The sequence below is a fragment of the Bubalus bubalis genome, chromosome 22 (genome assembly GCF_019923935.1).
Source record: "Bubalus bubalis isolate 160015118507 breed Murrah chromosome 22, NDDB_SH_1, whole genome shotgun sequence".
Lineage (NCBI taxonomy): Eukaryota > Metazoa > Chordata > Mammalia > Artiodactyla > Bovidae > Bubalus > Bubalus bubalis.
The window spans coordinates 1229628-1373806 of record NC_059178.1 but is presented as its reverse complement, the minus strand read 5'-3'; the positions used below and the strand labels follow the sequence as shown (position 1 = coordinate 1373806).

At 46.2% G+C, this 144179-nt stretch overlaps 1 protein-coding gene and 1 pseudogene across 1 annotated transcript; one reads left to right on the top strand and one right to left on the bottom strand.

The window, feature by feature from the left end:
• Nucleotides 1–59538: 59538 nt before the first annotated feature.
• Nucleotides 59539–112827, top strand: ZCCHC2 (zinc finger CCHC-type containing 2). The gene is made up of 14 exons (XM_025273645.3): nucleotides 59539–60535; nucleotides 84300–84411; nucleotides 86917–86993; nucleotides 89208–89279; nucleotides 90839–90951; nucleotides 92751–92845; nucleotides 95394–95477; nucleotides 97014–97071; nucleotides 99283–99418; nucleotides 100496–100560; nucleotides 100947–101041; nucleotides 105210–105338; nucleotides 108371–109675; nucleotides 110740–112827. The coding sequence occupies exons 1-14, from the start codon at nucleotides 59585–59587 to the stop codon at nucleotides 110805–110807; spliced, it is 3360 nt and encodes a 1119-aa protein (XP_025129430.2). The 5' UTR covers nucleotides 59539–59584; the 3' UTR covers nucleotides 110808–112827.
• Nucleotides 112828–119662: 6835 nt separating this feature from the next.
• Nucleotides 119663–120675, bottom strand: LOC112581445 (annotated as a pseudogene).
• Between the last annotated feature and the right edge of the window lie 23504 nt (nucleotides 120676–144179).

Genomic DNA, 144179 nt, shown 5'->3' with positions numbered 1-144179 from the left:
TTATGAAGCAGCGTTTTCTGCAGTAACAGCAACCAAAACAAGATTACAGAGCAGACTGGACATAGTCAACACACTTGAGGTGTCACTGTCTCCCATCACCCCCAGATGGGACCGCCCAGCGGCAGGAACACAGGCTCAGGGCTCCCACTGGCTCCGCATGCGGTGAGGTGTGTGTGTAGCTCGCTGTGTGTCACCAGTGGTCATAACAGAAACGCAGGGCACGTAGACACGACGTGCCTGGCTCTGTCCCAAGTCACATCTCCTTCCTCGGCCTGTGGAAAACCTGTCTTCCAGTCCTTGGTGCCAAAAAGTGGTTGGAACTGCTGCTCTAAAAAATTCTTTTCTCGTTCTTAGAAAGTTAGTCAGAATAAGTATCACAGTTTGGAGTTTAAGCTTAGAACAAGCAGATGCTAACTATGACAACATTCTCCTTCCTGGAGAAATAGATGGTGGTTTGTGCGAGGTTCTGCAGAGCCTGATGGAGCCCTCTGACAGAGCCCAGCAGTCCTTTTCAAAGATGACACATGGTGCCTGACTTTTGTTCATTGGGGAACCATTTTAAGGCATATTTTAATTGGATATTTTTTATCATAGCCTTTGAAATTTGATTAACATTATCTGTTTCTCTACTGTTCTCAAGCCTTAAACATTCTGCCCCTTCTCTTAATTATTGGCAATTGATCCTACTTCTTCACCTAGAAAATAGGAGTTCTTTTCTGATTCCTTCTGTGTCCACCTGTGTCTATATACATGTGGAGGGCATGGCAACCCACTCCAGTATTCTTGCCAACAGAGGAGCCTGGCGGGCTATAGTCCATAGCGCTGCCAAGAGTCAGACACAACTGAGCGACTAAGCACATATATATGTGTGTGTGTATGTATATAGGTATTAATACAAAAAGCCATGTCCAAGCCTGGTTCTCTAACCTTCTGAATGATGTTGGCACCCTGTTAATACACTCCATTTTGGATTAAATTAGCTAGAACTGGTTTCTGGTGCTTGTAGTAAAGAGCCCTGAACTGATTCACTGGGGGAGCTCAACTGGCTTGGCTCTGTGGAGTCTCTCCTGGAATACATGACTTGGGAGATTTCCCTGGGCTCCAAACCACCCCAGGGGTGGAGTCGTGTGGTGGTTCCATCTGCTGAGGGCTGAGGAATGGTCTTTTCCACCATCCAGGCAAGCCAGCCTCCTGCCCAATGCTGCCCCGTTCCTCCACTGCAGGGTCGAGCACGCTCATGCTGCCCAGTTTGGACATTCACAATGGGGCAAGCAGCCTGAAAATTAAAGTGAGAACAGAAAGCAGCTCACAGAGGCAGCACCAGTGGCCCACAACCACGTGCAAAGATAGTAACACTAGTCACCAGGGCAGGCACAGAAAACCTATCACAATAACCACTGAGTGGTGAGGCCGTGGGGCAGGCGGACTGGAAGGCACAGCTCTTTTGAAGAGCAAATGGGAAATATTTAGAAAAGTTAATGCCATGCTGAGAGTCGGACTATAAAGAAAGCTGAGTGCCGAAGAATTGATGCTTGTGAACTGTGGTGTTGGAGAAGACTCTTTTTTTTTTAATATAAATTTATTATTTTAATTGGAAGCTAATTACTTTACAATATTGTATTGGTTTTGCCATACATCAACATGAATCTGCCACAGGTGTACATGTGTTCCCCATCCTGAACCCCCCTCCCACCTCCCTCCCCATACCATCCCTCTGGGTCATCCCAGTGCACCAGCCCCAAGCATCCTGTCTCATGCATCGAACCTGGACTGGCGATTCCTTTCACATATGATATTATACATGTTTCAATGCCATTCTCCCAAATCATCCCACCCTCACTCTCTCCCACAGAGTCCAAAAGACTGTTCTATATATCTGTGTCTCTTTTGCTGTCTCGTACACAGGGTTATTGTTACCATCTTTCTAAATTCCATATATATGCATTAGTATACTGTATCGGTGTTTTTCTTTCTAGCTTGCTTCACTCTGTATAATAGGCTCCAGTTTCATCCACCTCATTAGAACTGATTCAAATGTATTCTTTTTAATGGCTGAGTAATACTCCATTGTGTATATGTACCACAGCTTTCTTATCCATTTGTCTGCTGATGGACACCTAGGTTGCTTCCATGCCCTGGCTATTATAAACAGTGCTGCGATGAACATTGGGGTACATGTGTCTCTTTCCCTTCTGGTTTCCTCAGTGTGTATGCCCAGCAGTGGGATTTCTGGGTCATAACGCAGTTCTATTTCCAGTTTTTTAAGGAATCTCCACACTGTTCTCCATAGTGGCTGTACTAGTTTGCATTCCTACCAACAGTATAAGAGGGTTCCCTTTTCTCCACACCCTGGAGAAGACTCTTGAGAGTCCCATGGACTGCAAGGAGATCCAACCAGTCCATCCTAAAGGAGATCAGTCCTGGGTGTTCATTGGAAGGACTGATGCTGAAGCTGAAGTTCCAATACTTTGGCCACCTGATGTGAAGAACTGATGCGTTGGAAAAGACCTTGTTGCTGGGAAAGATTGAGGGCAGGAGGAGAAGGGGACGGCAGAGGATGAGATGGTTGGATGGCATCACCAGCTCGATGGGCATGAGTTTGAGTAAACTCCGGGAGTTAGTGATGGACGGGGAAGCCTGGCGTGCTGCAGTCCATGGGGTCGCAAGGAGTCGGACACGACTGAGTGACTGATCTGGACTGAATGCTGTGAAGTACTTTTGACCACAGCTAAATAGACACCTGAAGAAACGTACACAAGATTATGTATAAGAATGTGCATAGCATCATTGTTTTTAATAACAAAAAACTGGAAACCTCCTAAATACTCACCTTTAGAAAGTGGATAAATGCTGTATACATACAATAGGGTATTAGCAGCAAAAGTGAGTGATCTTGAGCTACGTGTTCAACATGAATGCTTCATGGGCAGCATGTGGAGAAAAACAAGTTGCAGAAGGAAGCATTCAGTATTCTTATAAAAGTTTTAAACAAGAAAACATGGGAAGAAATGCTATATTTTGTTTAGGGATACAAATATACATAGTAAAATATAAATGGAGTCATGGACACTAAATTAAGAATAACTGTTATTTCTAGGTTCGGGGATATGAACACATGAAGAGGAGGGTGTAATATTGAGCACAAGGCTCTATTCTGTTTAACAAGCTGGACTGTGGGTGCGCCTTGTCACAGTTCTACAATGTCTCATTACGTAAACACTTGGTGAGCGGGCTTCTCCGGTGGCCCAGTGGTTAAGACTCATGCTGCTGATGCAGGAAGCACAGTTCAGTCCCTGGTCAGGGGCCTAAGTCCCATGTGCCTGGTAGCACAGCCAAGAGATGTAAAAAGGAAAAACACCTTAATGAAACAAGGGATTAGGAAGGAGGGGTGAGCCACAGGCAGTTTCCCAGGTCATTCAGGGGCAGCTATGGGTTCTGCAAACAGTGATTTTTCCAGACACTGCCTCGGGATTAATCTGGGTGTTGATTTGGCCAACATTCTACCAACATCACTCAGTTTCCTGGTTCACGAACTGATGGTTCTGTTGATACTACACCTGCCTCCCGCAGCTTATATTTCATGATTTGTTGAGAGAGAGGACACGTGAGCAGCTAACAAGCACTTCGGTTCTTTTCATCTCCTCCTTCCCATCTCCTTCCTGTTATGGATTGGATTTGTTTTGGAGGAAAAAATAATTAGGTAACTGATTTCTGGCAATGCTCTCTTCTCTGTCTTCTTGCACATGTGCTCACCAGCCTTCTCCAGCATCAGTGGGAAAAACAGAGCATTTGAATAAAAGAGCAGGTAGGCTGATGGACACCACTACACTGCAGCAAAAGTGCTGGGGAAGTCCCCAGCTCCTCCCCAGCAGCACAGTGGCCTCTTCCCCCACGAACGTCAGACGTTGGGCAGTTGTAATAAAGGGTAAGACCACACCGGGATGTGGAAAGGACACAAGCACAAGCTCTCTGGAAATGAATTAGTCGTCATCAGATCTTTTCAAGTGCCCATGCCCTTCAACCCAGCAATTCCACTTTTAGAACACTAAGCAAAGGAAATAATCAAACATTATCAAATATTTATGCCCCAAATTACAAATCAAACCTAAAGTTTCCAAACAAGGGCCAGGTAATAAAATTGTGGAGAATCCAAATAATGTTCAATGAAGCAGCCATTGCATATGAGGCGCATAAGAGTGACCAGGGAGGGACGTCCCTGGTGGTCCAGTGGCTAAGATTCCATGCTCCCAATACAGAGGGCCCAGGTTCAATCCCTGGTCAAGGAACTAGACCTCACGTGCTAAGTAAGAGTTCTTGAGCCCAAATAAATAATTTTTTTTTTTAAAAAAAGAGTGAGATGGGGAGATAAACAGCATTTGGAAAAAGCAGGATATGAAACTGTAATCTGCAATATCAACTCTTTACATTTATCTACCATCTGTCTATCTACACAGATACACAGGAGAAAATCAGAATAAAATATATAGAAATGTTAGCAGTAGAGATCTCTTGGTAAAGAAAGGGATCATAGCAATTTAAAATATACTTTTCTGGTCTGTCCAAAGTTTTGTGCAATGACTATGTATTACTTTAAAAATTAGGGGACAAGTTATTAAAAGGAAAGCACATTGGGTTGAGAAGCAGGTAAATGAGGTGGGTGAGAGAGTGTTCTTCCACAATTCTCCTCTGGGCATCCTCGTCCCAGGATGTAAGCACAGACCTGCATACCCCATCCTTGCTCTGGTAGGGAAGCCTGACTGTAATTGATAAATTGCTGGAGGCTCAGTGTGGACAACTTTGAAAGTAAAAATTCCAGACAGACCCAGTCATGTAGGGTAGAGGAAGCGTCCCCACAATACTGAGTCTTACCTTCAGGAGGTTGAACGGGCTCCTCCTACTTCCAGCTGGGGGAAGGGAAAAAGGAACAATTCTGTAATACACCAGAACTGTCTGTTCTTAACAGAACTGCCTTCAGGGAAACTAGTTAACCAGAGCCTGACCAGCTGACCTAGGGCAGGGAAATACCCTGGCCCACTCTGGTCACCCTGACCCACTTAAGGGGGGAGGGAAAGAGTGAGAGACATGTGAGGTTTGGTCCAGAGAAACAGGCTCACTGAAGATGGAGACCTAATTGTAGGACCGGAGACCATAGCTTCCCCTCCGCCCGCACCTCACCACCACATTCCTGAAGCCTGTTCAGGGAATCCTCAGGTGGTCCAGTGGTTGGGACTCAGCGCTCTCACTGCAGGAGCCCCAGGTTCGATCCCTGATTGGGGGAAACTAAGATCTCCCAAGCTGTGTGGTGTGGCCCCCCCAAAAAATCTGTTAACATCAGTTCCTTTGATCTAGTACATCATATCTGGCTATCAAGAAAAAATAAAGTATGCCCCCCAAAACCCCACAAATGTGAAGGTAGAGACCAAGTATCCGAATCAGATATGATAGGTATGTTGGGATAATCAGACTGGAAGTTTTAAACTATGATGAACGTGCTGAGGGTTCTAATGGGTAAAGTGAACGGCACACAGGAGCAGGTGGGCAGTGTCCATGAGAGATGGACATCCTAGGAAAGAACCAAAAAGAAATGCTAGAGAAATTTCCTAATAGAAAATAGTGCCTTTGGTAATCTTATTAGTAGACTGGACATGGCTGTGGAAAGAATCTCTGAGCTAGAGGATATATCAACAGAAGCCTGTAAAACCGAAAAGAGAACAAAGACCTAAAAAAAAAAAGATTCAAGGACAACTACAAAAGATATAGCATAATGGGAATATCAGAAGGGGAAGGAAAAATGAAGAGAAGAAAGTATAACTGATATGCTAAGAAAGGAGAGAAAATGAAAGCGTATGAAATGATCGGTTAAAACCTGAGAAGGAAGAAAGAGTGGATGATAAAGATAGGAACAAAGCAGAAGGGTTACAAGCAGAAAACAGTGACAAGTACGGCAGACAGTAACCCAGCTAAGTCAGTAATCTCTGTGAACACCCGTCCCTGACCGAGGAGGAGGAGGGGCTAAGTGTCCCCAGCGTGCTGAGCTCCCTGCGCAGGATTTCGGCGCACGGCTCCTTCCGGCACAGTTGAGGGGTCCTACACGGTCACTCCCCTCAAGGGCAGAGAGTATCAGAATCAGTGTGTTGGGCTGTGGGGGTGGGGACCATTCCATGCAGCCTTCCCGATGGTTCTGAGATTCTCGCCTACCTAGCCACCTTCCTCCAAAAGCTCCGCCTCCAAGGATGATGCCGTTTGAATCGCAGACATGAAAACCCAAAGCTAGCCCTAACTAACCAAGGCAGGATGAGTTGACCTCATGGGTGTGACTTCAGAATCCTCATAACCAGCCTCCCCCCGACCCCGCCCCCCCAAAAAAAGTCCTTGTTGATCACCAGGACCGCGAGTTCCACAAGGGACATCCATTCATTGAACTTGAGGCTTTTTTTCTGAAGCATCAAGGTCATTTTTGAAGGGTTTTAAACTAGGTGAACCGTGGAACCCAACACTAAGACCCCATGATCCTGTGCGTTGTTTCTTTTATGTGAATAAATCCCAGATCCGTTCTTGAAAGGAGATTGGGATGGAGAGCAAGTCAAGGCCCTTGTAAGTGAAGGGAGGAGAAAAGAGAAGAAGGAGGACACAAACGCAAACCAGCTCTGGGGTTGCTCCCTTAGGCCCAGGCTTCCCCACAGGGAGATTTTCCTCTTCCAGGGGTGTGAGGACCAGGGAGGAGTCTCAGTCTCATGTTCTGAATGGAAAAACCTGACAGACGTGGCAACTGACTCACAACTTCAGGAAGGGTAGCCTGAGCTGCAGACAGGTATTAGGGAGAGGCCCACCAGGATGAACTCTATGGGCTGAATTTGTCTCCCTAAAATTCCCATGCTGAAGTCCTCACCCCCTCTAGGTTCTAACCTCAAAACGTGACCTATTTTGGAAATAGGGCCATTGAGGATGTAATGAGTTAAGATGGGATCCTGCATTAGGATGGGGCCCTCGTCTAGAATGATTAGTGTCCTTATAAACAGAGGATATTTGGAGATAGATATGCACAAGCCAGAATCAAGATTGTCAGGAAAGTGAAAGTCGTGATCGACTCTTTGCGACCCCGTGGACTATACAGTCCATGGAATCCTCCAAGCCAGAGTGATGGAGTGGGTTGCCATTCCCTTCTCCAGGGGATCTTCCCAGCCCAAGGATGGAACCCAGGTCATCCAAATTGCAGGTGGATTCTTTACCAACTGAGATATCAGGGAAGCCCCGCCTTCTGCTGGGGCATAGTTTATTTAACTGCCTGGTCATTTTTATTCCTCATGACACACCATTATACAAGTGACTCATAACAAGTGGATATACAAGGAGGGTCGTAACATTTTTAATCCCTTTAATGTAATTTAATGGGGAAATTAATCATTTATTACAGCAGATGATTGAAAACCACTCAGAAAGAGTGTTCTTCCTGAAAGCTGGCATCAGAAGCTTCATTTCCCACAGTTTTCTGACATCTTTGTGTCTTTTAAATCTTTGGCAAAAAAACATCAGATAACTTAAATAACAAAGCTTTGAGGTTCTCTTGTCTGATTTTTGTTTTAAAATTTCCTCATCAAAGATCTTGAGAAACACCCTGCTCAATGTTATGTAGCAGCCTGGCTGGGAGGGGAGTTCTGGGGAGAATGGATACTCATGTGTGTACCTGGCTGGGAGGGGAGTTTTGGGGAGAATGGATACTGGTGTGTGTACGTGGCTGGGAGGGGAGTTTTGGGGAGAATGGAGGCTCGCGTGTGTACGTGGCTGGGAGGGGAGTTTCGGGGAGAATGGATGCTCGCGTGTGTACGGCTGAGTTGCTCTGCTAGGCACATGAAAACATCACAACGTTGTTAACTGGCTGTACTCCAATATAAAATAAAAAGTCAGAAGTAAAGAAGGGAGGGCGAAGACCCTAAAAAATAAACTGAAAACCGAGAATGCAGGTCAGGCGGTCACTCTGTCCTCAGCGTTTCAGGACTTCACTGCACTATGAAAAGAGAGTATCTTGCCTCCTAGCTACGCAGAAGAGAAAGCCCAAGTCTAATTCATTACTCAGATCGAACAAATACACTCTCTCATCTCTTCTGAGAACCTCAAAATGTTTTGCAAAGGGAATTGAAACTTCACAGTGACCCAAGGGATAAATGTATTTCAGCAAAATTTGCAACCAAGCACAGCAAAACAAAACAAACATCCATATGAAGAGAGGGCCAGAGCAGCTGGGCCGGCCACGCGGGCTGGGCTCCTGAGCCAGCGCCTCCCACAGCAGGTCGGCCTGGGCAGTTGCACCAGGGCCTCTGGGGGCAAGTCCATCAAGTATCACTGCCTGGAGAATATGCTGATTGTCCCCCCAGGGCTCGTCCTGGCCCCTGACCAGCCCGTGGGCGTCCATGCCGCCTGCAGGCTCAGCACAGAGAAGCGGCCCAGCGGGGGCCTCTGTCAGAAGCCACCGCACTGTCTGAGCACAGCCAAGGGGCCGCAGTGGCTGGCAGCCACTGGCTGCCCTGACTGGTGCCACCAGTATCATCTGGAAGGTTCCTGCTGCGATGATGTGTGACTTGCCTGCTTACCAAGTGAGGAAACTGGATTGGCTCCGGGCAAACCTGAAACACCCAAAACTAACAAACCAACCACAACAGCAGGGATTGCGAAGGCAATAAAGTCCTTGGCCTTCTTGCTGTTCTGTGGATTCAAGCCGGCGAAGCACAGGAACGCTTCCAAGGAGTGTTTGATTCAAGGATAAATAGTGGTTCTGGGAGCCTGTCCCTTCAGCATCCCGGCCTGAGAAAGCTTCCAATAGCGAATGTGATAGGCTGGACTTCTCTGGTGGTCCAGTGATTAAGAATCCGCCTGCCAACGCAGACGACAGGAGTTCGATCCCTGGTTCTGGAAGATCCCGTATACCTGCGCGGGGCAACTAAGTCCATGCGCTCCACCTGCTGAAGCCTGCACGCCTACAGCCCGCCAGTGCTCTGCAAGAGAAGCCAGGCGGGGTACCCCACGCAGAGCTCCGAAACCGAGAGCCCGGCTCGCCGCAACTGGAGAAAGCCCACGTGCGAGAAGGAAGACCCTGCGCGGCCGTAAATAAATAAGGACATAAAAGAATGCTATATGCAGACAGGAGTTACAGGAATCCAGCATCTCTTTGGTGGCTGTCATTGGCCAGCTCCTTCCACCTTTTGTCCACAGGGTGTGAAGATGTGCAGCAAGACCCCAGAGCATCGCATTTCACCTCCCACATCGGGGGTCGGCTCTTTCTGACCAGTGCCTCCTGACGATCTCCATGGAGATGGCATGATGCCCTGTGCCCTCCCCGAGGCTCCTGGGGTCCCCATCGCCCTTCCTGCCTCCCACTTCGGGGCTCTGCACGACCCAGAGTTCGGCTCCGCTCTCCCTCGGGTTTCGCCTGCATGATGGAATTTCCTCTCCTTTGCATTCCGTCAGCAATTTGTTGAACGTCTCCTGTGTGCCGTGTCCCAAGCAAAAGGGAAGACCGGTATATTCACTTCCGGAAAATGTCTTATGTTACACAGGCCTACGTACTTCAGGTAGGAGTGTCCCTCAGTATTCAGCTCTATTCATTTCCTGAGTTCTGCGAAGTGATAGCAAAAAAAATCACATAATAAGGGGTGTTCTTTCTCAAAACAGCTCTATCCCTCCCCCCGCCCCCAATTATCTAAATAATTCACTTTCTAAGTAATGAGGAACAAGGGCATATCAGACAAAGACAGAATTGATAAGATGTTTCCAGAAGAGCTAGCAAACCAACACCCCACCAAGCACAATATTAGTTATCTGCCTAAGGCTTTATCTCTGATTTTCATAAACATTAATTTGATACAGGGTTACTCCCATAAATGGTTTTTATGTATTTGTTAAAAATGCTTTATTGTGTCAAATATTAAAAACAACAGAAATATAAAATCTTTAAAAATAATGCAAAATTCCTGTCCCCTAACAAACCAGCCATTTCATTTGCCATGTTTCCTACTAGTCTTTGTTTTAATGTATTCATATTTTAGACATAATTATTTGATATAGATGGAATTTTATTGCCTTCTCTTTTTCTACCTTAAATCATAAGCGTAAATCACCAATTTCCTATTTTTACCTTAAATCACAAGTGTCTATATAAATTTCATGCTTAAGAGTGTTTACTGATTCATGATATTCAATCTAGTATGTCATAATTTACCTGTTGTTATTTGCTATAATAATCAACATCTACAATAAAGATCTTCATATGTATATCATTTCTTCCTTTGGTGGAATATTTTCTTAGGACAGTTTCTAGGATTCAGATTATTGGTGTAAAGAGCCTTTTGAATTTTACATGATTATTTTTGGTAAATTAAAGTGAGTTTTGTTTGGAAAATTTCACAACAGCTTTTGAGGTCATGGGAGCATGAAGCTGTTGCAAAACCCAAGGCTGGTGATCCTCGTGGCTGGCAGCAAGTCTGCTCAAGCGTGAGGCATAAGGCCATACCAGGTTGACCTTTATACACAAAGGAGAGTTTTTAAGAGGCAGACAGCAAAAGAGACTCATATCTGAAACAATACTGATGTGGCATACAAACGACTGGGCTAGAAAAATGGTCTTTCACCTTCATTGATTTTCGTCTTCTGCTGTAGTGCAGCATGTTATGAAAATAGAGTTCTCAGCTTTCATTTATCTGTGACTCATCAGAAAGCCTTTTCATCTATATTCAGAGCCAGCAGTGGACCTTATGATAACAGGCACTCCACAAGTATTTGTTGAATTGAAGGGGACTACATTTTTATGATTTTTTTAATTCTCACTTTTATAGTGGATTTATAGTGGATTTATAGATTTATAGATTTATAGAGTGAGCAAGAGATAAACCACTGTCGTTGCAAGCACAGAGATCGGGGGGGGGGGGGGGGTTACTGAGACGTCGCTGAGGCTCTCCGGGCTCATCTACACCTATTACGTGCTTTCTGTGAAGCACGGCAAACGCGCAAAGGGCTGGCAGCACCGCTCACAGCTGCGAAAGCAAAGACCGCGGGAAGCACCGAGCAAAGGGCGCAGCTCCACTCAACGTATTATCTAACCGTTAAATGCATGTTTATAAAGAACTTGAAATTGCATGCAAAATTCTTACTGTGCAAGATTAATTTTAAAAGGAAGACTATATATAATTTATTTGTTTGTATATATTATATATGTATTTATACGTATATAAGTCCCTTCTGAAGGAGATCAGCCCTGGGATTTCTTTGGAGGGAATGATGCTGAAGCTGAAACTCCAGTACTTTGGCCACCTCATGCGAAGAGTTGACTCATTGGAAAAGACTCTGATGCTGGGAGGGATTGGGGGCAGGAGGAGAAGGGGACGACAGAGGATGAGATGGCTGGATGGCATCACTGACTCGATGGACGTGAGTCTGAGTGAACTCCGGGAGTTGGTGATGTACAGGGAGGCCTGGCGTGCTGCGATTCATGGGGTCGCAAAGAGTCGGACATGACTGAGTGACTGATCTGATCTGATGAATATACATTCATATGTATAGTCATACTTATATGTATATATAATTATATATTCAACGGATTCTTTACTAGCTGAGCCACAAGGGAAGTCCAAGAATACTGGAGAGGCTAGCCTATCCCTTCTCCAGTGGATCCTCCCAACCCAGGAATCAAACTGGGATCTCCTGCATTGCAGGCGGATTCTTTACCAACTGAGCTATCAGAGAAGCCCACATGTGCATATACATATATAAACTGTCTTCCCTTTCCTACGTATATATACAGGGCTTCCCAGGTGGTGCAGTGGTAAAGAATCCACCGTCAGTGCAGGAGATGCAGAGATGCAAGAGACACGGGTTCCATCTCTGGGTCAGGAAGTCGCCTGGAGTCAGAAATGGCAACCTACTCCAGTATTTTTGCCTGGAAAATTCCAAGAACAGAGGAGCCTTGTGGGCTGCAGTCCATGGGGTCACAAAGAGCTAGTTGCACACACACCTGTACATAAAGCCATTACCTGGTTAACTCTGCATTAAAAATTACGCACAGGGAAAAGAAAGCAACGCAACAAAATGATGATAGTTTCAACTTTGAGAAAACAGTGAGTTTTTGTCCTTTTTCCTACTTTTCTTAATTTTCTAATTGTTTTTCAAGTGTGTGTCTTTCTTATAATCAACAAAACTGTTTTGCAAAAGATCGCTTTCCTGGGGGACCTGTCTTTTCTTATCTACTTCTTTTATAGTCATCCTTTCAAGAAAGATTTATTATCAGCACTTTCTCTGTGCTTCTTGTAGTTCTCAATGCCAGAACACAGTCATGAACGATACAATCATTCCTGTTTTCACAGAGCTTACATCTAATGAAAATTATAAGCAGAAACTTTCCACAATAATCATTTATTCGATTATTTTGAAAGTTCTTGAAAAGAAAGGAAGAGGAAGAAGAGTGGTATCTAACTGATAAACTGGACCTGTTCTTTTCACCGGATATTTGAAGATCTGGGTTATGCATTTTCTGTTTTAATTAAAGTCATTTGCTAACACTTTTTTTTAAAAAAATCTACAATCGCTATTAAGAGTTGTATCTCAACAGTGAAAAAAATAAGTAAAAAGGACAGCCATGAACAACATACCAAAAACAAACAAAAAAGAGCTATGTCTGTGTTATGTAGTTTTACTTAATATTAATAATTGTTACTAAAACATAGGACATGAGTCCCAATCAGAAGACTACTAGATAGCCAGTGGTGGTGACTTAGTTGTTAAGTCATATCTGACTCTTGTGACCCCATGGACTGTAGCCCACTGGGCTCCTCTGTCCATGGCATTCTCCAGGTAAGAATACTGGAGTGGGTTGCCAGTTCCTTCTCCAGGGAATCCTCCCAACCCAGAGATCAAGCCCCAGTCCCTGCATCGCAGGCGGGCTCTTTACCGACTGAGCCACGAGGGAAGCCCCGATGGTAACCAGCGTCCTCATCACGATACTGACCGTGGAGACAGTCAGTACAGGCATACATCTACTGGAATCCAAGCTTCACAGAAGCGTTCAGCTTGATTTTCTGAACTCTGAATCACAAGCCAGACTCATAAAATAACAGAAAGACATTCTCCCACTGGAGTAGGAAATGAGGGAAACTGAGATTTCTTCTGTAGATTTTAGGACTCTCTTCCTACGTTCTCCAAAGCACCAAAGGAAAATTGCTCTGATTAACAAGTTTTTCCCTGAAAAAAGTATAAAACGCTTAGTAAAAAGAATTAGAGGGGCACTCAATCTGGTTTTTAATAACTTTTATTGTTTTACTGATTGTAAAAATAATATGTTCTTTGTAGAAAATATGAGTACTGCAGAATATTAAGATGCATATAAAGCTCCTCTGTAACTCTGGCACATAAAGATAGCCACAGCTCTTATTACAGTGAAGCTGTATGCAAACTTTCCTCTAGAACAGAGGTTGGCAAAGTTTTTTGGCTCAGGGCCAAATAGTAAATAATCGTTGCACAGGCAACTGCGCACTCTGGGTGTAGTGAGAGAGTAGATGTACACACAACCTACATGAATGCGTGTGCCCCGTCCCACAAAACTGCATTTACACAGGCAGGCGGCGGCCTGGCCTGGTCCCACCCACAGCTTGCTCAGCCCTCTTCTAGAGCGTTCAGTCTGGAGAGGGGCAAGCATGGAATTACAGATTCCTACCTCCCCTCCTGCCTTTGACATTTCCATCGTCATCATCCTAATGGAAGAGTCTCATCACTGTTCTCCATGTTCACTGGTCAACATTTACTGGAAGCCTGTGCCTATGCCTAGGAACCCCTGGCCGCTCAGACGGTAAAGAGTCTGCTGCAGAGCGGGAGACTTGGGTTTGATCCCTTGGTCAGGAAGATTCCCTGGATAAGGGGATGGCAACCCACTCCAGTATTCTTGCCTGGAGAATCCCATGGACAGAGGAGCCTGGTGGGCCACAGTCCACGGGGTCACAAGAGTCAGACACGACTGAGAGACTTCACTTTCACTTTCTTTTCTTTACTGCTAAGTCACTTCAGTCATGTCCGACTCTGTGCAACCCCATAGACGGCAGCCTCAGGGGGTTACCCACCAGGCTCCCCTGTCCCTGGGGTTCTCCAGGCAAGAACACTGGAGTGGGTTGCCATTTCCTTCTCCAGTGCATGAAAGTGAAAGGTGAAAGTGAAGTCACTCAGTTGTGTCCGACTCTTAGCGACCCCATGGACTGCAGCCTACCAGGCTCCTCCATCCATGGGATTTTCCAGGCAAGAGTACTGGAGTGGGGTGCCAGCGTGTTGAGGGAGCAGCCCCCCCACCCACTCCGCCACCCCCAACCCTTGCTCTTCGAGTGTTACAAGCTGCAAGGAAAGCATTGTTTGGTGGCTGTCTTGTCCAGCTCTTTTGGGACCCCATGGACTGTAGCCCACCAGGCCCCTGTGTCCATGGGACTACTCCAGCAATAATACTGGATTGTTGCCATTCCTTCTCCAGGGGATCTTCCCGACCCAGGGGTCATACTCAGGTCTCCTGCCTTGGCAGGCGGGTTCTTTACCACTGAACCACCAGGGAAGCAGGAAACGCTTACAAACGGCGAGTAATGACAGGCTTGCCCAGGAGAGCGGTATGGTGCTGTGGGAGCATGCACAGGAGATCTAACCCCATGGCAGGTTCAGAGACAGTTTCTGAGAAAGGATCCAGGAAGCTGCAATCTGAACAGGGAGCAGGGGAGGCCCGGCCACGTGCTGGTAACAGGGGAGCATAGACATGAAGGCCAAGGCACAGAGAGACCAGAGCCAGCAGGAGCGTAGCCTGCTGGCCTTGACACTCCCTCAGGCATCCGGACTTGCTCCCGCAGGCAGGGGGAAGCCACAGAAGGGTTGTAAGGAGGGAAGTCATGAGATCAGCCTTATTCCACTGGATCCTGAACTCGGCTCCCCCACCCTAGGCCCCCAGGAAATTTCCCTCTCAGTCCTTGCAATGCATTACTACAGAATAACCTTTTTTTTATTCATTAATTTTTTATTAATTCATTATTTTTTCATTCATTAATTCATTAATGAGAGTCCCTTGGACAGCAAGGAGATCCAACCAGTCCATCCTAAAGGAGATCAGTCCTGAATATTCATTGGAAGGACTGATGCTGAAGTTGAAACTCCAATACTTTGGCCACCTGATGTGAAGAACTGACTCATTTGAAAAGCCCCTGATGCTGGGAAAGATTAAAGGCAGGAGGAGAAGGGGACAACAGAGGATGAGATGGTTGGATGGCATCACCTACTCAATGGACATGAGTTTGGGTGAACTCCGGGAGTTGGTGATGGACAGGGAGGCCTGGCATGCTACAGTCCATGGGCTTGCAAAGAGTCAGACAGGACTGAGGGACTGAATTGAACTGAACTGAATTCATTAATTTATTTGGTTGCCCCAGGTTTGAGTTGCAGCACGTGGACTCATCAGTCTTCTTTGCAGCAGGACCTTTGGTCGTGGCAAGCAAGCTCTTCATCACAGCCTGCAGGATCTAGTTCCCCGACCAGGGATTGAACCTGCGTTGGGAGCATGGAGTCTTAGCCACGGGACCACCAGGGAAGTCCCCATAGTCATCTTCTAAGTACCCTCATCTGTCATGGCTCTGCCAACACGCCAGAGATGTGAGGTCACGTCCAGACTGGTAGGTCACCTGACACACCGCCTTAGCCTTGCTTTTCTTTAAAGAACGTCCTTTGCTTTTCCCTGGACGTCTCTCCTACTTCCCCATCTTTCTGCTTTGGTGAGAGCTGTGTCTCCATTTAGAGTGTCCTGACCCGAATTCCATAATCTAGGCCAGCTTCCAGTGCAGCCCGCCATGCCCCTTGCCACGTCCAGTCGTGTGAACACCCGTCCCTCCTCAAACCTTCACAATACAGCACCTTTCCTCTCTTGACCCACATCATTTCTGTCTGCTGTTGGAGGTATTTGTGCATTCACCTTATGGTTTTTCCTTGATGGTGTGGTAGGAAGGGGCCTTGTCTCTTTACTAATGATACCAAGAGCTACTATTTGTGAAAGTTAAATCTCTGGCAAGTGACATGCTAAATATTTTACATATTTTATTTCCTGTTCGTGACACATGGAAGGCCTGTGGTAATATTGCTGGTGTTTCACAGATGAACGTTGATCACCTGCTCAATGTCATCAAGCAAATAAAAGATGTCGCCAGGATTTGAACCAGGTTTGCATGAATCTGGGCTTTTCTGGTGCATCAGTTGGTAAATGCAGGAGACCCGGGTTCGATTACTGGGTTCATAGATCCCCTGGAGAAGGAAATGGCAACCCACTCCAGTATCCTTGCCTGGAGAACTTCATGGACAGAGGAGCCTGGCGGGCTACAGTCCATGGGGTCGCAAAGGTCGGACACAACTGATCGACTTTCACTTTTATCTGACTCCAAAGACTGTGCTCCTCTCTGTGGAAGTTCCCATTGCTGCTTAGTACTCGCAGGAAGTTCTGGCTGGCAACAGTGTGATAAGAGGAAGATTTTCTAAGGATTTCTATGCCTCTAGAACAATTCTATCTAAAACTTGAGCTTCACTGACGTTGCCTGACAACCAATTTTCTACTTAGCATGGGTAACAAACTTGTCTTTCTAGTGAAGATGGTGACCCACAGGAGAAGGTCTATCAACATTAAGACTGTTTGGTTTAGCAAATAAAAATACAAGAGGCCCAGTTACATTTGAAGTTCAAATAAAAAAATGAATAAATCTTGTTAGGCTGCAAAAATTATTCTTTCTTTTACCTGAACTTCAAATGTAACTGGGCCTCCTCTATTTTGCCTGGCAACCCTAATGGACAACTTAGGAAAGTAATAAGCATCTCATCACTCTGGTATTATGTTCCACAGTACCAAAGAGGAACGCTAGAGCTGGCTAAAAATTTTATTTTTTCTAAAAAATTTAATTTCTGAAACTTAAAAAATGTAAAGCTTGGGATTCCCTGGCCATCCAGCTGTTAAGACTCTGAGCTTCCACTTTCAATGTCTTGGATTCCATCTCTGGTTGGGGAATTATGATGCCACGTGCTGTGTGACTAGTCCAAAAAAAAGTAAAGCCTAAAAGAATAACACACATGGGCAATTTGTTGCTCACATCATAATGAAAATAATATTTACAAACAATGTAGAAATAGGGGACTTCCTGGTGGTTTGGTGGTTGACAGTCTGCCTTCCAGCACAGGGGAGGCAGGTTCGATCCATGGTCAGGGAACTAAGATCCGCCTGCCACATGCCACGGGGCAACGAAGCCACGTGCCACAGCTCCTGAGCCCGCGGGCCCCCACCCAACACGACTAGAGAGACGCTGGTGTGCCAAGGCTCGATTGCAGCCAAATACATATTTTTTCCAATGTAGAAATAAATATACATATACGAAATATATGTGGAATATGAAAAAAACACCTATAATCTTGCCACCCAGAGGCAATCATTGATAATGCTTACAATTTGTATGTTAGCAGCCTTCAACTTGGAAAGTTAAAATGGGAACAACCGGAATGCCAGAGTGCTTCATAGGGGAAATGAGTACTTTCAACTTACCTGCTTTTGAAAGGAAGAATAGAGAAAGTAAATTTGTCTGCAGTGAAAGCTGAAGACTTCTTCCCCATCTCCGCGTATACTTCATTCATGAACAGAGTGGGGAGAGAAGAGATATGGGGAGAGAAGAGAAAGAAGCAGGGCACGATGGAGAGAGAGGAAAAGGCGGGTGAGCTGCAGGAGAGCAGGAAGCAGGGAGGGCGAAGGGACAGACGTGACGGAGAGTTTCAGCAGAGACAGAGGGAGACACGCAGGACGAGCACCTTCCATCTGTTCTCAAGTGAGGGCTGCATTATTTGTCATCTGCTCAGGGCAAAAGAAAAATAAACTGGAAACAGATGAAGAGAGATTCAAGTTAGATAACAGCTAATTTGTTGGGAGCTCAGATCCTGGGAGCCCATATACAGAGGGTTAAAGTGAAGTTTTCTTTGTCTGAATATTTTTTTTAAGGAAGCATAACATATGGAAAAGTGCACAAATCACAAACATGCAACTTGGTGAGCTTTCACAAAGTAAACACAACACTGGACCCACTCCCCAGAACAGGAAATAGGGCCTTCTTAGCACCCTCGAGTCTCCCACTTCCTGTCCTCCACTCGGTAATGCCCCTTAAAAAATACTACTCTCCTGACTTCTATGTGATGGATTAGGTTTGCCTGTTTGTTTTCGAACCTCATGTTACATGTACAGTGAGATGGTTCCATATATACCTTTTAGGGTCTGGCTTCTTTGGCTCAGTGTTATGCTTGTAAGATACGTCAGTGTTCCTCTAGGAGCAACAGTTCATCGGCATTGGCATCACAACATCCCATTGCATGCATATACAACAATTCCCTCACCCCGGGTACTGCTGATGGGCATTTGGGATTGCTTCCAGTTTATGGCCATTAAGAGTAATGACCATTTTGGAACATATCTTTTAGTGAACACAAATTATCTTAGAATTTTAGTATCTTTTTCAAGTTTGTATGATTTTTAGCAATGTCCCCTTTTTAGCCCTGTTGAGAGTAATTTGAGAGTAATGGGAGAAAATATTTGTGGTGTATTTGATAAGTGTTTACTGTCTAGAATATTTAAGGAACTCTAACAACTAAAAGACAAACAACCCAATCTAAAAATGACCAGAAGACTTGAATAGACATTTCTTCGAAGAAGATATAGAAAAAGCCAACAAGCACCTTTTTAAAAAGCTGCTCAACGTCATTAGTCATTGTAGAAATGCAAATCAAAGTCACAATGAGATAACACTTCATACCAGCTAGGATGGCCATTATAAATAAAACAAAACAAAAACAAGAAAATAACAAGTGTTGGTTGGGATATGGAGACACTGGAACTCTTGTACTGCGCTAGTAGAAATGTGAAATGGTGCAGCCAGTGTGAGGACTGTCCTGGCGGAACAGCGGATAAGAACCCACCTGCCATTGCAGGGGACACGGGTTCAGTCCCTGGTCCGGGAAGATTCCACATGCTGAGGCGCTGCTAAGCCCAGGCACCACAACCACACGCCCAAGAGCCTGCGCTCCGCAACGGGAGAAGCCACCACAACGAGCAGGCCGTGCGCCGGAAGGAGAGTAGCCTGCGCTCACTGCGCTCGAGGAAGCCGGCACACAGCCGCAGAGACCCCGCGAAGCCAAAAATGAACACATAAAATTTCAAAATGTAAGCAGAGCATTAGCGTGGGATCCAGCAATTCTGCTCTTAGGGATATACTCAGAAGAATGCAATCAAGTATCTGTCCGTGATTGTTCATAGCAACAGTGTTCACCATAGGGAGCAACGACCCAGACGTCTGCCGAGTGAATAGATACACCAAACGTGGAAGAGCCACACAGAGGAACGTTATTCAGTCATAAAAAGAGTTCGGTTGCACAAATCTGTGAACGTACTAAAACCACGTGAGTGTTGCATCCGTCGTGTCCGACTCTCTGTGACCCCGTGGACTGCAGCCCGCCAGGCTCCTCTGTCCATGGGATTCTCCAGGCAAGAATGCTGGAGTGGGTTGCTGTGCCCTCCTCCAGGGGATCTTCCTGACCCAGGGATCGAACCCACGTCTCTCATGTCTCCTGCTTTGACAGGTGGGTTCTTTACCACTAGCGCCACCAAACCATGGAAGTACACGAAAACTTACACTCAGGACCAAAACGGAAGCACTGAGTGACTCACTGTCTACGTGATCGATCTACAGCTTATTTTGTACTGTCTCTGGGAGCATGTGAATAAAACATGATGTCTAAGGACGTGTGTTTTAGTGTTTTAGGATCTCGCTGGTGGTCCAGGGGTTTAAGGCTTCGCCTTTCCATGTAGGGGGTGCAGGTTCCATCCCTGGGTGGGGGGCTAAGATCCCACGTGCCTCATGGCCAAAAAAACAGAACATAATACAGAAGCAATATTGTAATAAATTCAATAAAGACTTCCATAAAGAAGGATGTGTTTTAAGAGACAGTAGAGCCTGAAATTAAAATACTGAAGTTCTGGGGAATTCCCTGGTGATTCAGTGGTTAGGCCTCGCGGCTTTCACTGCCAAGGGCCCAGGTTCAATCCCTGGTCAGGGAACTAAGATCATGCAAGCTGCAATGTGCAGTCAAATACAATAAATACATAAAATACCGAAGCTCTGGGTCGATTTCACACACTAAATCGTGAGTCTGAAGTGAGGTGTGGGTCTCCTGGAATAGCGTCTGGCAGCTCCTGAGGGAGGCTCATTAGCTTTGCTTCAATCCATTATAATCTGCTTTCAGACCTGTTTGACTTCAGTTAGGAAAGTCCTGCAGCTAACAAGCCTGGTAGTGAAATATTTACAAACCCTAATATAGCATTTACACTACTGTTAAGATATGTTGATAATGTTGAGACTGGCTCAGGGCAACACTGCGTCATAGGGATCCTGACAGATTTAATACGTATAAGGTTTTCCTCGTCTCACCCTCAGATGTTCCTTCTGCCTTTTAAAGGAAATATCCCTTCCAAGGCATTCTTTCATGCTTGCCCCTTCCTTTCATTCCAAAGCTTCTTCCCTTAACGCAGCTTCTGCTCCACCAGCTCAAGATCATTCCAGTGTATCTGACGAGAGCTCAGGCTTTTAGAAACGCGATGTTGGAATGCCATCTGGCTCACCATTCGATGTGTCCAGGCAGACACACTGCAGATTATCTCCAGGAAGGAAGAAAAATAGAAGACCGTCTCAGAACTATTTATACAACTCTACTGCAGGCTCTGGCCTGGAAAATAAGAAACTAGGACTTGAAGGGTTTTGATTGCATTTCCTCTTTCCTGTATTTCATGAAGTTTAAATTACAACCGTCTGTTTCAGAAGATATAAAAATCCTGAACTCCATCTTCTTCCATATTAACAGAATACCAACCCCTTGGGGAATCTTTTATTAGTGGAGATTTTCAGTAATGACTCTCCTAAAATCACACTGTAAAATGAGCACTAAGCTACATGTCATTACCTATCTACCTCATTTGCCTCTCGAATGTAGTGACGAAAGGGGCTTCTGTCTCTGAAATGCATCTCCTAATGAGGGTGATTGCCTGGGTCCCAACAGTGACATTGTTTTCTGCTTGTTTAATGATGATGTGGAGGAGAAGGAGGATGGTGATGATGGCGAAAGCTTCCTTTCCTCCAGCTCTTATTAAAGATCATGTCATTACCCACTATTTGGGCTTATTCTTTTGCTCATCTTTACTTCTCAAAATATCCCCAAATGATTCCTGGTGGCTTCAAAGGCATTTTACATTTGGCACTTAATTTGATTTAATTTTAATTTCATTCTCATAGCCTGTAGGACATCGTGGATATGAAAAACACCACTCTGAAATTCATCAGCTGCAATGAGTCTGATATCATGTCCATCCATCATCTCTCCCCTCTCCGTTTGGTAGGCTAATCCTCCATGTGTTCCAATAAAGTGAAGTGAAGTGAAAGTCGCTTAGTCGTGTCCAACTCTTTGCAACCCTATGGACTATACAGTCCTTGGAATTCTCTAGGCCAGAATACTGGAGTGAGTAGCCTTTCCCTTCTCCAGTGGATCTTCCCGACCCAGGAATTGAACTGGTGTCTCTGGCATTGCAGGCAAATTCTTTACCAACTGAGCTATCAGGAAAGCCCATAAGCTAGAGGAAAAACATGGCATTGTAGCTACATACAAACCCTGTTCTGTGATGCAGAAAGTCATTGGGTTTCATTTAGTTAATATGCTAGATTCCAGTTTTCTCTCTCAGTAGGCGTTCTGCATTCTTCTCCCAGAAAGACTTTCTGTTCTTCTTCCCGTTAATAAACCTTGATGGAGCATCCACTGTTTTCTAAGCTCCATGCTGGGTACTGGAGACACGGAGATAAACAGAACCTGGTTTTTATCCCCAAGTAACCAAAATCGAATACAGAACAAGCTGTTAGGTGGGTAGAATAGGGAAAATAACGCTCGCCGTCCCAGTTCAGCAGGAAGTAGCCAGAAAGACCTTGACGCCCCTATTCCCAAAGAATTAGGCCTCCCATCTCTTGAGGGGGGAATGTTAGGTGGGTAAAATAGGAAAAAGGAGTCCAAAATGGCGGTGGCTAAAAGGCAAGGAAGGTCAAAGGAAGGTCCGAGGACCAGAGTGAAGACTTCAGGTAGAACAAACAGCACTCCTGGCTAAGCCCAATTTGCATAGGGCAGGCCCAGGGGGAGGAAAAACATATAAAAGGAGGAGCCAAAGCACTTTCTCATGGACTCTCTCTCCCGCGTGCGTGCGCTCTGTCTCTCTCTCTCTCTCTCTCCCTCCCCACACACTCCTCCACTCTCTTCTCTTCGAGTCTTGGATTCTCCTGCTATCTTCTAAATAAAATGGAGCTGTAACACTGATTTGCCTAAGATCTGTAGCACGGTTTGTCCAAGACCCGAGAGCTGTGATGCCCCGAGGGCTTTAATGTCCGTCACTCCAAATCTTTGTTGTGACGAGACAAAGAACCAAGGAACATACACTCTTGTGACAAAGCCATGTAAATAAGTAGCTGTAATACACTGAAACAAGAGCCTCTTGAGAGAAGAGTGGAGTACTGTGGAGGAGGAATGACGCGTAAGCCATAAAATCTTATTTTGTTCTTTGACCACCATGTGGGTTTCTAGTATTTGATGATGAAATCATTTTTATTCTACTATTTCATATACCTTTAGAATCTCTGTGTTTTTCAACATTTATGTTTTTCACCTTTTATTACAACACTCTACCTTTTGTGGGTCTCACAGATGAATATAACCTTTTTTGCATCCATTAGATTTTTATTTGGGATCTAGGTATTAGGTGAAGAGAGAGATTTGGGAGGAGAGAGAATGCAGTAAAAAATCTTGCTGGCATTGCTGAGATCAGGCAGTGGTGTCCCACACCCTCCAGTAAAGACGCTTCAGGCTCTTCGGAGAAAGGCACAACGGAATGAGTCAGAAGGCCGGAGAGGGAACCCTCTTTATGGCTAGAGCATAAAGAGAAAAGAGAAAAAGGCAAGCGGTTTGGAAGGCTAGGGAAAAGTCATTCCTGTACCTTTCAAGCGAACAACAGGACACGCTCACGCCCATGTAAACAGCTCACCGGCTGCAGGAGCGTCACTGTCAAGATGAAGCTTCTTTAAGAGCTCAAAGAAAAAGCCAGTGAAAGACCCCGCATGCTCTTCCTCCCTGTCAGCTCCCTAAACCCCCAGGGAGGCTAAAGCCAGTGTCTTAGGACGAAATGTAAACCCAGGTGTGCAGCTGTGGTCTGGGCCCGAGGACAGAACCAGGGGAGAAAACACAGAAGCAACAGCGCCTGAGAAAGATCAGAGAACAGAAGGACCCCGCTCATCCTGGCAGTAACCTCACTCTTGCACAACAGGAATCATTAGCGGCTCATTGTGAGGGACAGGGAGTGAAATGACAAGAATGCCAGAATTTTTTGGAAAGCATTTAAGGCCTTGACTGATGATATCATATATTCTCAGAGGGAAATGGAGAGTTCTAGTCTCCCCTGTGGCTCAGCTGGTAAAGAATCCACCTGCAATGCAGGAGACCCCGGTTCGATTCCTGGGTTGGGAAGATTCCCTGGAGAAAGGATAGGCTCCCCAATCCAGCATTCTGGCCTGGAGAATTCCATGGACTGTGTAGTCCATGGGGTCTCAGAGTCGGACACGACTGAGTGACTTTCACTCACTGCAGTCTCCCACTGCAGCTGGGTGGGCGGGAGAGGGGAACTTCAGCTTGAGGATTCTTTGCCCTGGCTGGTGTTGAAGGATCTGGTGACAGGTCTCAGGGAAAGAGCCCGCAAGCTTCCGTAACTTTTAAAAGGCAGTTGTCCAAGGCAGTGAGTGAGTCTGAATACCACAAGCTGTCTGTCCACGGGGGCCAAGAGCCCCCACTTGGGGGCACAAGCAGAGGGCTGGGGGTGGGGGGGAGCATGGCTAGAGCCCCAGGAAGGCCGAGGTGCTTTGCCTGTGCTGTGTGGCCTCCGAGGGCTGGTGGCCTCAGCTGTGTGGTCAGCCCAGGGTGCTCTACAAAGCACATACAAAAGTGGAAATGGCAAAAGGATGAAATTTTAAAATTGTGTACGTCTGTTCTTTTCTTCCAGTGCCCTAGTGGGTTTCTGGTGCGTCTCTAGGGTACATGGGCCCACTTCGAAGGCCACAGGACATAAAATAGAAAGCATGCATAAAGCCCTTCTGCTGTGTATTCCACCACCATGGTTATGTCAAGAAAAAAGCACCTGTACCATTGTTTGAGCAGCACCCTGAACCCACTGCTTTCTTCAGGGAAGAACAGCTGGCAACTGGAGTTATTCAGACTTGGCTGCTTGGCAGCCACGTTCTTGAAAATGAATCAAGCGAGCTTGTCACACCAAGGAAAAGCAACCAACAACGTTCATTTCTTTGATGCTACATAGTCAGGTGATCAGTAGTGTCCAACTCTTGATCCCATGGACTGTAGCCCACCAGCCTCCTCTGCCTGTAAATTATCCCAGCATGAATATTGGAGTGGGGTGCCATTTCCTCCTCCAGGGGATCTTCCCGACCCAGGGATGGAACTCGAGTCTCTTGCCTCTCCTGCATTGGCAGGCAGATTCTTTACCACTTGAGCCACCAGGGAAGCCCCTTGTTTCTTTGAACTTGCTAGCAAACATTAGATTTTTAAAAATCTTGTGTCAGGCATCATAAGCTTGATAGTATCACAATAAAAAGACTTTTCAGATGATATTGGTGCTGATATTAAGGAATGCAGCGTTGGATATCGTGTAATGAAATGGGTCAACATTTGGAAGAAGTCCACAACTTAGTAATCCAATATTTTCTGAATAGTCCATGCGTGATGTTGTACAATTATGCAAGGGTATGAACAGAAGATCCATTCAAAGTGCACGTAGTCCCTCCCACCCTACAATTCATACCTTGAAGCCTAATCCCCAGTGGGATGGGACTTGGGGGCTGATTTGATACACGACCTTGTCGTCATAAATGGGATCAGAGCTCTGATAAATGAGATCCCAGAGAATTCCCTCACCTTCCGCCACCTGAAGACACAGTGAACCGTCAGTCTGTGAGCCAGGAAGCCGGCTCTCATCCAACCGTGAACCTGCCGCTGCCTTGAACTTGCACTGAACACAGCTTCTGGAACCGTGAGGAGCACACTTCTGCTGTTGATAAGCCACCTCGTCTATGCTATTTCTGTGAGAGCAGCTTAGTTACAATGAGGTAATTGCACCTCATTTAACAACTTGTTATGATTCATCATAAAGTTACAATAACCCCTTTTTTTCGGTTTAATGCCACAAAGATATATTCACTTCAGCTGTGTTCTTCCTCCATTTTTAGTTTTTCTCTGAAATTGCTTTCTACAATGTGACCAACAGTAACATCTATGTCATTAAGAAAAGCTGTGGGAGAGATAACACCAAGAAGATGAAGAATTAAGATAAATACACAGTTTATTTAAAGGAGAACACTTTGCATGAATGTTTTATGAAGTTTTCCGAGGAAGGTAGTAGGGTTGAGGGGCTCTTCTGACTGGTTGCCTGAGCTCTGTGCTTAGTCCCTCAGTCATGTGCAACTCTTCACAACCCCATGGACTGTAGCCTGCCAGGCTCCTCGTCCATGGGAGGGGATTCTCCATGCAAGAATACTGGAGTGGGTTGTCATGCCCTCGTCCAGGGGATCTTCCCAACCCAGGGATTGAACCCAGGTATCCCACATTGCATGCGGATTCTTTACTGTCTGAGCCACCACAGAAGCCCAAGAATACTGGAGTGGGTAGCCCATCCCTTCTCCAGGGGATCTTCCCGACCCAGGAATGGAACTGGGGTCTCCTGCATGGCAGGCAGATTCTTTACCAGCTGAGCTACCTGGGAAGCCCATAAGAAAAGCCATGAGACAGTTAAACATCAAGAAGATGAAGAATTAAGATAAATACTCAGTTAATTTAAAGGAGAACACTTTGCATGAATGTTTTATGAAGGTTTCTGAAGAAGGTAGTGGTGGGGGAGGGCTCTTCTGATTGGTTGCCTGAGTTCCACATTCACTTAATTCCTCCAAGCTGTTACCTCCTTTGGAGATAACGTGGGGATTTTTAAGTGAAAACAAACAAACAGAAACCTTTATTTATAACTAACATCACTAAAGCAGTATGTACAGTCATCAACTAACAAAAGGAGGCACTCTGAAGTAAAAGTAAGACTTTTCATGCAAATTGCACTTTTCATTTTCGTGCTGACAACATACACTGCCCAGATCTTTGCTTTGGAGTTTATAAATCTTATAAATCTCATTTTGGAAACAAATAAATCTGTGGCATGTCCAGAGGGTAGCAAGACTACAGAAATTAGGAAGGCTGTGTGGTAAAGAAATTTTTTGTTTGTTTCTTTAAAACAATTTTTTTTTTCTTTGGCCACACCTCACAGCATGCAGAACTTCCTGACCAGGAATCTAACCCACATTCCCCTGCAGCAGAAGTACTGAGTCTTAACCACTGGGCCAGCGGGGAAGCGCCAAGAAATTTTTTAAATTTATGAGACATACAGGTGGCACAGTTGTAAAGAACCCGCCTGCCAGTGCAAGAGAGTGGGGCTTGATCCCTGGGTGGGGAAGACCCCCTGGAGAAGGAAATGGCTACTCGCTCCAATATTCCTGGCTGGAAAATCCCACGGACAGAGGAGCCTGGTGGGCTGCAGTCCATGGGGTCACGAAGAGAAGGAAATGACTGAGTGACTGAGCACAGGAGAGATGTTTTGCTGTCATGCGCACTGGTTTCCTGGGGTCATTTCCACCCCCTTCTCACAGGACGAGATTCAATCGTGCTTACACACAGTGTCATGGCACACACGTGGCATTTACCTTGTCACTAGGATGAACACTTCAGTCTTGAGTTGACCGCCTGAGATAGTAGCCACTGATCATATGTGGCTATTTAAACTTAAATGTAAATTAATTAGAATTAAATAAAATGTAAAATTCACCTCCTCTTTCTCAGCCAGCTGCATTTCAAGTACCTAATGCCTCCCTCCTGTGGTTAGCGGCTACCACCATGTTGGAGATGCAGGTGTAGAATATCTCCCTCGTTCAGGGCAAGTTCTGTTGAACTATGTTTACTGAGAACACAGTCTGTAGTTCTCATTTTTTCTTGTATGGCTGTATGAAGATCATACCTGATTTTTTAAAAAATATTAGTAATCTGAAAAATTAATTACATGAAAAAAAAAAGAATTGAGTTTTTATTTTGGAATTCCCTTTAGAAACTCATGTTTTTAAAGTAAGTATAGAGAAAGCAAGTGTTTGCAAAGCGGCTTTCTCCAAGTTGCTTGTTTTACTCTGCCAACATTTGCTTATTCGTTTGAAAGATATTTACTAAGTGCCTTCTGTGTGCCAGGTATTCTTCTGGGCTCTGGAACAAAACAAACCTCTGGCCTCATGGAACTTCCAGCGTACCCTGTGGGATGAGAGGCAAATGTTATTTCTGTTTCCAGGTTCAGATACAAATGTCTGTATGCAGTATTTTGTGCCAAAGCAGGGGATAAAATGAGAAGATTCCAATTCTTACACTGTTGCTCATGAAGAAGTCACAGAAAGAGGGAAATGCTAAGAATGTAATTTCTGATTTGCAAAGACATTCTCATCATGAAACCAAAAAAGCCTCGCAAAAAATTTAAAATATTAGTTCTGAAAAACCACTTTTGCCTGACAAAGTGTGTAAGGGACTGATGCGCATTTTCCCATGTCACCGTCTTCCTTTGAGGAATCAGAGCATCAGCCGCTAGAAGTGGCTGTAGTCTCTTCAGTTTCAGCTTTCTTCCCACAGCATCCAGCCAGGTAACCACCCCAGCCTCAGCTGGGCACTTGGGTAGCAGAAAGCTCACCAATGTAATCAACAGCAGAGACACAACTTCACCCGTCCTAACTTTTATTAGTATGTGTATAGTAATTTTATTATTATGTGTATAATAACCTTTATTATGTGTGTTATTATTACTATTTTTACACTATCACATATCCACAGTTAGAAGTTAGAAATAACAGATAAGAGTAAAAATGTTAAATTAGTTGTATTCCTAATACCCAGAAGATAGTCACCATTAGCATTAAAAAAAATTTTTTTGACATGTACACATTGCTGTATTTATTTGTTTTTCTAAATTGTTTCTGCTGTGCTGGGTCTTCTATGCGCGGGCTTTTTCTGGTTGTGGTGGGTGCGGCTGCTCTCCCGGTGCGCTGTGCGGTCTCACTGTGGGGCCTCTCCCGTTGTGGAGCATGGACTCATCGTGGGGGCTGCTCTCCCGGTGCGCTGCGCGGCCTCGTCGTGGTGGCGTCTCCCTTTGTGGAGCCGCGGGCTCCCAGGCACCTGGGTTTCGATAGGCCTGGCTTTGGGGCTCAGAGCACGGACTCGGCAGTTGTGCTGCACAGGCTTAGTTGCTCTGCAGCGTGTGGGATCTTCCCCCAGCGGGGATCGAACCCATGTCGCCTGCACAGACGGGCGGATTCCTATCCACTAGGGAAGTCCTCACCATTAGCGTTTTGATATGTATTCTTTAAGAATTTTTTTCTCTCTCTCCCTCCATATATAAATGTTTCTAGCAAACCAAAGTGGTAGCATTGGTATCTCACTCTTTTTACTTAACCATATAGTACAAATAAATTGTCATTCAAATAAGTCTAGCTCTCCATCAGCATTTTAACAGCGGTGTAGTATTACATTCAGTGACTATATTCAATGATTTATTTAAGTGCTTGTTGAAAGTAAACATTGTAAATGTTTCATCATTATAACCAATACTGTGCTATACAGTCTTGTACACATATTAACATCTTTGTGAAACTGATTAAATTTTAGCAATTGAAATCTACAAGTGAAATTCTTGTGTCAGAGGTTTGGCCCATATTTATGACTTCTCGTAAAAGTCACCCAATTCTGTCCCAGAAAAATCAAACATCTACCCCTGTTCCAGCAGTTATAAGAACGCCCCTTTCCCCAAGACTTACCCACGATCCTCTTCTTGGGAGACCTTGACCTTTTCTCTCTTTTTCACTCATTAGTGTCCAGTTGGCCCCTGGGACACCCGTTCTACTGTTTGAATTTAAACCATCATGTCTCAACAAAAAGTCTCCTTCTTCTTAGACCTCGCCTCCCTCCAGTGTGGATTAGTACATGACTGTCAACCTGGCACCTGGAGGATCCATGCTTCTGTTCCTGATCTGTTTACTGCTCAACATCCTAATAGATGACTTGGAGGAAGTTATAAAAAGCATGCTTGCAAATTCTACTCAACGTTAGTTTAGCGCCTACCAGATGCCAGGATTTCCCTGGTGGCTCAGAGGATAAAGAATCTGCCTGCAATGCGGGAGACCCAGGTTCAATCCCCGGGTCTGAAAGATCCCCAGGAGAAGGGAATGGTCACCCACGCCAGTGTTCTTGCCTGGAGAATTCCACGGACAGAGGAGCCTGGGGAGCTACAGCCCTTGGAGTCACAAAGAGTTGGACACGATTGAGCAGCTAACACTTTCACTTTCTTACATAGATGCCAGGCATGATGCCTTGTGCTTAGGATGTAAATACAGATGAGCTCTCTTCCCTGCCCTGGAGGAGTTCATGGTGCCTTCAGAGTGCCAGGGCTGGCTCTGGGGCCTTCTGCATGGCTCATGTAGGAAATGGTAACATTTGTGGCCAAGGGCACCAGCTGCCCGTCCCTTCCACAGGCAGCAGCATGCTGGCTGGGAGACGCTGCCCCACTCGACCAACGTTTGCTGAGCGCAGTCTGCTGCCAGGCCCTGTTCTCCGAAACAGTCCCCTGGAAACTATCCCGTGGTCCCCGTTCCCCCGGTGCAGCCTCCGCGGACATCTTTGCAGCACCCTCGGACCCAAGCGTCCTCCACTGGGACTCTGCCTTTCCCTGCTCAGTTATTTATTTACTCTGACAATTTCCCAAGAGAAATTTTGGCTGACTCATATAAAACCAAATGCACTTTTTAGAGCGCTAGGACCCTGACACATTAACCTTAAAGGGAGACAAGCTGTTTCAAATCCTTTTGGGAGGGAACGAGGCAGTGGAGAAATACCTAAGATGGTAAATCCACAGCTCTACTGTGAAGCAGAAATTGGTCTGGAATAGAAAAAGAAATGCTCCAAACTCTAAAGCATTCAGCACTTGGTGACTAAATATTAAACTTCCAGAAGCTTCTCAACTGTACCCCGAGTTCAGCTCTCCCCTCGGTTCTGTCTACTTCTGGGCCGTGACCATCAAGTCGCAGATTTGCTTTATCCTCAGAAAACGGGACTATTGTAGGAACCAAGAAACCCTCGTGTCTGACAGGACTCGACACAAGAAATAGCTGTCCACCGTGGGCCTCCTGGTCATGTCCTGGCGGGGCCAGAAGGACCTAGAAAAGGCGTCTGTACTTTGAACTGTTGGGCATTGGATGCCACAATCCACGGCCGTTCTTTCCGGAGGAGCACGCTCAGCCTGTGGTTCGAAGGGCAGGGTCGTGAAACACCCCTGGCCTCGCTCAGGCCCCGTGCTTTACTCTGCACTGGGGATTGCCATTCTGTTGGGGGTCAGAGTCCTTTGCGGTTGATTGGAGCAGAAGAGTTGATCTTTGTCTCTGGGTTTTATGAACCATGCCCCAGTCCCTAGAAGTCAGAGAGGGTGTGGAAGGCTGGCTCAGCCTTCTTCTCGATTTCCTTTCCAGAATCTTACGGCGAAAACGGGAAGACCACTGTGTGTCCGCCTTCCCTTCCCCACACTGGTCACGGCCATGAGTGCTTACCAACATGCTAGCCCTTCCTTTTCCAAACCAAGCTCTGTTCATATTCCCCATAAACAGCTCCCCGGGGCTACCCATGCGCTTAGAAGTGCACACACAGACGGAGCAAAACGCTTGGGAGGATGGAAAAAGGGCAAGGCCACGGAGTCCTCGGATTGGACTGGAGGCTGTTTGAGCCCTGGTTTGGAAGGGGAAGCACAGGGCAATCCTAGGCGAGACCTGGGGGCTCCTTGTGCTGTGAGGAGGGGCCAGGCTGAAGGTGACCAGAGCGGGCCCCTGAGAGCAGACAGCCCAGCACAGGGGCCCCACTCATTTGAGTGTACGGGTCATACAGCACACAGGTACACACACACACACTCACACACACACACACACACACTCTCTCTCTTTGTTTTTTAATTAAACATTTTATGAGGGACTTAGCTGGTGGTCCAGTGGCTAGGAATCTGCCTTGCAATGCAGGAGACTAAGATCCTGCATGCCGTGGACCCCAACAACGCTGGAGAGCTGCTTTCTTTTTCAGTCTGTGGCCCGAGCAAATGATGTCCTGAGTTGTCATTGCTGGGGGCCCATCCTCCATGGTCTCTTTTGTTTCTGCACATCTTAGGAGTAGATGCTGTGGCAGCCCTTTGTCTGGACTGTCGTTTCTAGGACGTTTGTGAGGAGAACACCTTCAAAAGGTAGAGACATTGTCTCCCTCCAAAGCAAAGTGCAGGTGTGCTTACCGTCCAATGTAAGAAAGACAATTCAGTTAAGCCCTCGTGCCCCAACTAGAGTCTGTGGGCCACGGTGGAGGATCCACCTGACGAAACTAAGATCCAAGGCAGCAATGTTTCACTTTCAGTTCAGTCACTCACTCATCTTTGCGACCCCATGGACTGCAGCACGCCAGGCCTCCCTGTCCATCACCAAACCCCAGAGTTCACTCAAACTCACATCCATTGAGTCCGTGATACCATCCAACTATCTCATCCTCTGTCGTCCCCTTCTCCTCCTGCCTTCAATCTTTCCCAGCATCAAGGTCTTTTCAAATGAGTCAGTTCTTTGCATCAGGTGGCCAAAGTATTGGAGTTTCAGCTTCAGCATCAGTCCTTCCAATGAATATTCAGGACTGATCTCCTTTAGGAAGGACTGGTTGGATCTCCTTGCAGTCCAAGGGACTCTCAAGAGTCTTCTCCAACACACAGTTCAAAAGCATCAATTCTTCGGCGCTCAGCCTTCTTCACAGTCCAATTCTCACATCCATACATGACCACAGGAAAAACCATAGCCTTGACTAGACGAACCTTTGTTGGCAAAGTAATGTCTCTGCTTTTGAATATGCTATCTAGGTTGGTCATAACTTTCCTTCCAAGGAGTAAGTGTCTTTTAATTTCATGGCTGCAGTCACCATCTGTAGTGATTTTGGAGCCCAGAAAAATAAAGTCTGACACTGTTTCCACTGTTTCCCATCTATTTGCCATGAAGTGGTGGGACCGGATGCCATGATCTTCGTTTTCTGAATGTTGAGCTTTAAGCCAACTTTTTCACTCTCCACTTTCACTTTCATCAAGAGGCTCTTTAGTTCCTCTTCACTTTCTGCCATAAGGGTGGTGTCATCTGCATATCTGAGGTTATTGATATTTCTCCCGGCAATCTTGATTCCAGCTTGTGTTTCTTCCAGTCCAGCGTTTCTCATGATGTACTCTGCATAGAAGTTAAATAAACAGGGTGACAATATACAGCCTTGATGAACTTCTTTTCCTATTTGGAACCAGTCTGTTGTTCCATGTCCAGTTCTAACTGTTACTTCCTGACCTGCATACAAATTTCTCAAGAGGCAGATCAGGTGGTCTGGTATTCCCATCTCTTTCAGAATTTTCCACAGTTTATTGTGATCCACACAGTCAAAGGCTTTGGCATAGTCAATAAAGCAGAAATAGATGTTTTTCTGGAACTCTCTTGCTTTTTCCATGATCCAGCAGATGTTGGCAATTTGATCTCTGGTTCCTCTGCCTTTTCTAAAACCAGCTTGAACATCAGGAAGTTCACGGTTCACATATTGCTGAAGCCTGGCTTGGAGAATTTTGAGCATTACTTTACTAGCGTGTGAGATGAGTGCAATTGTGCGGTAGTTTGAGCATTCTTTGGCATTGCCTTTCTTTGGGATTGGAATGAAAACTGACCTTTTCCAGTCCTGTGGCCACTGCTGAGTTTTCCACATTTGCTGGCATATTGCGTGCAGCACTTTCACAGCATCATCTTTCAGGATTTGGAATAGCTCAACTGGAATTCCATCACCTCCACTAGCTTTGTTCGTAGTGATGCTTTCTAAGGCCCACTTGACTTCACATTCCAGGATGTCTGGCTCTAGGTCAGTGATCACACCATCATGATTATCTGGGTCATGAAGCTCTTTTTTGTACAGTTCTTCTGTGTATTCTTGCCATCTCTTCTTAATATCTTCTGCTTCTGTTAGGTCCATACCATTTCTGTCCTTTATCGAGCTCATCTTTGCATGAAATGTTCCTTTGGTATCTCTGATTTTCTTGAAGAGATCCCTAGTCTTCCCCATTTTGTTGTTTTCCTCTATTTCTTTGCATTGATCGCTGAAGAAGGCTTTCTTATCTCTTCTTGCTATTCTTTGGAACTCTGCATTCAGATGTTTATATCTTTCCTTTTCTCCTTTGCTTTTCACTTTCCTTCTTTTCACAGCTATTTGTAAGGCCTCCCCAGACAGCCATTTTGCTTTTTTGCATTTCTTTTCTATGAGAATGGTCTTGATCCCTGTCTCCTGTACAATGTCACGAACCTCATTCCATAGTTCATCAGGCACTCTATCTATCAGATCTAGGCCCTTAAATCTATTTCTCACTTCCACTGTATAATCATAAGGGATTTGATTTAGGTCATACCTGAATGGTCTAGTGGTTTTCCCTACTTTCTTCAATTTAAGTCTGAATTTGGCAATAAGGAGTTCATGGTCTGAGCCACAGTCAGCTCCTGGTCTTGTTTTTGCTGACTGTATAGAGCTTCTCCATCTTTGGCTGCAAAGAATATAATCAATCTAATTTCGGTGTTGACCATCTGGTGATGTCCATGTATAGAGTCTTCTCTTGTGTTGTTGGAAGAGGGTGTTTGTTATGACCAGTGCATTTTCTTGGCAAAACTCTATTAGTCTTTGCCCTGCTTCATTCCATATTCCAAGGCCAAATTTGCCTGTTACTCCAGGTGTTTCTTGACTTCCTACTTTTGCATTCCAGTCCCCTACAATGAAAAGGACATCTTTTTTGGGTGTTAGTTCTAAAAGGTCTTGTAGGTCTTCATAGAACCATTCAACTTCAGCTTCTTCAGTGTTACTGGTTGGGGCATAGACTTGGATTACTGTGATATTGAATGATTTGCCTTGGAAACGAACAGAGATCATTCTGTCGTTTTCGAGATTGCATCCAAGTACTGCATTTCAGACTCTTTTGTTGACCATTATGGCCACTCCATTTCTTCTGAGGGATTCCTGCCCGCAGTAGTAGATATAATGGTCATCTGAGTTAAATTCACCCATTCCAGTCCATTTCAGTTCGCTGATTCCTAGAATGTTGACATTCACTCTTGCCATTTCTTGTTTGACCACTTCCAATTTGCCTTGATTCATGGACCTGACATTCCAGGTCCCTATGCAATATTGCTCTTTACAGCATTGGACCTTGCTTCTATCACCAGTCACATCCACAGCTGGGTATTGTTTTTGCTTTGGCTCCATCCCTTCATTCTTTCTGGAGTTAGTTCTCCACTGATCTCCAGTAGCATATTGGGCACCTACTGACATGGGGAGTTTCTCTTTCAGTATCCTATTATTTTGCCTTTTCATACTGTTCATGGGGTTCTCAAGGCAAGAATACTGAAGTGGTTTGCCATTCCCTTCTCCAGTGGACCAAATTCTGTCAAATCTCTCCACCATGACCCGCCCATCTTGGGTTGCCCCACGGGCATGGCTTAGTTTCATTGAGTTAGACAAGGCTGTGGTCCTAGTGTGATTAGATTGACTAGTTTTCTGTGAGTATGGTTTCAGTGTGTTTGCTCTCTGATGCTCTCTTGCAACACCTACCATCTTACTTGGGTTTCTCTTTCCTTGGGCGTGGGGTATCTCTTCACGGCTGCTCCAGCAAAGCACAGCCATTGCTCCGCAGGAGGGCCTAGAGGAGCTATCCCACATTGAAAGTCAGGAAGGGCGGTGTTGAGGAGATACTCCTCGTCCAAGGTAAGGAGCAATGGCTGTGCTTTGCTGGAGCAGCTGTGAAGAGATACCCCACGCCCAAGGTAAGAGTCTCACATGCTACTTCAAGTAAACAATCAATAAATTGTTAACACAAAGAATTTTTCTTAAGTAAGTATTGTTGTTCAGTCGCTCAGCCGTGTCCGACTCTCTGCAACCACATGGACTGCAGCACTCCAGGTTTCCCTGTCCTTCACCATCTCCCAGAGTTTACTCAGACTCATCCATTGAGTCGGTGATGCCATCCAACCATCTCGTTCTCTGTCATCCCCTTCTCCTGCCTTCAATCTTTCCCAGCATCAGGGTCTTTTCCATTGAGTCGGTTCTTTGCATCAGGTGGCCAAAGTATTGGAGCTTCAGGTTCAGCATCAGTCCTTTCCAATTAAATATTACTAATAATTATGATTAACAATAAATATAAATACATTACCTATATACATAGTGTATTATAATTATATAAATAATATACACCCATAGTAATAAAATATAATTAATAATTATTGTTAATTTTGTTAACATCTAACTAGGAAACAATAAACTATTTAGACCATTTCACTGAATTTATTGGAATTAAATTTACAACCAGAAAGTTTCACCACTTTGTCTAAAGAGAGAGAAAAGCTAATTGTGATGTTACTAAACTGAAAAGAGGGGGAGATTTAAAAATAGCTGCAGGCAAACACATCATTATTTCTTCCTAGTTTTAGTATATGGAGCACCAGGTTCCAAATTGTTTGCAGTGTCCTTGATGGATGTGACCTTCCGTAAGATGTTTACATGTAAATATTTGTAGGATGAGTTCAACCACCGAGATAAGCACCCTTTCTTCTAGGTCAGGCCTTCCAAGTAAGGCTGCTCAGGTTGTGTCTTCATATATTTATTTCAAGCTCTTGCAAAGGTCTCTAAATTGCTGTCTCAGTGTTTGTGTTTGCAATATCTTAAAGTTAACAGCCCTACTCTTTTATCAAATTTACCAAGTGCTACATACATCTGATCTTTGGCCAGAATTTATTGATACATTACCATGACTTAGTACCATGCATACATATATGCATACTTACCCACAGCAATTAAAAATGATAAGATTTAGATCAAAGGAGTAGAAGTGAGAGTCCAGAATTAAACCCATATATCTAGGGCTAATTGACAAGGTTGTCAGGACAAAAAAAATTGTAAAGAATAAGCTTTCAACATATGATATTGGGACAACTGGATATCTGCAAGCAAAAGAATGAGTTGGACTTCTATTTTACAGCATATACAAAAATTAACTAATAAGGATCAAAGACCTAAACTTAGAAGCTAAAACTATACAATTCTTAGAAGGAAATATAGGGATAGACCTTCCTGACTTCCCTGGTGGCTCAGATGGGAATCCGCCTGCAATGCAGAAGACCAGTGTTCCTTCCCTGGGTCAGGAAGGTCCCCTGGAGAAGGGAATGGCAACCCACTCCAGTATTCTTGCCTGGAGAATTTCATGGACAGAGGAGCATGGCAGGCTATATTCCATGGGGTTGAGTCAGACACGACTGAGCGACTAACGCTTTCGTTTTCTTTCACTTCCTGACCTCAGATTTGGCAATGGATTCTTAGAAATTACATAGAAAAGTACAAGCAACAAAAGATAAAATGAATTGAACTCATAAAAATTAAGAAATATTTGTGTATCAAAGGGCAATCAAGAAAGTTAAAAGACTATACACAACAGAAGAAAATATTCAAAAACATGTATCAGATAAGACACTTGCATCCAGAATGTATGAAGAACTCTTAGAACTCAACAACAGAGATACAAACAACTAAATTTTAAAATGGGCAAAAACTTTGAATAGACATTTTTCCAAAGATAGATAGACAATCAACAGATGGAAAGATGCTCAACATCATTAGTCATTAAGGAAATGTAAATCAAAACCACAGCTTAATGTACTTCACACCCAGAAAGATGGTTACCATTAGAAAAAAAAAAAAAATAAACGAACAACAACAAGTGTTGGCAAAGATGTGGAGAAATTGGAACCCTCATTCCCTGCTGATAAGAGTGTAAAACGGTGCAGCCGCTGTGGGAAACAGTTTGGCAGTTCCTCAGAAAGCTAAGCATAGAGTTATCATAGGATCCAGTATCCTGGAATTGAAAACAGGTACTCCAACAAATACATGTACATGAATGTTCATGGCTGCGCTGTTCACAACAGCCAAATGATGGAAACCCCCACCATGTCCCTCAGAATGTGAATGGATAAACAAATGTGGTATATCCACACAGGGCACATAATTCAGCCAAATACTACAGTGCTATCTGCTGCATAGCTCAGTTGGTAAAGAATCCTCCTGTAATGCAGGAGACCCCAGCTCAATTCCTGGGTCGGGAATCTCCTCTGGAGAAAGGGCTACGCACTCCGGTATTCTTGGGCTTCCCTTGTGGCTCAGCTGGTAGAGAATCTGCCTGCAATGCAAGAGACCTGTGTTCGATCCCTGGGTTGGGCAGATCCCCTGCAGGAGGGCATGACAACCCACTCCAGTATTCTGGCCTGGAGAGTTCCATGGACTGTATAGACCATGGGGTCACAAAGAGTGGGACATGACTGAGCGAGTTTCACAATGTGGATGAGCTCCCTAAAACATGATGCTAAGTGAAAGAAGCCAGACACAGAAGGTCACATAGTTTATGCTTCCATTTATACCGTGTGTGCAGAAGAGGTAAATCCATAGCGACAGGAAGCAAATTAGTGGTTGCCATGGGATGGGGACATTGAGTGACTGCCTAACGGGTACAGGGTGAGGTGATGAAACGAAGCAGCGCTGATGGCTGCAGAACACTGTACGAGTACTAAGTGCCACTGGACCCCATACTTTTTGCTTTATTTTATTTATCTATTGGTCACGCTGCACGGCTTGTCAGATCTTAGTTCCCCAACCAAAGATGGAACCTGGGCCCCCAGCAAAGAAAACAGAGTCCTAACCTCGAGACCGCCAGGGAGGTCCCTGAACTCTATGTTTTCACATGGTTACTTTTTTGTTATGTGAATTTTACTTCAATAAAATAAAGGGAAAAGGTGACAACACCCGGGCCCTCCCTCGCCACTCTCCCAGACTCCTCTGTGGAGCTGCCTCTGTGGGAGCAAGCCCCCGGCCCCACAGACTCTCCACTCAGTCCTCCCGGTGCTGAGCCGTCCTCGGGCGTGGGCAGCACAGGGCGGCCCTGTCCCGACGTTTCCTGGCGCTCGGGGAAAAGTCACTCCCTGCCGGGTAGTGCCCCGTCTCCCTGCATCCCCGTCTTGGTGTCCCCCAGCTCTCTGCTGAGCAGATCTTGGAAGCCATCTAAGGATTTGCTACATTGTTTGGGGAGCCCAGGGCAAAGGGAAATTGCTGTGCAAAGATGAAGAATTTCAAGATGGGGACAGAGCGTCCAGACAAACTAAGGGCTCTTCATTCGTGAGCAGGGTGTTCCGTCTGCCCAGGTCCCACGCTCTGGCGGTTCCCCATCACGGCTCCTGTTTCTGGCTCTGTCGTCGCCCTATAAGCATCATAACAGAGTCCCTCTCTGACAATGATGACTGCTGTACCCTGTGCGAGCGGCCTGGGACCACTCAGCCAGCGCGACAGGACCGGCTTCCAAAGCCACGTCAGTGTAACGTCTGCCTGGGCTTTCTCCTGCCACCCTCTCCTGCACATTACTGGGCACCCACTTCGCCTCAGCCTTCAGTGAGCCCAGCAGAAACCTCAGTTGTCTCCAGAACTCACTATCGGAACAGGAGAGATGGGCCCTGAATGTGAGGGGCCTGGGGGGACGCATGGCAAGACAAGACTGGGGCCCTGCCCCAGTGCAGGGGGTGGGCTTGGTGGTCTCTAGTCCTCTTCAAGTCCTAAGAGTCTATATTGAATCTCAGTCAGTCAGTCAGTTCAGTCGCTCAGCCGTGTCTGACTCTGCAGCCCCATGGACTGTAGCATGCCAGGCCTCCCTGTCCACCACCAACTCCCAGAGTCCACCCAAACTCATGTCCATTGAGTCAGTGATGCCATCCAATCATCTTATCCTCTGTCATCCCCTTGTTCTCCTGCCTTCAATCTTTCCCAGCATCAGGGTCTTTCCCAGTGAGTCAGTTCTTTGCATCAGGTGGACTAAGTATTGGAGTTTCAGCTTCAGCATCAGTCCTTCCAATGAATATTCAGGACTGATCTCCTTTAGGATGGACTGGTTCGATCTCCTTGCAGTCCAAGGGACTCTCAAGAGTCTTCTCCAGCACCTCAATTCTTTGGCGCTCAGATTTCTTTATAGTCCAACTCTCACATCCATAAGACTACTGGAAAAACCATAGCCTTGACTAGATGGACCTTTGTTGGCAAAGTAATGTCTCTGCTTTTTAATATGCTATCTAGGTTGCCCATAGATTTTCTTCCAAGGAGTAAGTGTCTTTTAATTTCATGGCTGCAGTCATCATCTGCCGTGATTTTGGAGCCCAGAAAAATAAAGTCTGACACTGCTTCCCCATCTAGTTCCCATGAAGTGGTGGGACCTGGATGCCATGATCTTCGTTTTCTGAATGTTGAGCTTTAAGCCAACTTTTTCACTCTCCACTTTCACTTTCATCAAGAGGCTTTTTGGTTCCTCTTCACTTTCTGCCATAAGGGTGGTGTCATCTGCGTATCTGAGGTTATTGATATTCCTCCCAGCAATCTTGATTCCAGCTTGTGCTTCTTCCAGCCCAGCGTTTCTCATGATGTACTCTGCATATAAGTTAAATAAGCAGGGTGACAATATACAGCCTTGACATGCTTGTTTCTCATATGGAACCAGTCTGTTGTTCCGTGTCCAGTTCTAACTCGACCTGCATACAGGTTTCTCAAGAGGCATGTCAGGTGGCCTGGTATTCCCATCTCTTGAAGAATTTTCCACAGTTTATTGTGATCCATACAGTCAAAGGCTTTGACATAGTCAATAAAGCAGAAGTAGATGTTTTTATGGAACTCTCTTGCTTTTTCAGTGATCCAACAGATGTTGGCAATTTGATCTCTGGTTTCTTAGCCTTTTATAAATCCAGCTTAACATCTGGAAGTTCTCAGTTCATGTAATGTTGAAACCTGGCTTGGAGAATATTGAGCTTTACTTTGCTAGCCTGTGAGATGAGTGCAATTGTGCAGTAGTTTGAGCATTCTTTGGCATTGCCTTTCTTTGGGATTGGAATGAAAACTGCCCTTTTCCAGTCCTATGGCCACTTCTGAGTGTTCCAAATTTGCTGGCATATTGAGTGCATCACTTTCACAGCATCATCTTTTAAGATTTGAAATAGCTCCACTGGAATTCCATCACCTCCACTAGCTTTGTGGTGATGCTTCCTAAGGCCCATTTGACGATGTCTGGCTCTAGGTGAGTGATCACACCATTGTGATTATCTGGGTCATGAAGATCTTTTTTGTATAGTTCTGTGTATTCTTGCCACCTCTTCTTAATATCTTCTGCTTCTGTTAGGTCCATACCATTTCTGTCCTTTATTGAGCCCATCTTTGCATGAAAATTTCCCTTGGTATCTCTAATTTTCTTGAGGAAATCTCTAGTCTTTTCCATTCTACTGTTTTCCTCTATTTCTTTGCATTGATCACTGAGGAAGGCTTTCTTATCTCTCCTTGCTATTCTTTGGAACTCTGCATTCAAATGGATATATCTTTTCTTTTCTCCTTTATCTTTCACTTCTCTTCTTTTCACAGCTATTTGTAAGGCCTCTTCAGACAGCCATTTTGCTTTTTTGCATTTCTTTTTCTTGATGATGTTCTTGATCCCTGCCTCCTGTACAATGTCATGAACCTCTGTCCATAGTGCTTCAGGTACTCTATCAGATCTAATCCCTTAAATCTATTTCTCACTTCCACTGTACAGTCATAAGGGATTTGATTTAGGTTATAAGTGAATGGTCTAGTGCTTTTCCCTACTTTCAATTTAAGTCTGAATTTGGCAATAAGGAGTTCATGATCTGAGCCATAGTCAGCTCCCAGTCTTCTTTTTGCTGACTGTGTAGAGCTTCTCCATCTTTGGGTGCAAAGAATATAATCAATCTGGTTTCAGTGTTGACCATCTGGTGATGTCCATGTGTAGAGTTTTCTCTTGTGTTGTTGGAAGAGGGTGTTTGCTATGACCAGTGCGTTCTCTTGGCAAAACTCTGTTAGCCTTTGCCCTGCTTTATTCTTTGCCCAGCTTCATTCTGTACTCCAAGGCCAAATCTGCCTCTTACTCCGGGTATTTCTTGACTTCCTACTTTTGCATTCCAGTCCCCTATAATGCAAAGGACATCGTTTTGGGGTGTTAGTTCCAAAAGGTCTTGTAGATCTTCATAGAATCGTTCAGCTTCAGCTTCTTCAGGGTTACTGGTTGGGGCATAGACTTGGGTTACTGTGATATTGAATGGTTTGCCTTGGAAACGAACAGAGATCATTCTGTCGTTTTTGAGATTGCATCTGAGATGTCTGAGAGTCCTGAGAGTCTATATTGAATTTCGGCTGGCATGAATTGTTATCCCTATTTTCACAGATGAGTAAACTGAGACTCAGAGAGGTTAAATGACTTCAGCAAGGTCACAAGCTGGTGACAAGTTTCATTTTTAGTCTAAATGTAACCTAGGAAAACTAAAGACATTCATTTCTTTTACTTTTGGTAATACTGGCTCATGTATAGTTACCTGCTAGAACTCTGTTAAGATCAGGAATTCCTTTTTTTTTTTTTTTAATAGCTTTGCTGGCTAAGTTTCAGTTTCGTTTCACTTTCTATCATTTAGGTTTCAGTTCTGTTCTCAGAATATCCTCTTTTCCTTTGTAGTGATCTGATCCTGTTTATTATAATTGTACCTTTGTGCCCTTGAACTTAATTAAGACACAACAGTTATTCTATGGCAGAAATTCCTAAACAAAGAGTTGCAACAGATTAAAAGCTTAGTACCATGCACATTTATTCTAACCCTGAGAAAAATGCATCTTCTTTATTAATACCATAAGTTGACCCAATAGCTGCTTTGGTATCTATGCATTCATGGCTTAACTTGTCCCATCTGTACATTCCTTGATGTGAAAAGGCCACCCAGAATCCCTGCCGCCCTAATCAGTCTATGGTGAATGAACCATAGCCGGGGTTTCTGCCTTTGCCAGAAAAAGAACATAAGGAGAACTTCCTGAACTCGCTGGTATTCTGGCCGCAAAGTGGAGGAAAGCGCATCTGCTCTTCCTCATTCACAGCTTATCCTCAAATCTTTCCAAGCCAAACAGCCCAGGGGCTCCGCCGGACAGAGTATGAGGAAACAACTCAAAATAGTGACCGCCTGCTTAGAAAGTTCTTCAGACTTGACAGCACTTAAGGAAAAAAAAGATCGGACTTCTACTGAAACCACCACACATACTTCAGACACTGAATCACTAAGGTATTTAAACTTTAAAAAGTTTCTGCTTTAAACTTAAATCCTTGATGGCCCTGTATTTGGAAGTACATTGTTTCCCTCTCCAAAATTAGTGCATGCTCCATTTTGACAACGTGGAAAACAGGAAAAAGTAGGAGGAGAAAAAAATTCAAATTTCAATTTCATCTTTGAAAGAGAACTCCTCAATATTTTGGGGTATTCTGTATTTCTTTTTTTGACTCGTATTTTTTGGTGTCTTATTCTGACTATGCTACATATAAAATTTTATAGTATATATGTATATTATCCATATATATATTTATATATGTATACTGTTTTTTTTTTTCACTTAACGTTATATTATAGCATTTGTCTGTGTTGGTGCAAATTTTACCAACCCCATTTTTAGTTGATTACATAATATTCTCACTGGCTCAATGGACATGAACCTGAGCAGACTCCAGGAGATAGTGCAGGACAGGGGAGCCTGGCGTGCTGCAGTTTATGGGGTTGCAAAGAGTCAGACATGACTGAGCAACTGAACACCAGCAACCACAATATCCTCTCATTTGTATGTAATGCATTTATCCATTTACTTATTTTTATACACTAATATTACAAATTATTCTATTATGAATTTGTTTACATATAAATTGCATACCTGTGCATGCATGCTCAGTCGTGTCTAACTCTTTTGTGACCCCATGGACTGTGGCCCACCAACTTCCCTTGTAGCTCAGTTGGTAAAGAGTCTGCCTGCAATGCTGGAGACCTAGGTTCCATCCCTGGGTTGGGAAGATCCTCTGGGGAAGGAAATGGCAACCCACTCCAGTATTCTTGCCTGGAGAATCCCAGGGACAGAGGAGCCTGGTGGGCTACTGTTCATGGGGTCACAAGAGTTGGACACGAGTTAGTGACTAAACCACCACACATATAAAGGTTGCTTTTTTTTTTTTTAAGAAATTATTTCCTTAGGAATTGTTCCCAGCAACAGGTATAATAAGGCACTCCCTATCTGCAGGTTCCGCATGCACAATTCAACCGACCCCCTCAATCAAAAACATTCAGAAAAAATAAATTCCAGAAAGTTCCAAAAAAGTAAAACTTGAATTTGCCATTGGCAACTGTTTACATAGAATTAACGTTGCATTGAGGCTTCCCTCAGCTCAGTCAGTAAAGAATCTTCCTTCAATGCAGGAGACCTGGGTTTGATTCCTGGGTTGGGAAGATCCTCTGGGGAAGGAAATGGCAACCCACTCCAGTATTCTTGCCTGGAGAATCCCGTGGACAGAGAAGCCTGGCGGACTACAGCCTGTGAGGTCACAAGAGTCAGACACGACTGAGCGACTAAGCATGCATTGCACACAGCACTGCGTTAGGTATTCTAAGGGTTTAGAGGTGGCTCAAACAGTGGACAGTGCAGGAAACCTGGGTTTGATCCCTGGGTCGGGACACTCCCCTGGAGAAGAGAATGGCAACCCAATCCCAGTGTTCTTGCCTGGGAAATCCCATGGACAGAGGAGCCTGGTGGGCTACAGTCCATGGGGTCACAGAGAGTCAGACACGACTGAGCAACTAGCACTTTCCCTTTCTTTGCAGAAGTGATTTAAAGTATACGAGAGGATATACGTAGGTTATAGGCGAACAGTGTGCCACTTTATATAAGGGAACTGGGCATTCTGAGATTTTTAGTATCCGAGAGCATTCTGGAACCTGTCCTAAATGGGACAAAAAATATTAAGATTCTTGACACATATTGTCAAGTTGCTTTACAAAATGATTGTAGTAGTTTACACTCTCAAGCAACCCATTTGATGTCAATATTCCTAGCAAAATAAACTACTTAAAATTGTTTAAGGCAAATCATCCCTTAAAAGAAGTTTGCCCCACATCTAATGTCTACAAAAATGTCCTTTATTTTGCCTATGCCTTTGAAAGGTTTTTTGGCAGTTCACTAATTTGAAGAAGCACAAGCTGGAATCAAGATTGCCGGGAGAAATATCAATAACCTCAGATATGCAGATGACACCACCCTATGGCAGAAAGTGAAGAAGAACTAAAGAGCACCTTGATGAAAGTGAAAGAGGAGAATGAAAACATTGGCTTAAAGCTCAACATTCAGAAAACTAAGATCATGGCATCTGGTCCCATCATTCCATGGCAAACAGATGGGGAAACAATGGAAACAGTGGCTAACTTTATGTTTTGGGGCTCCAAAATCACTGCAGATGGTGATTGCAGCCATGAAATTAAAAGACGCTTACTCCTTGGAAGGAAAGTTATGACCAACCTAGATAGCATATTCAAAAGCAGAAACATTACTTTGCCAACAAAGGTCCATCTAGTCAAGGCTATGGTTTTTCCAGTAGTCATGTATGGATGTGAGAGTTGGACTATAAAGAAAGCTGAGCACCAAAGAATTGATGTTTTTGAACTGTGGTGTTGAAGAAGACTCTTGAGAGTCCCTTGGACTGCAAGGAGATCCAACCAGTCCATCTAAAGGAGACCAGTCTTGAATATTCATTGGAAAGACTAATGTTGAAGCTGAGACTTCAATACTTTGGCCACCTGATGCAAAGAACTGACTCACTGGGAAAGACCCTGATTCTGGGAAAGATTGAGGGCAGGAGGAGAAGGGGATGACAGAGGATGAGATGGTTGGATGGCATCACCGACTCAATGGACATGAGTTTGGGTAGACTTTGGGAGTTGGTGATGGACAGGGAGGCCTGGCATGCTGCAGTTCATGGGGTCGCAAAGAGTCAGACACAACTGAGCAACTAAACTGAACTGAATGTGACTGTATTTGAATTTAAAAACCAAGCTTTAATCAATTTATTTATGTGACAGAGAGACATAAAGTGGCAAATAAATTTGGTCCATGTCCCATTGGATAGACAAGAATTACATACAGAAATAAAGGGGGGAGGGACTTCCCTGGTGGTCCAGTGGCTAAGATTTGGAGTTCCCAGTGCAGGGGCCCCCAGTCCAATCCCTGGTCCAGGATGGAAATGAGACTCAGCAGGAAAACATGGTGAGTCATTTCTCTCTGGAGCTGGTGTAATCTTACACCGAAGGATGGTGAGGCCTAGAGAAGTACTGTCAAATTGCTTTACAAAATGATTGTAGTAGTTTATACTCTCAAGCAACCTTGAGGAGGGCCTTCTAGACTGGGGAAACAGGATTTGCAAAGAAGGTTTGTCATAATAGGAAATGAGGAGACAGTTGGCTATAATTAACAAGTGATGGAAGCTACATTTGTACACTAAATTCTGATGTTCCATCCCTTGATTTGTATTCAAAGAAGTCAGTCCACGGAAGCACACCTGATTTTAGAGCAAGAGAGACCTTAGCTCAGCCCAATATCTTTCCTATTCTATATTTTTCAAAGGAGGAAGTGGAAAAGAGTAAAGGATTGGAAGGTTTATGTCCTAATTCCTAGGACAGTGCTCTTTCTATGGGGTCCTGCACTCAGGCATACACACCAGATGAAAATCTGACAGAGACCAGTTTTATTTATTGCCTTATATTTACATGTTTAAACACACATATACACATGGCATTCTTACAGAGCCTGGGAAAATAACTGGGGGGAAGGGTCCCACGTAGGCATGATTATATAGATGTGAAGAGGAGACTGAGTTTTGAAAAACTTTTAAGTTTAGTTTCATACCTGTATTAGAATATTTTGTGTGGAATGATTAAATAGTATAACTAACTATTGGAACTATTGATGTCTTGCATACTTAAGTATCTTTAAAGAAAATCTAAAAATATCTCCACCATACAAATTAAACTTTTCCTTTAACTCTTTTGGGCCATCTGCCCAGCTTGTGTGATCTTTGTTCCCCAATCAGGGATCGAACCCGTATTCCCTGAAGGGGAAGCCTGGAGTCCTAACCACTGGACCACCAGGGAATTCCCTTCCTTGAAGTCTCAATAGAAGTCACTCTGCTAAATTTTTTGAGGAATGGAGTAAGTAATAAGATTGAGGGTGTAGCCCCAAGTAATTCACAATTTAACTGAGAAAATAAGATTTAGAAGCATGTATCTACAAGTGTGCAAAACTATGTGATGTAGATAACTTTTACTTATCTTCTATTACCTAATCAGTGTCTTAGAGAGAGTGGGTACTCCATAAATATTTGCTGAACAAATAAATGAAGGAAGGAGAAAAGACCATTTCCAGGTGAGATGGCCATGGGCGAGTCCCTGAAAGAGGGAAGGTTTGCGCTTGGTCCTTGAGAGTGTTTAAGATTGAGAAGAATTAGGAGATAAGATGCTCCACAGACAGGAAGTGAGGCAGAGCTCTCATGTGCCTGTTCTTGGCAGTTTTTTAGATAAGCGTGCTTTCTGATCACTAAAAACTAACATTCCAAAATAGATCAATGTGATATAACCAGGCATGTGAACACACAAATAGCGTAATATCAACAGTACACCTCACCAAGACATAAGCTTTAGGGCTAGGGGAGATAATGTATTTTAAACTATAGAAAAGAGAAAGAAAAGAAACAAACAAAAAAAAGAAACAAAAACACACCTTAAAACTTTTCCTCAATTAAATTGCTATGAACTAGAACAGTCTGTAATGGAAAATATACCATTTCCTGCACAGTCTAAGGGATAGTAATGATCAGTGATCACATAGTCACAAAACACTGCTGGATGCTGACCCTCTCTGAGTATAAGAGTCACGTCGGTTCAGTTCTGTGTGACTGCACAGGGCAAAGGTGTTACAAACACACAGATCAGGTCGCTCGCTGCACACACGACCTTTGCTCCAAATCACCCTTTGCGCCTTTTACCCAGTGAAAGAATTAGCCCTCGTTCCCAAAGTATAAAGGGTTTCTTTCCTCTTTGAAGAAATTTAAACTCTAAGAAAAGACACATACTGTTTATAGATCCAGGACACAGGTAAAGAGTTTTTGTTATAACATTTTTTCTCCACTGAAAGCATTTACACTACTTTGAGTGAAAGGGGGTTAATAGTTATTTAATCTAAATCCTGAAAGTTGTTTCTACATGTATGTAGATATATGATAACACAATGTAAAGGAGATGGGAAGTGTTTCCAGTCTCTAAATGGTACATGAATCTGCATGTTACGAGATAAATGAAACTGTATGTGAACCTGAGCAGTGGTAAGTCAACCTATATATAACAAGGTTTCTGCATTTGGCACGATGGGGAAACATTAACTGAAGTAGAATGGCAAGTTAAGGGTGTATATTGCACCCGTATAGAAGAACTGGGGGCGGGAGGCGGGGCGCGGTGCTCAGACAGGGGCACGATCGCCAGGGTGACTCAGGGAGAAGCACTGCAAATCTTTTTCCCAAAAGTCAACATTGAAATTGGACAAAACTGCCAAAAAACAACCATCTCAATACTCTCTAAATACAAAAAGCTGAGACAAGTTTATTTGAGACAAGTACTGAATTTCAGTAAGATCAGTGAGGTCTGTGGCGGTTTAGTGGGGGCTCCCCATCCACCCCCGTCCTCGGCTACAGTTCTACTCAGTTCTACTCAGGCTGAGGATGGGACGGGAGGCAGCTGCCCGCACAGGGCAGCATCCAGCAACGCAGAGAAAGGATGATACAGTAGGGCCAAGCGGGGTTTATCCAGAGAACACCAGACTGGTTCAAGATCTCAGTGTCATTTAACATAATGCCCCATACAATAGAATCAAGTACATAAAACACATGACCACCTTTAAAAGACCCAGAAAAAGCATGCTATCCATGTCTATCCATGTTTATCTATTCATGATAAAACAAAGAAACAAAAAAAACCCGACTCTCACCAAACAAGGACTAGAAAGGAATTTCTGCAATCTATCAGAGGGCCTTTGTGAAAAGTGCACAACTAACTTCATACTCAATGATCAAAGTCTGAATTTTTTCCCACTGAAGTGGGAATAAGGTAAGGATGTCTACCTCACCACTTCTATTCAACACGGTACTAGAAATTCTAGCCAGCGCAAACAAGGAGGAAAAAAAGGCATATGGATCAGAAAGGAAATATAGAACTTGTCTTTATTTAGATTCATGATTATGACGTATTCTGATTCTAAAAATGCACATGCACACAAGTACTAGAATGAACAAGTCAGGAAGGTACGGAATACAAGTTCAACCTACAAAAACCAATTTTATTTCCATATATTAGCAATGAACAATTCAAAAACAAAATTAAGAAATCAACATAGTCTTAAGTTAAAAATGCACCCCAGAACCACAGTGTATAACATATACACCCTGAACAAATACACACACATATATTTGTGCATACTCAAATCCATACAATCATGGGAAAATATTGGAAATAAATTGTATAATAGTCACCTATAAGCTTATTTAGTGTTTAATAATACTATTTAGTGTTTTAATTTTAATCCAATTTATTTTATTAATAAAAAATTGAACAGTGAACATGCGTGGCTGTTATAGTCAGGGAACACATGGTAAATTATTCATTATTTAAATGGTGTTGTTAAGTCACCCAGTCGTGTCTGACTCTGCGACCCCATGGACTGCAGCATGCCAAGCCTCCCTGTCCCTCACCATCTCCCGGAGTTTGCCCAAGTTCGTGTTCATTGCATCAGTGATGCCATCCAGCCATCTCATCCTCTGATGCCCTCTTTTTCTGCCCTCAATCTTTCCCAGTATCAGGGACTTTTCCAATGAGTTGTCTGTTCATATTAGATGACCAAAATACTGGAGCTTCAGCTTTAGCATCAGTCCTTCCAGTGAGTATTCAGGGTTGATCTCCCTTAAGATTGACTGGTTTGTTCTCCTTGCTGTCCGAGGGACTTTCAGGAGTCTTCTCCAGCACCACAGTTCAAAGGCATCAATTCTTTGGCGTTCTGCCTTCTTTACGGTCCAGCTCTCACAACCAAACGTGACCACTGGGAAGACCACAGCCTTGACTATACGGACCTTTGTCGGCAGAGCAGCGTCTCTGTTTTTCGGCACGCTGTCCAGGTTTGCCATTGCTTTCCTGCCAGGAAGCAATCGTCTTATGATTTCATGGCTGCAGGTACCGTCCACAGTGGATTTGGAACCCAAGAAGGGGAAATCTGTCGCTACTTGCAACTTTTCCCCTTCTATTTGCCACGCAGTAATGGAGGCGGATGCCATGATCCTAGTTTTTTTTAATATTTAGTCTTAAACTGGCTTTTTCATTCCCTTCTTCACTCTCATCAAGAGGCTCTTTAGTTCCTCTTCTCTTAAAATGGTTGAAAACACTGTTGGGTGGCCAAGCAGGATTTGAATCCTGTCTCAGTCACCTTCTAACACGAGACCTTGAGAAAATATCTTAACCTTCTAGTCTCAATTTCCTCATCTATAAAATGGCATATATCTGAAGAATGTTATGGAGATTAATAGAAACTTTGTATAAAGTGGTTAATAGAATAGCACAGTGCGTGTTCAGTCACTAAGTCATGTCTGACTCTTTGCGACCCTATGAACCATAGACTGCCAGTCTCCTCCATCCATGGGGATTTTCCAGTCAAGAATACTGGAGTGAGTTGCCATTTCCTTCTGCTGGGGATCTTCCCAAACAAAGAATCACACCTGTGTCCCTTGCCTCAGAAGGCGGATTCTTTACCACTGATCCAGCAGGGAAGAAGCCCCAGTAGAACAGCACATGATTCAATTATATTCAATTCAATAAATGGTCTTTATTACTGTTGTTGTAGCTCTGCTTAGAGAGACTTATTATACTTTGCTGTTGGGACATGATTTTTTTCTCCTGGCTATTATTTCTTTGCTCTGCCTGACCTTTTCAAGTAATTATTAATATGATAGGGAACACACTGGCCAATAGAATTAGGTGCCATTGCAGATAACCATGGTAACTCTTTGCATTACTGTAGCAGCTCTGTGTTTCGCTCATTCCAGTCTTAAAGTCACTGCTCAGGTTCACAGGAGGATGTGCCAGAAGTGAGCTCTGATGCAGATGCTGCCAGAGTGTCCCAGGGAGGGATTAGAGCTAAGGTGGACCTGTAGTGCGGTCTCCTTTCTTGCCCCTGGACGGTTACAGCTGGTGAGAACTTGCAGCCAGAGGGCTAGTCGTAGAGCAGAAAGGGTGCTGGGGAGGGATGTTAAGAACTTGATGGTGTGTCTGTGAATCTTAATGTAGCACCCTGCAGTCACTTCCTCCAATAAGGCTGACTGCCTGAGCCACCAGCTGCAGCCCAAGGCTCTTCAGAGGTTAGAAGTCAGGCAACAGGAATATAGTAAAATATTTCTATCATTTCTAATCCTTCTATTATTATCACCCAAAGCGGATAAAACTGAAATGGTTCTGTAGGTTATCCAAATTTCAATAGCGACGATGGCATACATCATAAGCTCGCTGATCTTACACAAGCAGTTAGACCTGAGAAAGTGATAATGAATATTTTACAGAAAAAGCTTACATTTTTATAAAATAAAACTGTTCTTATGCCTTTTTAAATAGTGAGATATGAGACTTATGATGGAAAAAAGCTTTAAAGTTGTAAATGTTGATGGAACATTTAAAATACAAATTGCATTCAAAAAATTTTTTTGACTTGAGGTTTAAGAGCAAAATAAATATTTTGGAATATTTCAAGTAAGACTATAAAACCAGTGTTCTGATGTACAGATATGCTCTGAGATAAATATGGCAAGGATACTGTTTAATTTAGGTTATATTTGCTTAACTAGTATCCACATAGTTTCATCATAATCAGTTGGAAAATTGCAAAATAAAACAAATATTTTTCTACATTGTAAACAAATTGGTTGGTTTTTAACTGAGTAGTATTGAAATGAACTCTTGAGAGTCCCTTGGACTGCAAGATCAAACCAGTCAATCCAACAGGAAGTCAACCCTGAATATCTATTGGAAGGACTGATGCTGAAGCTCCAATGCTTTGAACACGTGAAGAGAAGAGCTGACTCATTGGAAAGGATCCTGATGCGGGAAAGATTGAAGGCAGGAGGGGAAGAGGATGACAGGGGACAAGATGGTTAGATAGCATCACTGATTCAATGGATGAATTGGAGCAAACTCTGAGAGACAGGGAAGGACAGGAGAGCCTGGTGTGTTGCAGTCCAGGGGTCGCAGAGTCAGATGTGACTCAGCAGCTGAACAATAACAACACAAAATGAACTAAAGAAATGTATCACTTATTTTAGCAAAATTTAAGCTTAATTTTTGTTTCTAAAGTAAATTTTTTAATGTTATATAAAAGGGTAAGAATGGCAGGGTGTTCAAGTCACCATATCTAGGCCAGAATCCAAGAAATCGATGATATTTGTTTGCTTAATATTGATAAGATTCAGGGGGAGTGCCCCCTTTAACCAAGCTTACAAGGCGCTGGTAAACCAGACTGCCGCTCTGTTCACTTTAATGTGGGGTACTCTTTTCTTGGCAGTGAGTTCTGTGTCTCCATTTTCCAGGGTATTTTGCTTCCCAGCACTGAATCAAGGGGAGACCGAATTGTTAATCAAAATCACCTTGTGAAAGTTGCTTATCAGAATTACAGTGAGAGAACCGCTTGGTCTCAGAGACTTTCTGTAAGGATGGGCGAAAAGCCCAAAGAACTAAGTCTTCTCCGGGACAGAGTCTCTTTCTATTGATGGAAAAGTCATATCTACTGGATATGATTGCTACTGATATTGAAAGTTCTGCACCAGCTTTAACAAATACATGTGCTAAGTACTAAGTCACTTCAGTTGTGTCTGACTCTTTGAGACCCCATGGACTGCAGCCCACCAGGCTCCTCTGTCCATGGGATTCTCTAGGCAAGAACACTGGAGTGGGTTGCCATTTCCTTCTCTAGGGGATCTTCCCAATCCAGGGATTGAACCCTGGTCTCTTATGTCTCCTGCACTGGCAGGCAGATTCTTTACCACTACCGCCCCCCGGGAAGCCCATTTCCCCTATTTTGAGATTACGAGCAGCCCTCTTAAATCATGTTCGAAAGAAGGCAGATGATACAACATAATTAACTAGTTAAGATTAATCATAATACACTCCACACCGAAAACCATCCTCCTCCTGCTTCCTCCTGACTCCCTGTAGTTCGGTCCAGTGTGATCGCTTTGCACTCTTGTTCAGGAACGTTTGTCTAAAGATGACCTTGCTTGCCTTTGGCTGCGCCACAGGTTTCCTTCAGATCGCACTGATAGACTGACTCTGACGACACCTCATGACTCGGCAAGCCATTTCGAGTTGATTCTAACCAGCTTCACGCTCCAATTTTTTGAAAGATCAACATACTGAGGTAACAAATTCAGAAAAGCCATTCTCTGTTAAGTTTCTGTGTTCCTTTTACAAATCTTATTATTCTATTTCAGATATAGTTTTAAAGGGACTTTAATGTTTTGTCCCATTGACAAAACCAGTTAATTAGGCAACTTTAAGTGTGCTGAACTCCATTCATAAGTTTAGCAAATTTTTTTGTTTACTCATCCTGTGGATGTATATTTGCAATTGCTGTTTTGTTTTGTTTTTTTTTTCCAAATAAAATAGGTGAAATTTTACAATGTTCACCTATATACCCTTCACCTAGATTGGTCTGTTGTTGATATTTTGTCACGTTTGCTTCATTTTTCTATATACAATTTTTTAACAAAAATTAAGTTGTAGACATGATGACATTTCCACCTTCAGCACTTTGGCATGAACCAACTGAAAACATTTTTCTATACAATTACAATGTCATTATCTCACCCCAGAAAGTTAGCATTGATACAGTAACCCTATCTAATAAGAAGTCCATATTCAAATTTATCTAACTGTTCTCAGAATGTCTTTTTGAGTTTTTTATTTTTTAAATCATGATCCCATCATAGATCGTGAGTTGCGTTTGGTTGTTAAGTCTGTCTCGTTTTCTCTAGGATGCAGCAGCACCTGCCTGGGTTTGCTTTCGTGACATTGCTATTGTGGGTGATTCAGGCCAGTGTCTTCTGCGAACAGTGAGTGTTAGTCGTTCAGTCAAGTCAGACTCTGCAACCCTATAGACTGAAGCCCACCAGGCTCCTCTGTCCATGGAATTCTCCAGCCAAGAAGACTGCAGTGGGTAGCCATTCCCTTCTCCAGGGGGTCTTCCTGACCTAGGGATTGAACCCAGGTCGAACCCCAGTCTTCTGCATTGCAGGCAGATTCTTTACCATCTGAGCCACCAGGGAAGCCTGGTGGTGTCTGTAAGGTCCCCCAGTCCAGATTTTGTCTCATTTCCCCATGATTAGGTTCAGTGTAGACATTTTGGGAAGAATACTGCGAATAGTGTGCACTTTCAATGACATCCATGACATGAGGAGCAATGTTAGGCGGTCTCATTACTGGCGATGCTAATTGTGACCACAAGGTTAAGGTGGCAGCCATCAGCTTTATCAGTGGAAAGTACCATTCCTCCCTTGTAATTAAGTAAGGTGTTACTTTGAGGACCTGTGAATGTTTTGCTTCCTAACATCTTTGCACCTAGTGGTGCAAATACCTGGATCAGTTATTGCTTTTGGTGGCTGCAAAACAATACTGTCCATCTAGGGCTTCCCTGGTGGCTCAATAGTAAAGAACACATCTGCCAACGCAGGAGACGTGAATTCAATCCCTGGATCAGGAAGATCCCCTGGAGAATGAAATGGCAACCCACTCCAATATTCTTGCCTGGGAAATCCCATGGACAGAGGAACTTTGTGGGCTCATCAATAATATGATGTCACCCTATAAGAAGTCATAAATTCAGCAAATTCTATTCCAGAGAAAACTGCGGGAGCAGAGGTTATTTTTCTATCTAGCAAGTCAACCTTCCAAGAATTCAGTTCTACCTTTCCACAGGTCCCTTGAAGGCAGTGTTCTGTTTTTTCTTTTTTGGTGGGGTTGGGAGAGGGACTTCCCTCATAGCTCAGTTGGTAAAGAATCCGCCTGCAATGCAGGAGACCCCAGTTCGATTCCTGCGCCATGAAGATCCACTGGAGAAGGATAGGCTACCTACTCCAGTATGCTTAGGCTTCCCTTGTGGCTCAGCTGGTGAAGAATCCGCCTGTAATGTGAGAGACCTGGGTTTGATCCCTGGGTTGGGAAGATTCCCTGGAGAAGGGAAAAGCTACCCACTCCAGTATTCTGGCCTGGAGAATCCCATGGACTGTAGTCCATGGGATCAGAAAGAGCTGGACACAACTGAGTGACTCTCACTTGACTTCACTGGGGGAGGGACAGCCCTTTCCTTTTTGAGCTATTGGGCAAAGGGTCTATTTGCCAAGTTACCAAAGAACCGCACGATGCCTCAGGTCATCCAGTTCCTTAATTTCTAACACAAATCAGCAGCCTGAGGATTTTCCAAACCAAGCCACTTTAGAATCAAATTTATGTCTGGACAGGCCCCAAAGATGGTTGGATTTCAGGGTTTCTTCAAAAGTTTTGATGTACAAGTGGGAGAACTTAGGCCACCTGGTCAATCTAAGGTCCTAAGAAGCTGACAAGTGGAACCGTAACTCCAGGGAGACTCTGAATTCTACCCAATGCTGGTCTTCCAGAAAAGGCATCATACACCCTGTGTTGGGCATGGACTTCCAGCTGTCACAGCATCAACACTGAGGATTTCTTTTTATCTCAAATCTGTCATATTGGGTATTTTTTATAAACCTTACCAAAAACTTATCCTTTTAAATATGCACTCATTTTTTCCCTTAAGTCAAATGTCAATGATTTACCCGTGTTGCTTGCAAGACCTATAGACCAGCTTAACTGTCATCTCTAAAGACAATTTAATATTTAATCTCTTAAAATAAATGCGTGATGTAACAAAAGGAAAACATGTAGCCTAACTAAACAGAAGTTTGTTTTTGAGGTGCCTTAAAGCCGTGACAACTGATGTGATCAAAACAACAGATTGTGAGTATACTGACACGGGGCTCATGCTGGGTGGCCTCCCCAGCACCCATGTTTCCCTTCTTTCCAACGGCCCTAGGCTTCTTTTGGGTGATCCGCATGGTTCTGAAGAAGCTGCCTCCACTTCTCTGGTTCCAGGACTGATCAGGAACAGAAGTGTAACCTCAGCCAGTTCAGTTAGAAGAACTCTCAGGACGAGCCTGGCAATGTTGGAATGCCGATGTTTTCTCTTCCTTGCTAGAGATGAAAGGGGTTCAGGTGACCCCAGGAGCTGTGAGTGGTTACTTTTGGTTCCTGGAGCATTATCCATTCATTGTTTGCTCAACAAACATTTAGTAACCACTACTGAGTGCCAGATGTGAAACTAGAAAACTGAATACGACATGGTCACTGACGTTAAGGTGCTTATACTGTAGGGGAGGAGACGGGAAGGCATAAAGGGCGGGGGGCAAAGCAGCCAGAATTCACAAAAAGAGAGCACAGATTTCTGGTCTGGATCCAGTTAGCTGTCACAGGATACCATCCGAGGTGTCCTCAGATGTCAGAAGTGGCTGTATCTGGGCATTCTGTATGTGGGGCTGATATCTTTTCAGTCTGCCTTGAACCATCCAGTTAACTGTGGTTTTAGTGAAATTTCTTGCAGTAACCAAATTGCAAAAGCATTGCAAAGTTTCCTCAATCTTCAACCACTGGCTGGTGTCTTAATCCAAAGTATAACCTTAACTGGAAACCAGTTTTCTGGGTACATATAAATATTTGGACAATAATGTCAGTAACGTCATCTTTCATTATTAATGAGGCAAATAAATCAGAGTATTTTTTTCTTTTTTGGCCGAGCAGTGGCATGTGGGCTCTTAGTTCCCCAAACAGGGATTGAACCCATGCCTGCTGCAGTAGACGCTCAGTGGTAACACTGGACCAGCACAGAAGCCCCACAAAGTATAGTGAATATGCATTAAATCCACCACAGAAGCCCCAACAAAGTATAGTGAATATGCATTAAATCCACCACAGAAGCCCCAACAAAGTATAGTGAATATGCATTAAATCCACCACAGAAGCCCCAACAAAGTATAGTGAATATGCATTAAATATCATCTAGGAACAAGACACAATAGCACTTTATGTCCTTAAAGATGTCTTTTACAGGATGTATTCCTCTGAAAGATCTGGATACAAACACACAACCATTATTACCACAGTAATGTTATTTGGCCCATCTAAATGATTATATAGGGAATATATATAAATATATATTTAAGAGGGATTGGGGGCAGGAGGAGAAGGGGACCAGAGGATGAGATGGCTGGATGGCATCACTGACTTGATGGCCGTGAGTCTGAGTGAACTCCGGGAGTTGGTGATGGACAGGGAGGCCTGTCGTGCTGTGATTCATGGAGTCGCAAAGAGTCAGACACGACTGAGGGACTGAACTGAACTGAACTGATAAAATATATATATAATTAAATATAAAACACTAGAGAATCTGGAGCAAGTGTTCCCAATAGGTAGGCCCTGGTGGGAGGAATATCTTCCCAGCATGTCATATTAGAATTATCTGGATAGTTTTTTTTTTCTAATAAATACACCTACACCTCATCCTGGGATTTCCATCTGGGCTCCTCCCTGTTGTAATACATCACTCTATTTTTTTATAAACTACTTCATTATTTTTTAAAACTTTATTTTTGGCTGCGCTGGGTCTTCGTTGCTGTGCTTAAGCTTTCTCTAGTTGCACCAGCAGAGGTTACGCTGTAGTTGCGCTACGTGGGCTTCTCATTGCCGGGGAGGGGTGCTTCTCTTGCTACAGAGCATGGGCTAAGTGCATGGGCTCAGCAGTTTAGACTGGACGGCTTAGTTGCTGCGCCCCGTATGTGGAGTCTTCCCAGACCAGGGGTTGAATCTGTGTCCCCTGCATTGACAGGTGGATTCTTAATCACTGGACCCCCAGGGAAGTCCCTAGTACAACACTCTTCACTGAAGATGTATTCTCACTATATGGTGGGAAAAAAACACTGTGGCCCACTCTAAAGAGCGGCAGCATGGACAGCGAGCTCTGAAACAAAGTACTGGGCCCTAAGTGGCAAACTGTCCAGCCAATGGATGATAACCAGAACCATTAAAGCACAGTGCATGTTGCTGCATTTTCTAATATGGGCCAAAGATAGAAGAACGAAAGTAATCATTACTGATTATAAACCTGAACTCAGACCCAAATTTATGGATCAAGTATTATGGAGAGTTCATACCAAATGGCTTCTTGTTGCCAAGGAAAATGTAAAGATCATATGCCTGGATCACATGTAAAAATCATCTCCAAGGATCTAGACAGGTGACTCACTATGGATCTGTGAATATCTAGCAAGGTTATTATTGGTTGCCTAAAGTATGTCACCCTAAGCTTCACAAATGATAAGACAGAAAACTCCAAGACACTTGAAGTTGACAGCAAAGGGGCAAGGATTGTAATAAATGTTCCTGCAAAGTTTTCTCCTGATCATGATTTTAGATGACACCTAAAGAACACAAGGAAATAGCAAAGTACAGGAAGAATGGCTTTTATATATTTGACATATTCTCAAGTGTGTTGACAACTGAGCGACTTCACTTTCATGCATTGGAGAAGGAAATAGCAACCCACTCCAGTGTTCTTGCCTGGAGAATATCAGGGACGAGGGAGCCTGGTGGGCTGCCGTCTATCGGGTCGCACAGAGTCGGAGACGACTGAAGCGACTTAGCAGCAGTAGCAGCAAGTGTGTTGAAAACAACTGTCTCCCCATTTTATCGCTGAAGCTGATTCAGGCTTCAGTTCAACCTTTTATTGAATTATAAATTAGCTTCTTAGGGCATAAAATTGTAAAGAGGGCTCAGCATATGCTCTACCAACAGATGTTCAAATATTTTCAGGAAGAGTTTCGGAAAAAGTGATTTTTTTTTTTTTAACATCCTGCCATTACACAGCTGTAGTAGGACTTCCTAATTTAAAACCTGAAGGGATTTTTAGTCCCACCTTTTAAAAATTAACCCTCAAAAGATCCAGCTGGGTGTTAAATTATAGACTTTATTTTTTTTTAAAGCAACAGTGAGAGCAAGAAAGGTCTTGCAACCTTAAAAACGTAACAAAAACATAAAAAAAAAAAGTCAGTTCCTCAAGTGACAGAGAATTCTCAGGGGCACAGGAATTCAAAATGCTAGCGTCAGGCACAGAAACGTCATGTAGCTAATAGGACAGGCCCCCGAAGATGGTGGCTCCAACGGGGCTTTGGTAACTGTCGCGGCAATAATTCCAAAGACCGTTACAGAACGTTGAGCCCGGGGCCTCCCGGGTCAGGGGGTCCCTGAGCCCGGGGCCGCCTTCCGCGTGGGCGCCCGCCCGCGGAGCAGACCGTACACGGGGCGGCAGAGCCGCGGCGGCAGGGCCCGCGCACTGACCTCCTGACACCCGCGGAGGTCGGGCCGGCGCGCCCCCTCCGGAGGGAGCCCGGCTCCGGGACGCGTCCCGCGCGGCCGCGACGGGAGCCGAGCGGCGCCAGGGGCGGCGGCCCGCCCGGGGCGGCGGCACTGCGTCGGGAATCAGAAGCCGCGCCGGAGCCCGGAGAAGGTGCGGCCCCCTAAAGGGCCCCGCGCCGTAGGCCGCGCGCGCCTCTCGCACGCGGGCCGCCCCGCGCGGTCGCTCCACGGCCGGCCCCGACCCCGGGTCACCGCCAGACGCCGGGACCGCGCGGGAGCCGCCGGCAGGGAAGGCGGCCGCAGGGCGGTTGGGCGTGGCCTCCCGGAGGGGGCGTGCCTTGGGGGCGGGGAGACTCGCGCAACCAGCCGTTCGGGCTGCTGATTGGCTGAAGCGCCTGCGCGGAGCCCGCAAGCGTCTCCGCCCGCCCGGCCGCTCCTCCTCTTGTCGCCGCCGCCCGGTCCGCATCGGCTCGCGAGGGGACCGCTCAGGCGCCGCCGGCCCGGCCCAGCGCGGACGACCAGAGAGAGGGAGGCGGACGGAGGACACGCTCGCTAGCTCGCTCCCGACCGCGCCCGGGCTCCCAGAGGCTGTGTGGAGCCCGGGGGGAGGAGCCGCCGCGGGCAGCCCCGCCCCCGGCCGGGGACGACACCGCCCGCGGCCGCCCGCGCCGGCCGAGACCCGCCCCCGGCCCGGCCCGGCCCCGGCGGCATGGAGGGGCCCTGCTCCTGACGGCCGCCCGCCGCTGCCGCGGCCCCCGCCCCGCCCCCGGCCCCGCCCTCCTGCCCCCGCTCGCATGTCCGCGCCGCCGTAGCCGAGGATGCTGAGGATGAAGCTGCCGCTGAAACCGACGCACCCCGCGGAGCCGCCGCCCGAGGCTGAGGAGCCAGAGGCAGACGCGCGGCCGGGCGCGAAGGCGCCTCCGCGTCGCCGCCGCGACTGCCGCCTCCCGCCGCCGCCGCCGCCTTCGGGCGCGCCGCGGGGCACCCCGCTGCCGCCGCCGCCGCCGCCGCCGTCTCGGGGGCTCGGGCCGCCTGTTGCTGGCGTGGCGGCGGCGGGGGTGGGCATGCCGGGCGGCGGCGCGGGGCCCGCGGCGGCGGCGGCGCTGCGCGAGCAGGAGCGGGTGTACGAGTGGTTCGGGATGGTGCTGGGCTCAGCGCAGCGTCTGGAGTTCATGTGCGGGCTGCTGGACCTGTGTAACCCGCTGGAGCTGCGCTTCCTCGGCTCGTGCCTGGAGGACCTGGCGCGCAAGGACTACCACTACCTGCGCGACTCGGAGGCCAAGGCCAACGGCCTCTCGGACCCGGGCCCGCTGGCCGACTTCCGAGAGCCCGCCGTGCGCTCGCGCCTGATCGTTTACCTGGCGCTTCTGGGCTCGGAGAACCGCGAGGCCGCCGGCCGCCTGCACCGCCTCCTGCCCCAGGTGGACGTGGTGCTCCGGAGCCTGCGCGCGGCCCGGGGCGAGGGCTCGCGGGGCGGCGCGGAGGACCAGCGCGGTGAGGAGGACGGCGGCGGCGAGGAGGAGGACGCCAAGAAGGACGGCTCCGGCCCGGAAGGCGGCGGCGCCGCGCCCCGGCCGGGCGGCGGGCTGGGGCTCAGGGCCCAGGAGGAACTGCTGCTACTCTTCACCATGGCCTCGCTGCACCCGGCCTTCTCCTTCCACCAGCGCGTCACCCTGAGGGAGCACCTGGAGAGGCTCCGCGCCGCGCTCCGCGGGGGCCCCGAGGACGTAGAGGCGGCGCCGAGCCACTTGGCCGGCGCCCTGGCCCAGGTAAGGCTCGCCGGCCTCCCCGCGCCCGCGCGGCGGTCCCCGCGGCCTCCGCGCCCGGCTCCCGGACGCCCCCCTGCCGGGCCGACCCTGACTGCGGCCCCGGACTCATGCGCGTTCGGCCGGGCCGCTCAGCCCCGCTCCCCTCACACACACACACACACACACACACACACGAGCACCCGCCATAACAGAATGCTCGGGAAGCCTCGTCCCGCCGGGGTTGCCCCGGAAGCCCGGCGCTCAGCCCGGCCCTCGGACGCGGGCTCTCGGGACCTTTCGGCCCCGACACCTCCGTCGGGGCTGCGGAGCCCGGGCCGGCCGCCGCCCCGCCGCCTGGCGCTCCGCCCGCGCGTCCCGAGGCCCAGCTCGGCCCCCGGGGGAGGCGGCCCCAGACGCGCTCCCGGCGCGCTCCGCGGTGGCCTGAGGTAAAGCGGGTCGTTGGCTCTCTGGGCTCCTGCTCAGAGAACTTGAGGTTCTCAGAAAAAGAGGTGCGAAATGACTCAATCAGTTAGGTCGTCGCGCAGGTTGTCTGGGTGGGGAAATGTGCGCTCGGGCGGTTCAGGCGCCCTTTACCCCCGGCTAGCCCGGCTTCTAACGGGTTTGAGTCGTGTCTACACGCTTGGGTCCAGGGATGTTTGTGGGGCCTTTACTGAAAGCATAAATGGTTTCTAAAAAGTTACTGAACGCCAAAATGTAGTAGATGAGACTAAAAGTAAGTCCCTTGTCGCAAACATGAAAGAAAATTTTATAAGGCCACGAAAGCAATTTAATAGTCTAGGCCCAATATAAAGCCCTTGAGTGTGACAATTTAATGGAGCAAATAGCTTTCATTTAAAGACTGTACAGTAAGTTTATTTTCGTGGTTCGCGATTATTTAAAAAGTATTTATTTGGATGCCATGTTTTTCAGTTTAGGAGGTCTCCAGGATGATATATTGGAAAGCGAGATTTTTTTCACTCCTTGCTTGAAAGTTCTTTCAGCTTATATACCTGCTGGCATTCAGACTAAAACTGGGCATTATAGCTCTGCAATGGCTGTGTGGACTCAATACCCATAGAATCGAAGGAACCTGGGAGCTGGAAAGGATTTAGTGATAATCTAGGCTGAGCCCCTCCTCTTAAAAAGGAGGCTTCAGTGAAGTGACTAACCCACTTTAGGACAAACTGGATCAAACTGGGACGTAGTAATACTAGTATCCAGAATTTTGGCGAGCATGAAATATTCCAGTGTCTATTTACATAGCATGCAACTGTGTATACTGCACTCTTCAGCCTACTTAGTAATTCCAAGAAAATCCTATGTGCCCATCAGGTTTAAAGAAGCAAGCCTGAACTCCAAAGCAGTACTTAAAGATCTTACCCCCAAAAATTCCTGTATACATTGTAAAGATAACTTTAGCGTGTAGATATAATGAAAATGTCTCATAGTGGAGCAGTTTATATTATTCCTTTCTTACCATTCCAACATGGATAACCGACTAATGGTTTTAACTGCAGTGTTGTTTTTTCCCCCTTTAAATTTTGCTTATAATGCGAGTGTTGTAAGGGGACGAGAAAAGGGGAGAGATGCGTTCAGAGCACAGCAGTGAAATTTTTATGTTGACCGCGGCGTGTGGCCTTTTCTGGCCACCAGTGAGTGCCGGAAAGAGTGGACCGTGAGGCTGGGCGTGCTGCCGCGAGTTTGAGCGCATCGTTACTTCTCAGACGGCGCCTGTGTCGTGGCCGTCCGCAGGAGCGGGGGTCGATCACGGGGCACACGCCGACAGGTGACACTGGACGCCATTTGTGGACGGCGGTGGCCTGGTGAGCGTCTTCTCTCCCGTGGTTGAGGGTTGCCGTGACAGATCACCCCGTCTTACTCGGCTGCTGCTGCCCCACACTTCGCTTGTCAGCGGGACTCCGAGCCCCTCAGCCGTGGCCGCTTCTGGCCCTGAGGACGTGCCGGTGGGTCTTCCTGCTGCCAGGCTGCCCCGAGAGGCGGCTCGCGGCGGGTCTCTACACTTCAGCCCCGCCGCTCGCGGTCTTGGCCGCGGTTGCCTGAGGAGGGAGGGCCCACCCGGGAGTCCGCAGGGAGGCGCCGGGGCTCGCGCCCGAGGGCCGCGCGGGCACGCGCCGCCGGGGACCGGCGGGGGCGGGGAGGGGGGGGCGACCGCGGGGCCCCGCCCCTCCCCCGCCCTGCAAGATGGCGGGCGCGCGCCGCCCACGTGACCGGCGCTGGCCCCGCCCCCGGAGGTGCGCTGCGCCACCTTGCGGGGGCGCTGGGGGTTCCCTTTGGCGTCAGCCGGGCGAGGTGGGGACCGGGGTCGGCCAAGAGCCGTGGGGAGGGTTTGCTCTGGGACTGGCAGAGGCGGATATCCTGGCAGCTTTTGCCCGGAAGTAACCTTTTAGGCCTATCCTTGTAACTTTTTAATTGCCCAGTAATAATTCTATTTCTCTACTTTCTTAAATGTTATCCATACTATCAGTAAATGGATGAAGTAGAACTAATTTTCTTTTATCTTTCTCTTAGAGCATACTAGCCCAGAATAGTGTTCCTGGCTCTTTCAGGATTTGTATCCAATTCATAATATGCTGCAGTTTCTCGTTAAAATTTTAAAAACTAAAGACATTTACCGGTAGAACTTGTATTTCAGTGCGGATTTTAATTCTAGTCGTATGCTTTCAAGCTGACCCAGGCTCAGCAACTGTTGGTTTAGTGGCATAAGGTAGTCACGATGTCAGTAAAAGTGGCAAGTTCACAAACACTACTAGAACTTACTACTAAGTAGGTCATTTTAGAATAATAGAGATTTAACAAGTGTATTTTTATTTTTAAAAGAAACATTTCTAGAGTTTTCCTACATGATTTGGACGTTTTCAGAGTAAATGTTACATGGGATTACAACTTAAATGTTGGCCTTGCTTTTAGGAGACTTATGGGTGAAGTTCATGTTCATCACAGCTGCAGTGAATTGCCAATCACTGGCATAAAATTCAACAACTAGCCCAGTTGGCAGTAGTGAAAATTACTCACAAAAATGTCCTAGGAAATTTGTGTGATTGATGCATGTCATTGTTAATGAAATGAAGTACTGCATGTATAGCATAGCTGAAAAAAACTGGTATTAAAATGGGCCCTTTACTATTAGGAACACAAGGTATAAATGATGTGTTAGCAATAGCAGCAAAAAACGAATGTGTTTTTAAGTTACATACTTAATGATTAAGTTTTTGTTTTTTTGGCTGTGCTGGATTTCCCTTGAGGCGCAGGCTTTCTGCGGAGCAGTGAGCAGGCGCTGCTCTAGCTGTGGTGCGTGGGCTTCTCTTGGGGCAGAGCGGATGCTCTGGGCTGGAGGCTCAGTAGTTGTGGCGCACAGGCTTAGTTGCTCCACTGCATGTGGGATCTTCCCGGATCACGGATGGAGCCCATGTCCCCTGAATTGGCAGTCAGATACTACCAGGGAAGTCCATGATCAAGTGTTTTTAAAAGATACTGGTCTTGTTACTGTTTCATTGAAAAGATGAAAGACAGCCCCTATCTTTGTTTCCTATCTTTGCATACTTACTAAAGACCCTCTGTTTATGAAAATGGATCCTCTAGTTCTGGAGGTTTAGCCCCCAGTTAGTGACACAAAGATGAAAAGAGCTAAAATTACCATGAAAGAGGAGAGTGAAAAAGTTGGCTTAAAGCTCAACATTCAGAAAACTAAGATCATGGCATCTGGTCCCATCATTTCATGGGAAATGGATGGAGAAACAGTGACAGACTTTATTTTTTGGGGCTCCAAAATCACTTCAGGTGGTGATTGCAGGAAAGGTATGACCAACCTAGATAGCATATTAAAAAGCACAGACATTACTTTGCCAACAAAGGTCCGTCTGGTCAAGGCTATGGTTTTCCGGCTGTCATGTATGGATGCGAGAGTTGGACTGTGAAGAAAGCTGAGCGTCGAAGAATTGATGCTTTTGAACTGTGGTGTTGGAGAAGACTCTTGAGAGTCCCTTGGACTGCAAGGAGTCCTGGGTGTTGAGATTGTTTTCAGTATCCTCAAAAGTTAATTGTTTGGCAAATAGTGCTAATATTTGAATTAAAGATAGAAACTGAACATTTATGTTAGTAGTAGTATAGCAGATAGCGTTTAGTGTTATTTGAACTCAGACACAAAAATGTGACTATGTGTCCTTTAAAAAAAGATCAGTGAAGATACTTAAAAGGAAAACTTGGCAAAATTGTTACTTTTTTATAGCGTAGGTTAATTAGATATATTGTACTTGACAAAACAAGTACCTCAACTAATTTTAATAATATAGATCACATACTGGTAGTGTTAGGACATAAAAAAGAAAACTCTTTTGGAAAGACTGCTTTTTTTGGAAATAAGTGCTCCTGTCCTGGATAACGTGTCTGTGGCAGTCAGAATACTAGTGAGAGCTCTGAACTGAAATGAGACCGGGGAGGTTCGTGTCCAGATGTCAGCTGTTGTTGGATTAGGCCCTAAAAAGATGCTTTCCAAAAATGACATTTGAAAAGAACAACTCCACTGCTCACAGTAATAAAACCTTTATTTAATTTGTTGTCCACTGCTGGGAGCTCTTACAGTGACTCGGGTCCCTGAGCAGTGGGCACTGTCTGAGAAGGCTTTTTTCACTCCTATTGGAGGGATAATAATAGTACTTACGGTAGATTGCAAGGTTTAAATGAATGAGTACTTGTGGAATGATGTCTAGTACATGATTTTCAATAAGTGTTAGCAATTATTAATGAAAGTTAAACTTTGTTTGGAAGGTGCTGAAGAGAAGTGAGTGTAGCATCTACAAACTGAGAGTAGGGAGTAGAGCTAGTCATGACTTTTTACAGGAAATTTTAGGTTGTTTTGGCTGCATCGAGGAATAAAAGCAGTTCAGCTAATAAATGCCTTCTGGGAGAGGCTTTTAGAAGATCACAGTTAAGCAGTAATTATTTTCATAGCAAATGGCAGCTATTGGGTATCCACCCCCAGTTACTTAATTTTTTTCAGCGGTGGTTTTCTGAGGCAAGAAGAATTCGGGAAAATCTCACTTACACTGTAAGTTAATATACCATTAGTTCAGTTCAGTTGCTCAGTTGTGTCCGACTCTTTGTGACCCCATGAATTGCAGCATGCCAGGCCTCCCTGTCCATCACCAACTCCCGGAGTTCACTCAAACTTATGTCCATTGATTCGGTGATGCCATTCAGCCATCTCGTCCTCTGTTGTCCCCTTCTCCTCCTGCCCCTAATCCCTCCCAGCATCAGAGTCTTTTCCAATGAGTCAACTCTTCACATGAGGTGGCCAAAGTATTGGAGTTTCAGCTTCAACATCACTCCTTACAATGAACACCTAGGACTGATTTCCTTTAGGATGGACTGGTTGGCTCTCCTTGCAGTCCAAGGGACTCTCAAGAGTCTTCTCCAACACCACAGTTCAAAAGCATCAATTCTTCGGTGCTCAGCTTTCTTTATAGTCCAACTCTCACATGCATACATGACTACTGGAAAAACCATAGGCTTGACTAGACGGACCTTTGTTGGCAAAGCAATATCTAAGCTTTTCAGTATACTATCTAGGTTGGTCATAACTTTCCTTCCAAGGAGTAAGCGTCTTTTAATTTCATGGCTGCAGTCACCATCTGCAGTGATTTTGGAACCCCAAAAAATAAAGTCTGACACTGTTTCCACTGTTTCCCCATCTATTTCCCATGAAGTGATGGGACCAGATGCCATGATCTTCGTTTTCTGAATGTTGAGCTTTAAGCCAACTTTTTCACTCTCCTCTTTCACTTTCATCAACAGGCTTTTTAGTTCCTCTTCAATTTCTGCCATAAGAATTCTGCAAATTAGCTAATGTAATATATATATATATTTTTTTTTTTTAATTGACCTTTTGTCAATTTTTGTGGGTTTTGTGGGGGGGGGGGGGATGGGGCAGGAATTGTGTTCACTTCAGTCGCTCAGTCGTGTCCAAGTCTTTGCGACCCCATGGACTGCAGCACGCCAGGCCTCCCTGTCCATCACCAACTTCCAAAGTTTGCTCAAACTCATGTCCATCAATTTGGTGATGCTGTCCAACCATCTCATCCTCTTTCATCCCCTTCTTCTCCTGCCTTCAATCTTCCCCAGCTTCAGGGTCTTTTCCACTGAATCAGTTCTTCACATCAGGTGGCCAAAGTATTGGAGATTCAGCATCAGTGCTTCCAATGAATATTCAGGACTGATTTCCTTTATGATGGACTGGTTTGATCTCCTTGCTGTGCAAGGGACTCTCAATAGTCTTCTCCAACACCACAGTTCAAAAACATTACTTCTTTGGCACTCAGTTTTCTTTATGGTCCAGCTCTCACATCCATACGTGAATACTGGGAAAACCATCACTTTGATTAGACTTTGTTGGCAAAGTAATGTCTCTGCTTTTTAATATGCTGTCTAGGTTGGTCATAGCTTTTCTTCCAAGGAGCAAGCATCTTTGAATTTCATGGCTGAGCCTCAGTCTTATCTGTGAAATGGGAACAACAACATCTCTTTAAGGTTGTGGTGTTTGCATTAGGGAGACAAAATGATTCAAATTGTCTTGAGCACAAATTCTTTGAGAATGATATTCAGTGCCTTTTCTTTTCCACTAAGATGCAGCCATTCAGATTGCTACATAAATTGTTTTCAGGAATAGGTTTTCTTTTTTTTTTCCTTAATAAAAAGTCTATATGGTATAGTATAGAAAATACTATGCTGCTGCTGCTGCTAAGTCACTTCAGTCATGTCCGACTCTGTGCAACCCCATCGACGGCAGCCATCCCTGGGATTCTCCAAGGCAAGAACACTGGAGTGGGTTGCCATTTCCTTCTCCAGTGCATGAAAGTGAAAAGTGAAAGTGAAGTCGCTCAGTCGTGTGCTCAGACTGTTAGCAGCCTCATGGACTGCAGCCTACCAGGCTCCTCCATCCATGGGATTTTCCAGGCAAGAGTACTGGAGTGGGGTGCCATTGCCTTCTCCGAGAAAATACTATAGACTATAGTAATACAGAAAATATTCTCTATTACCATATCTCTAAATTGGTGTTCCAAGAAGGTAATTAATTAAGCTGGTGTGTGAGACACATTTCAGACAACTTTGTTAGTTCTTAATGTTGTTAAGATCTGATAAGCTACAGATAAGCCCAAAGGAAGCATTTCTCTGGGTCACAGATCATTAAAATATGTATTTTCCCCGTATTGGATTTGGGGATGGGAATGGAGAAAATACATAGTTTGAATTTGGGTTATCATGAACTCCCTTGCAAACGTAATCTACTTAAATTTTTTTCACATTTAGTTAGGGTAATGTAAAGGGCTCAGACGGTAAAGAATCCTCCTGCTATGCGAGACTTGGGTTCCATCCCTGGGTTAGGAAGATGCCCTGGGGAAGGGAATGGCTACCAACTCCAGTATTCTTTCCTGGAGAATTCTGTGGACAGAGGAGCCTGATGGGCTACAGTCCATAGGGTTGTGAAGAGTCTGACAGGACTGAGTGATTAACTCTTCAAAGATACTTTGCAATTCTTTTAAGTTATATAATTTTTTCATTTACTTCAGGGTACAGACTGGAATCCATAAATAATTTAACTTTTTTATACTTTTTTAAAGAAGCTATACATTGGCTGGTTTTTAAAACTATTTAATATTTTTGATCTTCCTGAGTAATAGTAGCTTAATTTTTTTTTTTTTTTTTTTTAACAAAAGCAAATAAAGCCTGCACTACCCTCAAAGCAGACTGAGCTTCACTTTTATCAACTCTCTCTTCCATCATGGAGGACCATGTCGTCACAGGGCTCCTGTTCCTCACAGAGTGCTTTGTCACACAAGTCACCATCATCCGGGCTGTGTAAACAGTCACTCCAGAGGGGCAGTGCCTAGGCGGGTGTTTGTGTTTCAGGTGCGACAGTTGCTGGGCGCACAGTCGTCCTTCTCCTTGTGTTCTTCCTGTGCTCCAGAGAACACTTGGTTTGATGCCCTTCGAAATGTCTCAGTTCATTAGGCATGTTTAATGCTCATTCAGGAAATAATTTGAGATCACTCTGGCAAGTTGTTTGGTCTTTCCAAGTTTCAGACTTCTCTGAATAGAACAGGGATCCCCTCACCATTTATTGTAAAGAACTGCTTGAAGATGAACACAACAACCTACATGAAACACTTGGTGAACACACGGGAGATAGGTCATCTCATCTGTGGGTGGTTCCAAGAGTGGATAGCGCAGTTTGATTGCAGTGGATGAACAGAAATACAGAAGCTTTAAGAGAAAACAGGGGTTGGGTTGCATAGGAGCTTGAAGGTCAGATCAAAGAAACTGGTTTGCAGTGAGAGCAGGTGAGAATTTGTATGTCTTCCTGAAACGTTAACTGTCCCTTTACATTCATATGTGTGAAAAGAATGTATCACTGATTTGTTTAAAAAAATAAATAAAAGACATCTTCCAAACGCATCCAGTTTTCTCAGTGGTTCCATTACATTTCTGGTCACTCTTATTTGCTTGGTAACCTTAATCCTCTATCCTTCATAAGCTGAATCTACCCTTTTCGCATCCTTGTTGACACCATTCTCTTTGAGGACTTGACCTCCGATTCCCTTTCAGCCTCCCACCTCTTAGCTGCTGACATCACTGCCAGGCCCCCCTTCCTGAAGCAGTGTCCCTCACACCACGTGTGCTTGCGGCGACCGGTGGGGCCTGGTCTCTAGTGGGTCTCAGGACTCAAACGCCGCCTCCAGCTCCTCCTGCTCACCCTGGTCTCCAGTGGGTCTCGGGGCTCACGCCGTCTCCCGCTCCTCCTGCTCACCCTGGTCTCCAGTGGGTCTCGGGACTCACACGCCGTCTCCCGCTCCTCCTGCTCATGGTCTGTGGTTTTATTCAAGGCTGACTCATGCCGTCACCTCTTGTGTGGTGGTGTTTGGAATTGTCCTTGTGGTAATCTTGGAAGCCTTTGCTGCCTCTGCCTTCCAATAGCCTGTATATTCTCTGTTACGATTTTGGTACTTATCCTGTGATTTTTTTTTTCTGTTTTTTTTTTTTTTTAATTTTACTTTGAATTATTTTTAACTTAAAATCCAGGAGGGAAGGTCAATCTTACAGGTTCCACAAAGACTTATGTATCACATTTCATTTTTTTTTTTTGGTCAGCGTTGCATATATCATAAGTGCTCATTCAAAATGTCCTATCCTTAGAATATTTCAAATAGTGCTCTGAAAAATACCATTATGATTAATTACTGTAAGACAGAGTGCATCAGGCAGTGATTTTTTTTTTCCCTTGGTCTTGATGAAGTATCAGCTACTTTGCTATTTGCAGCCATACAGTATATGTGCACAATATAGATAGGCACAGTTGTTTTGGAAATAGTACAAGGAATTGTTTGTTTAGATAGAAAGCATGGACCAGTATAGATTTGAACTGAAGCTTCAGTGAGTGAATGCTGAATAGTTGTGCTTATTATTCTTTCAAAATCAGGTCATGCTTACTCTACTCCATAAGTTAACTAAGCTTTTGTATGTAACGGTGGTGCACGTTTTGCAAACCTATGGGTGATGTTTTGATAGGATGAAAAAAGTCACAAGTTACAGGCTGTTGTCTTCTTATTGGGGTTGTTGTAGTTATTGCTGTCTAGTGCTGCTCTCCAGTTTGTGATTCGCTTGAGGGGTGGTGGGAGCCTGATAGGGAATTGAAGTACAGTACCTTGCTTATGGGGCTTCCCAGGTGGCACAGTGATCAAGAATCTGCCTGTCAGTGCAGGAGACAAAAGAGACGCAGGTTCGATCCCTGAGTCGAGAAGATCCCCAGAGGGGAACGGCAACCCACTCCAGTGTTCTTACCTGGAAAATCCCATGGATAGAGGAGCCTGGCGGGCTACAGTCCAAGAGTCACAGAGTCAGACACGACAGAGCACACACGTGATCTTGCTTATGATCTGAAAGTTAAAAACTTTTTGGTCACTCAAGTGAACAATTTTATAATCTAAAAAGTATGGAGTTTTTATGTTTCTTGTTAGGAATGTTTAAATTGGGATAGTTAAGAAACATAATGTTTCCTCAGTATGATTGATTTTTTTTTGGTATCAGATGATTTTAAGTTGTCTAGTGGTCCTGGGAGGAAGAACGTGATCGTGTGTGAGCCGAAGTGTTTGGAGAAGACATCCTCGGGGAAGAGGCCATCTGCTGACGGGGGGTGGTGGTGGTTTGGGGAAGGTGTCATTTGTACTTGGTGGGGTTAAACACAAGGCCTGATTGAGTATTTCCTAACACTAATCATCATTGACCTTTCTGTCACTTTCTGTCAAGGATCCTTCATAGGCTTTGTGAGCATTTCGGTGGAGAACCCTTCTCTGGGGATGAAGTTCAGTTAGGAGTCCCTGCAGTGCCGTTGGCTGTCGGGGTCCTGGGCTTACCTCCCAGCAAGACACGCTGGTGTCTCCTGTGGGGAGGGGTTGTAAAGGAGAGGGCAGCTCACTTCTACGCAGGCTGGGAAGGCGAGACACAGCCTCACTAGATCCTTTGGGTCTCATGCTCACGGGTGTGTGCTTCTCAACTCACCCAGAAACATTCTTGCAAAGTGGGGATCTAAAGGTCTGGGAGCTGCCAGCCCAGGGATGCAGCAGTTCCTGATTCAGCCTCCTTGTTGTTGTTCAGACTCTTAAGTCGTGTCTGACCCTGCGACCCCACGGACTGTAGCCTGCCAGGCTCCTCCTTCCATGGGATTTCCCAGGCAAGAACACAGGAGTGGGTTGCCATTTCCTCCTCCAGGGGGTCTTCCCCACCCAGGGGTCGAACTTGTGTCTCTTACGTCTCCTTTCTTGGCAGGCGGATTCTTTGCCACTGTGTCCGGAAACACACCGGGCACTTCATGAGGGAAACATCAGGCTGTTTCTGGGTAAAAGGGCTGCCTGTCTTCTTTACTTCTCCACTCCCTGCCTCCCTGGTCAGCTTCCGCATCAGCATTCTTTCTGCTAGTTCTTCCCCAGTTGTGCATCATGCAAGTTCAGTTCTCTAGAAAAGACAATGACATCGACAATATTAATGTTTGGTTTTTGTTTTTTGTAATAAATTCAGAGTTCCCCCAAACACACATAAAGTTGCAGTGAATCAAGTTTCCCCCTTCCATCCTATTCGACCACCCAGCTCCAGCCATGCCTGCTGTGGTCACACAGGTGCCGGCCCTCAGCTCACCCGATCGTCGTGGGAAGAACTGGGAGCTGGGGCTGGGCTGTGGGCTGTGGTGGCCGGGTGTGGACACGGGGTCAGTGCATAGCTTAGTCCTTCCCCCACTTTCAGTGACTAGAGCGCATTTACCCATACTTTTAACATAGTGAATCTGCCACACTTGTCTTGCTGAATCATCTTTCCCACACATTTCTAGTTAAACAGTAAGTTACATAGGGAGTGAGTCCACGGTCATAGCAGAAATCATGGCAAACTGTTTCTAAGCTGCTGACTCACTGGTCTCCCTCCTTTCTGTCCTGTTGGGTCAATTTTGTTCTTTGCGACATAACTTGAGTACATTTGGCATCCACATTTCTCTCCCACCAGAATTTACCCTTTATCAGATGCTCTAGGTTGATTCAGGACTTTCCTTTGGGTTGGGTTACACTGTTTTCACTGAGGAAAGATGAGACAGATGTCTGCCTTTCCCCCACATCCTCTCAGTTGAAAAGACAGACAGTAAATAGTTCATGTCTTCGCCTGAGCGTCTTCCCTCTTCTACCAAAATAGATGAAATTTGACATCTCAGTAGTGTTTCTAATAGTGAATCATATTCTGACATTCAAAGAAAGACTTTCTATGAATCTTGCTTAGATAATAGCATATACTTTAGGTACAACCCTGGTTATTTAAAGAGAATTTACCATGTAGAACTGTAACAGATTACCTCCAAACTTAGTGACTTAAAGCAACAATAACACTTTTTTTCTTAGTGTTATGTCTCATAATTCTGTGGGCCAGGAATTCAGACAGGGAGCTAACAGCAAGAGTGACTTGTGTCTGCTGCAGAATGTCTGGACACACAGCTGGCGGCTGTGGGCCTCTCTCGCCTTGCCTCTCTCTGCGTGTCTATGGTGCGGCGTCTCCGGGGAACCACTGTTCCTATAGGCCTGGGGTCCCAGAGCAAGTGTTCCCAGAGGTCCAGCAGCAAGACTTCTATGACCTATCTCGGCCATTCCAGAATGGCTCTCCATCCCATCCTCCTGGTTAGGCCTGTCTCTGAAGTCAGTCCAGATCCACTGGCTGGGGAATTATACCCACATATCAGCAGGAGGAGTAGGCACAGTATTTTGGGCTGTCTTTACCCCAAAAACTTCCTAGGGTGTTGTCATATACTAATGTTAAATTCTCAGTCTGATTTGATAAATGTAAAAATTTGACATTAGTAAGTTTAGTATAAAAACAATTTCTGCACTTTTTTTTTTTTTTGCCTTTTTTCTTAGAATGTCTTGGTATTTTAAGATGTGCAGTCTGCATCAAAGGATGAGAGAAAACGTATAGAACATTGGTAGATGTGCTAGGATAAAGTCTGTCCAGTTAGACCTTTGTTAAAGTAACCTGAGACCCGCGTGATCTTTGCTCTAATGATGTGTTCTCGGAGAAGGGTCTTGGGACTGCGCAGTCGACTTGACTGTTTCACAGACTTTCCTCACATTTAAGAGATCTCCAGTAATTGTGATGGATCTGCATGTGTAAAAGTGAAGTCTGAGCAGTCTTTTAGAATAACCGAGATATGTTACATGACACATGGATTTGAGTTAACCAGGAGCATGCCACGGGTCAGAGGAAGCTTTCTGAACTCAAATGAGCTACCTCAGTAGGAAGGAGAAGGGCACACACATGCCAGGGCTCTTTTTGTTCCTGCGCATATTTTTGCCAGCTTAGGGTTTTTAAAATTTGTCGTCATCTTCCAAGCAGAGAAAAATTCTCCCATTTTCCACTTGGTCCTGACCCTTTTTCTAAAATGCTGATTCTGATGTCATCTGCATCGCATTTGCATAGGAATCTGAACTTAATAGAGAACATGGGCACTATTCCTTCCTGCAGGATCCCATTAAGCCAGTGGTTCTCGGGTTTTATGGCGCCTTTCCCTGCACATAGTAAAGGCACATGTGCCGGGGGAGAGGAGACGGTGGGGCCAGGAGCTGTTCCTGCTGGGGCCGGAAGGCCCCATGATTCTGATCTCTGTAGCTCCTGAGATGTTAAATTCAGTTTTGGTTAAATTAATAAAATAAAAAATTTTCTAGTTTTTAAAACGTAGTCTAAATGACTGTATAGCAGTGATACATGCTGGGATTCAGTGTTGGGAGGAGGGGCAGAAAGCTTAATTAGTAGACATTTCATGGGTCAATGAACTTTGGTCCTTGGTTAGAAATTCAGATTCCATTTTTCTGCCTACCTTATTAAACTAGGAGGCTTTTGACTTGGTTCTTAAATTATGTGCTTCAAAGTAACTTCAGACTTTAAAAATGATTCCATACAGCTGTTTCAAAATTTATGGAGGCAATGTGATACAACTATTCTTATTTTTTTTTTATTGTGGTGAAATATATACGCGTCCTAAGTCACTTCAGTCGTGTCCAAGTCTCTGCGACCCTTTGGACTGTAGTCCACCAGGCTTCTCTGTCCATGGATTCTCTAGGCAAGGATACTGGAGTGGTTGCCATGTTCTCCCCAGGGGATCTTCCCCACCCAGGGTTCAAACCCAAGTCTCCTGCATCAGTAGGCAGGTTCTTTACCACTATAGGTAACAAAGTGTACTGTTTTCACATTTTTTGAGTATACATTTAAGTGGCATTCACGTTGTGCAACCACCACCACCATCTGTCTCTGGAATGTTTCTTTTATCCCAAACTGAGACTGTATCCGTTAAGCCGCTACTCCCATCTTGAACTCTCTGAAGCCCCTGGTTAGAATCACCATGCTGTCCACGAATTTTACTACTCCAGGGTGCCTCATATAAGTGGAATCATACAGAATCTGCCCTTTTGTGCCTGGCCTATTTCACTTAGCATAATGCCCTCAAGATTGACCCATGTGTCAATTTTATGCCTTCTTAAGGCTGAGTAATACTCAGTTGTACATATACCTCATTTTGTTTATCTGTTCATCCATGGACTTTTGAATAGTCCACCTTTCAGCTGCAGTGAACACTGGAGTACTAATTACCTGCTTGGGTGTCTGCTTTCAGTTCTTCTGGGTATATGGCTAGGAGTGGAATTGCTGGATCATATGATAATTTTGTTTATTTTTTTTTTTTTTTAGTAACTTTTACTGTGGCTGCATTGTATACACTCCTACCAGCAAGGCAGAAGGGCTCCAATTTCTCCCCATATTCACCAATACTTATTGTCTGTTTTTGGATAATAGCCTTTCTAATGGGTATGAAGTGGTATCTCATTGTAGTTGTGCTTTGCACTTCCCTAATGAAAACTGTTCTTTCTTGTATAGTTTTGCATTCATTTATTTTTAATGGTGAGTGTTATTTTTAATTTATGAACCACATATGAACAATATGGAATATACCCTTAAGAAATGGTGGAGTTGGAGGGGGGGGGCGGTCCTAAGATGGCTGAGGAATAGGACGGGAAGACCACTTTCTCCTCCACAAATTCATCCAAAGAACATTTGAACACTGAGTGAATTCCACAAAACAACTTCTGAATGCCAGCGGAGGACATCAGGCACCCAGAAAAGCAGCCCATTGTCTTCGAAAGGAGGTAGGAAAAAATATAAAAGACAGAAAGAGAGACAAAAGAGGTAGGGACGGAGCTCCATCCTGGGAAGGGAGTCTTAAAAAAGAAGTTTCCAAACACCAGGAAACACTCTCACTGCCGAGTCTGTGGCGAGCCTTGGAACCACAGAGGGCAACATAACTGGGAGGAAAAATAAATAATTAAAACCCACAGATTACGTGCCCAACAGTAACTCCCCCCAGCGGAGAAGCAGCACAGACGCCTGCATCCGCCACTAGCAAAGTGGGGGTTGGGCAGGGAGGCGTGGGCTACATTGCGTAGAGTAAGGACCGGGCCTGAATGCCCCAAGGGCAATCTGAAGGAACTAACTTGGGATGGCAAACTAGACTGTGGGATAGCTACCACAGGAAAAACCCTAACCTAAGACACTGCCAGGCCCGCTCACAGAACAAAGGACTGAACAGAGCTAGCCAGCTGCCTGCCGGCCCATCTTCCTCCTGAGACAGGCAGCCAGATCCAGAAGGGGGCAGTCACGGCCCCAGAGAGGCATTATCTACCAAACTGCAAGCAGGCTTCGTTGCTAACCGAGACTTCTTGGGGGTTCTGGACGGTCAACATCTGTCTGAGAAGGTGCGCCAGGTGTACACCCAGAAAACTGAGCGGCAGGGATGGGGGAGGTGATGAGTCGCAGTGACTGCGCTCACCAAACACCTGATCACCTGAGCTGCTCGGACCTGGGAAGGGCACAAAATGCAGGCCCAACCGAGTCTGCGCCTCTGAGGACTACTTGAGTGCCTAAACCTGAGCAGCTTAGACCTGGGAGGTGCATGCAGCCCAGGGCCGGCCTCGGACGATTCCCGGTGGAGCAACCTAGAGCCTGAGCAGTGTGGGCAGAGAGGGCACACGTGCTGTGAGTGGGGGCAGGCCCAGTGTGGCTGAGACAGTGCAAGCACATGCCAGTGTTATTTATTTGCAGTGTCCCTCCCTCCCCACAGCACAACTGAACAAGTGAGCCTAAAAGAAAGTGTCCACCACCGCCCGCCTAGTGTCAGGGCTGAAATCAGACACTGAAGAGACCAGCAAACAGAAGAAGCTAAAACAGAGGGAACCGCCTGGGGACTGACAGGTAGTACTGACTACATAGGAAGGGGCCTATAGATGTTGAGAAATATAAGCCAGATCAAGGAACTATCCGAAAATGAACTGACCCCATACTGCCCACAACACCAGAGAAAGTCCTGGATATATTTTGACTATCATTCTTTAAATTTTTTAAAAAAAATTTTAATTTTAAGTCCTCTATTACTCCTTTAATTTTCATTTTTATAACCTATTACTTTGCAAAAAAAAAGGGACCCTATTTTTTAAAGCAAACTTTATATATATATATATATATATATATTTATAATTTTTGTGACTTTGTTTTTTTCTTTAATACTGTATTTTTGAAAATCCAACCTCTACTCTAGATTTTTAATCTTCGCTTTTTGGAATTTGTTATCAATTTTGTACCTTTAAGAACCCAATCTTCAGTACCCATTTTTACTTGGGAGTGAGATTACTGGCTTGACTGCTTTCTCCCACTTTGGACTCTCCTTTTTCTCCACCAGGTTGCCTGTATCTCCTCCCTCCCCCTTCTCTTCTCTACCCAACTCTGTGAATCTCTGTGTGTGTTCCAGATGGTGGAGAACTGATTACTGGCTGGATCTCTCTCTCTTCTTTTGATTTCCCCCTTTATTCCCCTGGCCACCTCTGTCTCCTTCCTCCCTCTTCTCTTCTCTGTATAACCCTGTGAACATCTCTGAGCGGTCCAGACTGTGGAGATCACATAAGGAAGTGATTACTGGCTAGCTTGCTCTCGCCTCTTTTGATTCCCCCTCTTCTCATCCTGGTCACCTCTATCTCCCTCCTCCCTCTTCTCCATGTAACTTGGTGAACTTCTCTGGGTGTCCCTCACTGTGGAGAAACTTTTCATCTTTAATCTAGATGTTTTATCAGTGGTGCTATATAGATGGAGAAGTCTTGAGGCGACTATAAAAATAAGACTGAAAACCAGAAGCAGGAGGCTTAAGTCCAAATCCTGAGAACACCAGAGAACTCCTGACTCCAGGGAACATTAATCGACAGGAGCTCATCAAATGCCTCCATACCTACACTGAAACCAAGCACCACCCAAGGGCCAACAAGTTCCAAAGCAAGAAATACCATGCAAATTCTCCAGCAGCACAGAAACACAGCCCTGAGCTTCAATATACAGGCTGCCCAAAGTCACTCCAAACCCACTGACATCTCATAACTCATTACTAGACACTTCATTGCACTCCAGAGAGAAGAAATCCAGCTCCACCCTCCAGAACACCGACACAGGCTTCCCTAACCAGGAAACCTTGACAAGCCACCCGTACAGCCCCACCCACAGTGAGGACACTCCACAATAAAGAGAACTCCACAAACTGCCAGAATGCAGAATGGCCACCCCAAACACAGCAATATAAACAAGATGAAGAGACAGAGGAATACCCAGCAGGTAAAGGAACAGGATAAATGCCCACCAAACCAAACAAAAGAGAAAGAGATATGGAATCTACCTGATAAAGAGTTCTGAATAATGATAGTGAAAATGATCCAAAATCTTGAAAACAAAATGGAATCATAGATAAATAGCCTGGAGACAAGGATTGAGAAGATGCAAGAAAGTTTTAACAAGGACCTAGAAGAAATAAAAAAGAGTCAATATAAAATGAATAATGCAATAAATGAGATCAAAACCACTCTGGAGGGAACAAATAGTAGAATACAGAAGACAGGATTAGTGAGGTAGAAGATAGAATGGTAGAAATAAATGAATCAGAGAGGAAAAAAGAAAAATGAATTAAAAGAAATGAAGACAATCTCAGAGACCTCTGGGACAATGTTAAATGCCTCAACATTCGAATCATAGGAGTCCCAGAAGAAGACAAAAAGGAAGACCATGAGAAAATTCTTGAGGAGACAATAGTTGAAAACTTCCCTAAAATGGAAAAGGAAATAATCACCCACGTCCAAGAAACCCAGAGAGTCCCAAACAGGATAAACCCACAGTGAAACACCCCAAGACACATATTAATCAAATTAACAAAGATCAAACACAAAAAACAAATATTAAAAGCAGCAAGGGGAAAACAACAAATAACACACAAGGGGATTACCATAAGGATAACATCTGATCTTTGAATAGGAACTCTTCAGGCCAGGAGGGAATGGCAAGACATACTTAAAGTGATGAAAGAAAATAACCTACAGCCCAGATTACTGTACCCAGCAAGGATCTCATTCACATATGAAGGAGAAATCAAAAGCTTTACAGACAAGCAAAAGCTGAGAGAATTCAGCACCACCAAACCAGCTCTCCAACAAATGCTAAAGGATATTCTCTAGACGGGAGACACAAAAAGAGTGTATAAACTCGAACCCCAAACAATAAAGCAAATGGCAACGGGATCATACTTATCAATAATTACCTTAAACGTAAATGGGTTGAATGCCCCAACCAAAAGACAAAGACTGGCTGAATGGATACAAAAACAAGACCCTTATATATGTTGTCTACAAGAGACCCACCTGAAAACAGGGGACACATACAGACTGAAAGTGAAGGACTGGAAAAAGATATTCCATGGAAACAGAGATCAAAATAAAGCAGGAGTAGCAATACTCCTATCAGATTAAATAGACTTTAAAACAAAGGCTGTGAAAAGTGACAAAGAAGGACACTACATAATGATCAAAGGATCAATCCAAGAAGAAGATATAACAATTATAAATATATATGCACCCAATATAGGAGCACCACAATATGTAAGACAAATGCTAACAAGTATGAAAGGGGAAATTAACAATAACACAATAATAGTGGGAGACTTTAATACCCCACTCACACCTATGGATGGATCAACTAAACAGAAAATTAACAAGGAAACACAAACGTTAAATGATACAATAGACCAGTTAGACCTAATTGATATATCTATAGGACATTTCACCCCAAAACAATGAATTTCACCTTTTTCTCAAGTGCACATGGAACCTTCTCCAGGATAGATCATATCCTGGGCCATAAATCTAGCTGTGGTAAATTCAAAACAATTGAAATCATTCCAGGCATCTTTTCTGACCACAATGCAGTAAGATTAGATCTCAATTACAGGAGAAAAACTATTAAAAATTCCAACATATGGAGGCTGAACAACACACTGCTGAATAACCAACAAATCACAGAAGAAATCAAAAAAGAAAATGCATAGGAATGAATGAAAATGAAAACACAACAACTCAAAACCTGTGGGACACTGTAAAAGCAGTGCTAAGAGGAAGGTTCATAGCAATACAGGCATACCTCAAGAAACAAGAAAGAAGTCAAATAACCTAACTCTACACCTAAAGCAACTAGAAAAGGAAGAAATGAAGAACCCCAGGGTCAGTAGAAGGAAAGAAATCTTAAAGATTAGGGCAGAAATAAATGCAAAAGAAACAAAAGAGACCATAGCAAAAATCAACAAAGCCAAAAGCTGGTTCTTTGAGAGGATAAATAAAATTGACAAACCATTAGCCAGACTCATCAAGAAACAAAGGGAAAAAACTCAAATCAATAAAATGAGAAATGAAAACGGAGAGATCACAACAGACAACACAGAAAGACAAAGGATCATAAGAGACTACTATCAGCAATTATATGCCAATAAAATGGACAACGTGGAAGAAATGGACAAATTCTTAGAAAAGTACAACTTTCCAAAACTGAACCAGGAAGAAATAGAAAATCTTAACGGACCCATCACAAGCACAGAAATTGAAACTATAATCAGAAATCTTCCAGCAAACAAAAGCCCAGGTCCAGACAGCTTCACAGCTGAATTCTACCAAAAATTTAGAGAAGAGCTAACACCTATCCTACTCAAACTCTTCCAGAAAATTGCAGAGGAAGGTAAACTTCCAAACTCATTCTATGAGGCCACCATCACCCTAATACCAAAACCTGATAAAGATGCCACAAAAAAAGAAAACTACAGGTCAATATCACTGATGAACATAGATGCAAAAATCCTTAACAAAATTCTAGCAATCAGAATCCAACAACACATTAAAAAGATCATACATCATGACCAAGTGGTCTTTATCCCAGGGATGCAAGGATTCTTCATTATCCGCAAATCAATCAGTGTAATATACCACATTAACAAATTGAAAAATAAAAGCCATATGATTATCTCAATAGATGCAGAGAAAGCCTTTGACAAAATTCAACATTCGTTTATGATAAAAACTCTCCAGAAAGCAGGAATAGAAGGAATATACCTCAACATAATAAAAGCTATAAATGACAAACCCACAGCAAACATTATCCTCAATGGTGAAAAATTGAAAGCATTTCCCCTAAAGTCAGGAACAAGACAAGGATGCCCACTTTCATCACTACTATTCAACATAGTTTTGGAAGTTTTGGCCACAGCAATCAGAGCAGAAAAAGAAATGAATCCAAATTGGAAAAGAAGACGTAAAACTCTCACTGTTTGCAGATGACATGATCCTCTACATAGAAAACCCTAAAGACTCCACCAGAAAATTACTAGAGCTAATCAATGAATATAGTAAAGTTGCAGGATTTAAAATCAACACACAGAAATCCCTTGCATTCCTATACACTAATAATGAGAAAATAGAGAAATTAAGGAAAAAATTCCATTCACCATTGCAATGAAAAGAATAAAATACTTAGGAATATATCTACCTAAAGAAACAAAAGACCTTTATATAGAATACTATAAAACACTGGTGAAAGAAATCAAAGAGGACCCTAAAAGATGGAGAAATATACCGTGTTCATGGATCAGAAGAATCAATATAGTGAAAATGAGTATACTACCCAAAGCAATCTATAGATTCAATGCAATCCCCATCAAGCTACCAACGGTATTTTTCACAGAGCTAGAACAAATAATTTCACAATTTGTATGGAAATACAAAAAACTTTGAATAGCCAAAGCAATCTTGAGAAGAATGGAACTGGAGAAATCAACCTGCCTGATTTCAGGCTCTACTACAAAGCCACAGTCATCAAGACAGTATGGTACTGGCACAAAGACAGAAATATAGATCAATGGAACAAAATAGAAAGCCCAGAGATAAATCCACGCACCTATGGTCACCTTATCTTTGACAAAGGAGGCAAGAATATACAATGGATTAAAGACAATCTCTTTAACAAATGGTGCTGGGAAAGCTGGTCAACCACTTGTAAAAGAATGAAACTAGAACACTTTCTAACACCATACACAAAAATAAACTTAAAATGGATTAAAGATCTAAACGTAAGACCAGAAACTAAAAAACTCCTAGAGGAGAACATAGGCAAAACACTCTCCGACATAAATCACAGCAGGATCCTCTATGACCCACCTCCCAGAATATTGGAAATAAAAGCAAAAATAAACAAATGGGACCTAATTAAAATTAAAAGCTTCTGCACAACAAAGGAAACTACTAGCAAGGTGAAAAGACAGCCTTCAGAGTGGGAGAAAATAATAGCAAATGAAGCAACTGACAAAGAATTAATCTCAAAAATATACAAGCAACTCCTGCAGCTCAATTCCAGAAAAATAAACGACCCAATCAAAAAATGGCCCAAGGAACTAAACAGACATTTCTCCAAAGAAGACATACAGATGGCTAACAAATACATGAAAAGATGTTCAACGTCACTCATTATCAGAGAAATGCAAATCAAAGCCACAGTGAGGTACCATTTCACGCCAGTTAGAATGGCTGTGATCCAAAAGTCTACAAGCAATAATGCTGGAGAGGGTGTGGAGAAAAGGGAACCCTCTTACACTGTTGGTGGGAATGCAAACTAGTACAGCCACTATGGAGAACAGTGTGGAGATTCCTTAAAAAACTGGAAATAGAACTGCCACACGACCCAGGAATCCCACTGCTGGGCATACACACCAAGGAAACCAGAATTGAAAGAGACACGTGTACCCCAGTGTTCATTGCAGCACTGTTTATAATAGCCAGGGCATGGAAGCAACCTAGATGTCCATCAGCAGACGAATGGATAAGAAAGCTGTGGTACATATACACAAGGGAATATACTCAGCCATTAAAAAGAATACATTTGGATCAGTTCTAATGAGGTAGATGAAACTGGAGCTTATTATACAGAGTGAAGTAAGCCAGAAAGAAAAACACCAATACAGTATACTAATGCATATATATAGAATTTAAAAAGATGGTAATGATAACCCTGTACACGAGACAGCAAAAGAGATACAGATGTATAGAATAGTCTTTTGGACTCTGGGAAAGGGCGAGGGTGGGATGATTTGGGAGAATGGCATTGAAACATGTATAATATCATATGTGAAACGAATCGCCAGTCCAGGTTCGATGCATGATACAGGATGCTCGGGCTGGTGCACTGGGATGACCCAGAGGGATGGGATGGGCCAGGGAGGTGGGAGGGGGGTTCAGGATGGGGAACACGTGTACACCCATGGTGGATTTATGTTGATGTATGGCAAAACCAATACAATACTGTAATTAGCCTCCAATTAAATAAATTTATATTAAAAAAAAAGAAAATGGTTGACCCGTTCAGCTAAACTTCCAATTAACACAAGTATTTAAGAGGATTACAGTGCTTTATTTATATTGATTTTTGAAGTATTTATAGCAGTTTAGGCCAATGTGGTTGTATTATTTTGTAGTAAATGATTATATGGTTTGGGTTGGGAAATACATGATTTTGTTACTGTTAGAAGAATTCTTATGCCTGCCTTTTTTTTATTCAATAATATTGAAAGTTGGTGAGTGCCATTCAAAAGTTGGTTGCTGACTTAAGAGGTCGATGCTCTCCTTCTTCTTAAGTGTTTCTGTGTAGACAGCCTTTATTTCCTTGGGTTTCTAGAAGACGACACACCATGAGGCTGAAGCTTAGCTCCCAGGGGTATCTGGTATGATGCCTTATTCCTAGGAATAGAGCCATCAACTGACAGCTCATACTCACTGACAGGTCAAGAGGCATGGTCAGACTATAGAACAAAATATTTTAAATTAGAATTCTTGGAAAGTTTAAGGTCTTCTGTTGACTTCATTTTTATATACAATTAAAAAATTAATGTGTATTATTTATTGCAGATTTGTAATATTATAATTAGCTCCTGTAACTGAGATAATTTTGGTCTGAATAGTGTTTTGAGATTCTGAACATGAAGTGGGGGAGGATAAGGTATGAATTCTGATATAGATCCATTATAAAGCTATTTTAATTTTTGGCTTACCCAGTGGGTTAGAGTAACAATATATTGGGTTGATCAAAAGATTCGTTCATATTTTTCCATAACAACTTAACAGAAAAATTGAACTTTTTGGCCAACCCAATCCATGACAGTGTTTGAATTCTGAGAGCCATGTATAAGATTGGCAAGCTCTTCATGACTCCCAAGTAGTGTTTGTAGGGATAAAACTTAACTCTAGTTCACTAATGGTAGAGCACCTAGTTGATATTAGATGGTTTAGCATTAATGTAAACTCATTGTCCACACACATTCTTGTTTAGATTTGTGTATTGATGATAGTCTTAAAAATTTTTTTCCTAACAAAGCGTCTTGTTAGACTGTCACTAAGACCAAGTAGTGAATTAAAAAACTGCATGAAAACATAAAAAATACAGATGCCCTTACATCTGGGGAATAACATAAAGGGTACCGTCTTTTTATATGTGATCATGGTTCACTTGGGTAAGGAATTGACATCATTGGCGATTCTGAATAGCAGTATGCTGTGTGTGCCCCCCAAACTGGGACAATTAAATAATTGATAGAATATTGCTGTTAAATGAAGATAAATATGGCTATCTCTTTCCTGCTCTGGCACTGTGCCTTTCTGCTCTAAATGTGTAATCACCTATTTTATCTCTAAAATTGCTGTTGAAATTACTGCTGTTAAAAGTATCACTTTAATCTAGTTTATTTTTGTGGCGTTCATTGTTCTTAGTCTCAGATGTAGATTAACCTGTGCCCCCCTCTCTCCTCTAGAATGACTCTTCTCATGGTGATTATATGCAAAGTAACGAGGCCAGTTTAATAGAACAAGCCCCAATACCTCATGATGGACTTACTGTGACACCTCACAGAACCCAGCGAGAAGGTATGTTGTATTTTTCCTAAACTGTAAACCGTCTGGACACAAGGTTGCAGAGTGCTACTGACGCTGACTAATTCACCCCCTTTCCCCTTTGTGGAATACAGAGCTCTGTGGGTCCTGGGTTTGGCTCAAATGCTGGTCCTCTCACTTCCTTGAGTCTGCGTCTGGGCTCCAATTCTGCAGCCCCCTGGCCCGTCCCAGCCCACGCTTACTCGGTTCTGCCTTTCTTAAATCAGGCTGCATACTTCTGGAGGGCAAAGACTTTAACCTCCCCCCAGAGTATTAGTACAGTGCTTTAGCTGTAGAATGTGCTCAAGGTCTGCTGGAAAAGTCAATTTTACTGAAGTGCACTGTAAGAGAGAAGAGATTTCTTACAAGCATGTGCTTCCTGCAGTGATGCAGTTTTCCAGAGGTCCGGGTGGGGGAATGGAAGGACATTGCCACCCGAAGAGAAACAGGTTCACATGTTCTCTTCCCTTTACATTTGGGGGTCCATTAACCTGCTGAGGGAAAATTTGGGAAGGGTGAAAGATAGGCGGTAAGCATCATACTCAGTTATAACAGCTTTGAATTGATGTCTTTCTGTTTCCTTTTAGTTCCAATAATAATCCTTTTCATGTAATGCATTTTTCTTCACGGAGGAAAAATAGATGTGAATGTTTAAGGTTTAGAAAATGTTTACATAATTAACTGCTTCTGTTCAAGATTACTGAATCTTGAACGGTAATCTGGAATCCTGCCTGGTCTGCTTCAGCCAGGCTCAGTGAAGCAGAGTTTGGGTTTACAGTGAAGGTCCGTTGTGGTTTTGTTTTGTTTTTTTTTCTTTAAGAGAGTTAAAAAAAAATAAAAAGACTTCATCAAAATGATAATAATTAACTGTAAGGTGGTACTTATAGATGGTTTTTCCTATATCTTTAACTTTTAAACAAATGTCCATAGTCATGCTCTGCAGTTCTTTAATTTGAGAGTTGCAGGGCCTCCCATTATCAGCCATCCCTCACCCCGTGCCCTCTGTCTCCCTCACCTCGATTCTGATAGATCACAGCAGGTAGAAGGGAAATGGAGCCGAAGCCACAGCCATGCTCCTGTGCCACACTGCTCTGCGGCCCCCTCTCAGCCTGCTTTCAGAAGTAAAGCTGCTTCATATTTTGGAACATTGATTAGTTCAGATCATTTTTATTGAATAGCACCATCCTTCCCGTAATTGAATAGAGCAGCTTTTGGAAACAGCAGGCCCCTCCCCTCCTCCAGCCTTCGTCGTGTGCAGCAGTGCTCAGCCACTGCAGGCTTCTCACCCCACCTGGCGTCTGCGGTTATTTCGTCTCCATCCTCAACGTTCTCATCCACCAAGGGAAACTGGCCCAGAAGCAGGCCACCAAACACTAGACATTTGGAAAGTTAACACAAAATTCTGGTAATGGTGTCTCCTAATGTCTGTTTACCAGCAGATTTCTGTAATCTTAGGATTCCTGCTTTCTCAGTGCCCACCTTCTGTGATCTATAGCAATCTTACTTCTTCCTGCACACTTTTGTTCCTTTGTATATTCTACTTCACCTGTTTTAACTTCTTCCTTTAAGGCAAAGTCCTTCCCTTTTCTTTTCCATCTCCTGTCCCCTGTGACTCGAGCGGTGACCTTGTGTTGAGTCCCTTTCCTAACTTCTTCCCTGTGACCTTTATCATCTTCATTACGATTTCTTCTACTTACACCTGAGCAGCAAATTTTTTTTTCCTTAAGTCCTTATATTATGCTTAGTAGACTGGCTCTTTTTACTTTGTAAAGAGATTTACTTGCTAAGGTGGTAACTTCTATTGAAGGATGTATGAAATGAGGACTTTGGGGGTTTGCACTTTGACTTACTTCATGAGTGAGCTGATCATCTTACCTAGTTCAGTTCAGTGTAATTGTTCTTAAGCCACCAGTGTAATTGACGACCACTATTGTATAATAAATTGTGAGGAGTTTTACTACAGTGAACCATCATAATTCATTATAATGTTAAGTTGTGTTACCATTGTATGATATTAAGGGTCACACTTGAGGGAAACAGTTTTTAAATTCTGAATTGGAAAGAAGTCTTTATCGCTTTCCTATTACTTTTGAAGAGTTCCCCACCTCATTTAAGAATTTTTTCTAGTTTATACCTAATCTGCCTAAATAACTGAAAGACTCTAAAGTGCTGTATTTGTGGTAATGTGAATTAACAGTTTTGAAGATTCCTCTAGATAAGCAATCTTCACTGCAGGCACCTCTTATTATTTATCTTTGGTGCTTAGCAGAGTGCTTGAAACGACTTTAGGCACTCAGCATACTCATAGATGTAGAAAGAAATTACTTGATGGATAGACAGCACATTGCTGTGCTTCTGGGGTTTTTGGTTTTATTCCATGATTAAGGCCAGTAGTAAAGATGAGGATAAATAGCTTAACCATTTGGCTGTGTCAGGTTGAATAACTGAAATGTGTATCTAGTCTCTGTAGAACAAGTCAGCATGTTTTCTTTCTTTCAGCTGTACACATTGAGAAGATAATGTTGAAAGGAGTCCAGAGAAAAAGGGCTGACAAATATTGGGAGTACACCTTCAAAGTAAGCTACTCTCACCCAAAAAAGATACCTCACACTGTGTTCACTGATCTTTTGGAAGGAATGAAAATTAATCTTTGGAAAAACTAAATGGCAGGTTTGCTAACTTAAGAAAAGCTGTGCACATATCTGTGTTTGTCTTAATTAAGGGGATGTGCTGTTTCCAGTATATACTGCATGGTTTGCCCAGTTTAAAAGATGTATCACATTAAGATTGCTCTGCCAGTTTGATTAAAAAGAAATAAGAGGCTTAGATTTAAGGTGTAAACAAACCTTTAGAAAGTGAAAGTAACCATTCAGCAGTGTTGAGTGTCGGGAAGACAGGCGTAGCCTTCCGTGGCAGTCTTCCCCGGTGTCTCTCCTCTTCCTCCGAGGCTGCTGTTTCCTGGCCCTCGTTGCCTGCTCTGGTCTCTGGTTGCTCTGCTGCCCTTCTGTCCGTCACACGGTGTCTGACTGAGCGCAGAGCCCAGCGCGGTCGGTCCCCGCGGCTCCTCTCTGCCTGTGGCCTGGGCTGTGGACCCTTGCCCGCATCTCCCTCCTCCCTGCCGGGCCGCACCGGCCAGCGCTGCTCTTCAGGCGGGCCGCCTGCGCTGGAGCTGCAGGGCGGAGGCATCTCTGCGCCCGCCCCTCACTTCCTTCCGAAGGAGCTGCCCGCCAGACGTCAGCGGCCCTGCCTCACGAAGTCACTTCTGATCCTGCAGCAGAAGGTCTTTTCCTTCATCCCGGGTGTACCGACATCATCCCTTTCCCAGGTTCTTGTACTTGGGTTACATGGTATTTCTTTCCAGAAGGCTGTCATCTCCGAGAGAGCAGGAATCATCATCCTCTGCATCTCACCGTGTCTGACTTGCCTTGTTTTGTTGAATAAGTTTTGGGACTAGCTTCTGCCTTCTGTAGAAGTATCCTCAGTTTTCAAATTTTAAGTCCTTATCTCCACATCTCATCTACATTTGACACCAGCCATTCTGCGCTCTTTACTCAGCTAGTCCAGCTCTCCTTGCGTTGCTGGAGCTCTTAGCTCGTTCATTCGATAAGGCCTCTGTGTTCTCTGGCTGGAATCATCTATCGGCCCCAGATTGAGCTGCCACTACCCTCCCCGCCCCTGCCCAGGTCGTTCTTGGCGCCTGTCTCACGTGCTGCTCGCAGCCCCTGCTCCGTGCCTAGTGCACTGTCTGTGGAGCCCTGGTCACTTATGGAAGAATCTCTCTGCTCATGGGCTCTGGTCTGATTCCTGCACTGGGCTCTGCCCTCAGCCCACAGAGCCTTCACTGTCTTGTCCCCTCCGCATCCTTTCATAAGAAGTGTCTGACACCAGTAGCTGCTCAACGACCATTTGAATAATTAGACGTCATTTAAAAATTTGCCCCCTTAATAAGGATATTTGTTTGAGGGTTGCTGGGTAAAATGCTGAAGGTATTGTTAAGTATTTGGTTAATTGTGGCATGACTAGTTGCTAAGGCTTATGTGTTACATAGTTCAAGTATTTACTCAGCTCAGATAATTGTGAAGTAGAAATGATTAGTGGGCCACCATTGAGTCCACTGAATTAAAAGTATCCAAGAAGTAAGTAGGTAATCAATTTTAGTTGTGGCTCTTCTGCTTGCTTAGAGTTTGAATCTGTCAGCCTTTTTGAGTTTTAGTTTCTCCATCTGCAAATGGAAGTAGTCATATCTGCCTCATCCACCTTCATAGGACTTTAAAGCATTAAGATAAAGATGATGAAATCTTTTCCTAAACTATAAATTCCCATAAAAGCACAATACACTACCAAAGAGGGGCAGTGAACCCGGTATTTCTCTTAAGAATGTGTATTTAATAAGTTTAAGGAGATAGAATTTTTCTTTTTCTTGGGGCTTATATATCTATACTCTCCAAGTGTCATTTTAGAGTCCTACAACTTCTCCAAAAGGAATGTAACACATTTCCCTTTCTGAAAAATTACTAAAATGTAGTCACATTTATAGAAGACAGCTTGTTTTGAAAACCATGCAATTTGAAAGGAGTTACTAAAATTTTTAAGTAACATGTCAATATACAGTTAATTTTAACAATTTTGAAGAAATTATGATAACAGATTAACTTTATATTTGTAATTTGTTGATACTGATAAAGTTTAAGTAAGGTCATCTGTTTTACACATGGCTTTTTTCCAGTCAGTTCTTGCCTGAGAAATAACTGTATAGTATGTGTTGTTGTTTTTTTTTCTTTTTAAATCAGGTAAATTGGTCTGATCTTTCAGTCACAACAGTAACAAAAACCCACCAAGAACTACAGGAATTTCTACTGAAGGTAAAAATACAGATTCTATTGTTAAAATGATTTTGATATAATACACAGAATCCAAAAACTTTAGCACCAAAGTAAACACTATGTAAGAGGTTGACTTACAACTATTCATGAACATGAGCTGTAGAAAATGTCATATTATTCTAAGCATAGATTTTCTTACGTTATATTGCTAATATAAGGAATTGAAGGCTTTCCACATTAAAAAAAAAAAAAAAAAGGAACCTTATCATTCCTAGCTTCTTGGTGAGACGTATGTTGCTGGTGGCGATGTGCCCAGCACCCAGCAAGGTCTCTCCTCTGGGTTTCCTAAGCTTTGACTGTTCTTTTTCTTGACAGATTTCATTTTTTAGTAATACAACTTCTCTAAAGCTTAGATTTTAAAAAAATATATATATATAATTATTAGTCCCAAATAGATAGCTTATCCTTCAGAATCACAGTAATTAATGACCCCTGTTTAGCCAACATTTGAATATAGTGTTTTTTTCTGTAAGACCAATGCCTTATCAAGTTATATGAAATAAGTGGCAACATAATGTACTTCTAGGAATGAATTTCCTATTATAAAATACCCTTTCAGGTTTACCATATGTCTTTTTTAAACTGTTTACCTTCCTTTTAAAATCATCTGCAAAATGTAAGAGTAAAAACTGTTTCCTTCACAACCTGTGCTCCCTAACACTCTCTAACTTTTGCGGAGGCTGATGGACGGCACTTACAGTTGGCTGAAATGTGCAAGAGTGAGGTCCGGCCTTCCAGCCCCTTTTCCGGTTCAGTGGCCGCCTCCCCGCTGCTCCGTGGCAGCTGTGTCTGGCCCCTGTGTTGTTCCTCCACCCCAGAAACGCAGCTCCATGGAGGCCAGGTGTAGGTTTCCTCCTCGGTGCTGTATTCACAGCGCCAGACAGAGTACTTAGGACACAGTCGGAGTTTGAACTGTGTGTTGACTGCACGAATGAACTAATAATTCATGAGAAGAGTTACAAAAACTAAATCGTTACGAGGTTTTGTAGATGGTTATCCATCAGGCCTCACTGTTTTTAAAGAAGAGCTTCTAGCACACTGAGCTCGGCCAGGGCTGAGCTGAGGCTCCAGAGGGTGGGGACTGTTTGTGTAAAACTTGGGGTTTTGCCCCGTCGTTCCCACCTAGCTCTTCACTAGGAGCGTAGCATTGGCAGTCTGAGGTGGCCTGAGGTTCACGTGTGAGACAGGAGCCACAGAGGTGGTAACGACAAAGACAGGCCACACTTTGCAGAATGCTATATGAGCTCTGGGAAATGCTCCATTTAACTGAAGCTCCTCGCTGTGGGTGTCCGGGAGTGGGAGGGAAGCGGGGTGAGCGCTGCGGGTCCCACCCCCCCCAACCCCGCGGGGATGCCCCCGGGGACCCCACCCTGCTCGGCGGCTGCTCCAGGCTGCGGCCCTGTATCGGGAAAGTCTAGAAAGGGAACGGCTTTGGGGTGATGTCTGAGCAGGAGGCACTTACGTTCCTTTTATGCCCCTGGTTTGTGCCCCCAGTGAGTGAGAGACGTGACGCTGGCCGTGCGGTTTTTGTTTCCTAGCTTCCCAAAGAGTTGTCTTCAGAGACATTTGACAAGACCATCCTCCGAGCCCTGAATCAGGGCTCGCTGAAGAGAGAGGAGCGGCGGCACCCCGACCTGGAGCCCGTGCTGAGGTGAGTTCTGCGCACCGCGCGCTCCCGAGGCGGGGTCTGCGCGCACCCAGGGCGCCTCAGGCTGCACGTGGTCAGCCGGGGCTGAGAACCGGGGCGACATCTCTGCAAAAGTTATATTAAAGAAGTGATTTTTTCTTATACTTCCCTTTAAAAACACCCTTGGTGGTTCTCTGAGGCTAGGCTGTGGTCTCAGGACCATGAACCGGATTCGGAGCCCTGACTCCCAGTTTGTGGGCTTTGGGTTAGTGTCACTGTCATTCATGCCGTTAGGAAATGCAGCAGTTGTAAAGGAGGGGGAAGACGAAAGAGGGAGGAAATGAGTGTGTAAGTGAGGGAGGAAAGTGTGTAAAGAGGGAGGAAATGAGTGTGTAAGTGAGGCGGCAATGGGGCCGGTACAGGGCCTGGTGTCTGCATTCCCTTCCGCCTGCGCTATGGATTAGGAAGATGACGGTGTGGTACGGAAAGATGCATTTGGGGTTGGATGACGTCATGTCAGATGCAATCTTGTTTTTCTTAATTGCGCGAGTAGTTGATGGCCACTTTGTGTCCTGTTTGGGTGTAATTGCTCTCTGGTGGCCCTGCAGCAGTGAATCTGACGAGCCTGTATACTGATTACAAGTCCCTGCCTTGTACTCAACAGGACTGTACTTCTGACCAATTGGTTTGTAAACATAACTGGATAAATAGAAGCCTTTGGATTTTAATCCCCAGCCTTTGGTAATGTGTTCAGACCTGGAAGTTTAGATGAGCGCCATACGTGGTGTCTGTTTCTCGCCCATCTCTCCCTTTCCCGCTTTGTCTTCCTGTCGAATGTTTACCTCCACATTTTGAGTTCCAAGAAGAAGTTTTGTCTAATGCATTAGAAAGCTTCGGTCCATAAGGGTCAGCTCTTGGTATGGTATTGGATGATTTTGTAACTAATCAGAATGGTAGGTCTGAAACCTTGGGGAGTCAATAAGAACTAAATTTTTGAATGAGCACTTAAAGTATTCAAAAGCAATGAAAAGGGATTTGTATGTTGAGTAGGGTGACAGTTTAATGTGTATGTACTACTTGAGTATCATAACCTTGAAGAATGTTGAAATTTCCTAAGAGGAAATTGGAGCCAAAAGGCCACATGCCTTGTTTAGGGTGATTCAGCTTGTAAGTGACTGAGCTGGTGTTCACATCCCAATTAAACTTTCCATCAGACTGTGCTGTAATTCTGCCCCTTTTGTAGGGAAGACCTCCACTTGGAATCCCCTAATGACATTAATACAACACGAGGAAAGCTGTTTTTAAAGATAACAGCTTAGACTCATGGTGTGATGCATACCGAGGTGACTCATCAGCCACGCGTGCCTGAGTCTGCAGCGGTACTTGTGACCAGCCTAGCGGCGTCTTGTAGCTTCCGGAACTCCCGCGCTCCAAACTTCCCAGTGTCTGTATTTTCAGGGGGTGGGACAGTTCCTTCATGGCGCCGCCAAACAGTGAAAAGTAACACCCGTGAAGAAGGGTGAAGAACCTGCAGTTGTTTTTCTGAGCAGAAAGGTGACTGTTAGTAATACGTGTTGGGTCAGAATTGAAACCTTATCACTAGATTATATAAAGTTGAAAATAAGCCTGTTTATTAGATTCTTGTAGATAAGTCTTTTATTCATTTCCTCCTATGGGAAATACATTAGCAAACAAATATTCTCTTCCTTAGGAAAACAGTTTTTTGTACCTGAATTAAACTGCCACGTGGTTTGTTTACCATCTCACCTATCTTATGGGTTTATTGCATGAAATTAACCAGTCTCTTTTCTTTTTACATGCAGGCAGCTATTTTCAACTTCATCACAAGCTTTTCTACAGAGTCAGAAAGTACACAGCTTTTTTCAGTCCATATCATCTGACCCTCTACACAGCCTCAGTAAGTGTCTCTGCTCCTCCGTAGAAATCTGACATTTTTCTGGCCTGGATTTCTTGCTTTACCATGCCATCCTGTATATGGGATTGCCATTTTAGTTAAGGTCAAGTAGCATACAAATTAGAAACATTGGTAGTATTTAGTGAATTTTCACTGCAGTTTTAAAGAAAGTAACTTATAAAAGCTAATGTCACAAAACAGTAATGATCTGTATGTGAAAAAAATTTATAAAAGAGTGGATATATGTATATGTATAACTGATTCACTTTGCTGTACAGCAAAAACTAACAGCTAAATCAGCTGTACTGTAATGAAAATTTTAAAAGAAAAAAACGCTAACATCACAAAACAGGGGCCAAGTATCTCAAACCCATGGGCCTTCTGGATCCTCAGGCCCCTTGATAGACCTGACTCACAGGTTGCCAAGACACTCTAGTGCAGCCTGGATGATGGATAACCTCTGACCTCTGCCCCTGTTCCCATAAGGACCTCCCCAGCCTCCCAGGCTGGAAGCTCGGGCCTCACCCTCTTCACGTTTCCCTCTTCATATCCAGTCGTTTAAGGACCAAGCCACGCCAGACAGAGGACGTCTTCCTTCTTACCTTCTCATCAGTCCCATTGCCAGGCCTGTTTTTCATGCACAGACTGTACAAAGCCTCACTTTTCTCCGACTCTAGTTTCTTGCTCCACTGTAACCTGCCCCAGGATTGTCTTGGGGATCAGTTTGTTAATCCTCTTGTTGTTGTTCAGTCATTAAGTTGTGTCCAGCTCTGTGACACCATGGACTGCAGCACGCTAGGCTCCCCTGTCTTTCACTGTCTTCTGGGGTTTGCTCAAATTCATGTCCATTGAGTCAGTGATGCTGTCTAACCATCTCATCCTCTGTTTTCCCCTTCTCCTTTTGCCTTCAATCTTTCCCAGCATCAGAGTCTTCCATGAGTCAGCTCTTTGCACCAGGTGGCCAAAGTACTGGAGCTTCCATCCACCCTCTATTCAGAGCGTTAAACACCTGCTGTGAAGCTCAGGCCCTGTCCTGAGCATCCTTGAGCCTCCTCTCCCTGGCTTAAAGGATTGGCAGCCACTCAGTACACCTGGCCATTTCCTATTCCAGGGTCTTGCTCTTTTGCACCCTTTTGTCACAGTCTGTTAAGATCACACCTGTTTTTTGGAACCCAACTGGAATAACCACCTCACAAGGATATTTCCTGCCTCCTTGTATGTTCCTGTGGTCTGATTCACCCTCACGTTTCAGCATCCATCACAGTCTGCTTTGCTTTTGGTTTTGTACACATCTATCTCAGCTGCCTTTTCTAACAAATATTTTGCCAGTAACATCAAAATAGTCAGTGCTTTCTTCTTGAACCAAGTGTGATTTTTTTAAATGAATATCTATAAATAGCATCTGTTTAGTTCTGAAGAAGCATTGAAGCCTGAAGTTAAGCTTTTAATTCAGATTTTAGCAAGGCTGCCTAGGAAAATGTGCTCAAGTGAGTAGTACACACATAAATAAGAGGAAACTCATCTGGAGAGTTCGGCAGTTTGTAAATTACATGAGCAATGCTAAAGAGGCTGGTGGGTTTTTAAGATCTCCAATTGTATGAAATCAAGATAGTGTATTAAAAGACATGTTTTGAAATTGTGGAAAATCTCAAGTTATTTCACCAAAGAACATATTGTTGGCAAAGTTCATTTTGCAGCCACTCGTTTAAGAAAGGGCTTCTCTAGTAGCTCAGACGGTAAAGCATTCACCTGCAACGCAGGAGACCTAGGTTCGATCCCTGGGTTGGGAAGATCCCCTGGAGAAGGAAATGACAACCACTCTAGGATTCTTGGCTGGAGAATTTCATGGACAGAGGAGCCTGGCGGGCTACAGTCTGTGGGGTTGTACAGAGTCAGACATGACTGAGTGACTAACACACACACTTCTAAGAAACAACAGTTCCATACTCCTCCTGCCTCCCTGCAATAGCAATATTCCACATTCTGACATCCGAGAAAACAGATGTTAGACACCCAAATAAATGACTTAAAATGGTAACCTCTGCAAGCCCACTGCTCTGTCTGTAATGGAGAAGCGATCCGGCTCGTACAGTGTGTTCCGAGGGCCCGGGCTGGCCCGCGAGCACTGAGCACGCATCTGGAGGAGGAGCAGGAGCGGGAGCTGTTGTGCGCTGCTGTGGCAGCCTGACGTCACCACACTGTCCTGTCATTCATAAAAAGGGCACGAAACTGACACAGCACAGACGCTTAGAAGCGCCAGCCAGCCCATCTCCTCATTGTGCACCGGGCACACGGGCAGGCAGACTCGCCCAGTTGCTCCAGTCCTGTGGCTTCTGGGGGGAGAGCTGGCTGCGTGGCTCAGGGCCCCCACTCCCAGCCCGAGGCTCTGTGCCAGGTCCCCTTGCTTTCTTCAGAGTCCCAACTACTGGAGACGCTCTCTGTACCATTAACTCCAACTCTCAGCTTCTGTGGGAGAAAAGTAATCATTACACTGGTTTATCTCACTATGATAATTTCCCTAAAAGTTAATGATATTTAATACTTCCTGCAGATAACTTACAGTCCTCTCTGAAGACCTCCAAGATACTAGAACACTTGAAAGAAGACAGCTCGGAAGCATCAAGTCAAGAAGAAGGTAAGCGTTGATTCCCTGGGATGAGTCATTCTGCACGGTGTTGTTGCAGGGGTAGGTAAACAGGCCGTCAGCACAGACCAAGGATCTGAGAGACAGACGTGTGGGGACTTGGTGTGTGAAAGGTGGTGTTTCAGAGAACAGCGAAAGTGTGTGTGAGCAGTGGTACCGGCTGGCTTTCCAGTTGGGAAAAATTATATAATTAGATCCCTACTTCTATTGCACACAGAACATTTCAAGTGAATAGCACATTATATGTAACATATGTAAACTTAATGTAAAATATAAAACTTGAGTTTTTAAAGGTTAGTACTCTGGGACAAGAAGGCTTTCCAGACAAGACAGAGCAGCATGGCCATAGGGGAGATCTTTCTGTTCTAAGTCAAAGCTTAACATGTGACAGAAAGCCACACTGAAGACATTTGCTGGGTATTTACAGGTGAAGACTCCAGCCAAGACTATACAGTCTTCAAAAATCCTTGAGAAAATCAGTCTGGTCAACAACAAAGGGAAAGATAAAAATAGGCAATTCACAGAAGAACCTTGAATGGTTCCGCCCCCTGAGTAGTCCAGAAAATGCAAATGAAAAACAATGAGAGGTTTTTCTCATTGTCATCTCATTATCATCAAAGAGATATCCAGAGATATCCAGATTTCATACCCATCAGACTGGCAGACCTTTTTCAAGTTTGGGAATTATCAAGGATATGAAGTAAGGGGAATTCTCACCCACTGTCAGTGGAGTTTAAAGTGTTTTGGACAGAATTCGACGCTGTCGTGCAGTGGGAGGCGGTTTCTGCTGCTCCCCAGCATTTCTGCTTCTGTGAACATTGTCGCCTGTGGGCTCAGGGGCCAGGACTCGGGCCGTCCCGGCAGCCTGTGGGGGAACAGCAGAGCCCTGAATGTGACCCGAACGTTTCAAATGTTGATAAAGTCATGAATAGATTGAGGCACGTTCATGCTCGGTGGCAGTTAAAATAAAGGATATTTAGAGTATATTCAAACATGTGGCACCACTGTGTGTGTGAATACACGGATGGGTGGTTAAACACACGCGCCTCAGCTAACCTCTGGGGGGAGGGACTGGATGCAATGGAGGGAGGCATGTAATTGTTCCCGGATGTTTCCTTTCTTAATAAAAAGAGGAAAATACAGAGATATCCAGGAGGTGGGTACATGGGTGTTGGTTTTATTAATATGTATTTTTATGATATATGAGGCACTTCATTTGTCTTAATGGTTAAAAAAAAAAAGGCCTGAAATTCAATGTTGTGGTTTTACAGTTTAATGCTTATAGTCAACTTTTGTAGTTTTGGACAAATTTGATCTGCTGTTAGGTGGAACGTGTTTGAGAGGCTATTTAAGGACATTCGTCACTGATTGTGTCTTTGCAAATTGTCTCTTTGAGGAATTTTCCGTGAGCTTGGAAGCGCTCTGGGTGGTCTGTGAACACTGTCATGCTCATAAATCAGCTGTGGCCTCCGTTTGCGTTTTGCAGAAGGGTGTGGTGTAATAAAGTGTTTTTTTCCTCCACTCTAGATGTGTTACAGCACACCGTAATCCACAAGAAACACGCCGGCAAAGGCCCCCTCGTGCAGTAGGTATCCTCTCCTAAGCCCTGAAGGCTGTTGCGCGTTTGTGAATCGCTGTCCTGTTTGCTTACTGAGATTCAGTTACCATTCTGCCACTTGACTGCTTGCTCGTTATTTGTATCAGCTTTAGCTCGCTCTCCTTGCTTTCGGGTGTTTTTTTTGTTCTGCTCTTCTCTCGTATCAGCCGCGATGGTTGTGCGTGCGCTGTTTCTCGATCCTTGCGGTGGTTACCTGGGGTTTTGTTCTGTGTTGGCCGCTTATGAAGGCCTGACACCAGCTGTGCTTGTACCACTTCCCACGTGAGGACCTTGCATCACTATCTTCACTTACCTCCTCCTAGCTTACAGACTGTGCCTGTCATGTGTCTTAATTCTCTTTTAAACCTCATGAAGCCTTTTTTTCATTCATCATTTAGATACTACCATTCCATTGTTCTTCATTCCTTCAGTGTGTCTGAGCATTCTTCTAACTAAAGAACACTTGAAAATCTCCTATTTCATTGTCTGCCAGTGATGAGTTCACTTTGTTTTTCTCAAGAAGAAATGTCCCTCTCGCCTTCCTTTTTGAAAGACAGTTCGCAGATAGGACATAGGACTGCAGGCGGGTAATCACTTCCTGCAGCTCCGAGCGCCTGGGTCACCATCTCCAGGCCTGTGCTTTTGGTCCCTCACTTCATCTCCTCTCAGCCTGGTTTGATTTCTGCCTCAAAGCACCTAAAATCGTCTGTGTGACTTCTGACCCCCTCCCACAGCCGTGGTCCTCTCCAGGCTCCTGCCATGAGCCTGTTGCCTCTTGGCCCAGGGTTCTGTGTGGGTGCTCTGGGTCTGCGTAGCCCTGGAACCGGCCAGCTCAGAGCGGGAAGTTCCTTCACCCAGGGCTGTGCCCTCACTGGTGGGGAGCTCTGGTTCCTGCCCCTGGGGAGGTAGCTGTGGGAGTCCCAGGGGGCTTGAGCCTCTGCAGCTCGTGGCGGTGGCCCCAGTGATAGCCCCGCAGGCTGGCTTCTTCTCCTCCCATCTGACTTGCCCCTCTCCTTCCTTGCTCCTGCTTCCCAGATGCCTGGCCATGTCAACCACGTCACCCAGACTGTGCTTCTAGGGGGAGCTTAAGACCACAGGTAGCCATTGTCTCCACCCTGTTACTCTCTGAAGGTTAGGGTGCTTCTCCAAACCCGGACTGTGTGTTTGAATTTTCCCATTGTCTGGTTTTCAGCAGTTCCCTGTGATGAGTTTGCAGCTTTCTTTGAGTGAGCCCCTCCTCTGCGGCCCTGGGCGCCCACAGGCCAGGCTTTCTGCCACATCCTGCGTGCTCTCTCAAGCTTCTTCTGCTGCTGCATTTTTCCCCTTTCCACGCCCCAGTCTATTTTCTCATGACCAGATTTCCTCTTCACTGAGTTTTTTCATCTGTTTCCATCCATTGAATTCCTGCTGCTAAGTCGCTTCAGTCGTGTCTGACTCTGTGCGACCCCATAGATGGCAGCCCACCAGGCTCCCCCGTCCCTGGGATTCTCCAGGCAAGAACACTGGAGTGGGTTGCCATTTCCTTCTGCAATGCATGAAAGTGAAAAGTGAAAGTGAAGTCGCTCAGTCGTGCCCGACTCTTAGCGACCCCATGGACTGCAGCCTACCAGGCTCCTCTGTCCATGGATTTTCCAGGCAAGAGTACTGGAGTGGGGTGCCATTGCCGTTCCTAATTTGTTTATTTTATAGTTCTAGAATTTAAATTTGATTCCTCTTTCTATTTTCCAGTATTCTTCCAAAGTTCTGTCATCCTGTAGCTCTTAACCAGTGTTGAGCACTGTTAGTTTAGAGTCCATGTCCAGTAATTCTCTGGATTCTCTGAGTCTGTTTCTGTGGCCTGTTCCTCTTGATTTCCAGTCACATTATGCTGTCCCTTCCCTTGCCTTAGACACACACAGTCCATAGCGATTCTCTCAAGATCAGGGTTAGTACCCCAGCTGTGAGCCATGTGGAATGAGTCCAGAGATAGACTGTGCCTTTGTCAGGCTCTTCAGAGACAGGTATTAATTAATAAATAGGTAAGAATGCTATGTACTGGCTTATTTTCATAGTTTACTTTTTTCCTTAGAGCTATTGCAAAGCATTCTATAAAAAACTAACGTACTGAAGGGAGGGTTGCCGTCGCTCTTCATTGTGTGCTCAGTAGTTGGGGCTCTGAGGACAGAGCTTCATGCTGGCGCGGGCTCTCTCTCTCGCTAGCACTGGCAGTGCAGGTTGCTCCCCGGTGGACGCGCTCCCCGTGCAGTATGCTGAGCAGAATGGAGTCGTGGATTGGAGGAAGCCCACCTGTGCCACCGTTCAGCACCAGGAGCAGTGTGTGGCCTTAGTTGACCAGGTACGGGGGTGGTTTTGTCTTCTGCCATGCTGATCAGGCGGTGTTACTGCATGCGAGTCAAGTTCCTTAAGCACTGTGAGGTCCGCTAGTGTATCTGGTAGGAAGAAATGAAGGAACATTTCAATGTAAGACTTTGAAGTTAATTGGTATACATGACCTAAGCTCCTCTGGGACCTGAAGAAGTGTATTTATATCAGTTTTATTACTCAGAAATACTAATACATTTTATTGTGATGATGCCGGAAATGAGTCACTAGGGATACACCGTTATGCCATGTTTTTTGCTTTGAAAGAATGATTCACATTTTGGTCCCTTTCTCGCTGTGGAGATGTGAACTTTGAAAAGTCTCTTCCCTCGTGACTTGTTGGGCCAGTTCCCCAGCACTCCCAAACGCGATTAGGAAGCACTCGCTTTGCAGCGCTGTGTCGTCAGAGAGCCGCATGCTCCCCAGTGAGTTTAGGGCCATGGCACTGCGAGTACAGGGGCGATGCTTACTGGGACCGCTCTGGAGAGAACCACCTTCTCTAGAAAATGCATCTGTATTACTGGCTAACACTCAGGTCCAGATGTGAACCTTTATTGGGATGTGTTTTAATGAACTAAAGCACTAAAACATACTTTGAGAAATTGTGTTATTAAAGTCATGCTCACTGATGGCCGATTCTCAGGTCCACCTGACTGTCGTGTGTCTTCATCTGCCTCGGGGCCTGTACCTTTTCTTCTTAGAGTCGACACAATCATGTGTTCTACCGACCTGAGCTTGACGAGAAAGACGAGTAAACCTGTAGCAAATACCAGTTACTTGATTGTATTTTTTTAGTGACAAAAAGAAAACAATCCATTTTATTAATAAAAGCAAAATACAGAATAGGTATTTTCCTCATGATTAAGTATTTGTCAGAAAATATGCAAATTTTAGTGGACCAAGTAGGTAACTTCAAAAAAGATAGAAAATAAAACTGTGTTAGATACACAGCTGGGCTTGCGTCATTTTAGTGTCTTGTATCGGAATACGAGGATGCCTCCTTGAGCATGGCTGTGCTTTGGTCCAGTTACTTTTTTATTCTTTCCCGTAGCATTCAACTGAAAAACGAAGTTTATCTTCAATAAGTAAGAAGAAAGGAAAGCCACAAATAGAAAAGTAGGTTTAATTTAATGTTTCTAGTAATAGAAATTGGTCAGAGAAGACAACATCTGATAATAGACCTGTTTAGTTTATGTAGTATAAATAGTATTTTTATATTAGTTTTCTTTTTATTTTTACTCTGGACTTCTTTTTTTTAGTTCTAGATAATCAACACATGTACATAATAAAAACAAGGCTGTTGTCATGTATCATATTCAGTTTGGAGGGGCAGAGTTTCCAGTCCTGCACACTGAAGGGGTAGATCTTGTATTCACATATACCTTACTAAACTTTTTTTTTAATTATTAAAAAAATTGAGGGGAATTTTATTAGTATTGTACTTAATGTGTTCTCTAGGGACTGTTAAAAAAATGTTGGTAACATGTATACTTTTGGCTTAGGGAGAAAATTAAGAAAACTGACAGTAGATTGAATAGTAGAATAAATGGTATTCGAATCTCTGCTCTTCCGCACACCCACGGTGGTTCTGTGAAAGGTAAGGGAGTTTTTCTTTCAATTACACATCACCTAAATATATTTAGCAGGGTACCTATTAGAGTGGGTGTTGAGCTGTTGTGTCAAAGCCTCACACACATTTTCCCTGCATTGATGTGAGTAGTAATTTCTGAATTAACTCCATGAATACTTCAGACGTATTTAATGCAGGAAATCTGGTCTGGCCTCGGAGGTGAAGGGACCTCTGCCGCAGCTACACTCTGGCCCCTTTCCCTCCCCGCCCCCGGCAGCAGTGGTCTCGTCATGGGTTTCCTCTTCAGCTACTCCCTGCTCCAGAGCAGAGGCCACAAGACCTGAGGGGTCTATCCAGCCTCACAGAAGCCTGTACTCTTGTGTTAAAGTCATCGTAAAAAATCTTATTGACTCTTTCAAGCTTTAATGATTGTCCTTTGTGGAGGTTTATGGGAATCACAAGCTGAAGTCAAGATTTTCGGCAGAAGTATCAGCAACCTCAGATATGCAGATGATACTACTCTTAGGGCAGAAAGTGAAGAGGAACTAAAGAGCATCTAGATTGAAAGAGGGGAGTGAAAAACCTGGCTTGAAACTCAGCATTCAAAACATGAGATCATGGCATCCTGTCCAATCACTTCATGGCAGACAGAAGGGGAAAAAGTGGAATCAGTGACAGGTTTTCTTTTCTTGGGCTCCAAAATCACTGCAGATGGTGACTGCAGCCATGAAATGAAAAGACACTTGCTCCTTGGGAGAAAAGCTGTGAAAAACCTAGACAGCATATTAAAAACCAGAGACATCGCTTTGCTAGCAAAGGTCTGTCTAGTCAAGGCTGTGGTTTTTCCAGTGGTCATTTATGGGTGTGAGAGCTGGACCATAAGAAGGACCTTGAGAAGACTGAGCACTGAAGTATTGATGCTTTCAAACCATGGTGTTAGAGAAGACTCTTGAGAGTCCCTGGGACTGCAGGGAGAGCAGAGAAACGTGGGGGGCCAACTCATTGGAGTAACTTTTCGTGTTGTAACACTGCAGTGTCTGAGATTGCCGTGGTGATGGCAGCTGAAACAAGGGGCAGGAGTCCCCGGTGGATGACTAGACACGGCCCTGCCAGGGCTCCCTGTCCGTCTGCCCCTGGTTCGCTCTCTGCGCTGCCTTCTAAGCCACGTGCTAGATCAGGCCATCTCGAGCTAAGATTCCCGTCAGGTATACACCACCCTCGTAACATCACTCTGGTCTCATATGATGTGGGAACTACATCCAAAAAGTTAGTAACACTTTCTTCCCTTTTAGCTTCATATTTTCAGAGATGCATGTGGACTTTGATCTTAGACAGGTGTAGGTTTGCATCTATACCACCCTCCTAGTTTCTTAAATTTGTAAAAGAAGAAGAATATCCACCTCATCAGATTGTAAGACTTAAATGTGACAACATATGAAAAGCATTTGGCTTGCATCAACTACCAAGGTGTTCAGTCATGTAATTCCTTTTGCCTCTTATAATAAGTTAGAAGAAAACATATGCTGTCTAGGTTAAGAACTTTGGATAACCGATCAGACTCTTAATTCCTTTCTTTATTTTCAAATATTATGAAAGTACAACCTCAGGATTTTTAATTCAAAATTAACCTTATTCTATCTTTCTTGTTCTCTCTCTATGCCACTGATTCATATGTGTGTGTATATATATTTTTTTATTTATAGAGTAAACTATAAATAAAAAATACTTTCTGAAACTATTGTCAGGTGTAGCTGAGATGTTTGCTGACCGCAGGTTAGAGATAAAACCCTCTGTTTATTAATCCCTTTGAAATACCAAGGAATTACCTTTAAGGGTTTTTAACAGAACAAGCACACAGTTAGTAAATGTAGATGCCATATTGACGCTGAAAATATTGGGTCCTTTGATTCATGGATTGTCCAGATTTTTAAATAACTCAGTTTGAGATAAGTGTTTGTAACTTAAAATTTAACTTCTATTTTGGGTAAAATACATTTATGTAGTTCAAAATTCTGAAGGTACAAAAGGGAACAAAATAAGTCCCCCCGTCCCCCTGTATGTTGTCTTCTCCCCGAAACAGTCAGTGCTGTTCATCATCTGTGTTTTCACAATATTTGCTTTTAAAATCTCAAGCTTTAAATCTTTCTACTAAAGAGAAGGATGCCTTACCTCACTTACAATATGAAGAACTTTATCCGATTGCATCACCCATGTTTCTTCCACCCCATTTTTCTGTTGGCTGATTGTGGCACCAAAAATTTGGGGTTGACCTCTCAATTTATTTTAGATTATAATGATTTAAAGACCTTCATCTTCCTTTAACAACTCATTGTGGGCCTGTCGTCTGATGCGTCTAAATGGTTCTTAAGTCTGTCTAGCTTCTTTTTATCCATAAATACTAATAACTAGATTTTTATCATTAGAATAGTGGCTAGCCTAAGTTTTTTCCTCTTTGTCGTCTTAATAACATGGCACCCTGTCCCATCACTTCATGGCAAATAGAAGGGGAAAAGTGGAATCAGGGAAAACAATAAGTAAAAAAGTTTATCAGTTTAATTCAGTTGCTCAGTTGTGTTCGACTCTTTGCAACCCCACGGACTGCAGCATGCCAGGCTTCCCTTTCCATTACCAACTCCCAGAGCTTGCTCAAACTCATGTCCATCAAGTCAATGATGCCATCCAACTACCTCATCCTGTCGTCCCCTTCTCTTGCTGCCTTCAATATTTCCTACCATTGGAGTCTTTTCCAATGAATCACTCCTTTGCATCATGTGGCCAAAGTATCAGAACTTTAGCTTCAGCATCAGTCCTTCCAAAGAATATTCAGGACTGATTTCCTTTAGGATTGACTGGTTTGATCTCCTTTCAGTCCAAGAGGCTCAAGAGTCTTCTCCACCACCACAGTTCAAAAGCATCAATTCTTCGGCACTCAGCTTTCTTTATGGTCCAACTCTCACATCCATACATGACTACTGGAAAAACCATAAACTTTGACTAGATGGACCTTTGTTGGCAAAATAATGTCTCTGCTTTTTAATATGCTCTGTAGGTTGGTCATAGTTTTTCTTCCAAGGAACAAGTGTCTTTTAATTTCGTGGCTGCAGTCACCATCTGCAGTGATACTGAAGCCCAAGAAAATAGTCTGTCACAGTTTCTGTTGTTTCCCCATCTATTTGCCATGAAGTGATGGATCGGATGCCATGATCTTAGTTTTTTGAATGTTGAGTTTTTTATATTTCTTTTTAAAAGGGCAGTTTGTGGAATAGCCTTTGGCATAGTTAATGATCCTTACCTTCCTCACCTTCTGAATTCAGAGGATCACATTTCTTTTTTATTATAAAAATTCCAAAGAATCCACACAATTCTAAAGCACCTGGATTATCAAAAACAGGAAATTATGTTCACTATAGATTTAGATTTATGTATGTATTTCTTTGAAAATTGCAAATTAATCTATGACAGTTGAGTGATTAAAATATTTACTAGCTATATAATGTAAAGAAATTAATGGAATAAATTATTTCATTCTGAGAACTAGCTGCCTCACCTCCTTTTTTTTTTTAAGCATTCTGAAGCTTACCCTGTGAAGTATCAAAGGCTTCACTGCCTGATAGTGAGCTCACTCTACCCAAGTGGTTTGGTGGTGGTGGCGTTTTTTTTTTTTTTTTTATTCCCAGTCCATCATTTATTTCTGCTTAGAACTCAGGGGCTACTCAGTCTACTTCATGGGAAGCAATTTAATCTTTTCAAATATTTCAGGCATGGAAATTTTAACTGAAAGCCATTTTTGGCAGTCAGTTGTATTCTTGAGTTGTTGTTTTATTTTGTGTTTTTTTTTTTGTTGTTGTTTTTTAAGAAAGAATTTTATAGTATACTCTGAGGAGTTTTTATTTAACTTAAGAAGTGGTTCGATGTGGTAATATTAGGCAGACCCTACAAAGAACGTTAATTCTGATTTTTAAAGTCAATAAGATTGACTATTTTCTCTGCCTTTGTTTTACAAATGTATTTGTCAATTATTTTCAGTTAAAATTGTGTTTCAGTAATGGATTTTTACCTTGGTCAAGGGCCAGTTTTGATTACATAATTATAGAAAAACTGGAAAAAAAAATTACAACTGTAATTTCTGATGGTTCAGTTCAGAAATGTATTTAACTGAACAATTCTACTTTTTATAAAATCATGTAATTTTCAGATGTGAGTTTGGACATTGGATCTGGACATGACACGTGTGGAGAAACATCTTCAGAGAGTTACAGCTCTCCTTCCAGCCCCCGACATGATGGAAGAGAGAGTTTTGAAAGTGAAGAAGAAAAAGACAGAGGTTTGCTCTTTGGAAGGGTGTAGGGGAGGCAGAGGGAAATGTGTGCTCTTAAAATCTGTCAAACAACTATTTTTATGGTACTGAAAATGTCATTATTGACTTTAAATTTAATTGGTATAACAGGTGTCTTAAAGACCATTAACTTAGCAGTTTCTAGTAATGTTGATTTTTTAAACCTGTTTCACTGGAAATGATATTAAAGAGAAAGAAGACAGAGTCATAACAAAATACAGAGTCGGTGTAGAAAGATTGAAAATTGCATATTGTTAGATGGACATATAATTTTTATGTCTTCCTGATTGACCATTTTTATCATTATAAATATCCTTTGTCTCTAGTGGCAGATTTTGCCGTAACGTCTGTTTTATCAGATGATAATACTGTAGCCACTTTAGCTCTCTCTTGGGTGTTTGCAGGATACCTCTTTTTCCATCTTTTTACCCTAAACGTTATTTGTGTCTTTGATTCTAAAGTATGTCTCTTAAAGACATCTTATAGTTGGATTATGGTTTTTTTAAGCCATTCTGCCCATCTCTGGCATTTGGCTGACTTGTTTATGTATTTAAATTTACTGTAATTAATGATAAGGTAGGATTTATATCTGCCATTTTGTTTTCTGTATGTACTGCATCTTCAAATTCTCCTTACATGAAAGCTCAGAGTCAGCCAGAAGTAAGAACTGAGAGCCACCTTAGGTCTTTACTGGACGGGCCCACAGCCCTGCATATGAGCGTGGCCTTCTAAATTCTCAGGGATATATCCAAGCCACCTTAGGTCTTACTGGACGGGCCCACAGCCCTGCGTATGAGCATGGCCTTCTAGATTCCCAGGGATGTATCTAAGCTTTTCCGAGCTTCCTGTGGACATCTCATTCTTCAGTTTTTTCTTTTAAGTTTTTTGGTCAGACTCTTGTTAGTCCCAACTAGTAACGCTACCTCAGGCAGCCATATTGTTGAACATGTGCCGCCGATGGTGACAAATGCCATGGGTCAGCAGTTGCTAACCTGGCAGATTCAGCTGCTAGTCACTCAGTCGTGTCTGACTCTTTGCCGCCTCGTGGACTGTAGCCCACCAGGCTCCTCTGTGCATGGGATTTCCCAGGCAAGAATGCTGGAGTGGGTTGCCCTTCCTTCTCCGGGGGGTCTTCCCCACCCAGGGACTGGACTTGGGCCTCCTGCACTGCAGGTGGCTTTGTTGGTGGTGGTGGTCATAATGGGGTTTTGTTAATGAGACGTTATACTTTTCAAAGTCATCTCAGAAAAGGAAAACCTATCTCTAAATTGCTAGATGAGTCCTTCTAATGAATGCTCAGAAAACCATTTGAGATCAGTTAAAATCATGGGGCCATTTGCTATGACTTAAGATGATTTAAACAAAGCCCAGTTCATTTAGAAATTTAACTGATCATCTGAAAAATGTTAACAGCTTCTTTGGAACTTAAATATTATTTTTAACTCCTACTCATGTGAAGGTACAGATATAGATATAATGCCTTAAGTAAGTTACTAATTGAATACTTTTTGTTTTGCAGAGTTTAACAAGGAACTCCTCAGTTATTAAGGGGAGTCTATATTAGAACCATTTATTCATAAGTTGAATCTCTTCTAATAAAAATTGAGTTACTAGTATTGTTGTTTACATTCTAGGTCACGAAATAGGTTCTATTTAACCTTTCTCCAGGAAGCATAGTATGATTTGTTTTTAGAATTGTTTCTAAAAGTTTGAGCTTCTTAGCTGAATATAGCTAGTTACTACCTTAATAAATATAAGCATTTTAACTACATAATGCAATTCTGCTTATATTTGTGAGCAAAAAAAATGTTAAATCAGGTGCTGCATTTAATTGGGTGGTCTCCATACATAGCACTGCAGGATCTGGGTTATGAGAGTTAAAACTGAATTAAATCTTGCACTTTGCCCCCTTTACACCAAAAATCAAGAAACCCAGGGGAAGTCTATATTGAATTTATTTCTGTTTACAAGCATAAGAGTGCGTAAGAAGGATGCAGTAATAAAAAGAACTGTGATACAGTTTTGTATCTGCCACTTGGCTGTTCGCTTTTAGAAGGAACTGCAGCGCTCTCGTGTGTTTCTTGCCTCTTGTGCTCTAGCCTCTACTTGATGACCGCACTGGCAGTTTCACATGCTCTTTCTCCACCGAAGTGTTTAAAAGGGAGACTCGTCCACTCTAGGAAAACTGTCTTCTCTTCTCTACGTCTAGATGTTTAAATTAAATATAGTCTTGATTGAACTCCTTTAAATTGTATAATTTATGAGAGACAAATGTGAAGACCTCACGTTTGGCAGGCAGTACAGCATATAAATCAAATGAATTGCCTAAAATTGATTAAAGGTAAAAGATACCTGATCCCTTGTAATAAAGGTCTGTGTTTATACTGTGCTTCATCCAGGCGCCATTAACCTTTTGTTTCTTACCTGTCCAAGGGTTTTTTTGAGATTTCATTTTTTTAGAGCGGTTTTGGATTTACAATGAAACTGAGAGACAGACACAGAAATTTCCTGTGTAGCCCCTCTTCTCACACTGTATGAACATCACTGACTGGAATGGCACATTTGTTTACCAAGGATGGAACCAACTTTGACACAAAACTGACTTTGACACGTGATATGTCTAAGGGCACAGTCTTGGTGGTGTACCTTCAGTGGCTCTGGTCAGATGTGTAAGGATACAGATTCACCTTCACGACATCATACGGTGTTTCCACTGCCCTGAAAATCCTCTGTGCTCTGCCTCCTCATCTTTCCTTCCCGGGCTCCACCCCTGGCAACCACCAATCTTTTTATTGTCTCCTTGGTGTCTTGCCTTTTCCAGAATCTCCATAGTTTTCAAATAAAGTCCATAGAAAGCCGAAAATTAAAAGAAGGTTAGCTCAATAGTCAGGACACTGAGGGGGATACATTTATTGGTTTTAAAAGTCAGGATATATTTTTAGGTATACTTAAATTTTATTTCTAGCAGGATGGACGGGAGAGGATGCTTGTGTTAACATCTGTTGACATGTTTCCCTCAGACACGGACAGCAATTCCGAGGACTCTGGAAATCCCTCGACAACCAGGTTTACAAGTTACGGTTCTGTCGGCCAGACGGTCACGGTCAAGCCACCTGTTCAAATCGCTTCCTTAGGAAACGACAGTGCAGACCTTTTGGAAGATCCCTTAAGCTCAGCCAAGTATCAGCATATTTCTTTCATGCCAACTCTACACTGTGTCATGCACAATGGTGCCCAGAAGTCTGAGGTCGTGGTGCCTCCGCCCAAGTCTGCTGATGGCAAGACGATCGGGATGCTGGTCCCCGGCCCTGTGGCGCTCTCCGCCCTCCGGGAGCCTGCGGACCCCGCGCCCCTGGGCGCGCTCGGGCCGGCGACGTCCGCCGGGGACTCGGAGAAGCCACTGGAGCTGCTGGCGGCCCCGCTGCCGCTGCCCTCCGGCTTCCTCCCGCACGGCGGCGGCCCCGCGCTGCACCTCACCATCCAGAGGCTGAAGCTGCCGCCGGGCCCCCCCGAGGGCTGCGCCCTGAACTTGGCGCCGCCGCCCGCCGCGGGCCTGGGCGCGGGCTCTGCGAGCGCCGCCTTCGGCCCCGGCCCCGGGCCCTTCCCGGGCTCCCCCGTCGCTGCCACGGACCCCGTCCCGAAGGCCGCCTCACCGGCGGCGGGACTCTCTCCAATGGTGCCTCAGCTGGAGGGCGGCGCGGCAGCCGCGGCCCCGCCCGCCGGCGTGAAGGTGGTGGTCCCCGCGGCCTCACCCGCCGCCTTCCCCGGGCCGGCCGCCACGAGCGCGCCGTCGGGCGCCCCGAGCCCCGCGCCCAGCGCGAGCCCCGCGCCCAGCACGGCGCAGGGCGACGGCGCCGCCTTCCTGGGCGCGGGCGCGCTGCTGGCCCCGGCCGGCGCCTGCGGCTCGTGCGGTCGGCGCTGCGGCTGCGGGGCCGGGCTGCCACTCGGCGGCTACTACTACCCGGGGCCGGCGCCCGGGCCGCTGTACCGCGTCTCGCCCTTCTTCAGCCTGCCCTCCCTCTGCAACGGCAGCTACCTCAGCCAGGCGCCCCAGGGCAGCGGCGGCCAGCTCCCCTTCTTCCTGCCTCAGGCCCCGTACGCCAGCGGGCTGGTGCATGACCCGGTGCTGGGCGGCCAGGCCGGCTACGGCGTGCAGCCGGTGGCGGGCTTCGGCCGGTTCTACCCCGCGTACGCGCACAGCGTGGTGGCCGGCTCGGGCGGCACGGCGCCCAAGAAGAGCGGGAGCGCCTCGTGCTACAACTGTGGCGTGAGCGGACACCATGCGCAGGAGTGCAAGCAGTCGTCCATGGAGGCCGGCCCACAAGGTAATCACGAGAGTGCCCGGAGGACTTGTTTTTGAGGGGCCGGAGGCGTGCAGCTCCGTGGGAGCAGCAGGAGCCGCGGTGTGTCCGCAGGCTGCGCGCGCAGCGACAGCCGAGAGGTGCAGGCGGCCAGACAGCGTAGACACAGGCCCCGCAGCTCAGGGCAGTTCAGAGGAATCCAGTTGCCAGGGAAGGAGGAAACCGGAAAGGCACTTTTTAAGGGATATAATGGGAATTTGCAAAATCTCTTTGCTAGCAGCACTTTTTTTTTTTTTTTTTTTAAACAACAATCCCGTTTCATAGAGTAAGCGAAAGTTTTAAATACTGAAAAATTAGGAAGTGGCAGTCACCTGACTCGGGAGATCCTTCGTTACTTGGGTCTGCCTGTGCGCAGGCGGATGACCTCAGGCGTGCGCCCTTCTTTCCCAGCCGACGGTAGTTTCCAGTGCTGTCACGTTTTAAGGAACAGAACAGTTAAGCACTGCGCTTTCCTGGTGGCTAAGAGGGTAAAGAATCTGCCTGCAATGCAAGAGACCCGGGTTCCATCCCTGAGTCAGGAGGATCCCCTGGAGAAGGGAATGGCAACCCACTCCAGTGTTCTTGCCTGGAGAATCCATGGATGGAGGAGCCTATGGGGGTATAGTCCATAGAATGGCAGAGTCAGACACGACTGAGCAACTAACACTTTCACTTGGGAATAAGAAAATTACAACTTTCTTGTGTTACCACCACAATAAAGAAATTCTTCTTAAATAAGTACAAGTAGGATACCAAATTCAATGGAGGCCTCAAACTGTTATGTTTCAGCTCACACAAAGCTTTTGAATTTTGCCAGATATCAATACAGGAAAAGGGTCTTGAATTGGGAGTGTTTGCTTGGAGTTTTTAAGGGAAAGTTGAGTTTGATAGCTTTAGGTTGAACTTAAAGCGCAAACTTCCCGTTGCTAGGACTGTTGTGGGTCACGGCAGTGCAGAAGGCGCTGCCTGGACGCAGGGGCAGCCCGTCTGATGTCGTGGGTGATGCCTTACAGTGCGCAGTGACTTAGCAGCTCTCTTTCCCGTTTTAGGCTCTTTCAGACTGAGATACGCACCTCCCCTCCCCCCTTCTAGTGACACGTTGGATTCTGCAGACTGAAACAAGTAAAGCTTGCCTCCCTAATACACTGAAGCGTGGGCAGTCGTGGTGGGGTGTGGAGGGGAGGGAAAGGAAAGGTGTGTGTTTGTGTTTCTCTGTCTGCACATCTCCTAGACTTCTATGCAGTTGAGGTTTCTCATTTCTCTTGTACGGATGGCCAAAACAAAACAAGAATGCATTGCTTTTGAGCCTCTGGTCTCCTGGTTCAACAACAGGCTTATCTGTATGATACGTGTAATTTAAACCTTCAAACAATCAAAAGGAAAATCTTGATGTGTGCTTTTTTTTTTTTTTTAACACTGAATACTTGCTGTGTGCAATGTTTACTGAATCTTTGAAACTGTGTATTTGACCTTTTTTCATAACACTGGTGACGGTCATATGGTTTTGGGGGAAAAAAACAAAAAAAAACAAAAAAATTTGCTTCTTCCCCAGCTTTTCTCACTTTGGCCCTAATCGCCACGTTTTCGTCCCACCTCCGCTCTTGACAGTGGCTGCCGGAGCGGCTGGGCCTGCACCGTCCACACTCTGAACCGCTCTGCGTAGTATCATTCACTGGTAAAAGGTTTCACCTTCACAGTAAGAGAGAATCCGATTCCCCAAGCAGTGTGTATATATGTAATAAACACTTCCACACACCACTTCCACACACTAACGCAGCGCTTGTCCAAATAAAAATCAGAGTGGAAGAGAGAGGAAGAGGTAAAACCATATGAAACTGAGAAAATGTGACATATAAAGTGGACAAAGAGCTTTTTCTTTAAAAACAGAAACTTTTTTACTCCATCATACGTTTTTAGCCTGTTGCTTCAGAGAGACATAAAGTGAACAAACTTGTGTGAGTGTGGTTCTCCTGTGTGTTTGTGTTTGTAACGAAAGCCAACAGCCAATTTTACATGTAGTCTACCACAGTCTACCACTGTGTCACATAAAAGACACTTAAGTCAAGATTTCTTTTCCTTACACCAACTGTCAGTGTTCTGTCATGTTTGAAATGTATACGGTTTATTGCGATCTGAACAGAAGCTCTGCATTTCTACAAAAGTCAGGTATTTGTTCCCTATCCTGTCTCTCGTAGCAAAGTCACTTTGGTAACAGTTTACCACTATGTTTGATTATAATGTGAAAGACTGAATTCTGAGTGTGTTATGATGGTGTTAATCATGTCAGTGTCCCGTCACTAAGTTTAATGCTGCTGTTTAAAACGACTGTTTGTTTTTAAAGCCGATCTATGTACTAAATTGCTTCCAGGTAATTTTTGATTTCCTAAAGTGCACTGAGGTTATCTGGAAGATGGGGTGTGGGTTTGGACCGCTGCCGTCGGCGGCACGGAGCAGCCCCCAGTGTTGAGCCGTGGGTGTGAAGGCTGGGGGTTGGGTGTGCTACGCCCCACCGTCAGTACAGAGCAGAGACGGCGGGTGTTTCTGTGGGGTCACGTTGGTGTGCGGCAGAGGAACTTAAATATCTGGCCTTGGTTCAGAAACCTAACAGATTGCCAGACAAAAGGAAACACTTGAAGTAAGAAGCTTCCTGTAAAGCTTCATAGGTAGAATTTATATTTATAGCACCAATGTACATTTTGAAACCTTCTTTCAGGGGTGGGAGTAAAAGGGGAAGAAAGGTGGGGTGGGAGAAGGGGTAGGCGAAAGCTTTAATTTAAAAAGAAAGTTCAACGAAAGGAAATTATTTTGATTAAATATATTTTATTTGGGTATTTTTGGACCATATTATTAAATTAATTGTTAAGCTGCAATCGAGCTGTGGAAGTGAGAGTTTTGATAAGCCCTGTATGGACCGCATTGTGAATCACTTGCCAGTTGTACTTTATGGAGCTTATTTTATGATTTAAAAGACTGTACTGTATATAGGAGGTATGTTACCTTCTCCTTATTTGTATGTTTACCATATACTTTGATATTTGAAATGTATGTACTGGAAAGGCCACTTATATTTCTAGAAAAGATTGGATTTTATGCAACCTTTTTTCCTTGAATTAACAGCAATAAAAAAATGAAAAATGGCTTCAGAATTGTGCTTTATTGCAAATGTTGTAGCAGTGAAGAGAGGGGGACATCATACCTGGTGGGTTTGGAGTTTTTCCTTTTTAAAGAATCAACCAGTTATTTCCCTGTAATGTGGGCCGTGAATCCCCTAGTTATTTACCATCTGGGAATCCCAGCCACCCCAAGCAGCCTGCCTGACTGTACAGGTCACCTGCGTGCCCACTGCGAGCAGAGCCTTGCCCAGCCCCGCAGGTGGTCCCGCGCTCAGAGTGCGTGTCTGGAGCCACTCGTGGAGGCTCCCTCTGTGGCCGCCGGGCGGGCCACGGGTTTGGAGAGAGCACGGCGCCCCCTGGTGGTCCGCAGGCGCCCGCTCCGTTAGCCGGCGGGCAGGCGCCTCACGCCTCGCGCGGCAGTTCGCCCCAAGGTGGAACTGCCCGTCGAGGTGACGCCCGTCTCCGGGTCGTCTGCTGCGTCCCTGCGCTCCTTCCGCCGCGCGAGGTCCCCGCTCTCAGTGCCACTGTCCTCTCGCTGCTCCGCTTTGCGTCCTCCTTCCCCAGCACGCAGTGTATTCTTCCTTGGCTCGAGCTTTAGAGAAAGGGTGCCCTTTACTTCGGTTTTTGAGACTGCGTCTTCTCATCCGGTGTCAAGCAGACACCTGGGTAGTTTTCACTGCTCTGCTGTCGTTAACAGCAGCATTTTTGCCCCTGTCTCCCGGTTTCCACGTGCAGGAGCGCCCTTGGGAGACACATCCAGGCACGCAGGTGCGGGGCCGTAGGCCGTCCTCCCAGACTGGCCGGCGGTTTTCCAAGTGGCTGGCGCTCGGTCCGTGTCCTGGCCGCTCCTGAGACCTGGTGACAGTGTCCCGGGCGCCTTGGCGGGGGTGACTTCGTGTGAGGCTTCGTGGAGGAGTGCCTGACTGCACGGGCGGGCGCGGACGGCCCTGCCAGGGCCGGGGCGCGCTGCGGGCACCTCTGGGTGACAGGCGGTGTGGTTAGGAAGTCGGGGAGGGGGCAGACACGGGCCACTGTTGTGGGAAACGTCCTGAAAGAGTTACTGGATTTGTGGTTCAGTTAGTAAAACAGCCAGACTGCAGAATTGGGAGTTGTTGAAGGAAAAATTGGAAGTTGCCAGGTTTTAAATAGAGACAAAAAGAAAAAAATGTGTTGACATGGTTTTTGAAACTGTCAGATGGTTGAGAGAAAGCCTGGAAGTTGAGAGATGGGTTAGGGTGAGGGCAGGACAAGAGGGGGATGGTAGAGGCGGGCGGAAGGACCCCTGGGCTGCAGAGCTGCGTTTTACCACGGGGATGACAAGCTTAAGTTATGGCTCCGAGGATTAAATAATAATGGGCAGGGTCCAGCATCATGAAATAGCACCAAGGAGGCACTCAGATGTTAGCAGAATTCTGTTTCCATGAACAGAATTGTCTGCCTGAAGGCAGCGGTTGGTTGTGGCGGTGAGGAGGTTAGGAATGTAGTTCTTCCTTATGTTAAGCTTAGTTGTTTGAGCTCTCTCCATTGATAAAAGATAAAATATTGCTTGTCCTCAAAAATTATTTGGGATTTCCCCAGCTGGTCTAGTGGCTGACTCTGTGCCCCCAATGGAGGGGGCCCAGGTTCGATCCCTGGTCAGATCCCACATGCTATAACTAAGACCCAATGCAACCAAATTAAGTATATATTAAAAATTATTTGGAGGCAACTCGGGGGTATAATATCCATGGGCTAAGTCTTGCAGAACCGAAGTAGAATAAGGTCTTACAAGGCAAATCCACATTGTAGGTTTTTTTAAGTGCTAAATACCTAAACTTTCTGAAGGTTCCCTAAAGATTAAAGCACAATGCAAAATAATCTCTCTCTCTTTTTTTTTTAACAGGGAGCATCTAGTACTCAGGAGCACCACCCATTAGAGCCTGGAAAACACCTGTTTTCAGTTCTATGTATTGATTACAAAAGCATTCTAAGGTTAAGGCAGTGAAAGCAAATGGAGGCAAGCTGTGGTAGCAGTTAACCCCATAACACTTCCATCTCTCCTCTCGAAGGAATGAAGAAAAATACTGACACCCCACCTACCGCACCCACAAAAAGGATGCACTTATTTCTGGAGAAATGAATTGAGGTCTGGGGGATGGAGGAAGAGAGGGTGCGCTTTTAAACATGGTTGCTGCATTTCTGGTCGTTCCTGTGGGGCTGGAGGAAAGTCTGCAGCGGGTCCTGTTTGGCGAATGAAGGGCCCTGGAGTCCAGGCTGAAGAGTCCGGTGTCACCGCAGGTGAGGGTGTTTCCCCTACAGTGCCCGCGCTCTCCTGCAGAGGGCAGCACTGTCCTTTTCCGGAGCGTGCACGGTTTTAACACCTGAGGTCCATCTAACATCAGTATTTCAGTTTATCGCTACTTACGGGTCACGTTGTGCCCATATGTGCAAAAGTAACTGTGCCGTATCTCCAGAGAAACTGACCTAGTTGTTAAATGCTGTCCTCTTTTGGAAACTTGGCCCCTTTGGAGCATGGGCACCCATGGCGTGACCTCTGTGTGTATCCAACTGTCGGTCCACCTTGGAAGCAGGGTGGCTTTAGGCTCCCTATTCCTGCCCTGGAAAACGGGGCCCATCACAGTGGAGACGAGGAAAAGCCTTCCTGCCGTCGCAGCTCGGCTGCACTGACCGCTGGCCTCAGCCTCCAGAGCTGCTAGTCCCGAGGTCCTGGTTTGCTACTTGAGACCTGGGGGTAGGGGTGAGGCGTGTGTGTGTGTTGACGGGGGTCCTTCATTGTGCTTCTTTGTCCTCTTGCAGCTCCAACGCAGTCCACTGGAAACGGTCTCACCCGCCTCGAGACCAAGAGATTGCTCGTTGGGCAGCAGCGCCACCTGGTGGGGAGAGGACACCGCCAGCGAGCGGCCGCTGGCGGCGGGGGGCGGGGTGGGGGGGGGCGGGACGGAAGGCGCGAGGCATTTCGGGTGGTGACCTGAGCTCAGGGCCTTAAAGCATGCCGGCGGCTGTCCGCGGAAGCAGTGTGAGCAGCCTCCCCTTTCAGCCTCCGCAGTCTCAGTAGGGCATACACATCTTACACGCACCGATGGTGCTTCACAGTCTCCCGTGCGAAGGGGTGCTTCTCCCTGCCCCTCCCCCCCTCACCGTTGCTCAGGGGGCTTCAGGGCCACCGGCGGTGAAGGCCCGGCCCCAGGTTCAGAGGAGGCTGCCCCTGCTCGTCCACGGCCCACAGCGCCTCCCGGCTGAGCCCAAGGCCACGGCCTTTGAAGCCGCATAAAACGGTGGATACCCGTGGTCTTAGGAGCCTGGGGCTTCTGGACTCCCTGCAGGAGCAGAGGGCCGGCTCTGGGGGGCCCGAATGTCTCTTCGCTGCGTCTTTGTTGAAGGATTTGAAGACGCGGGGTGAGTGGAGGCGTGTAGAGGTGGACGCCTCAGGACTTCTGGATGAGGCTTTAAGTGTTCTGTCTCCGATGAATTCAAGGAGCGGCATTTCTCGCCTACACCCAGGGTTTTAAACAGGCGCCACTATCCTCCGCTGAAACACCGACTTTTGCTCTGCAGAGGTTTTTATGATCCCCCAGATGTCTCGGTAAATCGAGCATTTAGTGACTCGTCAAGACTTAGGAACTTCGGAAACGCAGCGGCAGGGCACACACAAGACACCTGACTGCTGACGCTGGAAAAGCTCTGAGAGTGACATGTGGATGGTCGCAAGCACTACCCCTCAGCCCGCGCGGCTCAGACTCCCCGGGCCGGAAAACGGCAGCAGCAAAGGCACCTTCAGGCAGACACAGAGGCGGCCACACCCACCGCGGAAGCCCCTCTGGATGCTCTAGGGAGGCCGCCCGCTCACCAGGGGCCTGGGGCTCATTCGTGCTCGGGTATCAAGGACTGGACTCGGGACGTGGTCATCCCGCGTGCCTCGTACGCCTTCATCAGACGAACTTGTGCAAGAGAGGAAGTCTTGTTCCAGCACCACCCCCGATTCACACCACCTTTCTCGGGCTCATCTACAGAGTGGGGATAACGGTCACTTTGTTAGAATAGTTACAAGACTTAACTCCGGTGAAATGAATGAAGAACTCAATATCAGATACACAGCAGGCGCTCTGTAAGTTCGTGAAGGTGGCAAACACCTGAGTGCCCATTGGGGCGGACTGGTCACAGCCACACCACCGCCCCTGGAGGCGGGTGCGCTGCGTCGGCTTACAGCTGGGGAAACTGAGGCACGAAGGCGCCCCCCCCCCCCCCGCGTCCGAGGGCGCAGAGCAGGTCAGCAGACAGGCTGGGACTGGCCCCCGAGCCCCCCCCCCCAGCCCCCCACCCAGTTCTCTGTGCCGGGGTCCCGGGATGCCGCAGGCGGGGCGTGGACGTCCAGGGCGCCCCACGCGGGGCCCAGGCCAGCTCTGCTGTGAGCCCTGCCGTCTGGGACACCTGGCCCTCCTGGACCTTCATCTCTCACCCAAAAGCTGAGTGCTTTCTTGGAAGAAGGTGGTAGACACTGAGCAGAATGACCGCAGAATTCTGACTGGAAGCTTGCCTTTTCTCTTTAAGTGATTTATCAGGTTTCTGTAGTTCTCTTTGATTTCACCGATGTGCGGTCCTTCGGGGGCGTGGCTAGGCGCACGAAGCCCAGCTGCGCCCACGTGCTGATGGAGGGCACGTGGCACTCGGGAGAGGAGAGGAGGCGCTTGTGGGACCGGCCGGGCACCCGGGGCAGCGCCGAGCAGGCGGTGCCTCCTGTCGTCAGAGTTCTAGGCTCTTCTCTCCTTGTACCGATAAGGTTTTCACCTGGGGGGCCTTCCAGTCAAAGAAGCGAAGCTCACGTCCCAAGTCCTGTGCTGAAGGACACAGGGTCAGCCGTGGTCAGCAACACGACCCACAGCCAACCATGCTTTTACATCTTTCAGTGGTTGAGAAGAATACTTATATCACGACACACAAAAATCATCCAGAATTCGTGTGTCAGTGTTCACAAAGTTTCTTGGAGTCCAGCCGCTCTAGTTCCTCTCGTGAAGGCTGCTTTTGCCAGAAAGTTGAGGAGTTATGAGAGACACCACATGACTATCAGAGCCCGAGATACTATCTGTGTTTTTATGGAAAAAGCTTGCTGAGCCCAGATGCCTATCAACTTTCTCTGAGTAAAGACGCACTGTCCGGTGCCTTTGAGGTCCTCTGTGTGAGTAGGAATCTCTCTCTCCTTTTTGCTGCAGAGTCGTCTTAGCACAGCGAGAGGGCCTCTGGCGTGCCGGTTCTGTGGGCCATGCAGCAAACATCTCTCGGCTCGGAGCTCAGTGTCACGGGGGGCGTAGCCATGGGGTCCCAGGGGTGGACGGGTGAACTCCGCCTGCTGAGAACTGGGGAACGATTTGCAAAGGACACAACATTTCCAGGGCGGAGGGGCAGAAAGGAAGAAGTGAGACATTCTTAGTGAAGAGGCAGAGAGAGGACAGAGAGTGTCATGGAAGACGGGCTTCAGAGAACGCCCTGGGACGCGGGGAGGTGCGGGCGCGGGGCTGGCACGGACTCCAGCGAGACAGACACGGCCTGAACCACGCAGAAGCCAGGACGGGCAGCTGCCTGGAGGAGAAAAGCGGACTCTTCTGCTCTTGCTGAGTCTGAGTGACACCTGGTTGTCCAGGCCCCAGAGGGCAGCCTCGCCCCACCTGCAGCAGAATCACCCGAAGGCTCGACTGAAAGCACAGACGTCTCAACCCTTCCCCATTCCCGGAACACCCCCCTAGAGAAGGGAGCTCCCCGGGGTTCACTGGGTGGGGGCCGGGAGGACGCAGCAACCCACCAAAGAAGGCTGAGGAGGAGGCCGTACGGGAGGAGGTACCCTGGAGACACCGGGACTGAGATGGTGGTCACCGACACATGCAAGAGACCAGGAGTCATGGCTGCGAGCTTGCCAGTCATGAGGTCCTGGCTACTCTAAATGACAGTTTCAGAGGAATGGTGGGGTGGGGCGGGGGCAGCGGGCAGAGCCGGAGGAAGATGGGAGACCCGGGATCTATCCCTGGGTTGGGAAGATGCCCTGGAGGAGGGCATGGAACCCACTGCAGTGTTCTCACCTGGAGAACCCCACCGACAGAGGAGCCTGGCAGGCTACAGTCCACCAGGTGGCAAAGAGTCAGACACGACTGAGCAATTAACACTACTACTATCTTTAAAGTATTCCTTAAATGAATGTAACTAGTGTTAAAAAACTATTTTTAATATTTCAGATTTTTAACATTTTAAAAATAGTTCAAGGCTATTTTTAACACTACTACTTTTTTTTTTGTAAACAGTAGAGTTTTATACAAATATAAAGTTTTGCACCTTCAAAGCTCTCACTCCAATAAAGACACGCATTCAATTAAACAAAACATCTTCAAAAAATTTTTAACAATGTATAAATAGTCACAAAATAATCCATTGATTAAAACAAAGTTTACAGTACCTACGACAGAATTCACAGATGCCTACAGTATTTTGCAGATTGTTACATATGATGTTTTAAGAAATACCGTTAATACAAATGCATGATTTACAATATCCCCATTACAGCAAGACAAAAAAATAGATTCGTAAAATAAAATGTCTTTTAGGCATTTACAATGCCAAGTATCGAAATAATTATTCTCACTATTATATAAGAATAATACTCTTTTAGTGGAGAAAGACTTCATTAGGCCGAGGACCACTGAAGAGCTTCTGGGGGCTTCAAAGTAAAATCTGGCTATTCTCCCCCAAAAATAAATAGAACAGTAGGAATCCCATGAAAATACACTATGAATGTTCCTGTTATGTTAACTGGGTCTTAAGTACAAGACTCATCAATAAACCAAATTTTAGAAACTAGTTAACATCAACAGTCCAAGTGTGGTTTTTACCTGCCTGTGAATGCCTAGGATAAGAAGTTTCACCATGAAAGTATATATTAAGTGTAAAATTAACCATTATTTCTAACGTATACATTAGCCAAAGTGCTCACTCTTACCATGGAAGCAAAAACTTCTAAAATAATCTACAGAAACAGTACGTAAACACAGAGAGTTTTGCGATCGACTAAGAACATCCTTCTGTGTTCTATGGACCAAGATGCAAAGGTCTCCATTTACATGGACGTGAACACAGACACTTTAACTTAACACACAGGGATCTCACAAGACTATGGACAGACACCTATGTATACCATAAACCAAATGCTGACAATGTTTCTAGCCATACCACACCTTCAAGGCCCAAGTGCTAGAAAGAAGACAATATGAAAACTACTTTTCCTTTTTCTTAAAGTAAATTTTTAAATGGAAAAACAAACCCCACACTCCTCTTTGCAATAGCTTCTGAGTTCTGAAGGTTCAGTCAAGACCCCCCTGGGCGGTTCCCCTTGAAAAAAGCACGCAGGCTTTCACTCTCCTGAGGAGGTCTGAGTGTTGCCGGTGGTTTGTCTTAAAAACTGCCTCCCAAGGTACGTGGTGGCCATGCTGGTTAGGTTCTTCCTGCTGCCCACTTTGCACCTGATGTAGCCATACAGGTTGGCCCCTTGCAGCACCACACCCATGATAACCACCGCCAACCACTTTACTCTGAAAGAGAAGAGGGCACTGAAGGCAAAGACCACCCACAGCACGGGACAGGCAACGAGTCCCAACCAGAAGATCCTTGATTCAGCCTCGGAGACGGTTTTACCCTCTTGAGGGGAGGCCTCTCGGGACTCAAACACCCAATGGCTTTTTCCGTCTTCATCAATATGATTCCACCAGCGCAGGCCAACCATTAGTCTACCTGTGACGTTCTGATTCTGGGTTTTTTCGGTCTGTTAGTTGTCTCCTCTTCCGCGTCAAACAGTGAAACATCTTCAGCATCGTCATTACTGTCCTGCTGCAACATGACGGCTAGGCGTCAGCCCCACTTCCGGGAGCCACGTCTGCGCCGCAGCCTCGGGGAGCGACCGGCCAGACGCGGAAAGCACTCCACCAGCCAAGAGCTACTACTTATTTTTAAAGGCAGCATATATAATGCAGTATTTTGAATCCCAAGGCTGTCCCACTTGAACTGGGGCCCCTGAGCAAGTTCCCTGACTGTAAACAAAAGTTTACAAGAGTGTCCACCTCTTAGGGTTTTCGTGCGGGTTAAAACGTTCCAGGGTGGTGCGAGGCGTACAGGGAGCACTAACACGGTGTTCTACTTCCTTTAAAAATACTTTCTTATTCAGAACCTGCCCTCCTATTTCAGGGCCTGTCAAAATTAGGGATGCCTCCCTTCTTTGAATTATGACTGCATTGTTCTCTTGTTTGTGTCAGCTACTGCTTTTGCTTTACATCACTGCAATCATCCTATACACACATTTTCTTTTTTTTTTAATATATATAGTTGGTGAGCCAGTGTCGATCCTTTACTATTAACTAAAGCCCATAGTTAACGTCAGGGTTTACTCCTGGTCTTGCGCGTTCTGTGGGTTTTGACTGATGCATAATGACACGTCTCGCACAGAGTAAGCTTCACTCCCCTAGAGATCCCACGCTCTGTATACTCACCCCTCCCTCCCAGCCCTGGCAGCCACTCATCTTTTTACTGTCTCTGAAGGTTCGCCTTTTCCAGATTGTCGTATAGTTGGAACCACACGGTATGCAGCCTTTTCAAATTGGCTTCTTTCACCCAGTAATGTGCATGGAAGTTTCCTCCTGTCTTTTCATGGCTCAATAACTTATTTTTTTACCGCCCCCCCACCCCCCAAATATTCTACTATCTGATGTGCCAGTTGTTTCTCCACTCACCTACCAAAGGACATCTTGGTTGCTTCTAGGTTTTGGCAATTATGAATAAAGCTGCTCTAAACACCCGCGTGTGGGTTTTTGTGTGGATATAAGTTTTCATCTTAGTTGGGTAAATACCAAAGAGTGCAATTGCTGGATCATATGCTAAGATATGTTTAGTTGTCTAAGGATCTGCCAAACTGTCTTCCAGAGGGCCTGTCCCGCCTTCATCCCCGCCAGCAGTGAATGGGGCTTTCTGTCGCTCCACAGCCTCACAGTGTGTGCTGCTCTCCTGGGTGGGTTTGCGCCATTACAGGAGTGCGCAGCACCTTATCGCGTGAATTCACAGTTCTCCAGTGACACATGCCGCGGAGCGTTTTTTTCAGGTGTCTATTGGGCATCTGTTTTGGTAGGGTGTCCAGATCTGCTGATTTTTTAAGTTGTGTTGTCTGTTTTCTTATTGTTGAATTCTAAGCATTCTTTGTACATTTCGCATCGCAGTCCTTTGTGTTTTGCAGACGTTTTCTCCTTGTCCTTTCATTCTTTCAATGCTTCGTTCTTTTTATTGCGATGAAATGGGGGTGTGGAGACACCGAGGGACAGAGAGGAGCCAGAGGCCCCCTGTCTTCATCCTCCTTAGATGCAACACCAGGTGTCTCCAGTGGCACCTGCTGTGTGTCCGGTAACAGTGTCAGAAACGGGGTCCCCAGTGGTGGCCAGGCCCTCAACCCTGTGGGGGGGTGGTCACGTGGCTGCTGGAGTGGGGCTAGGAGGCTGCCAAGCCCCTCTCTGAAGGGACAGGCGGGCAGGCAGGCTGAGCCGCTTCAGCTGGGCCAACTGTGCGATCCCATGGACTTAGTCCTCCGTCCGTGGGGCTCTCCACTCGAGGATACTGGCTGGGTGGCCATGCCCTTCTCCAGGGGATCTCCCTGTAGGGACAACCTGGCACAGTTGGGCGGCTGGGACACCACTGGCCGTTTGTGTCACTTGCCCAGAGGATAGAAATTGTGGGCCTACAACGACATCCCCTCATAACTTGTTCAACCTTATTTGGGACACAGGACCGCGTTCCTCCCCAGTGTACAGAGACACACAGGGAGAGGAAGCAGACCGTTTCCCACGGGGCCTCCAGCAAGGCTGCCTGCGCTCCTCCGGGCTGGGCCTCATTCTGCAGGACACACACAGACCTCATGGGGCCTCGGGGGAGCAAAAGACAATAGTGCTTCCCGGGATGGGAAGCGGTCCTACCGTGGGGACCGGAAGTAGCTCCTCGGAGGGCGGGGCCTGCGGTTGTCAGAGCGGCCCTCCCACCCCACCCACCTCGGGAGAAATGGATGCGAAGTGAACGCTGCCAAATAGCCAAGGATCTTCTCTGGAGTCCAGTATGAAAATAGGCATATTTTTGGCTACAATGAAAGCCTGGGGAGGAGGAAGTGAACTGCCCTAGAGAGCATGATCCCCGTAGAGATAAGCCATTGTGCCCAGCTCGTCCTGAATCCCAGTTTCCTCTTAAGTCAGATTTTCCACTTAATGGAAAGTGAAGGTGTGTTTACTCAGGCAAAGATGGTTGTCATTCTTGACCGAAAACACTTGGAGGGAAATCGGTGCAGTGCCGCCTGGGAAGCCCCTGGGGGCCTCCAGCGTCCAGGTCCCCCGACCCCTGCACTGAATGCCGGGCAGAAGGCCCAGAGGGTGCCCCTCAGGCTTTCCAATGCAAAGTACCATCAAGCTAAAAGCAGGGCTTCCCAGGAGACCCTGGTGGTAAAGAACCCGCCTGCCAGGGCAGGAGATGTAAGAGACGCGGGTTTAATCGCCAGGTCGAGAAGATCCCTGGAGGAGGGCCTGGCCACCCGCTCCAAGATTCCTGCCTGGAGAATCCCATGGACAACGGAGCCTGAAGGGCCACAGTCCATGGGGTCACAGAGTCGGACACCACTGAAGTGACTTAGCATACAAGTTGAAAGCAGAAACTTGAGAAGCCTAAAAAGCTGGACTTAGATCTTCACACCCTCACCCAGTAGCCGTGTGACTTTGGCTTCATTCTTATCTGTAAAGTCGAAATAGTAACAATGGGGCTGTGCAGACCACTCACTGCCTGCACAGCTGCTAGAAGCTAAAGTACTTGAAACCCAGCCTGAAACACACCGGAGGCCCTCAGAGAGGAGGCTGGCTTCACAAAGTGTAGGAGGTGCCCGCTCCATGCGCTTCACGTGAGGAATGATGACTAGCTTTTATGGAGTCTTATCCTGCAGCACACATATCCTAAACTCCTCTGTGTATTGTTAAGCCAATCCCATGATATAGGGTAATTGCGACACCTGTTTTACAGACGGAGAATCGGAGGCAAGGACAGCCTAAGGAACTCACCGGCTAAGTGGCCAGGCTGGGATCTGAACGCGGGACCGCGGAGCCTGGATCGCTGTCTTCTCCGTGGGCCTCCGGCCAGTAGGGCCCTGATGGTAAACTGACAGAGAGGCATGAAGCCCACTGACCGGGAAACGGCGAAGTCCATCGGCTCTTCACGACCACACGGCTCCAGTGACCCCGCTGTGGCTCCAAGACGGACGGTCCCGACGAGCCTACGCGGCATCCTCGAGACGCTGTGAGTCCCACGTCCGGTCTGCGGCCAGAGGGTCACCAGGGTCACATCAGTCTGTCCCACACAGGCTGATTTTAGACAAAGGGCCCAGGGCAGAGAGGCTGCAGGGCCGGGCGCAGGCCAGGGCCCTCCCTGCGACCCCCACCCCGGCCGCGTGGACACCGCTCTGCACTTCTCCGAAGCCGTTTTAGGGCCGAGAGAGCCGCCCGGGGTCTGCCCCCTGCGCGCCAGCCCCAGGGGAGCTGTCCGGCCAGGCCTGGGGCTCACGTCCTGACGAGGCTCGCCCCCCAGGACCGTCTGCCCGGGAGGAAGCAGAGACCCCGCCCGCGCCCCCCGCCCGCCGGAGCGTCCGTGGGTGCCGCCGGGATGACGGTGAGCAAGGGGCCCCAGGCTCGGTCCAGAACGTGTCCCCGTCCCCCCGGGGTCCCTGCTCCGCAGCTCGAGCCGGCGGGCCGCAGGGCCAGGGGACTCTCCCTGGCCGCCGCCCCCCCCCCCACTCCTTTGTCCGCTTCTGCTCCAACCTACCGCACTCCCGAGCCTACTGCCTCCGGTTTAGGCTCCGAGCAGGGAGAGACTTGCATCTGGGAGGACCAGGAGACCGAGCAGCGTCTGCGCCCAACACTCCCGGGGAGAGCGCCATGAGCGACCCCAGCGAGGAGCCGTCCCCCAAGCCGGCCGCGTGCGCTTTGTTCTCCCTGAACCCGGAACCGTGCGTGTGCTCTGAGAGGCCTTCTAGGACGCGGCCCTGATGAGGAAGATTCGGGGCTTTACACCCGTGTGCTTTTTCCTCTGGAGACAAGGAAGAGGGTATTCCAAGCCATTAACAAGCGGATAGGAAAGGCAGGAAGCAACACTTTGAAGGCAAAAGCAAATGGCCTCATTTACTTTTAAAAATGATACCTGGACTTACGTTTAGATCTTTAATCCATTTTGAGTTTATTTTTGTGTATGGTGTTAGAAAGTGTTCTAGTTTCATTCTTTTACAAGTGGTTGACCAGAGTTCCCAGCACCACTTGTTAAAGAGGTTGTCTTTAATCCATTGTATATTCTTGCCTCCTTTGTCAAAGATAAGGTGTCCATATGTGCGTGGATTAATCTCTGGGCTTTCTATTTTGTTCCATTGATCTATATTTCTGTCTTTGTGCCAGTACCATACTGTCTTGATAACTGTGGCTTTGTAGTAGAGCCTGAAGTCAGGTAGGTTGATTCCTCCAGTTCCATTCTTCTTTCTCAAGATCGCTTTGGCTATTCGAGGTTTTTTGTTTTTCCATACAAATTGTGAAATTATTTGTTCTAGCTCTGTGAAGAATGCTGTTGGTAGCTTGATAGGGATTGCATTGAATCTATAGATTGCTTTGGGTAGTATAGAGTGAAGTAAACCAGAAAGAAAAACACCAATACAGTATACTAATGCATATATATGGAATTTAGAAAGATGGTAACAATAACCCTGTGTACGAGACAGCAAAAGAGACACTGATGTATAGAACAGTCTTATGGACTCTGTGGGAAAGGGAGAGGGCAGGAAGATTTGGGAGAATGGCATTGAAACATGTAAAATATCATGTATGAAATGAGTTGCCAGTCCAGGTTCGATGCACGATACTGGATGCTAGGGGCTGGTGCACTGGGACAACCCAGAGGGATGGTATGGGGAGGGAGGAGGGAGGAGGGTTCAGGATGGGGAACACATGTATACCTGTGGCGGATTCATTTTGATATTTGGCAAAACTAATACAGTTATGTAAAGTTTAAAAATAAAATTAAATTAAAAAAAAATGATACCTGGAAAACAACAGTGTGCTCAAAAACAATATGTGTTTTTAAAGCATGAACAGTTAGAAGTCCCTGGTCCCGAAGCCCCAGTCTTGAGTCTCTGCAGCGGTGAGCAGTTGACGCGACTGGGTGTCCGGCTCAGCCCCGGGGGAGGGCGGAGGCCGGGCTCTGTCCTCGCCCAGGGCGCCCCCTGCAGGCCCCCTGCTCGAGAGCCCCTGCACCCGGAACGCCACCCCTGTTGTTTCCCTTCGTGGGGAGAAGGGTATTTAATTCCGTTTTTAAGGTATAACATTCATATAGTAAAGGGCACAAACCTTAAAGTGTGCCACCGGAGGAATTTTTCCATCTCTTTCTGCATACGTATTCACCCAGGCCAAGACGCTTACTGTTTGCAGCCCGAGAAGCCTGCCGGAGCCTGCCGAGGTCAGCACCCAAACCCGGGTAAGCACTGTTCTGACCTGGTTATCGCAGATTCCTGTTGTCGGGTCCTGTAAATGACCCAAGGCTTCCCTAGGGGGCTCAGTGGCAAAGAGTCCACCTGCCAAGCAGGAGACATGGGTTCCATCCCTGGGTCGGGAGGATCCCCTGCAGGAGGGCATGGCAACCACTCCAGCATTCTTGGCGGAATAATCCCATGGGAGGAGGAGCCTGGTGGGGGGACCCGACTTAGAGACAACGGTGAATGACCTAAGGCTCCTTGGTGTCTCCAGCACTTTCTGTGGGAGCTCACTGCACCCTCCAGTCAGCTCAGGTGTCGCCTCCTTTCCTGTGCCTTTCCGTAGCATCATCCTTTCCTTTCCTTCAGAGTCATGATTTGCAGTTGACTTGTTTGCTGTTTGCTCCCACCTAGAAGGTGGGTGTCCTCTCCCGTTCACCGCTGTCTCCTGAACCCCTAGTCCAGTGTCTAGCATATGTAGACAATCAAATATTTATTCAATAAACGAATACGTTTGTGAATGAAAGGAAGAAACACCCAGGTATCGATTTATATGGCCCTGAATCCAAAACTAATTATAGTCATCCAAACTCCACTCCTGAGGCCTCTGCACTTCTGGGGTCAAAGACAATATTCACCAAATTCAAATGTGAAGATTTAGAAAGAAATACTGGAGTTGTTCCTGCTTCCTGCCTGGAAGCAACAAGTGGGCTGATTCTCCCCTTCTGTAAGAGGATCGCTTTCTCACCAAGACTGGCTTTCACTTTGTAGTGTTGAATCAATGTTCTATAAAACAGCTCCATTTTGGCAACTAAAAAGACTCTCTCTAGAGCAGTAAACTTGACTGGAGCAGTCAAGGACGATGTTCTTCAAACTTCCTTCATATTTTGTGATGTTTTAAAAATGAGCACATAATACTTAAAAAATTTAAGTGGCGATAAAATACACAGAAGAGGAAATTTACCACCTTAACCACAGCATCTTCACGTTGTGCAACCACCTCCAGAACTCATTTCAGCAAAACTGAAACTGAAGCTGTTAAACAAGTCCCCCATCCCCTCTCCCCACAGTCCTTGGCAATCATGAGTCTACCTTATGTCTCCATGAATTTGACTACTCTGGGACCCTTATGTCAGTGAGCTGTGTCGTACGGTATTTGTGCTAGCAACTGGTTTATTTCACTTAGCATAATGTCTTCAAGGTTCATTCATGTTATAGCATGTGTCAGAATTTCCTGACTTGTCCTGGCTTGATGATATTCCGTTGTATGTGAAACCACATCTCGTTTATCTGTTTATCCATCCCTCCATGGATGGACACTTGAGTTGCTTCCAGCCTTTGGCCGTTGTAAGGAATGTTGCTGTGAGCAGGTGTGTCGGGTGTATCTTTGAGGTTCTGCTTTCAGTTCTTGTGGGTATTTAACTAGCACTGCACTCGCTGGCTCATATGGTAATTCCGTGTTTCATTTTTCGAGGGCTGCCTTGCCATTTTCACAGCATCTGCGTCATTTTACGTTCCCAGAAGCAGTGCCCAAGCATTCCAACTCCTCTATATCCTTGCCAACACTTGATGTTTTCTAATTTCTTTTACTATAGCCATCCTGATGGGTGTGAAATGGTGTCTCATTGTGTTTTATTTGTGTTTCCCTAACGAAAATTTATGTCAAGAGCATTTTTCATGTGCTTGTTGACCATTTGTGTTATCTTCTTTGGAGAAATGTCTAGTCAAGTCCTATGCCCATTTTTTTTTATCAGCTTCTTTGTTGGTGGTGTTTCTGGGCACATTCGTCTTAAAATAAGAAAAGAATTTTATTTTATGAAAAAATAGGGAAATACATACAGAAAGCCATTTAAGAGATTGTGGTAGTTAGGAACTCGGACTCTGGAATCGACAACATTCAGTCACCGTAATTATTGAGCACTTAGTCAGGGTTAGCTAATATTCTAACACACAACCCTTAAAGTGACCTAGTGCAAGAAGAGTTGCTCGTTTACTGCAAGTCCCTGGCGGTCCAAGGCAGATGTGGGAAGGGCAGAAGTTATGGAGGAACTGTGTCTCTTGGGGACTCTGAGTCTCAGTCATTCAGGGGTCGTGGCTGCATGCGTCCTGCGGCCCTGACGTCCCGAACCTGTGGCCTCTGGGGTCCCCAAGGGACAGGATCAAAGGGAGGATCACACCAGGGGGTCTTCCTCCGACCAGGCAGCCTCACCTTGTGACACAGCCCTGCCCACTGCACAGGGCACTGGGAGATGCCCCCTTCCCGCACGCCCAGGACAGGAAATGGCCTGGCCTCTGGTTGGAGAACAGGACTGCAAGGAGACCCAACCAGTCCCTCCTAAAGGAGATCAGCCCTGGGTGTTCACTGGAAGGACTGATGCTGAAGCTGAAACTCCAATGCTTTGGCCACCTGATGCGAAGAGCTGACTCATTTGGAAAAACCCTGATGCTGGGCAAGATTGAGAGCAGGAGGAGAAGGGGACGACAGAGGATGAGATGGTTGGATGGCATCACCGACTCAATGGACATGGGTCTGGGTGGACTCCGGGAGTTGGTGATGGACAGGGAGGCCTGGCGTGCTGCAGTCCATGGGGTCGCAAAGAGACACGACTGAGCGGCTGTCTCAGTCTTCCTCCCTCCACACAGTCTCACCCGCTTCTCTCCAGAGACAGCTCGCCTCCAGGATCTCTGCTCGCGTGTTCTTCTCCCTCAAGACTAGGCTTCAGTCTTACTTTCTTGTGACCAGTGAGGTCTGCCTCCCACTCCAACACCCAGCATGCAGAGCTGAAGTAGAGGTGACTGGTTCCCAATGGGCGTCCCAGGGGTGCAGTGGCCAAGAGCCCACCTGCTGACCAGGAGACATAAGAGACGCAGGTTCCTTCCCTGGGTTGGGAAGAGCCCCTGGAGGAGGGCATGGCAACACACCCCAGTATTCTTGCCTGGAGAATCCCAGGGACAGAGGAGCCTGCGGGCTACGGTCCATGGCGTTACAAGTCAGATGTGATTATACGACCAACTGACCCTGTCCGGGGTCTGCGGGGGGCACGATTACACGACCGACTGACCCTGTCCGGGGTCTGCGGGGGACGTGATTATACGACCGACTGACCCTGTCCGGGGTCTGCGGGGAGCCCCCAGCTTTCTCTGTCTTTTGTTTGATGCTGCAGAGATGGAGCCCTCATGTCACGCACAACTCTCTCCCTGGAAAGGAGCTCCATTTGCTTTCTCCCCGCTCCTCCTATCCGCCCCCGTTTTCACCTGAGAAAATGTGAAAGCTGACCATACGGTCACCATAGTAAAAGCAGCCCTTAATCTTATTAATGATAGCAAGAACTTGTTGTTGTTGTTCTGTTGCCCAGTCGTGCCTGACTCTTTGTGACCCCATGGACCGCAGCGCGCCAGGCTCCTCTGTCCCTCACCACCTCCTGGAGTTTGCTCAGATTCCTGTCCATTGAGTCAGTGATGCCATCTAGTCCTCTCATCCTCTGCTACCTCTTCTCCTTTTGCCTTCAATCTTGCCCAGCATCAGGGTCTTTTCTAGTGAGTAGAGTAAAGCAGGTATCCTAGTCATTAGGTGTTAAAATGTCCTTGAGCTGAAGGTGCTGAGAAACCAGGGCTAGTGATCCAAAGATGAGATCAAAGCCTAATTTCCAGGCAGCTGCCATGTCGCCAGGTTCCTAGCTCCCACGTGGGACAGATCATTCCTGGCCCAGGAGGCTCCATGCTGTGTGCTCTCATTAGGCTTTCTTTTAAAGCAAGTGTCTTAAGTTATTAAAAAAAATATATATATATATATTTAATTTTTAAAAGGTTTATTTTAAGCCTGCCCGTGATGAATGGGCACGGTGGCCTGGCCCCTCTGGGGGGGGTCTTCGGGGTGGCCGCAGGGGCTGCTCCCCGTGGATCTCTCCCGCCTCCCCTGCTGGCGTCTGCTCCCCTCCACCAGCGGCCTGGACTGTTGGCGGGTCCGCTTCCTCAGGCACCCTTCTCGCTGCCCCCACCGACCTCCTGAGTCATGGCTTGGATTCCCCTTCCAGCGCCAACGGCCGCTCAGCTCGCGCTCCCAAGAGCCAGACGGGCAGACCAGCCCTTGGGTTAGTTTGCCGGGTCTGCCAGGGGGCCAGGCTGCCTCTGCCCCCAACGGCGGCGGGTACGCGTCTCATGTGACACAACGCGGGGAAAGGAGGTCCAGCTTCTCCCAAGAAAGGCGGGCGCTGGGGCCCCGCGACATGCCTTGCAGCATGTAGTTTCAATGACTCCCTCTCTTTAGTCACACGGTCCAGCTGTCAAAACACGCCTCCTCGAAAGCCACGTCTCGTCACTGCCGTAGAAGCAGGAGGGCAGGGCCATCTCAGAAATCACCTGCTCACCAGAGTCCTTTCGGCCCTGCTTGTGTGGAGATCCCTTCAAGATCGATGTTTTCCACTCCGTATCCACGGACTGAATGGCCCGTGCAACTGCAGCCGATGCAGCTCTGCGAGACGGCGGTGTGGGAGTAGGGTGATTGCCAAGGGCAGCCCCTCCTCCCCTTGGCGGCCACACACCCAGCGAGGCGGGCTCAGCACTGCCATCCTGACTCGTCCCCAGATGGCCCTGGGCCTGCAGAGCCATCCGAGCCTCGTGCTGGGGGCTCCACGGCCAGACTGGCCCCGTGGGTGCTGGGAGGGCCTGGCGGCCTCGCTTCACTGCCCTGCGGGCCGCACGGTGCTCAGTGACTCCTGGGCTCCATCTGTGGGAGGGCTGCGCCACCTCACACATCGCACGGAGAGCTGCCTGGCTTCCTAGCCCTGTTCGGAGGTCTCAGATTAACTGAGGGGCCAAGACTCCCTGAGATGTTTGAGTGAGATGTACCCCTTTTATTTTATTGGGCTTCCCTGGTGACTGAGATGGTAAAGAATCCTCCTGGAATGCAGGAGACCCGGCTTCCATCCCTGAGTCGGGAAGGTGCCCTGGAGGAGGGCATGGCAACCCACTCCAGTATTCTTGTCTGGAGAATCCCATGCACAGAGGAACGTGGTGGGCTGCAGTTCATGGGGTCACAAAGGGTTGGACACAATAGAAGGTTGGGGATATTTTTAATTTCTTTTATATTTTAGATTATGAAAGTATGATAACACATTTACAGGAGACTTGAAAAATACAGAACAAGGTTATATATAGTTCTAGGCTGTATATTGTCACCCTACTTATTTAACTTATATGTAGAGTACATCATGAGAAACGCTGGGCTGGAGGAAGCACAAGCTGGAATCAAGATTGCAGGGAGAAATATCAATAACCTCAGATATGCAGATGACACCACCCTATGGCAGAAAGTGAAGAAGAACTAAAGAGCCTCTTGATGAAAGTGAAAGAGGAGAGTGAAAAAGTTGGCTTAAAGCTCAACATTCAGAAAATGAAGATCATGGCATCCGGTCCCATTACTTCATGGGAAATAGATGGGGAAATGGTGGAAACAGTGGCTGACTTTATTTTGAGGGGCTCCAAAATCACTGCAGATGGTGACTGCAGCCATGAAATTAAAAGACGCTTACTCCTTGGAAGGAAAGTTATGACCAACCTAGACAGCATATTCAAAAGCAGAGACATTACTTTGCCAACAAAGGTCCGTCTAGTCAAGGCTATGGTTTTTCCAGTGGTCATGTATGGATGTGAGAGTTGGACTGTGAAGAAAGCTTAGCACCAAAGAATTGATGCTTTTGAACTGTGGTGTTGGAGAAGACTCTAGAGAGTCCCTTGGATTGCAAGGAGATCCAACCAGTCCATCCTAAAGGAGATCAGTCCCGAGTGTTCATTGGAAGGACTGATGTTGAGGCTGAAACTCCAAAACTTTGGCCACCTCATGCAGAGAGCCATCAGGGTCTTTTTCATTTGAAAAGATCCTGATGCTGGGAAAGATTGAAGGCAGGAGGAGAAGGGGACGACAGAGGATGAGGTGGCTGGATGGCATCACTGACTCGATGGACATGGGTTTGGGTAAGCTCTGGGAGTTGGTGGTGGACAGGGAGGCCTGGCGTGCTGTGGTCCACGGGGTCGCAAAGAGTGTAACACGACTGAGCGACTGAACTGATATATTACAATGATTATTTTAAGTAGATAAATTAAGATTTTTACATGAAGTCTCAATATCAAACTCTCAAACATTAGTAGAATGAATAGACAGAAAAGTAAGATATAATAGACCTTGAAAAGCACTATGAACCAGTTCAACATAATTAAGGTTTACACAATTCTCACACAACAGCAGGATACACATTCTATTCACGTTCCCATAGACTGTAAACCAGGAGACCCTGGAACATATCCAGGGTCGTAAAACAAGGCACAAATGTTTCATGGTGCAAAGGTGTGCAAATGATGCCGCATCTGTGCCCCACTGCAAGTCACTGTGGGATTAATTTGGAAATCAATGCCACAGACATTTGAAAAGAACCCACATATTCTCAAGGTGCCCTCAATGCCCCCGGTGCCCTCCCTGGCATCTCTCAGCTTATAGATGAATGATTTTGCTTCTCCAGATGTTTGGATCACCACCCCCTTGGGAGCCCTCCGCTGTTATAGCTGCAATCGGGCCCCAGAGACCGCTGTCCTGAGGCCTTCGTGGCTCCCCGGGACGCTGGACTGCCCTCCCCTTTTAGTGGCTCAGGGTGGGGTGGGGGGTGGTCATAAGAGCCTGGCAATCGAAGTGCTTTTCCTCCTGGCTCTGACTCTGACCCCGCTGCAAGACCGTCAGCTGGACAGAGGTTGTGGGCCGGCCCGGCACTGTGCATGCGGAGCCCACACCGTCATTACGTTCTGGGGGATAGTTCTGGGAGATACCACGTCATTTAAAACAACTCAGTCCCTCGGGCAAGCTGCCAGGGGGTGCCAATTCCATCTGTGGTGCCACCCCTCCCTCCCGAGGGCCCCTGCAGCCTACACCCTGCTTTCCTTACTGCGATCTCACACGATCCTCACGCCACCTCCACACCATGCTCTTAGGATTCTGTAGCCTATAAATGGGGAAACTGAGGCAGAGACCATTCAAGTGATTCATTCAGAGTAGCAGGGCAGGAATAAGGACTTTAACATCCTAGGTTCTAGCCCTATTCTGGGCCTTGAGTTGGATGGGAGCAGTTCTTACGATGTTAGCAGGGGGATGTGTCCACAAGGGATGCTTCTCAGGAAGGGGGCACCTGGTAGATGTTAAGAGGTCACCCCACGTCTGTCCAGGTCTGGCCAGTCTTGGCTTCCTCGTCATCTCAGGGAGAAGCTCCCTTTGCTCTCTGCCGTGCTCATAACACATGTTGGCTCAGGAACGAACGACCCACGCCCGGGCCTGGCCCCCCTTTATCCCCAGCGCTTCTCATCCTCGTGACTTTCTCTGGAGACCAAACTCTTTTATCCCTGTCTCTAGCTTCCTTTGATGTCAGCCTTCATGGCTGCAAGGCTGTGCTTGTCAGTCGCTGTTTTAACGGCTCAGAGGTCATTCCAGTCCCTGCTTCCATAGAAAGGATGGGTTTGGAGGGAGGCAGCCCAGCTTCTCCCCACTTCCTCCCCTCCGTTTGTTCGTGTCCGCATCATCTCTTTTTGGCTGTCGTCCTGTATATGGAAACAGGAACCTTATTTTGATGGTTGGCGGTGTCTTTGATCTTGGGAGATGTCATTCGGAAAAGCGGGGATGCGAGCAGATGGGCCGTGGCTGGTGAGCCCATGGTCGCCCTGGGGTGCCGCCGTGGGGGCTAGAGTGGGGCTTGGTGTGGGGGTGGGGGTGTGCCTTTGTCTGTGTTTCGTGTTTTGCCAGATTCCCTGGGATGGACTCATCGGGCCGCAGCAGCTCCATCTCATCAGAACCAGGTGCCAGGGAGCGAGCAGGGCAGCAAGGAGTCCCGCAGGCGGGGTCCAGGTGACCTCGGGGGTCCTGGAGGAGGAAGGGGAGACGAGCAGGTGGGCGTGGGCTGCTGGTGCTGGGAGGGGCTGATTGCCCAGGGTGGGCTTTGTCTTGGTCCATTTATAATAAACCTCCAGGGACCAGGTGGCTGGTAAACAGTGGAAATTCCTTTCTCCCCATTCTGGACGCTGGGAGTCCAAGGTTGGGGTGCCAGGCTGGCCCACTCCTGGTGAAGGCCTGGCCCAGGACGAGGGCCCCGGCTGTGTCCTCAGGGTGGGAGGAGGGAGCCCCGTGAGGACACAGCTTTGGGGGTGCCTCCCGTCCATGGGGGGCTGCCCTCAGGACCCAGGCCTCCCCGAGGCCTGCCCCGCCAGCATCGCCTGGAGGGCCAGGGTCTCAGTGGGTGAGTCTCCGGATACACCTTCTATGAGCAGCCCGCTCTTTCCCGAGACCTGGGACTGACCGGCACCGTGGGAGACACCAGCCTTGGCACCTGGAGAGGGGGGCCTTTAGGGCCCAAGGCCGTCCTTGAGGCTGTGGTGGGGGCCCTGAGGGGTCAGGCTGCCCCCGCCAGTGAAGGGCAGAAACAGAAAGCCTGCGCTGCGGGCGCCTGCCCACACCCTGACCCTCCAGATGTGGGGAGTGGCTGTGCAGCTCTCTCGGGGGCCGGGCAGCCGTGAATGCTCGGGAAGGCGGCGCTGCCCTGCGGTGCTCTGAGGTGGAGCTGCCGCCCCCTCCCCACTGCTCAGCTCCGGGCTGGGTGTTTCCTCGTGGCCACCAGCAGCCAGTCCCGCTGGAGGCGCACAGCGGCCAGGGCTGCGTAGGGAGGTCTGGCCCAGCTCCGTCCCTGGGGTTCAAGGGTCACGGCAGCAATCTGGAGGCAGGCGTCTGGGTTACTGCTCGCGTGGAGGGCCAGCAGTGCAGACCAGCGGGCTGCGCCTCAACCTCGGGAAGAGGCCCTGGCCGGGCCCTGCCCACAGCTGCGGGGCTGCCCCTTCAAGCCCAGGTTTCCCTCGCACCCAGGGCAGAGTCCCAGCCCAGGCGCGAGGCTGTCAGAGGTCGGCCGTGTGCCCCCGTGGACGGTGAGCCGGGAACCCCCGCCCCCCGGCGGCTCCTGGAGCCCCGAGTGACAGCCACTTGTGATCCTGAGGAGACGGGAGAGGAGGCTGGGAGGAAGCCTTGCTGTCCACTCACACAGCTGATAGACGCTGAGTGGTTCCACGGGGGTTTCTGGCACTTTCTTCAGAGGGTCCCGGCTACAGAGAGGACTGTCCGAGGCCCTGCTCTCAGTCCTGTCCCCTTGGCGGGATGAGGGCTTCCCTGGTGGCTCAGCAGCAGGGAGACCCGGGTTTGATCCCTGGGTCAGGAAGATCCCCTGGAGGGGGGCATGGACGCCCACTCAGGACTGGGAGGGATGAGGGGACAGGATGGTGGGAGGAGACCCGGGTCGGGGCTGGCGCATCCATGGGCGCCCTGCCCTTGGGGCCCCCGGAGTCAGGCGTCTCCTGGAGCATTGTCACCTGTGGTGGCCCAGTGGGGTTGGAGCGGGGGTCCCGGGCTGAGCTGCAGGGAGGCGGCCCCCAGGGTCTGAGGCTCAGCTGGCAGTGGGGGTCGCAGGCCAGCCAGTGAGCCCCTCCGTGGAGCCCCTGACCAGCTGGTCCTCTGGGCGGCTCCTCCCAGGGCCCGCAAGTCAGCCGTTCGCTGAGCTGGGAGAGCTTCAGGGAGGCCAGTGGCCCCGGCATCCAGCCTTGGGGAGGCTCAGGGCTGTGCTTCCCGCGTCTCCACACCGGGAGTCCCTACGACAGAGACTGTAGACAGAAGCTGCTGCGGCTCCTCGGGGCGTCTTGGCCGAGAAGGCATGACGTAGGCAAACGGGACAGGAGGGAGCCCGGTGAAGGCATCTGAATGAGAAGAAAGAGGAAGTGTGGCTCTTTTTAAGACTGCAGTCATCGGGAAGTGCTAGATGCCTGTATGTGGTAACAGGACTGTCATGGGCGTCACCGCAGTTCAGCACTTCCTGCCTGCCTCTGGAGACAGCCGACATTCACGAGCGACACACTCTGGTCCAGGAGCTGACACTGAGCTGGGAGTGACGTGTGAACTTGTCCCTCTGTGCGAGAAAAGTCCTCTCAAAACACATGCGGGAGTGACTTCACAGAATGGGCTTGAGTCACCTCTAAAATTATTACTGAAATATTGTAATAAACCAAAGACTGTTACTTTAACTAAATAACCAAAGACTGTCCGGCTCTTTGCGACCTCCTGGACTGTAGCCCCCCAGGCTCCTCTGTCCATGGGATTCTCCAGGCAAGAACACTGGAGTGGGTTGCCATTTCCTTCTCCAGGGGATCTTCCAGACCCAGGGATCAAATCAGGGTCTCCCGCATTGCAGGCAGACGCTTTACCGTCTGAGCCACCAGGGAAATCCTCTATTTTAACTGTTGGTATTAATAACAAATTACCTGTAACAGGTGTCTCAGTAACATCATCTTATGAGAAGCCTGTGCGTGCATGTCTGCTATAAGTTGTTTCAGTCGTGCCTGGCTCTTTGAGACCCCATGGACTGTAGCCCTCCAGGCTCTTCTGTCCATGGGATTCCCCAGGCAATAATACTGCAGTGGGTTGCCATTCCCTTCTCCAGGGGATCTTCCCAACCCAGGGATCGAACCCTCACTTGCTACCTTGGCAGGCGGGTTCTTTATCGCTGAGCCACCGGATGCCCCCTTAGTAGCATTAGCAATTTATTAATTACCCATTTCTCTTTGGGCTTAATGGAGTTTTTCCTTTCTTTTTTTTCCCTTCTTGTTGCTGGTGGACCCTGCCCCCTGCTTCCTTTCTTCTGCCCGTCTCCTTTTCGTTTAATAGATAGAGAATATTGCATTAAAGAATTGTTTTAAATCTGTATTTCTTGAAGTTAAAAAAAGGGGGTATAGCCAGTGCTTTTGATGGCACCGTGGCAGCATAACAGCCTCACAGCCCATGTGTGTTTGATCCCAAAGAATGAGGTCTCTTCAAGACCCACGCCAGACCTGCACGGGGATGCCTGACCAGTCAGAGGGGAGTGTGTGGCGGGCCCGGGGTGCTTCCACCACAGCCCTTAACTCAGTTCCCAGCAGAGAGCAGCCAGTCAGGAGGCCGGGGGTTAAGGAGAGAGTGGCCCCTGGGCCTTTTCTCCCGGAAGCTACGTGGGCTCCACGTGGACTCCTAAACAGCTTTCCTTCCTTGGTCTTCTGTCCTAAGTATGGCAACCACGTGTCTTAAATCCGCTAACATTTCAAACATTCGGTCCACTTGTCCCCATAAAAGGCACCCCTTCTTTTCAGGCCATGTGTCCCCAGTTTGAATTTAGAAAGGATGGTCACTACTATTTTGGAATAGCGGGCCCACCCCCACCACTGGAATGCTAGCCAGTTAAGAGCAAAGACTGTGTCTTATTCATCCTTTCAAGCCTGTGTCATCTTGTCCCTCCTACCTACCCATCCTTTCATTCTAAAATTGGTTCTGCTTGCTTTCTCATCATTTAGCTGCTGTTCTTTGAAAGGACAGATCCCAAAATAGCACCCATCTCTTTCCTCTCTTCCAAACACTGTGTGTGTGTCAAAATGGGTTCAGAAAATATACTTTGCCTTAATGTTTTATGTGCAGCAGCACAGAGGCTACAAGCAGTAATGTATCCAGTAAGTATTGCCTGTCATATTAATGTTTCTGAATACTTCATTGTGCTGCGGGCAACCAAGTGGTACTTGAAAGTCACAGACTTCACTGCTTTTGCTTAATATACAAATTAAAGTTGGCCTGGCCAACAGACGACATTAAGCTCCATGTTAGGAGGTCAATCATAAAAGAAACTTCCAGTACAGTGCTATGAATTCATAGTTTTCAGTAAATATTATAAAATGAAAATGATACACTCTTAGAATTTATGTGTCTCATACCCACACAGCAAATCCTCCGGGGTTTCAGGAGAAGAATTCCAGCAAATGCTTTGCCTCTAAACGCTTTGCATTCCACCCTTTATTGCAGACCCAGCCCTTAACATTTTCTTCCAGATTCCTTCTCCTAGTACTGTCTCCAGTGTAAGTCTCCAGGAGGCAGTCTTGAATTAGCACAGAGTTCACTATGTCAGGACACTATGGCCATCCTTTGCCTTATAGCTCAAATATCAAACTTTTGTTATGGATAGAAGCATCTAGATGGAGTATGGTGAATGGGAGTATGAAATGACGAACTTAAACTGTCAGGAATTATCTTTCCACTATCCTCTAGAATTTTTAATTCCCCACCAAAGAACTTGAACTACAAATTCAAGGTAACTGAAGAAGCAACCTTTGGTAAACGTTATCTGTACATTAGTAGGCTCCCCAGACATTAGTCTGAGCGGCCGATGAGAACCTAGAGTCCTGCAAAACGCCCTCCTCCCCCACCATCTCCTGATTCTACCACACCTGCCCCAGGTGTGGCTTCTCCGTCCGGCTGACTTTGTATGTCACGGCTGCCCTCTGCCGCCCAGAAGTCAGCCTGGACTCCCGTGGCCGGCAACCGGCGGGTGGTTCTCCCGCCTTTCTTCAGGACCTGAGCTCCAGACCTCATACTGAGCAGGCGGGGGACTCAGCCCGTGTGGACTTTGAGTCACAGCTCCCAGGGGCCAAAGGGACGGCCAAGCAGGAACCCCACCGTTGCTGGGGCAGGAGGCAGGGGTGTGAGTCAGAAGTCTGAAAAGCTCCCACTGGGCGGCAGTCCGCATAGAACCCCAGCTAACCGTTGGGACCAGGGAACACGTCTGAATATTAACAAGAAAAGACTGGGCCTTTAGAGGAAGACCCTGGTGGTGCAGATGGTAGAGAATCTGCCTGCAAGATAGGAGATGCAGGTTCGATTCCCAGGTGGGGAAGATCCCCTGGACAAAGGAATGGCAACCCACTCCAGTATTCTTGCCTGGAGAATCCCATGGACAGAGGAGCCTGGTGGCCTACAGCCCACGGGCTCACAAAGAGTCGGACACGACGGAGCAACTAACGCTTTCACACTTTGGCCCCTGGAGAGACCTGGCGTCCAGGCTGGACTGCGCGTGTGGCAGCATGAGCCGCAGGGCTGAGGCGAGAGCTGGTCCTGACCCGGGGGCAGGACAGAGACCCGGTGACCCGGGAGTCGCTCCTGGCCCACAGGCCCTGGTTTGGTCCACTATTGGCATCTTCTCTGAGCTCCTGTTCGTGGCTGGACCGCATCCTGGGGGCTGGGGACACCGCCGCAACTCAGGAAGACGCATCCCCTGTCCTTGTGGAAGAAGTACTGTGTGAGGGAGGGCTTTCAGGAGGAAGAGTTGGGCTCCCGCGTGAGATACAGTGGCTGTCCCGGGGCCCCAGAACCCACGCCCGAGGCAGTGCCTTCCTGCTCCACCACCAGGTTATGACCCAGTTCCTGCCTTTGCCGAGTTGGGCTCCGGGACAAGACGGGACAGTCTGCAGGCGGGAGAGCCTCACTGGGCCCAGTGGGGGAGGCTGGGTGGATGCCCGCATGGGTTCTGAATACGCGTGTGTTCACGGTGGCACGATCCACGGCAGGCACAGAGGGAAACAGCCCAACTGCCCGCTGACGCGGGAGGAGCTAAACAGAACGTGTCCTGCAGGGGGATACTAGCCTGACAGAGGAAGGAAATTCTGACACAGGCTGCGGCTTGCGTGAGCCCCGAGGACACGAAGCTGGGGGATAAGCCAGTCACAGAGGGACACGTACCACCTGATTCCGCTCGTATGAAGTACCTGCAACAGTCAGATTCATAGAAGCAGAGAGCAAATGGTGGCTGCCTGGGGCTTGGAGGGAAGGGCAGATGGAGGAGAAGTGCTCAGTGGGGACCGCGGTTCTGTTGTTGTTGTTTCCTCACTAAGTCACGTCCGACTCTTTGCGACCCCGTGGGCTGTTGTCCACCAGGCTCCTCTGTCCATGGGATTCTCCAGGCAAGAATACTGGAGTGGGTTGCCATTTCCTCCCCCGGGGGTCCTCCCCACCCAAGGATCAAGCCTGCGTCTCCTGCCTGGCAGGCTGATTCTTTACCGCTGAGCCACCTGGGAAGCCCGAGTCTCAGTTTAGGTGGTGGAAGGAGTCCTAGAGGCGCGGTGGTGAAGGGTGCACAGTGGTGTGCGTGTGCTTAGTGCCACTGGACTGTACACTTAGACGTGATCAAAATGGGAAATTTTATGTCTTAAAGTAAAAAAAAAATTTAAAGTATGTTTTAAAGTAAAAAAAAAAAAATTTAACCCATAATGTGGTAGGTAAGGGCTTCCCTGGTGGCTCAGACAGTAAAGAATCTGCCTGAGAAATGGGAGACCTGGGTTCAATCCCTGGGTCGTAAGCTTCCTTCAAGCTCAGAAGTCTTTCCCAGGCCGTCTTCCCCACCTGGCCTGTCAACTCCTTGACGTTTAGGAACTTGCCAAATAATGAACTAATATGTTCTCTTGTGAAACAGAACAAAACTGGGAAAAAGCAGAAGCAGGGGAAGTAGTGAGAGATTGACGCTTTCTGTGCGCTCAGCCTGTGTCTGTGGCTCGAACGTCTTCTGCCTCAGAAGCCCTTGCAGGGCCTGTTGGAATGCGATGGCGAGGCTGCGATGATTTGAGAGAACAGCACTGAAACATGAATACTACCGTTTGTGAGACAGACGACCAGTCCAAGTTCGATGCATGAAGCAGGGCACTCAAAGCCAGTGCTCTGGGACAACCCAGAGGGATGGGGTGGGGAGGGAGGTGGGAGGGGGTTTGGGATGGGGACACATATGCTCCCGTGGCTGATTCATGTCAATGTATGGCAAAACCCACCACACTATTAGAACAAAATTTTAAAAAGAAAAGAAAAACCCACGATGACGTTTGCATCTTTAACAAGCTCCCAGGTGGTGCTGACGCTGTTGGTTCAGGGACCACACACGCTGAGAACCACAGGCCTCAAACCCAAAGCTCTTTAAAGCGTCAAAACCACAGACCAAGGATTCTCAGATTTTAGCAAGAAGATTTCCGTGAAATGCTTGTTGCAGTGCCAGAGTCCTCAGCCCTGTAGATATTTGTACATTTTGAAGCTTCCCCAGCTGATTCTGATGCAGTAGGTTTTTATTCCATGGGGGAGTCGATGCAGATATTGGTCCAAGGGTTCTCAAAGTGTGGTCTGGATCAGCAGTCACAGAACCTGGGTACCAATTGTTCAGTTGCTCAGTCTTTTGGGACTCTTTGAGACCCCATGGACTGCAGCACACCAGGCTTCCCTATCCTTCACATCTCCTAGAGTTTGCTCAAACTCACGTCCATCGAGTCAATGATGCCATCCAACCATCTCATCCTCTGTTGCCCGCCTCTCCTCCTGCCTTCAATCTTTCCCAATGAGTCGGCTCTTCGTATCGGGTGGCCAAAGTATTGGAGTTTCAGCTTCAGAATCAGTCCTTCCAATGAACATTCAGGTTGATTTCCTTTAGGATGGACTGGTTTGATCTCCTTGCAGTCCAAGGGACTCTCAACAGTCTTCTCCAACATCACAGTTGAGAAGCATCAGTTCTTCGGCACTCAACCTTCTTTATGGTCCAACTCGCATGTCCGTACCTGACGACCCGAGCCCTTATGGCTGATTCACACTAAAGCCTCAGAACCAGTGAGCTAGACCTTCCGATAGTTCCTTGTTCACTGAAGTGCTGATGACTAAACCCGGGCTTTTTGACAATGAGATATGTAGTTTCCCTGTCCATGTAACCAATTACTGGAAAAACAAATTGTTTATTCTTTTTTTTAACAAAAATGTTGACCTGGAAATGTGATTTGTATATTACCAGGGTTGGAAATATACAACCCTTTGTTGTCCCTTTCCAGTTTCACAAAAGAGGATAGAAAAGTTAGATTCTAAAGGTTGGAAAATGAGGAAAAATGAAAGAATTCTCTCCTTCGATTAAGAAATGTACATTAAAACATAGTAAGGATGGTGGTGCTTTTAGCTCTAAGTTTATTAGTGTTAGTCACTCAGTCGTGTCTGACTCTTTGTGACCCCATGGACTGTAGCCCATCAGGCTCCTCTGTCCATGGGATTCTCCAGGAAGGAATACTGCAGTGGGTTGCCATTTCATTCTCCAGGGAGTCTTCCCCACCCAGGGATCAAACCCGGGTCTCCCGCATTGTGGGCAGATTCTTTACCCTTTGAGCTACTAGGGAAACCCTTTTTGGCTCTAAGGACACCCGTAAGAGACAAGTTCACAGGAGAAAGGATTTGTATTAAAGAAAGAATAATTTCTTAGCAAAGATAATTATTAAACTTTGGATGGGCTGAAAGAGTTGATCGTGGAAGATTCTCCTCTGGAGATTTCCAAAGCTCAGAGGACATCTCCCCCATCTGGAACAATGGTGGGGATCGTTTACACTCCCCTCCAGCCCTGATGCTGATGTTCTGATTTGCACAGCAGGATAGTAAACCAGTACAGACTGTTTCCCTCAGGCTTCTAGAAGAGCCATAATGAAAGCGTCCCTCATTATTAGATTGTTAATAAAAGATAATCACGATGGTGTGATCACTCACCTAGAGCCAGACATCCTGGAATGTGAAGTCAAGTGGGCCTTAGAAAGCATCACTATGAACAAAGCTAGTGGAGGTGATGGAATTCCAGTGGAGCTATTTCAAATCCTGAATGATGATGCTGTGAAAGTGCTGCACTCAATATGCCAGCAAATTTGGAAAACTCAGCAGTGGCCACAGGACTGGAAAAGGTCAGTTTCCATTCCGATCCCAAAGAAAGGCAATGCTAAAGAATGCTCAAACTACTGCATGATTGCACTCATCTCACACGCTAGTAAAGTAATGCTCAAAATTCTCCAAGCCAGGCTTCAGTAATATGTGAACTGTGAACTTCCAGATGTTCAAGCTGATTTTAGAAAAGGCAGAGGAACCAGAGACCAAATTGCCAACATCCTCTGGATCATGGAAAAAGGAAGAGAGTTCCAGAAAAACATCTATTTCTGCTTTATTGACTATGCCAAAGCCTTTGACTGTGTGGATCACAATAAACTGTGGAAAATTCTGAAAGAGATGGGAATACCAGACCACCTGACCTGCCTCTTGAGAAACCTATATGCAGGTCAGGAAGCAACAGAACTGGACATGGAACAGCAGACTGGTTCCAAACAGGAAAAGGAGTACGTCAAGGCTGTATATTGTCACCCTGCTTATTTAACTTATATGCAGAGTACATCATGAGAAACACTGGGCTGGAAGAAGCACATGCTGGAATCAAGATTGCCAGGAGAAATATCAATAACCTCAGATATGCAGATGACACCACCCTTATGGCAGAAAGTAAAGAGGAACTAAAAAGCCTCTTGATGAGAGTGAAAAAGATGGCTTAAAGCTCAACATTCGTAAAACGAAGATAATGGCATCCGGTCCCATCACTTCATGGGAAATAGATGGGGAAACAGTGGAAACAGTGTCAGACTTTATTTTGGGGGGCTCCAAAATCACTGCAGATGGTGATTGCAGCCGTAAAATTAAAAGACGCTTCCTCCTTGGAAGGAAAGTTATGACCAACCTAGACAGCAGAGACATTACTTTGCCAACAAAGGTCTGTCTAGCCAAGGCTGTGGTTTTTCCAGTGGTCATGTATGGATGTGAGAGTTGGACTGTGAAGAAAGCTCAGCACCAAAGAATTGATGCTTTTGAACGGTGGTGTTGGAGAATACTCTTGAGAGTCCCTTGGACTGCAAGGAGATCCAACCAGTCCATTCTGAAGGAGATCAGTCCTGGGATTTCTTTGGAAGGACTGATGCTGAAGCTGAAATTCCAGTACTTTGGCCACCTCATGCGAAGAGTTGACTCATTGGAAAAGACCCTGATGCTGGGAGGGATTGGGGGCAGGAGGAGAAGGGGACGACAGAGGATGAGATGGCTGGATGGCATCACTGACTCGATGGACGTGAGTCTGAGTGAACTCCGGGAGTT

Bases quoted from the DNA above. Each gene is read 5' to 3' on its own strand.
- ZCCHC2 (XM_025273645.3), top strand. From the start codon at position 59,585: ATGCTGAGGATGAAGCTGCCGCTGAAACCGACGCACCCCGCGGAGCCG. The intron at 97,072-99,282 runs GTAGGTATCCTC...CTCTCTCGCTAG, and splicing joins GGCAAAGGCCCCCTCGTGCA to CACTGGCAGTGCAGGTTGCT. The intron at 109,676-110,739 runs GTAATCACGAGA...TTCCCGTTTTAG, and splicing joins CATGGAGGCCGGCCCACAAG to GCTCTTTCAGACTGAGATAC.